General features: G+C 49.2%; 4 protein-coding genes and 1 long non-coding RNA gene across 9 annotated transcripts; 1 reads left to right on the top strand and 4 right to left on the bottom strand.

Moving 5' to 3' along the window:
* Positions 1-4645: 4645 nt before the first annotated feature.
* On the bottom strand, positions 4646-8605 carry Tmem82 (transmembrane protein 82). Of its 2 annotated transcripts, none has more exons than XM_026400770.2 (6): positions 8344-8605; positions 8162-8234; positions 7861-8035; positions 6991-7408; positions 5260-5450; positions 4646-4969 (listed from the first exon to the last, which is right to left on the bottom strand). In XM_026400770.2, the coding sequence occupies exons 1-6, from the start codon at positions 8420-8422 to the stop codon at positions 4880-4882; spliced, it is 1026 nt and encodes a 341-aa protein (XP_026256555.2). In that variant the 5' UTR covers positions 8423-8605; the 3' UTR covers positions 4646-4879. The 2 variants fall into 2 exon arrangements, with proteins under 2 accessions (XP_026256555.2, XP_026256556.1); XM_026400771.2 differs by having other exon boundaries at positions 4888-4969; positions 5260-5445.
* Positions 8606-9206: 601 nt separating this feature from the next.
* Positions 9207-12965, bottom strand: Slc25a34 (solute carrier family 25 member 34). Its single transcript, XM_026400773.2, has 5 exons — positions 12397-12965; positions 11776-11841; positions 11537-11689; positions 11081-11215; positions 9207-10528 (listed from the first exon to the last, which is right to left on the bottom strand). Exons 1-5 carry the CDS (start codon positions 12823-12825, stop codon positions 10343-10345), a joined length of 969 nt encoding a protein of 322 aa, XP_026256558.2. The 5' UTR covers positions 12826-12965; the 3' UTR covers positions 9207-10342.
* Positions 12966-14403: 1438 nt separating this feature from the next.
* Positions 14404-51060, bottom strand: Plekhm2 (pleckstrin homology and RUN domain containing M2). Of its 2 annotated transcripts, XM_077791097.1 has the most exons (21): positions 50948-51060; positions 49148-49174; positions 32031-32137; positions 31663-31772; positions 31117-31216; positions 30522-30609; positions 27381-27567; positions 26212-26271; positions 22880-23108; positions 20115-20963; positions 19887-19956; positions 19678-19768; positions 19330-19394; positions 18933-19021; positions 18222-18354; positions 17797-17987; positions 17311-17376; positions 16691-16850; positions 16207-16386; positions 16021-16137; positions 14404-15360 (listed from the first exon to the last, which is right to left on the bottom strand). In XM_077791097.1, the coding sequence occupies exons 1-21, from the start codon at positions 51005-51007 to the stop codon at positions 15223-15225; spliced, it is 3117 nt and encodes a 1038-aa protein (XP_077647223.1). In that variant the 5' UTR covers positions 51008-51060; the 3' UTR covers positions 14404-15222. The 2 variants fall into 2 exon arrangements, with proteins under 2 accessions (XP_077647223.1, XP_026256554.2); XM_026400769.2 differs by lacking the exon at positions 49148-49174.
* LOC144249208 (uncharacterized) lies at positions 45586-47814 on the top strand. The gene is made up of 2 exons (XR_013342187.1): positions 45586-45728; positions 46217-47814. It is a non-coding gene; the product is annotated as an uncharacterized LOC144249208 (long non-coding RNA).
* A 12201-nt stretch (positions 51061-63261) lies between the features above and the next one.
* On the bottom strand, positions 63262-109675 carry LOC113191134 (protein DDI1 homolog 2). Of its 3 annotated transcripts, none has more exons than XM_026400768.2 (9): positions 109308-109672; positions 97488-97617; positions 93825-94064; positions 91521-91647; positions 88715-88842; positions 84624-84752; positions 78690-78793; positions 76741-76930; positions 63262-71633 (listed from the first exon to the last, which is right to left on the bottom strand). In XM_026400768.2, exons 1-9 carry the CDS (start codon positions 109443-109445, stop codon positions 69784-69786), a joined length of 3036 nt encoding a protein of 1011 aa, XP_026256553.1. In that variant the 5' UTR covers positions 109446-109672; the 3' UTR covers positions 63262-69783. The 3 variants fall into 3 exon arrangements, with proteins under 3 accessions (XP_026256553.1, XP_077647568.1, XP_077647569.1); XM_077791443.1 differs by having other exon boundaries at positions 71479-71633; positions 76697-76930; positions 109308-109675; XM_077791442.1 differs by lacking the exons at positions 76741-76930; positions 78690-78793; positions 84624-84752; ... (3 more) ...; positions 97488-97617; positions 109308-109672 and adding an exon at positions 76697-76716.
* Positions 109676-121896: the final 12221 nt, after the last annotated feature.

The raw sequence follows: 121896 nt of genomic DNA, 5'->3' as shown, positions 1-121896 counted from the left end.
CAGGCTGAGGCAGGAGGAGGGCAAGTTCAAGACCAGCCTCGGCGATTTAGTGAGACCCCGTCTTCAAACAAAAAATAAAAAGGGCTGGGGACGTGGCTCGTGGGGAGCGCCCCTGGATCCCTTCCCAGTGCAAAAAAGAAAAGGAATAAAAGCAATTCCTGACAGGGAGTTGGCCCATGAGCTGCCAGGGACTCAGCTGTCCCCCAGGGAGAAGCCTGGGGGAGGCGGGAGAGGGGAGGTCTGGCCTCTTCCTCCCTGTCCCCTCTGACATGGCCCCTGCCTGTGCCTCCCGCCTGGGCAGGGTCTCCTTCCTCAAAGTGCTCCCTGGCCCTTCCCCTCAGAAGGGCGTGCCGAAGCCGAGTTGTGTCCACTGTGGGCTCTAGAGGCCCTGGTCAGGGTCCAGGCCTAGTATCCTACCTCCTCATCTTCTCCAGTATCTCAGCCAAGGGGGACCCGGGGCACAGAGTGACTCGCTCAAGGCCACGTCCACTAGTGAGTGAGTGTGCTTTGTCCAAGTCCAGGCCCCTTTCTTTACCTACTGGGCCAAGTTTGTAGGGAAGTGTTCAAAAGCCCAGGGGGATGTGACCTGGCCCCCCCACCCCAGGCCCCAGGCCTGTGTCCCCCTGCCCCACCCAGCAGGGCCCGGCTTCCCCAGACCTGGCGGTGACCAGTGTCTGGGCCTTAATCCCCTCCGGGCTGGGGGCTGAGCCAGCTCTGGGAGCTGGGGTTCCCATGGCCTCTGTCCAGAGCCAGGACAGGCTCCAGAGAGGGTGACAGTGCTGGAGGGCCAGGAGGCTCCCTGAGGCTCAGGACTGGGGGGCTTCCCTGACGTGGGCCCGTGGGCCAGAGCCCCTCTGCTGCAGAGAGCAAAGAATTCTGGTGTCAGCCGCATGGGAGGGTCCTAGAGACCCCAGTTCTCAGTTATTTGCCTCGGCAGAGACCCTGTTCCAATCCCAGCCGCCTCCTCCTGGAGCCCCATCCTCTTGGGAACCTCTGCTCCCAGTAATATCCACCCCCACCCCCCGTCCCTGAGACCCCTCCTTCCAAAAGTAGGACGGGCTGGCCCCTGGGGGTGCCCGTTGCCCTCTCACTTCTCTCTTACCCCAGGGTGACCTGACTGAGAAGCTAATGAGACCCAGGCTCAGGCTGTCCTGGCTCCTGTGAGGACTGGGGGCTGCTGGGAGCTATGGAGTGCTGTAGGCAGGGAGGGAGGCCGAGTTCTGCTCGGGAAGCAGCTCCTTGAAACATTCCTGGCAAACTTCCCAGAGAGATGTCAGGAGGACGGACTCAAATCTCTGAGTCTCCGATAATTAATTGTGCTTTCCTTTCTCATTCCAAATAAATATCCCTTTTCAGAAGAGTTTCATATTATTTTTCCTAAAGGGGTCCTTAAAATGGATTTGCCCACCTCAGTGACAGCCACGCCAACCCTTCCCAGTCCCTCAGAGCACTCTGGAGTCCTAAGACCCCCCGCGGGCTTCAGCCCACCCCCTTGGCCTGTGAACCTATCATCTCACCCGGGTGATTCCAGTTGCTCCCAGACCGGTTTCCAAACTGTCTATTCCAAAAGCAGCTTTGAGAGGAATCCTTTGAAAGTGTGCATCAGCTTTAGTCACTTCTGTGTATTAAACCCTCCCCTGGCTCCCAACATGGGGGAAAAAAATCCCAACACTGGCTATGTCTGGCCCTGCCCTCCAGCAACCGGGTCCTCTGTGAGGCTTCTATGATGCGCCAGTGCTGCTCCTGCCCCAGGGCCTTTGCTCATGCTGATCCCTCAGCCCTTGACAGTCTTGAGGGTTTCTTGCCTGGCTCGCTCCCACACTCCGCACAAATATCCTCCTCACCTCAAAGCGGCCCTCCAAGGAAGGCAGCTTCTGAACTGTCCCCAGGACCCTACCTCCTGGGATTCACCATGTGGCAGTTCAGAGGATGATGGAGACCAGACTTACTTAGAATATGGCAAAGACACTGGGATGCACTGTCAGTATTGGGTTATCCCTGAGGGAATCCAGCTGCCATGTTCTGGGACAAGGAATTGCAGGAAGCCCCCAGCTTTGATGGCACTGCAGCCCCAGCTGACCCCTGAGTGCCACCGGTGAGAAACTCTGAGCCAGACGGTCCAGCTGAGCTGCACCCAGATTCCCCAGCCAAAGAAAAAGCAAGACAATAAGTGTCCATTGTTTTGCTTCTAGATTTCTGGGGCTATTTGTTACACAGCATGCGTAACAGAGACAGCCTGGCGCCCGCCACGTGCCCTGACCCCTTACCCAGCTTGAGACCTCTCCAGCAGTTCTAGTTACCACTTGCTATCACCTTGTTTCTGTCCTTGCAGGGGGACCCCCGTGAGGCCAGGGCTGTGCCCAGGAGGTCCATCCAGTGGTCCATCCATCACCTCAGCGTTCTGGCCACACAGCTGCCCAGCAGCCACTGACTGAAGGGGTAAGTGAAGGAAGGCAGGACCCCCCCCCCCCGCAGTGCATAGCTCAGGAGAGCCCCCGGGGGGTCTCAGGAGGGCAGGCCAGCTCACCCAGTCCCAGCCCACAGCAGGCACCACCTCCTCTCAGCAGGGACTGGGGACCCTGGCCTCGCACCTCGTCTTGATCTCTGCCATCTGGGAGGGGAACCCAGGGCCTGGCGCCTGTTACAGAAGGATGTCACCCCATTGAGAGCCAGAGCCCCGGGGTCCCTGGGGGAGAACCAGTCTGCCCCTCAGGCTTCACCCAGACCCTGCGGTTCCCATTGCCCTGGGGCCCTAAGGCCATCTTTACTTCCTTTGGTGTGGAGATTTGCTAAACGCCGAAAGATTGGGACCCGAGGCTGGAATAGAATTCTTTTCTTATCAAATGATTCTGTGAGAGTTATTTTGTGTCTGACGAGGGTCTAAAAATCAGGTGGCTTTGTTTGGAAAACAGTCTCTGTGCCCATAAAAGGGAGAAGACTTCTGGGTCCAGTCGCCACCCCCCAAACCCTGTCCCCGATGGGTCCCAGTCTGTGCCAGGGCCTAAGAGACTGGGTCACCTTCCAGCAAAAACACCCAGCCCTGGTTGGAGCCCAGAGTCCAGTCTGGGCTTGGCGGGGGCTGGCCCTGCACCCACCCAGCTGAGCCATTTCCGCCTAGACGGCCTGGTTTCCGGCCCAGAGGGAAGGGGGCTCTGGGTTCTGTCCTGGAGGAGGGGCTTCCACAGGCACTACCCACCCTCCGGACCAGCCACACCCTGTCCTGGGGGAGGGTTGTGCCAGAGCTGTCCCAGGGCGGCCATTCATGGGGGGACGGGTGGAAACCTCCGGGTCCAGCCCTGGGTGTAGCCTGTCCTGAATCCCAACACTGGGGTGCCGAGTGGAGAATCAAGGCCACCCCCCCACCTGCTCCCGAGCAGCAGCCTACAGGTGGCCACGGTGGTTTTGCAGAGGACTTTGGACTTTCCCCCTCAGAGCCTGGAGTCCTCTGGTACCTTCTCCAGGTTTCAGTCCTCCCTGCCAAGCCCAGATGACCTTGACTCTCCCACCCGTGGAGGCTGATGGCAGTGGGGTTCCTCAGGACCCTGAGTTGGGGTCCTTGATCCCCAAGAAACCCAATCACCCTGTGGGCTGGATGTCCTGCCTGACCAGGGGCCTCAGGCTACCCTGGACAAAAGGTAGCCAGAACCACTTTCCAAGAGCGCACTGGCCCTGTTACACAGCATGCATAACAGAGACAGCCTGGATCCCACATCTCCAACCAAAAGAGGGAGCCAGGAACCCACAAAGCACTTGAGCCCTGGAGATAGACTGCCTGCATTCAAATCCTGAAGCTTACTCCCTCCTGTGTGCCCTTAAGCAAGTTCTTTAACCTCTCTGGGCCTTGGCTTCTAAATCTGTAAAAAGAGATAACAGTTATGGCCTCTTGGGGTTGAGGTCAAAATGAAAGGGGATAATGAAAGTACCCAGCTCGAGGTAAGCCCCCACACCTGGTCGTAATTCTTCCCACAGGCTCAGAGAGCGCCATACGAAGGCAGGCAGAGGAGCTGTGCCAGGGCTTTGGTCTCCTTGATCTTGGCCCTGAACAGGAATGAGATGGGAAGGATCCTCATGGTCTTATACAGTCTTGGGATTCAGGGCAGGCTGTATCCAGGGCACCCAAGAGCACGAGAGGCCTTACATGCCCTCTCCAGCTGGTTTTCAGTTGGGATGGGACACTGTCCACCTAAGACTGCAGGTGGGTGGCCAGACTATGTGTCCAGCCTCCCACCTCCTCGGCCACCTCAATACTACACCCTCCACGCCACCCCTGAGCACCCTTCCTCTGTCTGCAAGGAGACCTGTTCCCCAGGAACACACGGAGCCTGAGCCAGCCCTGAGGAGCCTGCTCCAGGACTCCAACAGAATTGCTGTGTGGCTTCTGAAAACCTCTGTCCCTTTCTGTGTCTTTGTGATTCTGAGCACTTTAAGAAAATCATATTTAGGGGCTGGGGTTGTGGCTCAGAGGTAGAGCGCTCACCTAGCACAGGCGAGGCCCTGGGTTCGATCCTCAGGACCACATTAAAATAAATAAGTAAAGCAAAGGTATTGTGTTCATGTACAACTAAGAGAGCTTTTTAAAAAAAAAAAAAACAAAAAAAACATCTTTATTGTTCATGGAGGGGTAAAGGGGTAAACCAACCTGAGGATGCGGTTGGCCCCCATCCTCCCAACCCTGACCAAGAAGTCAGTCCTGTCCATCAGAGAAGGACTAACTCAGGGCCTCCAGGGCCCCATCCCCAACCCCCCCTTCCTCCAGGGGGTGGGGGCAAGGCCCAGGCGGGGGCCAGCCCTGTGGCTGTGTCTCCAGGCAGTGTCCCAAGGTCAGGCCTTGCTGGTCAGCCCTGGCCTGAGCCAGGCTCCAAGTCCTCCCGGAGGCAGGTCAGGAGGGGGCGGTCTTCTGGGAGCCCGGGGGTGTGGAGGGCAGGGGCTGGCTGGGAGCTGCTGCGGAAGGCCTCTGGGAGGGAAAGCCCTGGGGAGGGCGGGGGAGGGGATCAAGAGGCCACCCACTTCCCCTCCCCTGGGGGCCTCAGACCCCCACTCATGCCAGACCCTCCTCCCCTGGGGCCTCTGAGTGCAGCCTGCTTCGGGCAGTGGGCGTTCCTGGTGACCTAGGGGACGGCTCAGGCTGGCACGGACGGGGCAGGAGAGATCTCAGCTCCCTCCGCCCTCCACCGGGAGAGGTCACCCTGGCTCTCTTTCAACTTGGGCCTCCCTGTGGAGGCGCCAGGGCCTGGGGGACCCGGGGTGCATGGGGCCCACCTGGATCTGGCAAAGGTCAAGCAGGGCACGGACGCCCACCAGGCACCAGAGCTCGCCCAGCAGGGAGACAAGGATGCCCAGGAGGTCCATCCAGCGGCCGACGGTCAGCAGCAGCACGAAGAGGCCGCCCATGCGCACCAGCACCGTCTGCACCTGGCTCTGCAGGCTGAAGCGCTGCTGCCGCTGCTCCTCTGCGGGAGGGGCGCACCTGTCACCGCCTGCCGCGCACCAGGCCCCACTCAGACGTCCCGCTGGAGCCACATGGGCCTCTCGGCTCTCGCCTCCCCTTGCTGCCCCCCCATCCACCCCTCTCTCTGAGCACCCACGGGGTGCTGGGCACGCCGGCCAGGGCTGCCCTGCTGGCCTCCCACTGGCCCAGGACAGAGCCCCGCAGTGGTGGGGTTGACCCGATTCTCTTTCCCACACAGCCTCGTCTGGTCCTTCAGCAAGCCCAGTCCTCCAGGCACGTCCCCAGCTCCCATGGCTCCTCCGGGTCCCAGCCACCTCCCAAGGCAGCCCCTCCCAGGGATCCTGTTCTTTTTTTCCTTGGGGCTGAGGATGGAACTCAGGGTCTCCTGCATGCTCGGCAAGCGCCCTGCCACCGAGTTACACCCCTAGTCCCTGCCCCTACAATCCAGTGTCTACCGACCTGCTAAAGTGACCTTCCAAACATGTCCAGGAGATGAAATCATCCCTCTATTTACAACCTTCTCAGGACTTTCTTCTGCATTTGAAAATCCAAACCCAGCCCTGGGCCTTACCAGATCCTGCCTGATTTGGCCTGAGCCCACTCCCAATGTCTCTAACTTGATCCTGCTCACTACCCCAACCATCCTGGCTTCCTTTTAGTTCATGGAGTATGCCAGGCTTATTCCCACCCCAGGGCCTTTGCACTTGCAGTTCTCGCTGCCTGAACACCTCCCTCCCCCTGCCTTTCCTATACTATCTCTATTCTTCAGCCAGGGCTCTTCCCTAGAGACCAGATCAGACCATAGCACTCTCCCCTGCGGGAACCCTGCAGCGGTCGGTCTCTCAGCAGACGGCCCAACCTGGCTGGCCAGGGCCTTCAGTTAGGCTCTTAAGAACCTCAGCACGCCTGATATCTCAACAGCTCAGGAGCCTGAGGCAGAAGGATTTCGAGTTCAAAGGCAGCCTCAGCCACGAGGGGCTAAGCAACTCAGTGAAAAATAAAATACAAAACAGGGCTGGGAATGTGGCTCAGTAGTTAAGGGCCCCGGAGCTCAATCCTGGGAACCAACATAAAAGGAAACAGAGCAGGCTGGATGTGGTGGCACACACTTGTAATCCAGCCACTCTGGAGGCTGAGGCAGGAGGATAGCAAGTTTGAGGCCAGTCTCAGCAACTGTTAGCAAAAAGAAAAAAAGCTGGCCAGCCTCACCGCTTCCCAGTGCCTTTGGGTGACAGCTGCACTGGACTTCTGTCCAAGGTTCGATGGTGCGGTGCCCTCCCTCACTCTGGGCTTTGGCACATGTGGCTCTCTGCCCACAGTCGCCCTCAGCCTCACCTCTCAGAGGGCCCTGTCCAGCTCTGGAGACCAAACCAGGCACTCGCTCCTCGGGGTTCCCCGGCAGGCTGAAGGCTGAATCTGCCCTGAGTGGCCTGTGCGCCTTCTGCCCCTGGGTGGGTGCCCTGGGATGACAGGGCTGGGCCCGCAGCTGGGCCAGACAGTGGGCTGTGCCTACAATCAGAGGAATCGGCCCGGGCCCTCACCCTGCATGTGGATGACCAGCAGCGTGTAGCAGATGGTGAGTGGGGTCCAGAAGCGCACGGCCTCCGAGGTGCTCAGGAAGTCCTGGTTGATGAGGACCACGGCCGCCAGGTCGCCCACGGCAAAGGCCACGGCCAGGGCGCGGCCCAGCAGCCGGGGAAGGCCGTGAGCCCCCGCCAGCAGGCCCAGGCAGACCCCGCAGTAGCGCTGGGCGCTGTGCAGCTCGTAGAGGCGGCAGACGTGGTGGTGGAGGCGCCGGGCGCCGGAGCTGAGCAGCGCGGCCAGCCCCAGGCTCAGCAGCAGGTTGAGGGTGCTGTGCGGGGCGCCCTCCTGCAGGACGCTCAGGGCGCAGGCCAGCCCGCAGCCCAGCGAGAACTGGCTCAGCAGGAACAGCTGCAGCCGCTCCGCGCTCCGGGAGCCCTGCTGGGGCGGACAGGAGGAGGGTGGCCGGCAGGTGGCAAAGGTGCCACTCTGTGGGAGGCCGGAGCCCCCAGGGACCTTGGGACCTTTCCCAAAGAGAGCCTGTTGGTTCAGGCCGAGCCCCAGCGGGACCCTTCCTCTCGCCCGCGTCCCAGCCTCCAAGAGCTGCTGTCACATCTGACGCTGGATGTTGACCATGGATGAGACGATGAGGGTCACCACGACCCCCTGGCCTCGAGTATCAAACGAGACAAAGCCTCAGAGTACTTAGTGCAGGGCCTGGCACGCGGGAAGCTCAGGTCACAGAACTGTCCCGATGTGCTTGGGACTGGGATCTGGGCCGTCAAAACCCCAGGGAACCACCCGCAGCCTCTTCTCCATCTTAGGGCAACGGGGGCCCAGCTTCCCTGTTCTAGGGGTGACATGAGGGCCTGCAGGGCCCCCCGCCTCACCTTGCCCATAGACAGCAGCGTGGACACAGCCCGGAGGGAGAACTCGAGCACCACCAGGGCCGCCACCCGGGACCCCACCACCGTCAGGAGCAGGGCCAGCCCGCCCAGGTGCAGGGTCTCCAGCCAGGCCCACGGGGCCCGCAGCCGCTCCTTTTCGGGCTGCCGCTTGGGGTCACTGTGGAGGAGAGTGGGCAGAGGAGCAACACCACCCTCCCGGGCCTCAGGAAGGGTTTCGAGGCCCAGGGAGGAGGCCAGGGAGGAGGGTGGAGGGACTCCAGTGGGATGGGGCGTGGGCACTCACTTGGCACAGCCCACAAAAAAGTAGACTTTCAGGAGGCTGTTCAGGACGGAGACACCGAAGGCCCCCACCAGGCCTGCAGGGGGGCGGGGAGGCAGCAGGTGTGGGCTGGGAGGGAGGGACGGAGGGAGGGAGGGAGGGGACGCATGGGGGTGCGGGCCAGGTGGCACGGAGGAGGGGCTCACCTTGCAGGAGGCTGTCCAGGAGGCTGGAGCCCCACTCCAGGGAGGGGAGGCTGGGGAGCCAGGAGCGGAGGGAGAACATGGCAGCCGGACCTGGCCCCAGCCTCCAGCCAGGTCTGCACAGGGACGGACCCAATAATGACGCCACCGGCCAAAGGTGTCATTGGAGGGCAGGGGAGGAGCCGGGAGGGTCAAAGGCCCAGGGAGGGAGGAGAGCTGGGGCGTTAACCCTCCGGGCTGCTTGCAGGAGCACCAGGCCCAGCCAGCTCCACAGCAGCCTGGGGTGGTGAAGGGGTGTCCCTGGGCCGGGCCCCAGTCTCTGCGCCTGATAAAGTCGGTGTCCACTTGCCTTACCCTCCCAGAGGGCTGGGCCAGACCGAGCTTTCCTGAAGCCCCCGGGCCTCCGCCTGCCCTGCCTCTCCTCTCATCCTAGGGGTTGAAGTAGGGGCTCTCTCCCCCACAGCCTGGGGTCTGGGCTCTCTCCCCCAAGGCGTGAGGTTGGGCTCTGCCCTCTTATCCTGAGGTCGGGGCCTCCCCCTGCTGAGCTGGGCTCAGTGGCTTTCCCACGAGGGCGGGTAGCCCAGCTTCCTGAAGCCTCAGCTCTGGCTCTGCCCTTTCAGCGGGTGGCCTCCAATCTCTGGCAGCGTGAGCTGGGGGTCCTGCCCGAGCCCTCCCCTGCCTGGGCCCCCGGGCTGCCCATCCTGGTGTTCCCCCCGTGTCCACTAGGTGGCAGCCTTGCCTGGCCGGGCAGGGTGGGGCTGGCCACTGGAAACCCCTCTAGGGCTCCCTTCCCAGATGGGAGCGGGTAGCCCTGGTGGGGACTCAGGGGTGGGGCAACTGAGGCTGCAGTAGAGGAAGTCCTTGAGGTAAACAAAGTAGAAAACTTTATTGTTTGGAGTGTGCACTGGGGCTGCCTCCAGGGCCTGCTCTTCACACCCAGGGTGTGGCAGGGAACCAGGCCAGTCCTGCCGGCCAGGGAGCTGGGGTTCCCTTGGAGTACCAAGGTCAGTTCAGGCCTGTGGCAGGAGTGTGGCTGCCGCTGGAGGAAGGGCCGGGGCCTGCTGTTGGCCCTGTCCCTGGCTGTGCCCGCCACTCACCTGGGCAGCCATCCCTCTCCTGGGCCTCAGCCTCCTGGTCTGAACCACGGGCTCCCTGAACTTCCTTTCGGAATCATCTGAACATGTGCAATTGCGGGGTCTCAGCGCTAGCTCTCAGGTGAGGTCTGGGCTGAATCGCGTCCCTGTCCCCCGGCCCCATGCATACTCTGAGGTCCCATCCCCAGGACCTTGGGATGGGCCTGCAGTGCAGACAGGGCTAATCATCCTTTAGTAAAGGTGAGGTCACTGGAGTGGGTCTGAGAGCAATGTGACCTGCGTCCTTGTAAGAGGACATGAGGACACAGTTACACCAGGGGACACCTATGCGGGACCCAGGGAGATGGCAGTTGGCTGCTAGCCAGGGGGAGAGGTCAGGAGAACCCAGCCCTGGGCTGGGACGTGGTGCAGCGAGGCCCTGGGCTCCCGCCCCAGCGTGGAGAGGAAGGAGGACCAAGACTTCAGGCCTCCAGGTGGGAGAAAGGGATTTCCCAGATCAAGCCCCTGAGTCCATGGCCCCTCAGGGCAGCCCTAGTGAACAGCCCTGCGTCCCCACACGTGGGACCCCACGTCCCCACACCAGTCTCAGCAGCAGAAGTGAAGGAGTGTTCGCTGGACTCGCTGCTGTTGGGGACCCAGGGGCTGAGACAGTTGGGCCACTCGGCTGGGTGCTGCTCACCCCGGTCATTCACAATGAACAGGGCGTGGGCTGCAGTTGCCAGGACTCAGAGAGAAGGACAGGGGCCACTCTGAGCGGATGCTGGGTTGGCCACCGTTGTCCACACGCTGCCCCCACCTGTGGCAGGGCCGGGTCTGTGGTCTGCTCTGGGATGGCCGGTCTCGTGGAGGAAGGACATCACTTCTGGCCAAGTGCCAGACTGTGCCAGGCTGTGGGTGAGGGACGAGGCCTAGGTGCCCTGGTGTTGGGCCCCCCGCCGGGCCAGTTTCCGCAGCTCATCCCAGAAGAGCATGCTGAGGATGGTGTGGGGACCCAGGCGCAGATAGGCAGGGCCCAGGCCCTTGTAAAGCGCCAAGGGTCCCTCCTGCTGACAGATCTTCGCCAGGCAATCCGCGAGGCCCCCATACAGCTGGCCCTGTGGATGGACATGGACGGGTCACTGTAAGGGCTGTGAGGCCCCAGCTGGCACAACTGGCAAACTGGCATGTCTGTGTGTCCAGGGCTTCTGCTGGTACATCAGAAGGCATGGTCCCCAGCGGGGCAGGTGCGGAAAGGTGATGCTGTAGATTGTGACATTAGGAAGGAGGCCTCTTCCTTCAGGCAGACACAGCCCGCTGCCAGGGCTCTCAGCCTGTCTAGAGGCACACGGGCACCCTGGTTTTGGGCACATCTGTGAGACTGGCAGTGCCCTGGGAAGACCATGATTCCAATCCCAAGTCTCCCACTTAGCAGCTGAGTGACTGCAGGCAAATCTCTTGACCTTTCTGAGCCTCAATTTCCTCTTCAGGAAAAAGAATAATAGCTGGATGTTGAAGTGCTTGGCGGTGCCTGGGACACAGCTGCTCATCAAACAGCCCAGGTGACATGCATGTGTGCCACATGTGTCCCCCAGGCTCTGCTGTGCCTGTGTGTATCGGGGGGTTGATCCCAGCTCCCCACATCCTCCCCAACCCCGTTCCCTGCTCACCCTGCCAGCTCCATCCACAGGCTGATTGTACAGCCGCGTGCTGACCACGTCGAAGGGGGTCATGACAGCAGCCACCGCTACGCTGCTGATCATGCCTCCAGCCAGGGCCACCAGCCAGCTGTCCTCTGGGAGCCACTGTGGGGACAGCACAGACATCTGACCCCAGCAGCCGCCCTCATCCACCCACATGGTGACCCCCAGCACACAAGGTGGAGGGGCTGGTCAGGGAGGAGGCCATGCCCCCCCACACCTGAGCTCCTTCACAGCCTCAGGGTCACACTGCCCTCAACTCCTGCTGGGCCCAAGGGTCAGGTCACAACATGGATGGCAGAGCCAGGGCTCCCAGCTTCCTCAAGGGGCCCCATCTGTCACCACCCTGGACTTCTTGTGGGGAAGGAGGTAGGTGGCCCTCCCACCCCTGTCTGTGCCGGGGGGCCCAGGAGTCCCAGCCCTCACCTGCTGCTCCTGCACCCAGGCCTTGGCGGAGGCAAAGGTGGCCAGCTGGGCGGCCGAGCCCACCATCACTCGGGGCACAGCCCCCCCCACGCCCCGCCACAGCCCCAGCAGGCCCTGCTGCCGCCAGATGGTCTCCAAGGCACCCAGGACGCTCTGCGGGGAGAGGGTGGGAGGTCCCTGGTCAGCTCCGCCCGGCCTGGAGCAGGAACAGCCCAGGGAGCCCAGGGCCGGGGGCTCACCTGGTGCTGGTGCTGATGCCCCACTGCCATCGCAGCCACCGTCTGCGCCTGCAGCTGTGTCTTGACCTACGGGAGCAGGGGGCAGAGCCTGCAATGCCAACTGGCCATGGGAGGGGCCTCTGCAGTGTGTCCCCGAAACCCAGGTGTCCCTGGTTGCTACACCCTGGCCTGTACGTCCTGGGCTCCAGGGCGAGACTCCAGTCTGCCTGTGTTGCATCTTGGTGGGACTCAGGGCAAGTCACTTAGCCTTCTCTGGGACCAGGTTTTGTCACTCCTGGAAGACTGAGTGACATGGTGACTGCAGAGTGCCCAGGGCAGGAGGCCTCACCCAGTGCCAGCTCTCATTCTTACCTCACACCAGGCCATGCAGAGGAAACAGGACCAAGCAGGTTTGAACTGGCACATCTACTGCCACCCTCTGCCCCCTTCCTTGGCTCAGGAGCAGCAGTGTAGGGACCCCAGGGGAGCAAGGGTCAGGGCAAGGGACAGATTCCAGGCCTGGGCCAGATATTCCCAGGCAGCAGCCCCACCCAGCTTGCCTCACCCCAGTGGGGCCACAAAGCCCAGGTGACTGCAAAGTCCCTGTGGGATTGAGTCCCAGGGTGGAGAGCAGGCACTCACCAGGTAGGCAGGGCTCCCCACGAAGGCTCCCAGTGCCCCAGCCACGGCGCCAGCGACCACGATGCCACCTGGCTGCTGGGTGAGGCCAGCTTGGCCTGCCAGGCTGTAGCAGTAGAAGCGGACACCGTTCATGAGGCCCTGGTAGAGGAGGCCGGCGGCCAGCCCCTTCTGCAGCCCCCTCAGCCCATCTGCGCGGGCCACAGCAGCCACAGAGGCCATGAGACCCCGGTAGGGCCGAGGGTGGGTGCCCCGGGCTTGCAGCTCCCCCTGCAGCTGCAGCCGCGTCTTCACCACCTCCAGGGGGTTGGTGAACACGCAGGCCAGGCAGCAGGCCGAGGCGCCCAGCACCAGGTCCACGGCCGGGGGCACGGTCTCCTCGGCCTCCGGGCCAGCCGGCTGAGCCTGGGTCAGGGGCGAGGCGTGAGCCATAGGGTGGCAGTGTTTAGGCTGTCTGCACCCCTGCTGGACCACAGGGCTGGGGACCGAGGGGGTTCGGGGCCATGTCTAGAGGACAGTTCCCGGTATGTCCGGCAGCTCCGGTTCGCCCTTGGTCTATCTTGAAATCCACCTGCTCAGCCTGCTCCGCGGACCAGGGTCTGTTGGAGCCCAGAACACGCCCCCTCCAGCTCCAACCAATCCCGGCCTGCTCTGGCTGGGGCGGGGCTGGACCCTGGGATCTGGGGGAAAGTTCACTTGGGACTGGAAGGAGAGTGGAGGCGGGGCAAAGCTGCCCACTAGCAGGGCACCTCCTCCGGCCGAGTCGTCTTCCTGTCCCCCTCTAGGCCCGTCCTGCTCCAGCTCCGAGCCCCAGGTAAGAGGCAGGTGTCCTGGGAGACTCCTGGCATGGGGTGTGAGCGCCGGTTATCTCTATTCTGGGCTCTGTGTGACTTCCCCTTCCAGGCCTCAGTATCCCAATCTGGCTCCTGTGACCTACGGTCCCAACTTCAGCAAGAGCAAAGGGAAAGAGAGGAGTCTGGAGCCCTGCAGAGCTATTTCGCCTCTGTGTGTGTGTGTGTGTGTGTGTGTGTATGTGGTGCCTGGCATGGACGCGGCTCCTGCAAGCCTGACAGTGCACTGTCCCCGAGCCATGCTGGCACGGCGCCTTCTCATTCAAGGGAAGCACTTCATAGCTTCTCTTTGGCATGTCCAAATTGCCAGCTATCACTACTCTTGAGCTTTGGGGCTACTTGAACACAAAATGCCGCTATACCGCCCCAGGCCATCTGAAAACCAAGGCAACTACAAAGCCACTTGTGAGAAGTGAGTGTACAGCACAGGTATACGCGGGACAGAGGGAGGATCCTTCACCCTCCTCAGAATGGTGCACAGCATGAAACTGAAGACTATTTATCCCTTTGATAATTTCCTATTTGCTGGTACTGAGGATTGAACCCAGGGGCGCTCTAGCATTGACCATCATCCCCAATTTTAATTTTGAAACAGGCTCTTGCTAGGCTGCTGAGGCTGGTCTTGAACTTGTGATCCTCCTCTCTCAGCCTCCTGAGTAGCTGGGATCACAGACTTGCGTCACTGCACCCAGCCTGTGTAATATTTTTCAATCTGTAGTCCATCTCGGGTAACTGAACTGTGGGAGGCGACACCTCAGATGGGGGGACTGCTTCACTGATGGCCTGCTCCAGAGGGGCCTTGGAGGGCAAAGGTGGAACAGCTAGCGCTGCACTGCACTCAGTAAAAGGCGGCCCCACGCCCACGGCATCTGCGCATCCCCCCACCCCTGCCCACCCGAAGACATCAGGGCCCCTGAGTACGATGGAGATAAAAAAAAAAGAAGGGCATTGTTTGAGGAGCGACTTGGCCAGGAGGACCTGCCCACTGTCCCAGCCCCTCCTCCTGGTAGTCAGGCCGAGACTCCTTGGGCTGCACACTTCTGGATGGTGAGCACCCATGGGGAAGCCGCGACTGATGGGTGACAGGCATGTTGCAGAATAGGAGGGTTTGGAGACGACCCTACCTACCTTGCTCAAAAAGGGCCAGTGAGAGTCTTGGCAATATAACATGTCTATTTTATTTTAAAAAACAAACCCCACACCACCTGACCCCTTCCCCAGGACTCTGGACAAAGATGCTCAGGAAGCCCCAGGCCCCAGCCAAGCAGGGGACAGTTGGGAGATTCAGTGTGTGGTGGGTCCTGCTCTTCTCCCAGTCTCTCCTGCCCTCCTCTTTGCTCCTGGCCAAAGGAGCCACCTGATCCCTGGGTTCTGCAGGCTCTGCTGAGGTGGGGGAGGTGGTCAGGGCCACGGCATGCAGGGCACCTGGTGGCCTGGGCCGGGCTCTGTGAGGCGGGCGTGTGCATGGGGTAGGTTAGTGAGAGGGAGCATGCGCAGACACCCGGTGCTCCAGCTTCCCCACACAGCCAGGAGAGTGTTCAAAAATGAACAAGGGTGGCTGGGCACTCAGGACCCGGGGGCCCTGAGCCTCTGCCCAGGCCCCTGACCTGGGGCGGGGAGCTCCCGCCTCCTGGTCCTTCCACTCCTCTGTAGATGGACATTCCTCTTGTCACCATCCTGAGGTCCTGCCCTGGGAGGACAGCTTGAGTCTGCTGAGCCTGCCTGGTTCAGATCCTCTGTCCCCAGTAGCCTCTAGCCACTACCCACTGGGCAGGACGCCCAGGTGTGTTGGGCACATTCTGGATCCCTGGGAGCGGACAATCCTGCCTCAAGCTGGGTGGTTCTGCCACCTGGGGCAGGAGTGGGCTAAGAACGTGCGTGGAGACCTGGCTCCGAAGCAGCACGATGACCTCGACCCTGAGCCTGCTGGTCAGCCTGCCTCCACTTCCCTGACTTCCTGGGACACCACCCAGCTGCCTTAGCACCAGGGGTCCCGGGAGGCTCGGCCACGGCAGAGGCTGTCACTTCGTTGCCAGGCGCTGTGGATGAGGCTCAGGGCGTCCTCAAACTTCTGCTTGTTGGAGGCTTCCTGGATGGTCTTGTGTGGGAGGTCCACCTGGGTTGGGGCAAGACAGGACCCCTGAGGGCTGCAGGCTCCATGCTCCCAGGGGCCACGGGACTCCGGGGCTCAGCCTTGGCCACGGACGCCTATCAGGCCTCCCCCACCAGTCCCTCCACACCTCTCCCAGGGAACCGCTTCCACGCTGCCAGATCCTCCTGCACTCTGGGGAGGGCCTGAGCTGACGGGGTGCTACCCAACCACCTCGTCCTGGGAAGACCTCTCTCCTCGGTGGCCAGGGAGGTGGCCCTGTGCTCCCAGCAATGCTGCCTGGCAAACCTCTGTCCGCGCCCTTCTCTGACTCAGGCCAGCCTGTGTGGGCTCAGTGCAGGCGGGAAGTCCCCGGCTCCAGGCCAGTGAGCTCCTCTCACTCTGGGGTGAGCTGCAGGGCAGGTGAGGTCCTGCCCCTCCTGTGTCCAGCCTGTCACAGCTCCAGATCCTCCGTGAGCACTGTGACTGGAGCCGGCTTAGGAAAGGCAGCTCCTGGACCCGCATTCAGCTTTCACCCCAGCCTCACTGGAAGCCAGGGCTCTGCCCCTCTGGCCCTAAGTGTCTGTCCCTGTCCCTGTCCCAGAGTGCTGGTACATTGCTGTCCTCAGGATCCTGGAGGGAAGGTGAGGCCCTGGGAGTGGCCGGGGCTTCTGGGCAGCTGGGTACCTGGTAGATGGCTCTCCACCCGGAGCTCAGTGCAGACAGGAGCCGGTCCAGTTCAGAAGTGCAGCTCAGGTAGATGACCCAGGGGGCGGGGGGCTGCGGGCCCTCCGGGGAGAACTCCTAGGGAGAGCGTGCGTGAGCACCTGGCCGCACCCCGGCAGGCCCCTCCCCGCCGCCCGCCCCACTTACCAGGACGCAGTACTCCTTGCCTGGCTCAGTGGAGACAGCGCTGATGTCGGCCAGGCTGGCCGTGCCCAGGGAGCGGAAGAAACTGGTTTGACAATCCTCATGGCACGTGAAGAGGCGGTCCTCGGCAACCACCAGGCAGCAGGGGATGCAGGGGCTGGGGGCGACTCCCTGGGGGATGACCTGAGGCATTGGTAGAGGTGGAGAGGCGGCTGCGTGTCCAGAGTGCCCAGCCCAGAGGCCCGGCTGGTTCTCTGCCCTCCCTGCAGGGTCCAGCAGGTTCTGCCCACCTCAGGAGTGTGGGTGGGGAGGAGGGTGGGACAGGTAGTCCAATCCACAGGGGACTCTGAGCTCCAGGTCTGTTCCTGAGATGTCCCCTGGGTTCCCCAGCTGTGTCCTCCCGGGCTGCCCAGGGCTGGTGTTGCGTGTGGGGATGGGCCCTTGGGGTCCTGCGTGGTCAGGCAGGCGAGGTGGGGGAGACGCTCACCCCCTTGGACACGGCCTGGCAGAGGTGCTGCATCCAGCCGGCCATCTCGGCCTCGCTGTCGGCGCTCAGCTCCAGGCAGGGCCGGTCGGCGAGAATGACCTGGAAGGCGTGGGGCCGATCCGTGGTGTTGGATCTCCGGCAGCCACCGCACTGCTCCCCCCTGGGCCAGAGGAGGAGGGTGAACTGGGGGCGAGGAGGCGGGCGGCAGGAGCGGGGCCCTGGGGACATACATGGGAAGGCTGCCCAGGCCCTCTGGTGCTGACAGCCCCACCCTTGCATCCCCAGAATTGCCCGTCCTTTCTGGACACCCACATGCGGCCAGGTGAGGGAGAGGACCCGTCAGCCGAGCTCCCCATGGCGAAGCTGCCCTGCTCGCCGTCCCTCGCCCTCTCCGGGGGCCTGTCCCCCCCAGGCTGCAGCTCCTCCTGCAGACGCACCCTCTCCAGGAGGCAGCACCGCTCGGTCTCTGCCCCGCCTCCTGTGGGTTGCCCTCAGCCTCAAAGTGGGCAAACCCCCGGGCACCAGTCAGAGCTGCTGGACGGGGCTGAGGACAGACACCTCACAGGGGAAATGGGAAGGTCCCAGGCTTAGCCTTGATGCCCTCAGGCAGTGACACTCACCCCATGTTGACGGAGAGCAGGGGAATGACGTCGGTGCGGTCAGGGTACTGGTAGAGGATGCCATTGCTGCAGGGACACGCACAGTGGCCGTGAGCCTGGCCAAAGGGGGCGGGCTCCATGTCCCAGGGCCCCCAGACTAGCCATAATCCCAAAGGCAAAGAAGCCAGGCCTGCTTTCCAGGAGGGAGGATGAAAGGAGTCGGAGAGCGACAGCGGAGAGCACTGCCTCAGTGGACCTGGGCAGCGGCAGGCCCTCCGTGGCTGGCCCTGGTCCCCAGCTGAGGCATGGGGCACTCCTGGGCCCAGCTCACTCACTGGCTTTATAGAGAAGCCCTACAGCTCTGGACCGTGTCCACCCAGGGCCCTGTAGAGGGGCGGCGCCTCCCTCAGACCTCTCTCCCCAGTGAACTGCTGCAGGGGTCCCTGCTGGGGACCTGACAGCCCGATGCCCTGGCCTGGGCCGGCGCGCAGAGCCCAGGGCTCCCACCTGAGCACTACGAAGCAGGTCTTCCAGTGCTCCCTGCCCAGGTAGGAGGTGCCCGCCTTGTAGTGCAGCATGCCTTCTTTGGTGATGGCACCCTCAGGGGGTGAGCAGCGGCAGGGGACAGGGCCCAGAGACTCATCCGCGGGGTCCTCCCAGTGCACAAGCCCATAGAAGTGCACAGTCACAGTGGATGCCTGGGGTTGGGGCAGAGGACAGAGTGAGCAAGGCCAGGCAGGTAGCTGGGCCAGGACTGAGCTCACCCATGGCACAGTGTCAGGAGTACCCGCTGAGAGAGAGGCACAGGACGGGGAGGGGGAGGAAGTGACCAAGAGATGCCAAAGCACCACCTGCTTCACGTGTCTCGAGCACCAAGGCTGGCCACCACTGGCCCCTCGTGGACTACACGAGCATCCTCTCCAGCCACTCACCTCACACTTGGACTCCTGGGCCACGAACTTGGCCAGTGCTAGCTTCTCCATGGTGGCATCGGTCAAGATGCTGGGGTAGGGTGGTTCCCGGCAGCCCTTGATCATGGCTGACTTCAGAGAGGCCAAGAAGAACCTGCACAGGGAGTGGGTTGTCAGAGGCCTGGGGACAGGCTTCGTCCTGAGAGCTCCTGACCTGGAGGGGTCACAGAAATGTGGGGGAGGGGCCTGGCCCATGCAGCGCCCAGGGCCTTTTGGGGCAATGATGTGGCTGGGTCTGTGCTCATCCAACAGTGACCAGAAAAGGCCTGACCCTTTCCTAACAGCCCGGGGCCTTGGATCTTGGCAGAGGAGGAAGACCCGAGATGCTATCAGCAGGACTTGAATGAGGGACCTCGAGTTGGTGCCGTGACGTGACTTCATGCCTGTGACTTCCATGTACTGGCGGGCAGGCCCCGGCCAGCAGGGCCCCGCCTTCCTCCCCGTCAGATGCTCACGCCAGTCCCTCTGCCCTCTGCAGGCCACAAGGCACTGAGAACACCGAGGCTGCCACATGAGTGGTGGGTCAGTGACTGTCCACTGTCCTGCCTCTCTGACCAGACTGTGGGCTCTGGAGAGGACACACTTGTTTTCACTTTGATGTCTCCACCCCATGCCAGGGCCCCGCAACGGCAGGTGCTGGCTCTCCGTCCCGGGGGCGGGGCCGACACTCACTCAGCCAAGGCCACGTCAGCTGTGTCCAGCAGAAACTGCTTCCTGCGATTGGTGCACACCAGCCTCACCGTCTGCTGGTCAAGGCCAACCTGCCAGAAACCACACGGGCTTGGCCGCTGCCTGGCGGAGGAGGCAGTGTGGCCAGGCAGCCTCGCAAGGGCAGGGAGGGAGGGAGCACCCAGGGTGGCCACCAGTGAGGCCTTCAGACGGAGCCCCGCAGGAGCTGCGGGCAGCCAGGCCTCGTGCTTAGCTCTCGTCCCCAGCTCGTGTACAGAAGCTTCTCTGAGAGTCAGGTTGGTGCCCATCCTTGGGACGGGCCCTGCTCTGGGCTCTCAGGGTGGGTGGCCCAGGAAGCCCTGCGCCTATGGCGGTCCACCAACTCGGAGCCTGAACTCACCGACACATAGTCAAGTTCATTGTAAGAAACGGCCTCTTCCACCAGGTATGGCTTCTCTGTGGCCCCTGAGAGAGGAGACCCCAATGCCTATTACCCCCTCTGGCCTCTTGTCCTTCCTGGCCCCATTTTCTAAGGGCTGGCCCCTGGCAGAGAGGACCCCTCCTTGCCCTGCAACCTGAAGTGACGGAGCAAGAGAATGACATGGGTGCGAGTGGCGGGGTCAGGCCCACCTCCGCCAGCCACACCCTCCTCGGAGGCCTTTCCACTCCTACATGCCACTGGAGGGGGCGACGGCTGGGGAACAGGGGTTTCAACCTCAACCCGCTCTCGGTCTGGGGCGGCAGGCACCTTTCCGGAGCAGGTAGACGTAGCAGTCCGTGAGCAGCACGAACAGCAGCTGCAGGTTGCCCTCCATGTGCCCAGTGCTCATCCGGATCATCTGGGGGCCAGGCAGACAGAGGTCAGGGGCAGGCCTGGATCCTCGCCTTCTGGGCAGGCTCAGGCCATCTGCCTGGCCCTTGCTGGGTCTCGCTGGCTCCTGAGTCCCCTAGACTTACTTTGAAGAGCTGCTCTTCGTTTTCCCGAAACACGTGGATCATCAGCAGGAGCAAGTGATTGTTGTCCACCCTGTGAGAGGGACAAGTGTCAGGAGGACGAGGGTCAGGCTGGGTGGGGAGATCACGTCTCTTCCCACCTCCCACACGGGGCTGGGTCCTCCGGGAGCTGGACTTAATTCACTGGTCAAGGACTGGCGGGGTCCCCTACCAGCCACAACTGTCCCTCACCTGAACTCAGAGGCGTGTGTCACCTCGGAAGGGCTCCCCTGGCCCTCATCTACCCCAGAGTCCTCAGCGCTGCTCAGGCACGGGCTGGGCTGGTCCCGCTTGAGCTGGCAAAGAGCCTCCTGTGTCCCAGGCTCAGGCTGGGGCTGGGGCTCGGGCACAGGCTCCTTGCTGACCAGGGGCACCTGGGTGTCTGGTTCCCGGGTCTCCAGCTCCTGATCCTCCCGTGGCGTGTCCTCTAGGGGCCCAGGAGTCTCTCCCTCTTTTCTTCCTCCCTCTTCTTCTTGGCCAGCAGCCGCAGGGCCACCAGGAACATGCAGCGGTTGGCCAGGCCCTGCAGTGTCATGGTTGCCACCACCTGATGTAGCAGTGCTTGGACTCTCAACGGTAAAGCGGTAGAAGTCCATGGGGGCCGGAAGCCCCTCACTAAAGTCGCCAAATGGCGGCTTCTCCGGGGCATCCCCGGGAGAGCCAGTCCGAAAGGACTGGTCTGGGGGCTCGACATGGGAACACCAGGTGCTGGGGTCCAACTGCCCGTGGAGCTGGTCGATGACCTTGCTCAGGGGCTGTCCCAGGCAGTCCATGGAGGTGTCCTTCATCTCAGGGATCAGCAAGCCCATCTGGCCAAACTCCGAGTGCTCGCTGCTCTCGGCTGCGCTGCTGGGCCCCTCTCCCTCCTCCTGGAGGGCGGCCCCGGGGTCCTGGGCGTCCTGCCCCAGGCCTGGGCAGATCCGGCCAGCGCCCTCGCCCTGTGTGCTGAACTTCTGTTGGCCGGAGGCGGGGTGCAGCGGACTCGCCTCCTCATCCGATCTGGTTTTCTTCTTCTTGCCAGTTTTCTTCTTCTTGGTGACCCTGGATCAGCAGTAATGGGGAGGGACTTATACCCGAGTGCTGGGGACCAAGGGAAACCAGCCTGGGTCAGAAGGGTCAGCCTGGGCACATGCCCTCCAAGGTCAAGACCAGAGCCTCTTGGTCTGGGCAGTGTGGGCCCTGAAGTAGCCCCTGGTGCTGGCAGAGGCAGGGGAGGGCCATGGGCTGGGGACAGCACAGGGAGGCAGAGGTGGCAGTAGCCAGGGGGTTCCCTAAACAGATCCTACAAATTCCAGCTGATAAAATTAAGCTGGTCTTACCGCCTAGGGAATGAAGCCAGGCCGTGGGCAGCCAGGCCAGCACTCCCCTGGGCTCAGGTCCTTCTCTTAGGATGTAGGCATGGGTCCCTGCTGACCTCACTACCCACTAGGTGTCACCATGGATAAATCACCGAGAAATATACTCAGTTTCTATGCATAAAGTCCTGCCCCACCCTGGTTCCATGTCAGTGGAATGGGCCTGGCCAAGCCACCCCGAGGCTGAGTGGCTAAGCTGCTTGCTTTGCTTTTTCTTTGGTACTAGAGATTAAACTCAGGGCACTTTACCACTGAGCTACATCCCCAGCCCTTTTTATTTTTAATTTTGGAATTTTGAGGCAGGGTCTTGCTAAGTGGCTGAGGCTAGCCTTGACCTTGCAATCCTCCTGCCTCAGCCTCCCAAGTTGCTGGGATTATAGGCGTGCACCACCATGACCAGCTTAAGCTGCTTTGTTCTGAAACCAGCCTGTGGGTTGGGCCTCCTGGCTCTAGGCCCTGGGGAGCAATGTCCCTTCCTCAGGCCAGCATGTCTGACCAGTATATGGGGCTTCTCTTCTCATTCAGAGTGGAGAATTCTAAGGACCGGGCCCAGGGGGGTCAGACAGCCCCCACTCTGCTGAGGCTCTGGATGAGCCCCCAACTTGTCACTGACCTCCTCCCTTGCCCCATGTACCTGTCCATACGACAAAGATACTTTTCTTCCAATGAACCAGGCTGGACTAGGTCTCTGAACTGGCTCACTGACTTCTAACAACTTCCTCAAAAGGAAGTCCAATCTGAAGGTGTTTTTTGATCTTTGTGTGTGTGTGTGTGTGTGTGAGTGTGTGTGTGTACTTGGGATTGAACTCAGGGGCACTCAACCACTGAACCACATCCCCAGCCCTATTTTATATTTTATTTAGAGACAGGGTCTCACTGGGTTGCTTAGGGCCTCACAGTTGCTGAGGCTGCCCTTGAACTCGCCATCCTCCTGCCTCAGTCTCCTGAGCTACTGGGGTTGCAGGTGTGTGCCACTGCGCCCGGCTGTTTTTTGATCTTGAATGGACCAAACAAAATGCCCCAGCAGCCTAGGCATGGCCTCAGAAGCCAGCCATGGTTGTTAAGTGTACAGGCCACCTACCTCCAGGGCTTGGGCCGTGCCCTGGTTCCAGTGTTTGTTTCCCTCCAAACTTCCATGTGGAAGCTATAATTCCCATGGGATGGGATCAGGAGGTGGGGGCCTTTGGAGGTGAGAAGTCCCGAGGGTGGAGCCCTCTTGTGCCCACACAAGAGCAGCTCCAGAGAGCTCTTTCTCTGCTCTGCCTGTGCAGACAGTGGTGTGGATGTCATCGAACTTGGAAGAGGCCCTCGTGGGAACAGCCCATGCCGCACCCTGATCTCCCGCTCCGAGCCCCCAGAACCTCGGGAAGTAAAGGGTGCTGTTTAAACCGCTCTCTCCTTGTCCTGGTGGCAGCAGGAGGACAGGCTGCCGACTCCTCTGGCTCCAAGGACTGCCTGGGGCTGGCAGGGCTGCTTCTCAGCCTCCAGAAAGGGGCTCCGCCACCATCAGGGGACACCCGCCCGCCCTGGTCTCAACGGTGAGGCAGGAATGGACACAGACGCGGGGACACTTGCAAACTCCCCAGGCCCCTCCCTGCTGACCTGATGACCTCCAGCTCTGTGCAGGCGTCCAGGAGGCCCAGGGCCTGGGACTCCCCCTTCTCCTGAGAGCTGGTGTGCACAGGGGTGGTGTCGGAGGAGGACACGGTCTCCGCCTGCTCCTCGTTGAAGGGGTTGTGGCGCTGGGTGGGGCTCTTGGTGGACGCCTTGCTGCTGGTCAGGTCCGAAGCAGTGGAGCGGGGGCCGCTGACAGTGTCCGTGAGGTCTCCATCTGGGAGGACAAGGAGACAGGAGACGGCCCATCAGACCCCCGGAGGATAACCACTCAGGGGGAGGCGAGTGACTCCTCCAGGGAGGCCCGACAGGGTGGCCCTGTTTAAAGAGCTGAAGCCCCAACCCAACAAGTCATGGGACTTGTGCTCTAGGAACAACCTGGGGGGACCGCCATCTCGCCACCCCGGGACCCTCAGGATCTGGCCTGTTAAGGTCAGTGGTGAAGCAGCTTCTAGGCCCAAGGGCAGGGTGACCTTGCTGCCTCCAAGGGAGCCACGAGGGACAGGCCACACACCTCCTAGATGAACCTAAGAGCGCTCCTGCCAGAGGACAGGCGCCCGCCACCTCCTGTAGCCCACTCCTCGCTCGCAGGGCTGAAGGAGGCCCAAGTCCTCTGAAGGCCACAGACAAGAGACACAAAGGAAGCAAGGAGAGTGGAGGAAGACACCGGAGAAGACAGGGGGGCTCGGGGGAGCCAGAGGGGGCCTGGTGGGCAGAGCGCAGGGGGAGAGTGGGAGGGCCGGACAGGAAACAGGACCCGAGGCGAGGGGGGGGGGCGCTGCCCAGATGCCTTGCAGGCCCTTCAGAGGGTGTGGCTTCTCTTCCCAGCACCCATCAGCACTCCCGGGGGACAGGCCAGGCGCCCCTTTAAGGGTGGTGCTGAGAGCCCGGTTCCATTCAAACCTCAGCTTGCTCATGGGTCCTATTGGGGTCACCCCCTCACCCACTGCCCCTCCAGCGCTGGCCTAAGCAACCTCCCCCGACCCCCTTCAGCCACCTCAAGTCACTGGGACAGGCAGGGGGCACCGCCATGACAAGCACCAGGCTGCAGTGGCAGACAGGAGCTGGCCAAGCAGAGAACTGAGGCCCAGATGGTGCAACCACATGGGCAGGTCAGCGGCCAGGGACACAGCTGTTTCTGCCCCATTTGCTGGCATATGGACAGCTTGCTGGCCATTATCTGTCCAGAAGAGAGGTGACCAACACGCTCCCCTAGCCCCACTGGCAGGGCCCAGTCTGCCGGCACCTTCTTAGTGGAACTTGGAAACCATGGGCAGCTGCCTGCTGAGCCTGCGCATCAGCCTTTTTTTTTTTTTTAAAGAGCACCATCTTTTGCTATAGGAATCAGGAGGGAGCTGGCGTAATCTCCAGCTATGCCAGATAACAAGAGTGACCCACGAGGCTCTCATCAGATCCCTGGGACTCTAGGGCTGGCTGTCAGAGGCTTTTAGGAAACCATGCCCTGACTCCAGAGCCGTCCCCTGCTCGGCGTCCAGCCCTATGCTGTCCTCGCCATGTGAGCTGCCCATGGGAGGGGTTCTAAGAGGCAAGGGGGCAGACCCTGAAGTGTTGGGCAGCAGGGCGAGATGCCACCAGCCCTGCAAAGAAGCCAAAGACCACTGAGCGTGGTGGCTCATGCCTATAATCTCAGAGACTTAGGAGGCTGAGACAGGAGGATCACAAGTTTGAGGCTCTCTTCAGCAACTTAGTAGACCCTGTCTCACTAAAAATTAAAAAGGGCTGGGATGCAGCTCAGCAGTGGAATGCCCCTGGGTCCCTAATACAAAAAAAAAAAAAAAAAAAAGAAGCCAGAAGAGCTTGAAATGGCCACCCCCATCCCACCCAGGGCCCTGAATTTTTTTTTTTTTTTTAAAGTTGATGGACCTTTATTTTATTCACTTATTTGTATGCGGTGCTGAGATCGAACCCAGCAACTCTCACATGCTAGGCAAGAGCTCTACCCCCGAACCACAACTCCAGCCCCCAGGGCCCTGAATTTTGAGGTGCCCCTAAGTCCAGCTCTCCTCCAGGCCCCTGGGGAAGACAGACCCTCCCTAGGCGAGTGCCCCAGCATGCTCGGGAACTCTTCAGTGCTCAAGGAGCTTTGGAAAGCAGGAAGTTACGGTCAGTGGAGACACATCTCCCCCTGCCCTGGGCCTGAGTAAGCACTGCATCTGGGCAATTGGTCCTCAGGCCCCAGGGAGCTCTGAAGGGCTACAGAGGACGGTCAGGCCCTGCTTGTCAAATGGTGTAACAGGCACGTCAGGAAGGGTTAGTTGTTAGAGTCAGAGGGAAAACCAACGCCCGGCACGTGTGCAGTAGACAGGCTGAGAGGTGGACCAAGTCCTGATGGAATTCTGGGTTCAGGCTGATTAAACTAGAACCACTCACTTGGCCAAGAGACATGATTTATTTTTCCCAATGCTGTATCCTATTTCCTTCAAAGTTAATCTATTTCATACTAAAATTACTTGGGAAAGATCTTCTGTCACCCATTACTCGGAGATCATGTCTTTAATGTAGGGGAACCCCTGCTCCTCATCCTTGGGATGGGACCACCCTCTGGCTCCCGGCAGCAAGCCCTTCAGGAAGAGGGTCTGAGATGGCCCGAGATGTAAGGAGGACACATTGACCTATCAGAAACACCAGCTCTGCTCGGAGTATCACAGCAACCTGGGCAGCTGCTTTATGAATTTATGTAAGCCCAGCAGCAGGTGGCAGGCAGAGAGGTGCCCACATGCTGCCGCTACCCAGCAGATAGGGTGGGAGGGTTGGTGGATTTTATTTTTATCTGACTTAAAACTCCTAAGAGAACCTCCTGGAGGCCGTTTCAACTCTGCCTGGGCAACTCCCTGACTTGGACCTCAGTCCAAGTCTTCAAGGCGCCATCAGGAGTGGACCGCCATGGCCAAACCCTCTCCCAGACCCTCATCTAGTCCAGGGAGCTCACAGCCCACAGGTTTAAGGGCCTCATTCTCCAGAACAGCCTCTGCTCACTGGGTCAGGCCACTAGGCCCCACAAATGAGCCACTCCCTCTGTACCCCAACTGCCCCTGGAATCAGGAAGGCGGATCTAGGAGTCCCGAACAATCACTAGTGACCCCCGACCCCTGTGCAGAGGCAGGAGCTCCCTGGGGAGCAGGGGTGCGCCTGGGCTAAGGCCAAGTTCTCCTGCAGAATTCCATCGACAGAAGGCCAGGCCTGGCTTTGTTACGATCAGGGATTATCGTCAGTAATAAGGAGCTGATCTTGAACATGCAGCAAGCTTGGCATGGAAACATCGCACAACAGGAAAAGAGGGTCACAGCGGACTGTCCCACCTTCCCAGTCTGTGCTGGGTACAGACGGCACTGCTGGAAACACATCTCCAAAATCATAATCTACAAAAACGAGGGGACAAAACTGAAGATTAGAAACACAGGAGTCGAGGGGGGTCACGAGGCGTCATGGGGGGAAACAGGAGAGGGAGCTCCCTACCTCTTCCCTAACCAGGAGTCCGGAAGCCCAGCTCCTGGCCAGGAGCCTCTGGCCAGCTGTGGGGCCTCTGGGGGCCATTCCTTTCCACACCCAGAACCTGCTCTGGCAGAGACGAGCCGGGGGGCCCTCTGCCTAGCCTCCCCCCCCCCCAGTGCCTGCGTCTACTCTACAAGCTGCCAGGATGAGGCAGCTCGTGGGGGTCTGGCGGCTTCTCCAAGGCCGTGCCCTGACTGCTCCTGAGGCGGCCCATGCGGCCAGCAGAGCAGCTGGAGCCTTCCCCTGGCACAGGAGAGTGCAAGCCGTGCCCCAGCCGGGACAATGACCCGTGGCACAGCAGAAGTAAAGAAAGGGGAGGGTCAAGGCCCTGTGCTGAGGCAGTTCTAAGGAGGCCGAGGGAATCCCCTTCCCTGGAGTGAAGGGACTACGGCCCCACAGACTCCAAGTGAACACCAAGCCCTAAGGTTTGAGAAAAACCAGGTTGTTCTATGGGGTGTTGGATTAAAACAGAATGACCAAAGGCGCCTCTCGGTCTCTGCACCCACGGTGCACCCGGCCCTCACACAGCAGCAGTGTAGGGGGAGCTCAGTGGACTTGGGCACACACAGGGACCTGGCCAGCGTCCCTGCACGTCTGACCTGCTGGTTCTCTCCTCCTTCCAGAGATGGCTCCGCCCGTCCTGCCCAGGACCCTGTGTGGGCAACCTCCCCAGGGCGGCAGCACTCGCCCCGCCACGGGAGGCAGGCGTCGCCAGGACACACCGCAGCTAACCCTCCTCGCTCAGAAACCTGCCCTGGGACTGCGACAGGAGCTTCTGGAAATGTGTCTAACACTCATAAAATCTTGTTTTGGCTCTTTGTGCCTGAAATCCATTCTTCAGCCACCACAGGCTTTGCTGGACTGCAAGTCTCAACCACTGAATCAAACCACCAAGAGAGATGTCACCAGCCAGGCTCACACGGCTCCAGTCCATCTGGGGCAGAGGCATAGTCCCCTTCTGCCCAGGGCCACTCACCCTCACTGGACGGGGCGATGGCACTGTCATCCCACTCCAGGTTGGTGGAGGTGACAGAATTGAAGGAGTTGAGGGACAGGCTGTCCGAGCCATGCACGGAGCTGGGAAGGCGGTCTTCAAAGTCCAGCAGGTACTGAGGTTTATAGTAGTCAGGCATGTAGGGGGCCAGGTCCAAGTAGGGGGCATCCTGGGGAGAGTGGAGAGGACGTGGGGTGGGAGGTCAGGTGATCAGAAAACGCCAGAGTCCAGGCAGGGAGACTCGGGTCTGACACCCCCGCCCCGGGCTCTTTCTCCTTTGGGAAATCAGGGAGCCTGACAAGTGAATGCAGAGATGAGCTGCTAAGAAGAGTAAGGTGAAGGGCAGGGGCTGGGCTCAGTGGGCCGATCTGCAGCACCACAAAAAAATGAATCAACAAAGGGGCTGGGGCTGGGGCTCAGTGGTAGTGCGCTTGCCTAGTATGCATGAGGCACTGGGTTTGATCTTCAGCACCACATAAAAATAAAGACAATAAAGTCCATCAACAGGGCTGGGGATGTGGCTCAAGCGGTAGCGCGCTCGCCTGGCATGTGTGCGGCCCGGGTTAGATCCTCGGTACCACATACAAACAAAAATGTTGTGTCCGCCGAAAACTAAAAAACTAAAAAAAAAAAAAAAAAAAAAAAAAAAAAAAGTCCATCAACAACTAAAAAAGGGGTTGGGGGATGTGGCTCAGGCGGTAGCGCGCTCGCCTGGCATGCGTGAGGCCCGGGTTCGATCCTCAGCACCACATACAAACAAAGATGTTGTGTCTGCCGAAAACTAAAAATAAATATTAAAAAAAAAAAATCACATTGTTTAAAAAAAAACAACTAGGGCTGGGGATGTGGCTCGAGCGGTAGCGCGCTCGCCTGGCATGCGTGCAGCCCGGGTTTGATCCTCAGCACCACATACCAACAAAGATGTTGTGTCCGCCGAGAACTAAAAAATAAATATTAAAAAAAAAAAATTCTTAAAAAAAACAACTAAAAAATATATTTAAAAAAAATGAATAAACAAAATAAAGATATTGTGTCCATGTATAACTACAAAAAACAAAAGAGTAAGGTGAAGAGTCTGGCTCTTCAAGCTGCAGCCCCGGCTATGGAGTGCAAGCGCCATCGGGGGTGGAGCTGGTCCAGAGAGAACGAGGCCATGTGCTCCCTTCCCAGCCTCCAAAAAGAGAGGAAAGAGCCGGCACGGCGTGCACACCTGTAATCCCAGCTACTTGGGAGGCTGAGACAGGAGAATGGCAAGTTTGAGGCCAGCCTTTACAACTTAGCAAGAGCCTAAGTAGTGAGACCTTGTCTCAAGAAAATTAAAAGGGCCCCTCAATAGATGAATGGATAAAAAAAATGTGGCATTTATACACTATGGAGTATTACTCTGCATTAAAAAATGACAAAATTATAGAATTTGGAGGGAAATGGATGGCATTAGAGCAGATTATGCTAAGTGAAGCTAGTCAATCTTTAAAAAACAAATACCAAATGACTCCTTTGATATAAGGGGTGTAAACAAGGACAGGGTAGGGACGAAGAGCTTGAGAAGAATATTTACAGTAAACAGGGATGAGAGGTGGGAGGGAAAGGGAGTGAGAAGGGAAATTGCATGGAAATGGAAGGCGATCCTCAGGGTTATACAAAATGTCATATAAGAGGTAAGGAGGGGTAAGTCAAGAGAATACAAATGGAAGACATGATTTACAGTAGAAGGGGTAGAGAGAGAAAAGGGGAGGGGAGGGGAGGGGAGGGGAGGGGAGGGGGGATAGTAGACAATAGGACAGACAGCAGAATACATCAGACACTAGAAAGGCAATATGTCAATCAATGGAAGGGTAACTGATGTGATACAGCAATTTGTATACGGGGTAAAAGCGGGAGTTCATAATCCACTTGAATCAAACCGTGTAATATGATGTATTAAGAACTATGTAATGTTATGAACGACCAATAAAAAAAAAAAAAAAAAAAGAAAATTAAAAGGACTGTGGATGTGGCTCAGTGGTAAAAGCACCCCTGGTACCAAAAAAAACAAACAAAAAAAAAAAAATGAAGGAGAAGAAAGAGCCATCAGAAGGCAGCTGCGCCTCCAGTGCCTCGCGGGTCTCTCTCACTGCCAGCACCCCTTCCCCTTCTCCACCACTGCTGGGTTCCCTTTTCAGTCTGTGCTCATAGGGAGGGTGACTAGAACAGGGCAGCCAGGCCCCCCTGGACAGCCAAGTCCATTGGTGCTGTGGTCACCACCACATCTGTGCAGCAGTCGACCCTCATCTGTGGTTTTGCCTTCTATGGTTTTAGCTACTGTGATTCAAAAAAAAAATTAAATGGAAACTTCCAGAAAAAAAACAACTCATAAGTCTTAAATAACTTTCATTACAGGACATTGTTATAATTGTTGTACTGTACTATTAGTTGTTATTTCTTTATTGTTGTGTGTGTGTGTGTGTGTGTGTGTGTGAGAGAGAGAGAGAGAAAGAGAGAGAGACTGGGGATCGAATCCAGGGGGCCTCAACCACTGAGCTACGTCCTGGGCTCTCTTTTTCTTGAGACAGGTCTTGCTAAGTTGCTGAGGCTGGCCTCAAACTTGCACTGTTCCTGTCTTATGAGTCCCCGGGGTTACAGACATGCACCACCATGCCCAGCTGATATCCCTTACTAAGCCTGATTTACAACTAAACTCCACCTTGGGCACGTTTGTGAAGGAAAAACCACTCTCTAGAGAGCTTGGTACTCTCTGCAGTTTCAGGCCTCCATTGGGGTCTGGGGGTCAGGGGGACCACTGTACGGTGCCTGGCTGGAGAGTTTGGAGAGAGCAGCAGGGGGCACAACAGCTGGGAAGCCAGACTCCCAGGAAACACAGGTGGACGGGCCTTGTCCTTCTCAGACACACATGCCCTAAACATGAAGGCCAGTGCTTCTGGGAACGGGTTTTTCTCCATGTTGCCTGGAGAGGGAGAAGTCACCTATATCAGGAATCCTCGCCACAGGGAGCTGGGAGAGACTCTCTCCTCTGCCTTCACTTCTGCCAACCCTGAAAGCTTCTCTCCCTCTCCTGAGCAACGGAGCAATGCTCAAGCTCAGCCACACCCTTCGCACTCCATAGCGAGAGCTGTGGCGTCTCACCAGATCCAGGTCAAACCGAATGAACTCCAGCCCAGACACCAAGGTCAGGAAGAGCGTCAGGTGGTCGTGGCTGCAGACCAGGGCATTCCTGAAGGACATGGAGGAAGCGACACTGGTGTTCTGGGTCTGGTTGCCGGCTCCGCCCAACTTCACCAGCAACCAACTGTGTTGCAACGAGACATGTGACCCCACTCCCTTCTTCCCAGCATTCTCCTGGGTCTGAGCCACATGGCACTCGCCGGCCACTGTCTCCAGAGCTGGGCCTGTGGCATAAGGCTTGTCAGACTCTCAGCAGTTGCTGTAAGCAATCTGTCCCTGCAGTGACCCCAACAAGGGCTGAGGCAGAGGTGGATCACAGGATCAGTCTGAGGCAGGGCAGCAGCTGTGCACAGGCCCCGCAGGACCCAGAGCTGCCTGAGGAAGCCACCACACTTCCAGCAAGCCCCCCAGGGCTCTTTGGCCATTGCCACTGTGTCCTCAGCATGCAGTGCCAGGCTAGGTCTCTGATGTGGCCCAGTATGGTATCCACATGTGACAGGAAGCTTTGGGAGGAGGCTCAGGGGAGCTGGAGGCGATGAGACAGCGTCGCACTCACCTGACGTAGTACTTCTGCAGCAGGCCCAGGTTCTCCTGGAACAGACGCAGGTAGCTCTCCAGGGAGTTCTCGTTGAGGGCCAGGTACAGCCAGGCCCGGCCTGTAGGCCAAGGCAGAGAGGAGAAAGGGCCGCTGAGGACCAGGTTCTCCCATGGCCCTCAGGCCCCCCCATGGCCGGCCAGGAACATCTGAGAGAGGGCGGGGACACACTCGGCCAGGCTGAGCTGGGCGCGGACTCTGTCCTGTCCTGCAGGCTAACCCAGATCCCAGCTCGGGGACAGAAACCAGAGTCCTCCCCGTGCTCAGCCTGGGCTCTAAGAGCAGTCCAGTTCTCGTCTACGTCATGCCCCCCCATCCCCAAAGCACCCACAAACTGTCATGTGCAGGGAAAACGGGGTCTTGTGGAGCATCTTAACGCCCCTGCCACCAGATGCCACAAGGCAGGCAGTCTCCCAGGGCTGACCGAGCTGAACCTGAGCCTGAGCTGCCCATGGTAGGGTGTGTGTGTGGCTGGCCTCTGCCCCGTGTCTCCCTGGCACTACTCACTGCGCCCCAGGTTGGTGGCCACGTGCTGAAGCACCTCAATCTGCTTGATGGCCTCTCTCCGGGTGAAATGCACGACAAGCACCCAGTAACCAGAGGAGAGGTCCTGCAGCCTGTGAGGACAGGACGGCAGCGCTGGGGCCTGGGTGGGGCTGACCCACCAGCTGCCACCAGTCAGGCCACAGGCAACCTGTGCGTGGCCCCAAGCCCTCCCCTAGGCGGGTGCGCCTGCCTCATGGGTTCACAGAGCTACCTGGGATAGCTGTGGCCCACTTCAGCGAGACCAGCCTCCCTTGGCAAGGCAGACAGGAACTAAGGCAGATGAGGCCGGGCATCGCCTTCTGCAGGCACCGGGGCCGGGCACCACTCACCCGTACAGCAGCGCGTGGTCCAGGTGCTCGCACAGGCGCTGCAGGACCTTGTCGTGGTTGCGGATGGCAGGGGTCTCGTCCTCACATGCGGCAAAGTAGCTCTGCAGCTGGAAGAAAAAACGTCAAAAGTGGATAAAGAGCAGGGCTACAGAAGTTCAGGAATCAAGAAGGCAGCTGAGAAAACTCCTGCCAGATGACCTCCCCACAGTGACCGTCAGTCTGCCTTAAAAGCCCGGCCCTGCTGCCGATCCGCCCTGGAGTACCAGAGGATAAAGCCCGACTCCTCACAGCCCTGTCCCTGAAAGTCCTTCAGTAAGCGCCTTGCGTGACAAGATGATGCTGGTGAGGGAGTCCCAGGCACACACCGGGTCTGGCCAGGGGCACCACGCAGGGTGCCATCCTTACAGCTCACAGTGCCCACACCTGCACAGGCACCCGGAGCTCAACAACAGTGGCCCTGCGTGGAGCTGGCTGCCCTCTGCACACACCAAGGCCGGTGTCCTTGCAGAAGGCTGCTCAGGGGCCATGGCGGCCTGAAGACACTGGCAAGGCTGAGCGTGGATCTGGGCGCGTGCCAGGCTCATGTGGGGCCCTATACCAAGGAGGACATTGTTCCCAGGTCAAACTGATGCAAGGAGATTTGGAGGGCAGGTGGGTGACCCGCAGTACAGAGCGGGCTCTGGGAAGACCGCGGCAGCTGGGTCAGCCCCTGAGGGCCAAGAAGCTGCGCTCAGGGTCTGCATTCCCTGCAACTGCACAAAGCCCTGGGAGAGATGTCTGACCAGGCTCAGGTTAGCATGTCCTGGTTGGCAGTTGCCAGAGGGAGAAGCTCGCAAGACACAACAGCACAGACCTGGTCTCAGGTTTGAACTCTGGGGACAAAGGTGTTCTGAAGCGTTTTCTGGAAGCAGTGGCAGCAAGGGCTGCAGCAGGCAAGACACGTCCACGCACCAGGAAGCATGTGCTCCTGGAGGGAGGCCAGCCATTCAGCCCCACAACAAATGGCCTCTCTACCCCGTGGCCCAGGGCAAGCCCAACAGCCCTGCTGGCTGGGGACAGTCCTGCGGGGGTCTGCCCATCCCCCAGGCAGGCAAATGTGCCTCAGGAGGAAAGGCTTCAGGAGATAAAGAGAGAGAAGGGAACTGCCAGACCTGCCCTGTGCCTCTGCAGTGGCTGGAGGCACTCCTGCAGGTTTCAGGGTCAAGTTCAACACAGGTATTAGGGAAAAAGGTACTTTAATTTTTAATTTCTTTTCTTCTTCTTCTTCTTCTTCTTCTTCTTCTTCTTCTTCTTCTTCTTCTTTTTTTTTTTTGGTAGCAGAGTTTGAACCCAGGGGTGCTTAACCACTGAGCCACATCCCCAGCCTGTTTTATTTTTTATTTAGAGACAGAGTCTCCCTGAGTTGCTTAGTGCCTCACTAAGTTCCTGAGGCTGGCTTTGAACTTGCGATCCTCCAGCCCCAGTCTCCCAGCCACTGGGATTACAGGCTGCACCACCACAAGGGCTTGTTTTTTAATTTCAAAATGTGAGATCAGAGCATCTTAAATAGATGAAAGGCTCCTTAGAGATGCAGCAGAACTTCCTCATTTAAAAAGCAAGACCTGAAAGAGGCAGGGGATTTCCATGAGAACAGAGGAGAGATCAAGGCAGCAGAGGAAGGGGGCAGACTGAGGGGGACCAGGGGGATGGGAAAGAGGAGGAACAGTGGGACAAATCTGATCAGACACCCATGACACACATAAATACACCACGGTGAATTTCACCTTGATGTATATCCATAATGCACTAATGTTCTAAGAACTATAAATAAATAGAAAAAAGATCAGCAGAGAAAAAGGGAACAGGAGGGAGGGGAGAAAAAAGGGAAGTACTGGAAATTGACTTGGAGCAAATTATACTCCATGCATAATTATGTCAAAATGAACACCAATATTATGCATATCTATAATGAACTAATAAAAAAATGTAAGGGGCTGGGGATAGAGCTCAGTTGGTAGAGTGCTTGTCTTGCATGCACAAAGCCCTGGGCTCAATCCCCAGCAACACACACACACACACACACACACACACTTTAAAAACCCTGTAATCCCAGATGCTCCAGAAGCTGAGGCAGGAGGACAGTAAGTTCAAAGCCAGCCTCCACAACTCAGCAAGACCCTGTCTCAAAATGAAATGAAAAATGGGGGGGGATGTGGCTCTGTTGTTGAGTGCCCCTGAGTTCAACTCCCCTTACTCCCCCAAAAAAATTAATAAAATTTCAGAAAAGGGGAGCTGAGAGTGTAGCTCATGGTAGAGGACTTGCGGAGCAGGTGAGAGGCCCTGGGTTTAGTCCTGCACACTACAAAAAATAATTAGCTAGGAAAATAAAAATATCAAAAGCAGAAGAAGGTTTATTCGTCTTCTTGATTATGAAAGTAGCCTCAGCTGTGGTGACACTGGAGTTAGGGGGCCAGGATGCGCGTGGGCGTGTGCGTAGGTGTGAACAGGGAGGGGGCCCAAGCCAGGAAATCCCGGCAGGCAATGAGATTTTAGGATTTAGAATCCTAGCAGGAACTAGGATTCCTTTCTCAAGCCAAGGTAACAAAATCAAATGATCCACAGACAACAGCCATTTACTGGGAGAATATAGGCAACATGAAGGTGCGCATGATGCCTCAAGTCCTCCTGCTGTCCTGGTCCCCTGTGGACAGCAGGGTGCTGTGCCACAGAGCCACACCCTTAGCCCGCGGACAGCATGGGGCTGCACCATGGAGCAATATCCTCAGCCCTTTTTACTTTTTTTTTTTTTTTTTTTGAGACAGGGTCTCACTCAATTACCCAGGCTGGCCTTGAACTAGAGATCCTCCTACCTCAGTCTCCTGAGTAGCTGGGATCGCAGGTGTGCACCGCTGCACTGGTTTCTTTTACAGCTTTAAGACTTTATATTTTATTCCATTTTTTTGTAGTGCTGAACATTGAACCCAGGGCTTTGCACATGCTAGGCAAGCGCTCTACCACTAAGCTACACCCCAACCTTGTTTTTTTTTTTAATTATGTTCAGATCTTTATATATTATGTGCAATAAGGATCCAGCTTCATTATCTTCTGGAAGGAAACCATATCCTCATATTAATGAATGGACCAGCCCTCCCTATTGAGATGTGACTTGATACGCCCCTTTCTAAACTATTCTGCGTTATTGATCTGCTGTCATTCTGTGTCTGCACCCTGTTTTTAATTATTTTCACTTTATTCATTACTTGGATGTGGGCAGATAAGTCTACTCCTTCCCCTATCCCAATTACTCTTTTTTCAAAACTGTTTTGATCATTCCAACACACTCTTTTAGAATCAAATTTCATTATAATTCCCTTCTGGGTTTTTAACAGCTTCATGCTGAATCCAGAGATTATCTGTGGAAAGAAATGAAATCTTTGCAATATTGAGTCTTTCTATCGAGGACCGTTGACTCTCAGCCCATTTATTAAGGCCTTTTTTGTTTTCCGGTTCTGGGGATTGAACCCACAGATGCTCTACCACTGAGCTACATCCAGCCCTTTATATTTTTTTTAATTTGAGACAGAGTCTCGCTAAGTTGCTCAGGCTGTTCTGGAACCTGCCATCCTCCTGCCTCAGCTTCCCAAGAAGCTGGGATGTGCTGCTGCGCCCAGCTATTCAGGACTTCTTCACCTTGACCATGAGGAGAGGGCTCAGGAGGTGGGACACAGGGTGCTGCTGCTACAGAGCTGCACACTTTTGTTAAATTACTTGACACTTTAACCCTAATATTTTGTCATCTATAACACATGTTAAAAGGATTTTTTAGAGCTGAGCTGTCAAATCCGTAGCATCAACCCCATGAGGCTATTTAAGCTTAAATGTAAATGAAACAAAATTTTAAAAATCAGCTCCAGTTGCACTAGCCGCATTCCAAACGCTCAGTGGCCACATGTGGCCAGGGGCCACTGTATTAGTGTAAGTCCAGAGCACGTCTGTCACCACTGACACTTTGCTGGGACACTACTGCACAGGTCAGGTGAGCAGCAGGTGCTCACTAAGCAGTGGAGATTATTTACAATGTTGAACCCATTTTCTTGGTCACAACAGTGGCACAGCACTTGGGTAAACATAAATTCAGATGTAAGCGCACAGCGCTGCCTCTGCTCTGTCCCTCACCTCCTCTTCACCAGCAGGGTCCTAACTCCTATTCTTGGTACTGGTGCTTCACCACTGAGCCACATCCCCAGCCCTTCTTATATTTCATTTAGAGACAGGGTCTCGCTAAGTTGCTTAGGGCCTCACTAAATTGCTGAGGCTAGCCTTGAATTCAGCCTCTAGACCACTGGGACCAGTGCCCTCTTTAATCATTCTTTACTAAAAGAGTAATTCCATCATCTCAGGTGATAAAATGAGCCTGAATCAATGTTATAGCCCAACACAGATCTCCTACTGAAAAGGAAAAAGAAAAACAATGTCCAGGAATCAATAATGCATAGGGCTGGGGTGCGGCTCAGGGGCAGAGCACTTCTCTGCCAAAGTTCATCCCCAGCACCAAAAAAAAAAAAAGAAGAAGAAGATGATAAATGATGCAAGAGCTCGCGGAGCTGTGTCAACAGCTTGGGCTTGTGCCTTGGGATCTATCTGGTCAGCAAAGCATGGCAAGGTAAACAGAAGCAGATGCGCTGTCCCTTAGCCACAGAGAGGCCACAGCCAATGGCCACCAGTAAGACTCTGAAAGAACAGCTGTGGAAGACAACCCTCACGTGTACAAGGACCCCTGGATGACAGGACTGGGACGAGCACAGCAGACAGCCCAGCCTGGGAGACAACTGCCATCTTCCAGCCCGAGACACTTGTGGGGAGCCGACGCCGGCTGTGGCACGAGCCACATTTACCAAGCACTGCTCAGTGTGTGGATTCTAGGGTCAGATAATATGCTTGAATCCGACTCTGCAACTCACTTGCTGTGCGACCTGTAAACTCAGTCTCCCCATCTTTAAAATGGGCTTAGTACCTTCCTTGGAACCCCTCTAAAGGATGTCATGAGGGTTCAGATGATGGTCGCACTGTATTGATCAAAGGGCGTGACACCTTGTAAACACTCAGGTGCCAGCAGCTGTGATGACAGTGCAGCTCAGGAACATACTTAATCATCAGAGCAAGCCCATAAAGTGGGTCACCAAGCGAGTAAGCAGCAGAGCCAGATTTTAAACCCCGGTCTTTTCTTTTTTTTGAACCTAGGGGCTTTTTACCGCTGAGTTACATCCCCAGTCCTTTTTATTTATTTTTTAAATTTTGAGTCTCATTAAGTTGCCCAGGCTAGTTTCAACCTGCCATCCTCTGCCTCGGCCTCCCACGTAGCTGTGGTTGCAGGCCTGCGCCTCATACCCAGCTCTCCCAGGTCTTTTCACCAAATGGGAGCTCCAGAACCTGAGGGAATGAGTACACAAGTGTCAGGACGTCTGCACCCCTCCCTATATGTTTAGGAGAATTTTTAAAAATGCAGTGTCCCTTCCCAAATCAGGAGAATGAAGAGCCTGGTTGATATGGACTCTGGGTCGTCTGTAGTCGGTTCCTTGCAGGCACTGAGGCCCGCCAGGCCGTTTCTGAGAAGGTGTGCCAGTGACCCTCCCTCCTGTGCCCCACACCAGCTTCCCCCAGAAGCAAGGAAGTGTCTTTTGAGTCCCAATAAGCCCTAGCTGCTCGGAGGAGACCCCACTCCTAGGAAGAAATTCACCCTGCGGCTCAAGACTGTCAAGTCGCTCTGCTGTGGGCCTCTGTCCATGTGGACCTGGAGAGGGCAGAACACTCCTGGCATGGGGTGAGCGGAGCTGGCCAGTATGGCCAGGGGCTTGCTCTCGTTTTTGCCAATAAAGTTTTATTGGAACCCACATCTACACCTGCTCTGGCATTACAACAGCCAAGTTGAATAAAGGCAACTGAGACTATATGGCCTGCAGAGCCTAAAATACTGACTATTCAGCTCTGTAAGAAGAAACTTGCTGATCCGCTGGGTAGAATTTGGCATCGGGGGCAAGCACCCTTGGGACAGGTTGGGCTGGGGAGGTGTCTCTTGCTCAAAATTCAGTTCAGCAGTGGCCAGAGAGGGTGGCTCAAGCCTGCAGAGTCAAGTCATACAGGTCAAAAATATAACTGAAGGGCTGGGGTTGTAGTTCAGTGACAGAGCACTTGCCTAGCACATGTGAGGCCCTGGGTTTGATCCTCAGCACCACACAAAAATAAACAGCCCAGGGCGCGCGCCTGTAATCCCAGCAGCTTGGGAGGCTGAGACAGGAGGATCATGAGTTCAAAGCCAGCCTCAGCAATGGCGAGGTGCTTAGCAATTTAGTGAGACCCTGTCTCTAAATAAAATACAAAATAGGGTTGGGGGTGTGGCTCAGTGGTTGAGTGCCCCTGAGTTCAATCCCGTGTACCAAAAACAAAAAATAAATAAAGGTATTGTGTCCATCTACAAAGAAAAATATTTTTTAAAAAATATTACTGAGGGCTGGGGCTGGAGCTCAGTGGTAGAGCGTTTGCCTGGCATGCGTGAGGCCCTGGGTTCTACCCTCAGCACCACATAAAAATAAATAAATATCTGTCCATCTATAACTAAAATTTTTTTTTTTAATTACTGAGCACCTACTTCATGCACATCAGGTACTATTCCTTTTATTTATTTACTTCACAGAACTAGGGATTGAACCCAGGGGCCTTCTGCCACTAAACTACTACATCTACATCCCTAAAGCTGCTGCTGCTGCTGCTGCTTCTTTTTCTTTTTTTTAAACAGGGTCTCACTAAGTTGCCCAGCTAGGCAGGAACTTGCAGTTCTGCCTCAGTCCTCGGAGTAGCTGGGTTTACACATGTATGCCACTGTGCCCAGTAGATACTATTCTTTTACAAAGTCCTTAAGTCCTTATAAAACTTACATTCTGGTGGCAGAGATAAACTATGTGCAAATATATAAAATAGCATCCGGGAACCATAAGTGCTATTTAAAAAAAAAAGGCAGGGCTAGGCACAGTGGGGCACACCTGTCATCCCAGCTACTGATGAAGCAGGAGGATTGCAAATTCAAGGCCAGCAGGATAAATTACCAAGGCTCTGGCTCTAAATAAAAAAATTAAAAGGGCCAGAAACAGTTCCGTGGTAGAGAGCATGCCTAACATGCACAAAGCTGTTACCATGCACAAAGTTCGATCCCCAGAACCAAACAACCCAACAAAAACAGAGGCAGCTTATGCAGGCCAGGTGCAGTGGCCACGCCTCTAATCCCAGTGACTCAGAAGGCTAAGACAGGAGGATCAAAAGTTCAAGGCAGCCTCAACAACTTAGGGACACCCTGTCCCTAAAATAAAATGGAGCGAAGGTTGTGGCTCTGGGATGGAGCTGAGGTTGTGGCTCTGCGGTACAGCACGTGCCTACAACGTGGAGGTACCACATAAAAATAAATTAAAAAAATAAATAAAGGTATTGTGTCCAACTACGACTAAAAAATTAATATTTGAAAAAAAAGAAGGGGCTGGGGCTGGGGCTGGGGCTGTCACTCAGTGGTAGAGGACCCCGGTTCTATCCGGGTACAGCCAAACAAAACAAACTGAGCCGGAGAAGGTGCCCCAGGGCAGGGCTGTGGGGGTTTCTGGGGGCAGAGGACCCAGGCTAGGGAACAGCAGCCGCAGCGCGGAGGACCTTTAGAAAGGGAGATGCTTGACGAAGGGAACCTGGGTGAGGGGGCAGGACACAGGGAGGGAGGGCAGGAAGCGTGAGGGGAGCCTGCTTAACAAACGAGCACGTCCAGCCTTAATGAATGAAGCAATTGGAGCTGAAAAACTCAGCAGGAATTTGATGATATTAAGGAAAAATTTTTAATTTTTTTGTACCAAGAGGTGCTCTAAGCTGGCCTACCGCCACACACTTTTTCCTTAATTTTTTTACAATTTTGAGACAGGGTCTCTATAAGTTGCTGAGGCTGGCCTTGAACTTGTGATCCTCCTGCCTCAGCCTCCTGAATGAATCACTGGGATGACAGGTGTGTGCCATGGTGCCTGGCCAACTTTTTAAAGATGTAAAGGTGGTATTGGGTTATATGAGGAAAGAGTCCTCATCTTGGAGCAATAGATACTGAAGTATTTATGGATGTCGGAATCTGTTTCAAAATAATGGAGGGATGCGGGCATAGCTGACGCAAGATTGTCCATGAGATGATGAGAGAGATGGGAAGAGGAGGGGGAAGAGGGAGGAGAGGGAGGAGAGGGAGGGAGCTGCAAGGAGGGAGGGAGAGAACAAAGGAGCACGTGACAGGAAAGCAAATACGGAAAACTCCTTGGACCAGTTTTGCCAAAAGGGTGTTGGGAGAACAAGAACGGGTGGAGTCAGCCAGAGAGTCGAGAGGGGCTCCCCTGTCCCGGGGAGGTGGCCACAGACGTGAGCCAGAGGCAGGTGGGCTGGTTCTCCTGACCAAGGGAGGATGGAAAAGTTCTCATCAGAAGAAAATCTAGGGGCTGGGGATGTGGCTCAAGCGGTAGCGCGCTCGCCTGGCATGGGTGCGGCCCAGGTTCGATCCTCAGCACACATACAAACGAAGATGTTGTGTCTGCTGAGAACTAAAAAATATTAAAATTCTCTCTCTCTTTCTCTCTCCCCCTCTAAAAAAGAAAAAAAAAAAGAAAAGAAAATCTAGAAACAAGCAGGGTGAGTTGAGGGTGCAGAGGCCGCTCATTCTTACAGTGCCCTTTAGAAGCTGGGCTCCCCAAGGTCCGGGAGCGGCCTGGCCTCCGTCTCAACACCCAGGATGGGCTAAGTGACTCTTCTGTCTGGTTTTTGGGGGGACTCAGGCACCAGGCCTGGGGACAGCTGGTCCAGCTCATCCCAGAGCCCTTCCCAGCCAGGGGGTGGGTGCTCCCTGAGCCCCCTGGGAAGACTGGCCATCAGGAGACTAAGCCAGACCCCGTGGCTTCGGGGAAATGTGGGCGGCACTCTCCAGCAGCCAAGAATGCCTGACGCAGAGCCTTTTAATCAGGGTTGGTCCCACTCTGCTCCAGGCTGCCCTTGTTTTGTCTCTTTCGTAGACACACAAACACAAAACACTATAAGTGCCATAGCTAGTACCAAGCAGCCCTTCCAGATTGTTCTATAATAGGTAACTCAAAGGCAGCTGTGAAAGATGAAATGGGCAAATGAAAAGATGGTTACAGCCAGGCACAGAGGCACACACCTCTAATTCCAGTTCCTTGGGAGGCTGAAGCAGGAGGACCACAAGTTCAAGGCCAGCCTGGGCAACTTAGCAAGACCCTGTCTCAAAAAGCAAAAAGGGCCGGGAATGAAAATAAGTAGAGCACCCCTTAAACCAGTCCCCTGAGCTGGGGGAAAAAAGAAGAAGAAAGTAAGGAAGAAAAGATGGTGACCTCCTTTCTCTCTCCCAAGTCAGTCAAGCCACAGGATTTGATGCTGCCAGCCCAACAGATGGGAGATCTGGATCCAACTCTGCCACTGACTCCCAGGCTATCCTGGGAAGGAGGAGGGGTAACACCTCTATATTTATAGAGGACAAAATCCTGCTCCAACAACACCAGGAAGCGCTGCAGGGCTGAGAGAGCGGCTGCACGCACGGGTGCTCCACCTGGTGACCACTTCAGGCTCCTCTGCGGCCCCTGCCATGCCTGTCCCTGCTCACCCACAGAACGCAGGCCTATGGCTGTAGGAAAAACTCCGCCTGGCGCCACCTGAGGCATGCTCTCTCTGGCTACCCATGGGGGAGATCACCAGGTAACAGCAGCCTCCCTACTGGCTCCAAGGAGACCAATCGTATTTAGATGACAGCAAGGTTAGGGCAGCCTCAGCATTGAGGTCTAGGAGACAGAAATCCAAGAGCAGAAAAGACCCCGACCAAAGGGCTGCTTCCTCACCTCAAACTGTCCCAAGGATTCAATCAGCCATGCACAGTGGCTCACACCTGTAATCCTAGCAACTTGGGAGGCGGAAGATTCCAAGTTCAAGGCCACACTGGGCAACTTTGGCTCAACTGAACCTTAGAGACAGACTGTAGCAAAGACCCCCAGGTCCCCTTAGTCTACAAGGCCTGTCCTGAGACCCTGCAGGAGCACTGTGGGCAAGGACAAGCCTCGGGAGAAGTGACAGGTGCAGCCAGCCTTGTGTTTTGGAGTCCTACCCCCAGCATGGCCACTGATTGGGCAAACCGCCCCCAGATCTTCTGGGACATTCTTCCTCTCCAGGGCAGGTCCCCAGAGGAAAGGCAGAGTTCAGGCCACTTGTACCATTTACTACCTCATAAGTTGGGGTACCCCTAAGCCTTGATGCATGGACTCCTCAGTGGGGGACCCCAAGAGGACTAGTGTGGATCATGGGAGCTGGACAAGGGCTGCTGTGGTCAGAGCTACCTACTGTTCCCTTGGGGAGTCCACCATGACACCTCACCCCCGCCCTACCTTGCATTAACCATATGGGCCAGCCTCAGACAGATCTGAAGGGAAAGGCCAGCGCTCTTGATTCCTTCCCCTCAGAAATAAACAAGCAGACAAGCCAATAAATGCCTCATCTTAGTCAAGCTTCTCAAGAGCAATGCCTGTTGCACCTCCCAGGCCTGGATCCCCACTGCCAACGGCATTTCTACGGAGGATCTGGCAGCGTCCAAGGCGAGGCCAGAGCTGGCTGGAGAGCCCTTAGTTTTTAGCAGCAGTTTCCCAGGACTCAGTGAGAACCTTCGTGCAGGAAGCATGAAGGGAGCCAGAGACTGGGGCGGGGTGTCCGTGAATGGAACTGACTGCTGAACCTGCTGGAAAGGCAGAAATAATCGCTCAGCCAGAGCCTCCCATTTTAGGAGGGAGACTGGGGCTCAGGCTTCGCCCAGTGTCCCTCTGCTTCCTGCAGTCTCGGCCAGATGCCCTCCAGGAGAAGGCCAGTGCTGGAGGCGGCCACCCACCTGGGTGAAACAGCTGTTGAGCCGGGGTGGGGCTGGGTGTACCTGCCCAAACCCTCAGAAAGTGCTCCTCCCTGCACCCTCCCCAGGAGGGCAGAGCGCAGGGCACTGAGCCATCCCAGGGCTTCAGTGACCGAACAGAACGGGGAGGTAGGGGCTGGGCAGGAACACTCTAGCTGCTTCTTCCTAGATAGCGTGAGGTGTCAGCAGAGGTTCCGGTTGCTGGTGACTGCTGCTCCACCAACCCAGGCAACCGTGATGCTTCTGCCTTACTCTAGTGATTCTAGAATCCCTAACCTGAGATCCCACCCCTTCTTAGCCAGGAATGTCAACCAACCGCAGGACAGCGACTATGGGGCAGAAGAACTCAGAGCCCTCCCTGCATAAGAACCAGAGGTCCTTGATTTGGAGAAGATGGTCCTCTAAAAGGGCATGAAAAACCATGTCCTTCAGCTGAGGTCCCTGGGGGATGGCCAAGCCCCTGCCCAGGAAGGACCTGTGCCAGGCCGTGGGGACTGGTTTGGACTGGCTGGATCCCTCCCCCAGCAGAGCTGTCACAAAGGGTTGGCCTACCATGGCCCCGCACTGCTTTATAAGCAAGACTGGTGAAACTGAGGCTTCTAAGCCACTTATTTGCCACCAAATACAGCACCAGCTCCACATTTTCCTTGTCGATCTCCCAAATCGCTGCTGCCGGTCCCTTTGCTGGAGACCTGTAGGTGCTCTGCTCTGACAGCTCTGCTCAAAGCAAAAGGCAGGTATGGAATCATTCGTGGGTTTCCTTTTCCTGTGCTTCCTTTGGGGCGCAGGAAGGATGATGGCCAAGAAGGCCAGGTCTCTCGGGTACTTGGACTCAGCGCAGTTTCTACAGTTAAACGCTCCTCCTTTCAGGAAGGAGACAGCACAAGCCTCAAGGCACTGTGACCGCTCTGCCCTGGAACCTGGGACCAAGGATGTCTCTCAGAGTGGGCAGAACATGGCGAGGCTCTGCCAAGAGGTTCCTAGCAAACACCAGAGGCCCAGAAGCCACGCTGGCCTGGAAGCCATCCCGTTCTCCCACTGCGGGGCTGGAGTCGGGCGTCAGCAGGAGGCCTGCCTGGGGTTCTGAGCACCCCATGTTCAGGCCTGCTCCCGCCCTGACGGGAAGAGGGCAGTTTCTCAAAGCCTCATTTGAGCCAGGCCTGTGGAGCCTGGAGCCAGCTGGCTCTGGGTTGTCTTTCACTTCCCCTTTCCTGGGGCTGTGCCTGTGCAAGACCACTCAAGCAATCCCACCCAGACACCAGGGTGCTGGAGGAAAACAGTCCCCAGAGTCCCTGTCTAATCACATGGCGGGGACCCCGATTTTACTCCAAGGCCTGGGCAGGGTAATCAGCTACCCCCAGGGTGAGAAAGCATGGGGGTGGGGGGACTTCACAGATCACAATCCATGGCTGATTGGTTGGTTGGGTTTTTTCTAGGAATTGAAGCCAGGTACTCTACCACTGAGCTCCTCCTTGGTCCTTTTCATTTTGAATTAGGGCCTCACTAAACTGCTGCGGCTGGCCTTGAACTGGCCATCCTCCTGCCTCACCCCCTCCCCTATAATCCCAGCGACTTGGGAGGCTGAGGCAGGAGGATTGCAAGTTGTTTGAAGCCAGCTTGGGCAACCTGGCAAGACTGTCTCAAAATAAATTTTAAAAATTAAAAGGGTTGGAGGGCTGGGGTTGTAGCTTGGTGGCAGAGTACTTCCCTAGCATGTGTGAGGCCCTGGGTTTGATCCTCAGCACCACATAAAAATAAATAAAATAAAGGTACCTTGTCCAATTACTACTAAAAAAATAAATTAAAAAAAAATAAAGGCATGCTGTCCATCAAAAGAAAATTTTTTAAAAAGGGCGGGGGTCGGAGGGCTTGGGCTGTGGCTCAGTGGTAGAGCGCATGCCTAGCATGTGTGAGGCACTGGGTTCTATTCTCAGCACCACATATAAATAAATAAAATAAAGGCCCATCAACAACTAAAAATATATTTTAAAAAAGCAGGGCAGGAGTTGGAGATGCAGCTCAGTGTAGAGTGCCCGGTGGTCAAATATCATCAAAAGACACAAAAACAAAGAGCAAGAGCCAGAAAACCTGCCTCTCGTCTCAGTGGCACCCCTGCAGGCCTTCTGACTTTGGACAAGTGGCTCCTCCATGTCGACTGTGTGTCGACAGGCAGCAGAGCCATCATCATGCCCTCCTGTCCTCCCAAGCACTGGGCTGTGAGATTCTGTTGGTCGCCACAGTTCCCGGGGAGCGGGATCATAGGAAACGAATACCTCCTGGTCACTTCTATACTGAGAGCAAGGGGAGATGATAAGTCGCAACACACAGATGGCGAAGCTGCCTGTGGCGGGAGGAGACACTCTCACACCCAAGTTGTTGTATGAGCAATGGGTCAGTGGCCCCGACTTTTAGTTCCAGCCTGAAGGACTCTCCCCGAAACTGTCCCGATTCTCTGGCCTCGGATGGAAGCTCTAGGGCGTCCCCTCAAGCCAGCAGCGGGAGAACTGTCTGGAGAGCGTACCCAAACTGGCCAGCGCCACCACCTGGCCCTCCAGGAGGCCAGCTCTCCGCTCCACCCCGCAGGGCAGGGCTCCAGATGCCACTGAGAGAGCCTCTTCACGGGCAGCGAGGCCACCCGTTCCCTTTGCACACAAGGGCACTGCCAGCTCTGGTGGCAACATGCCCTTCCCATGGTGGTGATCCTGAGGCCCAGACGTCACCAGATTCCTGGGGGAAGAATGACCCACCGGGATCCCGAGGTACCTGCCGAAGCAATGCCACCTTCTCCCCTCAGCACACCTCTGATCCCTAGCCCCTCCTCCTGCCCTCCTATTTTTCCAGCACTGGGGACTGAACCACTGAGCCACATGCTCAGGCTTCAGTATTTTATTTTGAGTCAGGGTCTCGCTAAGCTGCCCAGGCTGACCTTGAACTCCTGGCTTAGCGCCTGAGTACCTCGTGCCACAGCGCCACCCAGCCCCTCCCTGCCTTGGCATTAAAACCTGCCCTGACCTCTCTGGCCTCGACTCCAGGTCAGGCCTCCAGGCCAATGGCTCAGAGAGCTGGCAGGGGATTTTCAAGTTTTCTGTGAAATTCTCTTCACACTGGGTTCTAGCTGGAGAATCTGGAGGGAGACTCACAGGAACAGCCACTGCTCCACTGGACACTCTGGGGCATGATCTGTGACTACAGAGTGACCACAGTCAGCCTTGGTCCTCCCACTTGAATGTGACCTGCTTCTCTCTAGCCCCAGATGCAGGTGAGCTTCTGCCGCGTTCAAGACCTCACAAGGCCTTCGGATCTGGAAGGGCCTGAGCTCGGGCCACACCACGGAGACAGGCCTGGGAATGCCTGAACCGGGCTGGAAGGACGGTAGTGACGAGCTTCCCAGAGAAACCTGACGCCAGAGAAGCATTTCAGAAAAGGAGAACCAAATCCAAACCAAGCCAATGGGCGGGGCTCAGAAAAAAAAAGTCCTCGCTTCTCCACCAGCGTCTGTTCCTGGGCCGGGCGGGTGACCTGGATTGGCACTCTCTGCCCACACTGGGGCTTCTGGTCCCTCTGGGCCTCTATTATGCAAAGCCAGGAGCAAAGCTATGGCCAAGGCCAGGATCCAGAGAAGAGGAAGCAGGGAAGAGGGCCCTCCTTATGAAATGCTTGGGTAGTATTATTTTATTTAGATCTTTGCCCTGGAGATTCGGGTCCTTGGGGACTTCCAGAACAATTTCCCCTGAAGCCAGTGAGTACAAAACTATTGATCTAAACCGGTCGTATAATTCCCACACATACCTAGCAACCCTCTCCAGGAACGAGCTGATTTAAAGTACTGTAGACCCAGCTCTCGGGGACAAGGAGAGGGAGGAAAGGCCCTGCCCTCAGGTCTTCACCCACAGACCAGGATGGCCAACAGCTGCGGACAGTCACTGCTGCCCCCCGGATTCCAGACTGACAAGGAGCCCCCTGCTCCACGAGGCACGTCTGCCCCTGTCTGCCGGAAATAGAGCCTAAGATACCTGGCCCAGGAGGACCTGAACAAGTCACTTCTGGTTAAGGGGAGGGGAACAGGGCGGGTTCCTATTCATCTAGGTGCTTCTGAGCCGAGTTTTTTTTTTGCTATTGTTTTTGTTCTTTGATACTAGGGATTGAACCCAGGAGCCCCCAACCTCGGAGTCACATCCCAGCCCTTTTTACATTTTATTTTGAGGCAGGGTCTCCCTAAGTTGCTTAGGAACTGGCTAATTTGCTGGGGCTGGCTTGAACTCGCCATCCTCCTGCCTCAGCCTCCTGAGCCTCTGGGATGACAGGCGTGGCCACCTCACTACCTGTTTTCTTAGATAATGTCCCTTCTCTGCACCTGACCAAGGTTCCTTGGGAAGGCAATGTCACTGTTTTGGGGACAGCTCCCTGGTCACCTCCTCCACAGACTTCCCTGCCCATGCCCTGTCATGAGGTCTGTGTGACGCCTGTGTATTGCCACAGTCTGAAATCCTGTTTGTCCATCTCTTCATTTATTTCTCATCTCCTACAAGAATGTCACTTCCATGAGGGCAGAGACCTTATCTGCCTCCACAGCGAGTTCCCTGGGGCCTGGGGACAGAGGGAAGGAGCTCAGCAGTGTTTTAAATAACTGAACACAGGACCATGGGACACAACTCAGTGTCCACGTCCACTCCACAAGCCTGATATGAAGTGCGACGGATCAAGTCAACCACAAGCCAGAAGGTGACCCTGCGCCCGGCCTCAGTGAGGACTTTTTTGGGTGCACACGTGTGTAAATAAAAATACCTAAAAATACTGCCTGTGGGCCAAAACAGCCTGAGGCCTATTTTGGTAAATAAAGGTTTACTGGAACACAGCCACGCCCTGCATGGCGGTTGTTTTTGAGTTCCAAGGGCAAAAGAGAGGAGATGGTTCAACAAAGACCCCATGTCCCCAAATATTTACCATCTGGTCTTTCAAGAAAAAGCTTATAGGAAGCATAGTGTGGGGCTGGGGCTGGGGCTCAGGGGGAGAGCACTTGCCTAGCACGTGGGAGGCCCTGGGTTAATTCTCAGCACTGCGTGTAAATAAATAAAATAAAGGTCCATTGACAACTAAAAAAAGTATTAAAAAAAAAAGCGTAATGTGACACACACGGAAAACTGCTCCCAAGGCATAATGGTGGCTGGGGATGTAACTCAGGGGTAAAGCGCTCCTGGGTTCAATCCCGGGTACCAAAAGTTAATAAATTATTAATAATATCAAATAAAGAAAGAAAAGAAACAAAATGCCAACATCATCCCTGCTGGGATGCTTCTCTATTAACAACTCAGCAACCACAGGCTTTGTTAGCCTCTGCTACTTGCTCCCTGCCTGACATGCGTGCGGCCCGGGTTCGATCCTCAGCACCACATACCAACAAAGATGTTGTGTCCGCCGAGAACTAAAAATAAATATTAAAAATTCTCTCTCTCTCTCTCTTAAAAAAAAAAAAATCTTTATTTTACATTTATGTGGTGATGAGGATCGAACCCAGTGCCTTGCGCATGCTAGGCCAGCACTCTACCACTGAGCCACAACCCCAGCCCCCATATGCACTTTACAATAAAAAGTTTGAAAATGGCCAGGCATGGTGGCGCATGCCTGTAATCCTAGTGACTCAGGAGGCTAAGGCAGGAGGATCGTGGGTTCAAACCCAGCCTCAGCAACTTAGCAGGTTCTCAGCAACTCAGAGAAACCCTGTCTCTAATAAATATAAAAAAGGGCTGGGGATGTGGCTTGGTGGTTAGGCACCTCTGGGTTTAATCCCTGGCACCAAAAAAAAAAAAAAAAAAAGTTCGAAAATACTCTGTAAACACAGTAATACACAACACACCTTTCTTTTTTCTTTCTTTCTTTTTTTTTTTCTTTTGTGGTGCTGGGGATTGAACCCCCCCCCCCCCCCCCCCCGGCAGGCCTTGCTCATGCTAAGCAAGTGCTCTACCACTGAGTTATATCCCCAGCCCCAACACAACATTTTTTTGCAGAAATATACATCTCATTTTCTTCCTGCAACATCCTTTAAAAAGAAGCAGTAATGTACTCCCAGTTTGAGAGGCTGAGGCAGGAGAATCAAAAGTTCAAGGCCAGGGCTGGGGATGTGGCTCAAGTGGTAGCGTGGCATGCGTGCGGCCCGGGTTCGATCCTCAGCACCACATACCAACGAAGATGTTGTGTCCACAGAGAACTAAAAAATAAAAAACATTAAAAAAAAAAAAAAAAAGTTCAAGGCCAATCTCAGCATTTAGCAAGACCCTCAGCAATTTAATGAGACCTTGTTTCAAAATAAAACAAAAAGGGCTGGGGATGTGGCTCAGTGGTAGAGGGCCCCTGGGTTCAATCCTCAGTACCAAAGACAAACCAACAACAACAAAAACCCGTAAGACCATTTTACTGGTGGCAGAAGTGGAACAAAGGCAAAGCAACTCTCAGGGTGCTGTATGACAAATTCAGGTGAGACTGGTATTCGAGGACAAATCTGACCTGCAGACTGCTAGCCTGCGATGTCTGTTGCTGTAGCTGAACTGATTCCCATTAGAAGCAGATACCCTGATTCAGAAAACCACACACACGTCAGGATGCAGGAATCCTATGGCAGTTGTCTGAAACAAGCACAGAGAGGAAGTGCTACCAAGTACAAATGGGTTACATAACAATCTGGAGGGCGAGAGGCGCCTGGCCCGCCTCAGACCTTGAAGAAGCAGAGCTGGTTCTACCACAAACAGAAAAGTACCAGCGCCATGCTAGACACTCTCATACTTCTATTAAATCTTCACAACAACTAACTTTATTCCTGTGTTAACAGATGAGAAACTGAGACAGGGTGAGGTTAAGGTTATGGGTTACTAATTGTCAGGGTGAGGATTCAATTCCCCAGGAGCAGGACTCTAGAATTCTTGTTCTCAACTGTGATGCTAGATGGGCCTTGGGTTGGGATGCACCCAGGGATGAGTTTCCGGTTTCTAGTGAGCAACTTATATTTTCTGGGATGCATTACAGCTCAATAAAATGTGCCTGGACAAACACATAATTTCTAAGCATCTTGACAAAGCACACCCAACTCCTTCACGAACAATAGCTGGATGTAAAGAGTGGATCTCTGCCTTCAAATGATCCATGTTTTACATGGTTGGTGCCCATGTCTACCACCTCTCTGTCTAGGACTTTCCCCAAGTATTTTTTTGAAGTTTAAAAACAAAATTGTTAGCCTTCCTGGAGCCATAGTTGGCCCAGATTAGACTGGAAAGGTCGGCAGTCTGACAGATGCACTGCTTTGTGCTGTACATGTGTAATAAGAATTGCAATACATTCCGCTGTCATTTTTTTTAAGTCAATAATGATAATTTTAAAAAAGATGCTCTGCTTTTTAACAAAGTCCTTGCTCCTCCTGCACTCCTCCCAGTGAGTAAGACCCCATTGCATTCGCAAAGCTCAGAACAACAAAATAAAAGTTCATGGGACCAGCCGGCCCCTGGGCTTTTTGCAAGATTATTTGGGGTCTACTTTTCTTTTAAGCCACACTTGTCTTTAGGAAGGGTAAAACTGCTGGCCCGGGTCACTTTCTGAGGAATGTCAGTGGGACAGAGCAGTTATTCACACACAGGGTGGTTTCACGAGTCCCCTGGTCTGGTCCCCTGAAGTGGTCTTGTCCCCACCAGGTCGTCCCCAGCTCCCAGATTCGGGGCTGACCAGGTGACCCAGGGATCAGTCATAAACAGGGGACACCCACTCCGGCGGCCCCGAGGGTCGCAGGATGAACTCCACCTTCTTTCCTGGGACGGCCCCCGACGCGTGCCCTTGACAGGTGCTCCGCAGCACCTGGCCCCGCCGAGGGGCCCTGGCTGGACCGGCCCGGGGTGCGGGGACCGGCCGCCGGTGCAGGGACGGGACGCGGCGGCTCAGGCTCCGCGGCTCCGAGGCCGCCGCCCCAGCCCTGCGGCCCGGCGGCGGCCGCGCTCACCTTCTTCACCGACAGCGAGATGTTCTCCAGGATCCGGTCCTTCACCTCCCGCGGCTCCATGGCGCCGCCGCCGCCGCCGCCCCGCCGCCGCTTCCCGCGCCGCGGGCCCGGGGCTGCCGCCAACCGCTGCCGCCGGCCGTGCGGGGGCTCCGTCGTGCCGGCCGCGGGGCCCGGCGCCCGCCGCCCGGCCCTCGCCTCGCCCGGGCCCTCGCTCCGCCGCGGCCCGGCGGCTCCCGAGCGGCCGGCGGGGAAGGAGGCCGCGGGCGGTGCGCGGCGGCGGCGGCGGCGGCAGGAACTGATGTCAGGCGGGGCGGCGCCAGGGCGGCGGCGGCGCACGCGGGCCTGCGGACGGCGGCGGACCCCGGCCCCGACCCACCGCGGCCCAGGGACCCCGCCCACACCCCCGCCTGGGCCCCAGACCCGCCTGTGCCCAGGACCCCACCTTCAGACCCACCTGCGCCCAGGGACCCCGCCCCGAGACCCGCCTGGGCCCCAGACCCGCCTGTGCCCAGGGACCCCACCTACAGACCCACTTGGGCCCAGGGATCCCCACCCCCAGACCCGCCTGTGCCCAGGGACCCCCACCCCCAGACCCACCTGGGCTCAGGGACCCCCGCCCCCAGACCCGCCTGGGCCCAGGGACCCCACCTACAGACCCACCTGTGCCCAGGGACCCCACCTACAGATCCGTCTGGGTCAAGGGACCCCCACTTACAGACCCACCTGGACCCAGGGACAGCTGCCCCCAGACCCGCCTGTGCCCAGGGACCCCACCTACAGACCCGCCTATGCCCAGGGACCCCCACCCCCAGACCCGCCTGTGCCCAGGGACCCCGCCCCCAGACCCGCCTGTGCCCAGGGACCCCACCTACAGACCCACCTGGGCCCAAGGACCCCCACCCCCAGACCCTCCTGTGCCCAGGGACCCCCACCTACAGACCCACCTGGGCCCAAGGACCCCCACCTACAGACCCACCTGGGCCCGGGGACCCCCACCCACAGACCCGCCTGGGCCAAGGGACCCCCACTTACAGACCCACCTGGGCCCAGGAACCCCACCTACAGACCCACCTGGGCCCAGGGACCCCCACCTACAGACCCACCTGGGCCCAAGGACCCCCACCTACAGACCCATCTGGGCCCAGGGACCCCACCTACAGACCCGCCTGGGCCAAGGGACCCCCACTTACAGACCCACCTGGGCCCCAGACCCACCTCTGCCCAGGGACTCCCACCTAAAGACCTAACTGTGCCCCGGGATCCCCACCTAGAGACCTTCCTGGGTCCCAGACCCACCTGTGCCCAGGGACCCCTGCCTACAAACCCGCCTGGGCCTGGGACCCCAGCCCAGAGATATACCTCTGCCTACAGACCATCTGGGAGCCCAAGACCCCAGCCATAGACCCTCCTAGCAGCCCTGGACCCTGGTCCACAGACCCACCTGGGCCCAGACCCACCTTGCCTGGGAACCCTGCCCACAGACCACCTGTGCCCGAAGACCCAACTGAGCCCAGGACCCCTCAGCCAGCAGACCCCACCAGAGTCCCCCTGGGCCTCCTCAGTGCTCAGACCCAGGCCACTGGGACCCCTCAGCCAGCAGACAAAGGCCCCAGCACCCTACCTTGGCCCTGCCTCCAGAACCCAGTGTTGCAGTAATTCACTTGCAGGTCAGCATGGGAAAACAAAGAAAAAGAAGAAGCAGAGCAAGCAAAGCAGCAGCAGAAAAAAAGTCCTTTATTGTGTACAAGCAATCTTTTTATAGTATTGTGAACAAAGAAGGCAGCCTTCCAACATCAATAAATCAGGTCTTTCAGCTAATTAAACATAGCGCATAGAAGTTTTACTTTCTAATCAGAAGTGACCCGCTTCTCATGGCTAATCTACTTTTGACCTGGAGTATGCTGAGCTCTGCTCTTAGTTTAGAACAGATAAAAATTTTTCTCAGCGCCCTCCTAGCCCATTTGGCAGAACATCCCGTTTGTAGGTAAGTTCTCCCAAGGTCAGCAGACACCTCGCTTTCAAGCATGTCTGTTGTTACCTATCTAAACCTTGAAGAAGCCTCTCGTTTGCGAGTAGACTCTCCCAGGGACAGCAGACATCTCGTTTTCAAGCATGTCCGCTGTTACTTTATCTAAACCTTGAAGAAGCCCCTCGTTTGCGAGCAAGCCCTCCCAAGGACAGCAGACACCTCGTTTGCAAGCATGTCCGCTGTTGCCTTTCTATATCTTGACAGAATATCCCATTTGCAGGCAAACTCCATCAAGGACAGTAATAGTAACGCAGTCACATCTGATTCTCTACACCCAGGCCACCTGGGCCCCATCAGGTGGCCACTTCCTAGTCGCTCATGCTCAAGGAGAGCCCTAACCTTCAAGTTGCTCCAGGTTCCTGGTGACCCTCTCCACCTCCAAAATACACCCTCTTAACTTCTCCTTCAGGTCTAAGGCCCTTCCTACCCAGATCCCACTTTTTCAGACCCACTATCTGGAGAGCCTCCGCTCCCGCATCCCTACCTCCACCCCATCCCAAAATTCACCAAATCTACACTTAGGAATTCTCAGTCTCCTACCTGGCTCAGTTCTCTCATTTGGTTCCCAAATAGATATGCCCTCACACATCCATTAGTCTCCTCTTTAATTCTTAGCCCAGTTCTGAGATCTGGCTCCCCAGTCTTTCCTTGTCCCTTCTCAGGCTGTCTTATCCCTACAAGTTACCCCAGCAAACATCTGAAACTCCCACAGGTCATCCAAGAGGGGCCCCGCCCCACATACATGCAAAAGATTCCCCATTTCTTGGTTTTCCAAGGAAGAAGCCCAAAGTGGTGATGGTTTGTTTTTGTGAGACTGGGGGTTGAAGCCAGGTTTTTATTTTGTGACAGGCTCTAAGTTGCTTAGGGCTTTGCTAAAGTGCTGAGGCTGGCCCTGAATCTGTGATCCTCCTGCCTCAGCCCTGAGTCGCGCTTGTGCCACCGCACCTGGCAGTTATTCTGTTTTTATGTGACTGGAGAAGGGGACAAAATAAGCTTGGGAAAAGGAAAGAGAAGCTCTTCTCAGGAAGCTGGGATTGCTGCATTCTTACCACTTCGGGGCCAGGACAGAGCTGCCAATACCACCAGTGATGAGGGCTGGAGTGCGTGCGCCAGGTACACTGGGCTCCCGTCGCCTCCTGTGGCCCCTCTTGTACACATGAAGAAGTCGAGGGCCGGGAGTTCAGTCATTTGCCTGCAATCATACCACAGTTGGTGGAGCCCAGACAGCAACCCAGGCATTGGCTCCAGAAAACATTCCTCTGCTTTTCTGGGCCTTTACATTTTTACAGACTATTCTAGGAGGCAGCCCTGGGGGCTCAGGCTAACCTTTATGGAAAGAATCAAAGTCTCTATAGTAACAAAATTACTTATTCTTATGTAAGAATAAGTAATTCTTAGGGCTGGGATATAGCTCCATTCGTAGAGTGCTGGCCTCCCATGCACAAGGCCCTGGGTTTGATCCCCAGCACCAAAATAATAATTCTTCTTCAGACTGAGTTCAGGAAAATAAAAGATGGCTCTGTGGAGCTGGGCAGAAGGCAGAATAAGGATAGGTGGAAATTAAGGCTGTAGTTCCTAGGTAGGCAGAGGAAAGATTGAGGGCAAAGGACAAGTTACTTTGAAAGACAAAAGAAGTAGCCAGGTGTCTAAAGGTGTTTGTGGCAAGGAGGAGGGAAGTGTACTTCCCTTCCCTCTCCGTCCTGGCTGGGCCTGCACATCCCAGTCTGCCAGATGCAGTAGCCCTGGCTCATGAGGACCCACTCAGCCCAAAGTCGAAGCAAGCTTTGTGATCCTTCTCTGCTGTGAATCAAGCCACCTTCTGCCAAGCAAAACAGTCCTATGATTGGCTGTCTATTGGCTGTCTGTGGCAGATCCAACAGGTATTTTTATTTCTTGGTTATATACCTGGGGTTTCTACCCGGTCTCTGTGCCACCACACCCAGATGAAGTGACATCTCTGCCATATTGTTTTCATCTGCATACATTGGGAGATGGTCCCATTCAATTTTTTTTTGGGGGGGGACAGGGGTACCAGAGATTGAACTCGGGGACACTTATTTTATTTAGAGACAGGGTCTCACTGAGTTGCTTAGCACCTTACTTTTGCTGATGTTGGCTTTGAACTCGCCATCCTCCTGCCTCAGCCTCCAAAGATGCTGGGATTACAGGTGTGTGCCACCAAACCCAGCTCCCCATTCAACTTTTAACAACATTGGGAGGAACATTCCGTCTCCTTGCCTCCCGGGTCTCTAAGGTTTGCACAGATATGTGAGTGTGTGGCAGAAGAGAAGCACATTTTAGTCCAACAGACTTCTTACAGGGAAGGAAAAGAGGCCAAGTTTGCGTTCATGTGCAAATAATTGTTCCATGTATAGAGTTCAGACACTCGGGATCCATCCTGTTTGTCACAAAGAGGGCAACTGAAAAGCACACGGTGCCTATCCACCCTGCGCTGGGAGTCACTTAGCCTTCAACTTGAAGCCCATTCATTTCTTGCACAAGAGTTCACCAGTCACATGGGACACGCATGAGACTCTGAGTCAAAGGCATCAAGAATCAAAAGCTTCTGCTGATTCAGGACAGGGCCTCAGGCAAGTCACCGGCAGTAGTTCCCAAATCAGTGACACAGAAAAATGATTTTGTTCTTGTTGATTCTTGTTTTTGTTTTTTGTTTTTTAATATTGTCTTCCCCAAGTCTCATAGTGCTAAATGCCATCAGGTGAGGAAAGACCCCAGAGAGGGGCACTAGGTCTCTTTATTCTTCTTTCCAAAGATGTATGTGTACTACCTCAGAGAAGGAAAAATAGGGGAAGAAAATTCTGGCAGCTTCATCCTGTCACACCCCTAAAAAGTCATTGGACAGAATTTTTTTTAAATGGGGGTGACCGGGGTGTAATTTGGTGATAGAGTTTTGTCTAGGGTGTGAGGCCTTGGGTTCCATCCCCAGTAACAAAAAAAAAAAAAAAAACATGGAGGAAAGGAACTGATTCCTCCCTTTTCTCGCAACTCAAGGCAAATATATATTTGTGTTTGTAGAGGAAGGAGGGAACACTTGCTTGGCAACCAGACTTGGGAAGCTGTTTCATCCCCACTGGAGAGAAGACAAGGGAGGCTGGTTGTTATAACCACAGCCATCTGAGGTCTCAAACCTCATCCCCAGCACCTGAGCGCAGACACTCTACGGTAAACCAAAGCAAGACGGTTGGAATCTAGGCTGTTTTACTTTATCTAATTTTTGGTACTGGGGATTGAAGTCAGGGCTGCTTAATCACTAAGCCACATCCCCAGCCCTTTTTATTTTTTTAAATCTGAAGACAGGGTCTCACAAACTTTTCTAATTTCCTCCTGAGTTACGAGGATTTCAGGTGTGTGCCATACTCAGCCCTTTATATTTTTTATTTTGAGACAGGGTCTCACCACGTTGCTGAACCTGGCCTTGCACTTGCGATCCTCCTGCCTCAGTCTCCTGAACGGCTGGAATTACAGGTGTGCACCATCACATTGGGCTTGGCCATTGCATTTTAAAGCGTTAAACATCCAGTTCTGCTGGACACAATGGCGCACACCTGTAATCCCAGCGGCTCAAGAGGCTGAGGCAGGAGGATAGCAAGTTCAAAGGCCAGCCTTGGCAATTTAACGAGGCTCTAGGCAACTCAGTGAGACCCTGTCTCTAAATAAAATACAAAGTAGGGCTGGGGATGCGGCTCAGTGGTCAAGTGCCCCTGAGAGTGCCCCTGAGTTCAATCCCTGGCACCAAATAAATAAATAAATGCCCAGTCTTTCCCATTTTCATCTAGTCAGCATGATGAGCTGCTAAAAATTGGGACATCAGCTGTCCCCAATAACTTCCTGTCACAGAATTTGGAATAAAAGTCGTGCTTGCACTGGGTGTGGCAACTTTAGAATTAGTAATAATTTTTAAAAACCCTGTTGGGCGTGGTGGTGCATGCCAGATACTTGGGCAGCTGAAGCAGGAGGATGGCTGGCACCCTATCTCAAAATCAAACATCGAAAGACTGATGAGGCAGCTCCGTGGTAGAGCATCCCTGGGCTCAATACCCACTACTGAAAACAGACAAAAACCAAAGCCACATCTTCTCTGGCCTCCAAGGCCATGGTGGCTGATCTAGCCTCCCTCCACTGACTCATCTCCTGATCTCTCTGCTGATATGTGGTCACCCGAAAAAACCTTCTGATAAACATATTAGCCTGTTCACACCTGAGGGCCTTTGCTGAGAATGTTCTTCCCAAGCGTGGCCAAGGTCTGTAGCTGTTTGCCAAAGTCCGTACTTGGTACAGCAGTAGCATCCCGACCAGGTACGATGCTGGATGACATTTCCCAGTCCCCTTGGCAGCAGACATGGCTGTGCGAGAAAGTCCTCTCCAGTGGAACACGGTCAGCAATAAATGATCCCAGCCTGAGTGGACGCCCCTCTTCCCTGCTGCTCCATCTTCCATCAGGTGGGAAGAAGCCAAAGGGAGGTCAGATTCACAAGAGGGAGGAGCCTTGTTCCCTGAATCACTGCCTGGAGGAGAGCTGCCCGCCAACCAGGACCGCCTGCCTGGGGCTCCGACATACATAAGATATAAACCTTTGTTGTGATCCATTTCCCCAATTTGGACTGGGCGCGGTAGTGCACACCTGTAATCCCAGGGACTCGGGAGGCTGAGGCAGGGTTGTAAGTCCCAGAGCAGACTCAGCAATTTAGAGAGGCCTGGTCTCAAAATAAAAAACAAAAAGGACTAGGGACGAGGGTCAGTGGTAGAGTGCTTGCCCAGCCTGCCTGGGCCCTGGGTTCAACTCACAGTACTTCACAGAGAAAGAGAGAGTCGGGCCTCTTGATTCCTTCTGCCTAACCTAATATACCCTAAGGCCTCACCTGGCAGGAGCCTGCCCATCAGTCAGCGCTCAATTTAAACTTTATCTCCTCAGAAGACTTGTTTCTTGGTGACCTTGAGTCCCTCCCAGCATCAGTCAACTAAGTCCCCCTTTCCACTACCTGGCATTCATGGTTTTGCCCCACGAGGCTCTCCAGAGGCTGTTACGATGCCAGCTCCCTGGGGACACCACCCTGGCTCAGTGCTGTGCCCACAGCGCCAACTCAGTGTCAGGCACTTGTGACTAAATGTTCGTTAGATGAATATCTCCTGATGATTTTTTTCTCTTTTTGGGGGACGGGGGGTACTGTGCTGGGGATGGAACCTAGGACCTCAGGGCTGATAAACATGGACTTTACCACTGATTACCTGTCCCCCAGCCTGCTGATGAGTTTTTAATTCTTGGGATTCAGAAAAATTTGAGTTGGCCACGGAAGTAAAAGATCAGAAAGAGAATTGAGAACAAATGTAAGGTTGCTTCTCTTTGCCCCAGATGGGGCCTTTCTATTCTAGGGAGACAATGGGTGAGGGACTCTGATCGCCATCTTCACAACCATTAGCAGAGAGGTACTGGGGTCCTAAATGAGTCTTGCATGTGAGTATGATAATTAAAAAAAAAAAAATCCCTGCTGGGAGCATGCCTGTAATCACAGTATCTCAGGAGGCTGAGGTAGGAGGATCACAAGTTCAAGACCAGCCTCAGCAACTTAGCAAGGCCTTAAGCAACTTAGTGAGACCCTGTCTCAAAATAAAATAAAAAAGGCTGGGGATGGGCTTAGTGGTAGAACACCCCTGAGTTCAATCTCTAGTACTAATAAATAAGTAAATTTTAAAAAATGCTATTTCCCATGGAAGCCTGCACACTTACTAACCTTCGTATGTCCCCCGTCTGTCTTTTAAATCTACCAAACTCGAAGTCAGCAGTCCTCAAGGGTTGGAATCTCTACACCTGCAAACTGACCTCACCGACCTGGCCAGGTTCCAGCCACAGTTCTGCCATGAGCCATGCCACGCCACCGGTGGCACAACCCGTTATGGCCTTTGAAATGAGGAAACTGAGGTAGTATAATGGTGTTCGTGGATTTATTTACTCAAAACTCACTTAAGTGGCTCCTTTGCACAAAGCACGGTTCCTGGGCACGGAGGATGGAGTGGTGGAAAGGACCCTCCCCTCCTGGACCTTACATTCTTTTTTCTTTGGTATTAAGGGGTTAAACCCAAGGGTGCTTAACCACTGAGCCCCATCCCCAGACCTTTTTTTGTGTTTTATTTAGAGACAGGGTCTTACTGAGATGCTGAGAACCTCACTAAATTGCTGAGGCTGGGTTTGAACTTGCGATCCTCCTGCCTCAGCCTGCAGAGCTACTGGGATTACAGGTGTGTGCCACCATGCCCGCCTGGCATTATTTTTTTATGTAGAGACTGAATCTCACTGAATTGCTTAGGGCTCACTAAGTTACTGAGGTCGGTGATCCTCCTGCCTCAGCCTCCTGAGCACTGGGATTACAGGCGTGCGCCTGGCCTGGCGCTGACAATCTAGTGGGGAAGAGAGTCATGAGTGCCATGCAGGGAATGCCAGGTGGCAGTTGGTGCAGAGAAGGGAAGTGGCGTCGGAAGTGAAGGCGGCCACAATTTTAGATTAAGTAGCAGGAGAAGGCCTCAAGGGGTGACACTGGAGACCAGGAGGTATGAGAAAGCCGTGAAGGCACCTGGGAAAGAGCGTTCCAGGCTGAGGACCAGCAATTCCAAGGCCCGTGGTGGAGTAGGCATGGTGTCCTGGAGCCGGGGTGGCTTGGAGCGGGTGGAAGGGGGGCAGGAGGTGAGGCAGAGAGGTGAACAGGGGCCTTGGCGGCATTGAGAGGACTGGCTTGTGCCTTGAGTGAGATGGGAGCCCACTGGGGGTTTTGAGGAGAGGCCCTAATCTAACAGAACCCAAAATGCAGGTGGAGAGAGGAGGAACGGGAGACCTGTCCCAAAAGTCCAGGACAGCGGGGAGGGTACCTGGGACCAGGCTTGTAGAAACGACCAGACTGCTAATATATTTTCAGGTGGAGCCGACCGGATTCAGGACAGGTCTGATGCAGGAGGCACGGGCTGGGTGACGCAGTGCTGCGGGCTCAGCGCACTTTGGTTTCATATATCTGGGGCTGGGCAGGGAAAATTTGGCTGTTAGTGACTTTCTAGGAGGAGCCAAGCCACACTAGCTCTGTTGTTCTAGGACAAACTCCCTAGTCAAGGATTGGTGATTGGTTAATCCTGTTAGCACACGACCAGCTCTGAACCAGTAAACAGTACCCACAACAATTTAGCCCTTCCTGAAAGATGGAGGTAGTTTGCCTTGCTATATATCTTGAGATTTAGATTTTTTTTTTTTTGGTACCAGGGATTGAATTTGAATTTAGGGGCACACAACCACTGAGCCTCACCCCCAGCCCTATTTTGTATTTTATTTAGAGACAGGGTCTCACTGAGTTGCTTAGGGCCTCACTAAATTGCTGAGGCTGACTTTGAACTTGCAATCCTCCTGTCCCAGCCTCCCGAGCTGCTGGGATGACAGGTGTGCACCCTGACGCCCGGTCAGCTCCGTCTCTTCTTATCGGACACCAGCAAGTCCACATTTCCCAGCTTCTCCTTCCACTGGCTGAGGCCAGGTCTGTTTGCTGATTTGTGTGAGAAATGAAAGCACCATTTCCAGGTCTGGCCCATAAAGACCCTGGAGCTGCGCTTCTCTCCCCCATCATCTCCAGTTCAATGAGAGAAATGGCATAGCTGCTGCAAGCCTGGCTGCTGAATGGCAGCGTGGAGTACGCTGCCCTCCCTTCCCACTCTCCTGACCAGGGCCAGCTGGACTGTTGATGAAGGAGAAGCAAGGCTCTACTGGTTAGGCTACTGATATTTGGGGTTGGTTTGTTCTAGCCGCCCACCTTAACTAGTACAAACATCTAAAATATGATATTGTGCTCCCAGGAGCTGTAGGCTGGGGCCAGGCACTGCCTAAGCTGCTGTTCTCCGGGGGGACCGTGTTCCCAGCACCCAGCTCTACCCCAGAAGGCATCTTCCCTCCTGCCTGCTTAGGGTTGCAAGTAAAGAACACCTGATTTAGGTAAAAGAGAACCCGGGAAAGGCCTTAAACAAAGACAGACTTATAGTTTACTTTGTATTTTTTTTAAATAAATGCACTTTACATTTAAAAAAATTTTTAAATAGGGCTGGGGATATAACTCAGTTGGTAGAGTGCTTGCCTTGCATGCGTAAGGCCCTGGGTTCAATCCCCAGCACACACAAAAAAAAATTAAAAAATAAAATATGATACTGGTTTGGTTGTTAAAAAGGAAATTGAGCCAGGTGTTGTGGCTCATGGAGGATCACAAGCTCACAGCCAGTCTCAGCAATTTAGTGAGGTCCTAAGCAACTTAGCAAGATCCTGTCTCAAAATAAAAATAAAAAAGGGATAGGGATGTGGCTCAGTGGTAAAACATCCCTAGTTTAAAAAAAAAATGTGGGCTGTGTGTACAGCTCAGTGGTAGAAGAATGCTTACCTAGCCATGTGTGAGGCCCTGGATTTGATCCCCAGAAACACACACACACACACACACACACACACACACACACACACACAAAATTTCCTTTTTCTATATTTCAGGTAAGAGAGAAGTTTGAAATAAGCCTTTGAATACCAAAGTCCAGTAAGACACAGCCCTATAGCAAAAATCTTATTAAAGTTTAAAGTTTCCCCAGATATATTTCAGATGAACTTGAGGCAGGTGCCATTGAGAGCAGAATGGCAGAGAGCCAGCAATGAATCAGGCTGGAAGGATCACTGGCATCACAGGTACGGTTATTACAGGTGTGGTTACCACCACGCAGAATGGACCCAAAGCAAAAATTCCAAAACTTACTGAGTAAATAAATTGTTTTGTCAAAGAAACCACCAAACCTTCCAAGCCTCTGGAGACCGTCAGGCCCCTAGATGTGCACCAGCTTACTTTTTTTTTTTTAGTTGTAGATGGACACAATATCTTTGTTTATTTTTATGTGGTGCTGGGGATCGAACCCAACATCTCACGCATGCAAGGCAAGCGCTCTACCACTGAGCTGAAGCCCCAGCCCAATAATCAGAATCTTTTTTTTTTTTTTTAAAGAGAGAGTGAGAGAGAGAGGGGGACAGAGAGAGAGAATTTTAACATTTATTTATTTTTTCTTAGTTCTCGGCGGACACAACATCTTCATTTTTTTGTATGTGGTCCTGAGGATCGAACCCGGGCCGCACACATGCCAGGCGAGCGCGCTACCGCTTGAGCCACATCCCCAGCCCAATAATCAGAATCTTAAAGCTTTTCATAATGCCTTTCCGGTGTGATTTCTAATTGCTGGGGCCAGGGGCCAGTGACAGTTGAATTTCCTGATTCTCGTTTCCTAGTAGGATTTGCTACTGCAGTCCCTGCTCCATCACTGTCTATAGGGAAAGATCAGGTTAAGTACCTGAGTTCAGTTTGTCAGACCATAGGAGTCGCAATCAAGACCCGAAGGAGAGGATAGGGCACCACTGGTGACTGTGACTTGTCAGTGGGATGCCAGGACTAAACATAGGGCCACGTCCTTTGGGGAAATGGTATGTGTGGTCTGTGAGTGAGGAGAAACTGAAGGACTACTACCTGACCACCAAACTACTCCTGGTCTTCTGGGCACAAAAGTAGATCACACATCACAGGGCCTTGCAGTCTGGTATAGCCACGTGACCGAGTTGCAGCCAGTGAATTATGGGTGGGGAGGCCATGTTCACCACTTCCAGGCCTGGTCCACACCGCATCTCCTTCCCTGGCACATCAGCTGGGTGGTCATGTCCACGGAGACTGGGAAGCCACATGCTGAAGAGGGCCGATCCTGGCAGTTAGCCTAGAACACTGCCTGCCTGCACCAGGAGGCCCCTCCCCAGGGCACACGACTAGACAGCTATCCAACCTCTGGGATGTCAGCTTAGCATCCTCCAAATCCTGAGGTTAACACTCTGAATGACACTCCTCACATCTAAGGAGCCCTCTGGGTGCTATTCTCAGCACTTTACATGCATTCACTTCTTTGATCCCAGCACCACCCTGAAGAGCCTTTGGCTTACAGACAGGAAACTGAGGCACAGAAAGTCAGGCAATTTCCCAGTCACTCCTAGCAAGCAACAAGCTGGAGCTCACACCCAGCAGCCTGGCTCCAGACACATCTCAGTCACCGCACCCAGGGATACAGAGGGCATGTCTTTTGTATCAGAAGGTGGCTCTGGGCTGCTCATTTCTTCTGTGTTCAGGCACACAGTCACAAATCACAGTGCCTGGGTATAAGGGGCAGGAACACGGAGACAAGGACAAAAGTGAAGTCACCACCTCAATTTAAAAGAAATTGATCCAACAAAAACTCTTATGATAAAAACTTTATTGTCTTAAATATCAAATGTTTTTACACACCACTTTTTTCTTCAGAAAGTTCCTATTAAAAAAGAAAATAAAGTGTTTTGATTATTTAGGGCTGACTTACATTTCAGTATGTGACAAAAATTCAAACTCAAAGGCATCTATTTCACTCAGCTGCAGACAGATCCTATGTTCAGCCCTAAACCCTAAATGGCACAACGCAACCGACTTTGGGATTCCTGAGTTTGGTTCCCTTAAGTTCTCAAGAGTTTTCCTAACTCTCAAAACCAAAGCATTTGGGAGTGAGTGAGCCACTGGCAACCTGTCTTGCCAGCCTAGTTCTTAAGATGCAGTAGTCTCAAAGCTCAAAGAAGAGTCAAAACATCTTGCAATATATGAGCAACTGCAAGAATAAGGGAAAGAAAAGAAGGGGTTTCGTTTTACTACAGCTTGCCAAATATGGCTATAAAACTGGTAAACGACTCCTTCTTGAGTGCAAAGACCATTAGCCCAACTTGCCACGAAGACGAGATTTGGAATAAAAACATAGAAATTATTTTTCATGATAGGTACACAGTGACAAGGCAAATTCAGTCAACGTGTTGAGTTGCTGAGTGGATCACCAGGATTATCTCAAAAGGATGATCAGGGCAGTGAGAACAGAAATCTAAGCAGTCAGATGGTCATGTTTGGGATGGGGAACATAAACTCAAAATCTGTGGGGCTTTAAGGAAGGAGTAAATGGTCTGGCTAAGGAGCGGACAAACCAATCTGACTAGCTCTGGCATGAAATGCAGGTCCACCCTGTAGGCTACAGATGTGTTCCTTCAAGGTAAAACAAACTCTTGTAAAGAAAATCATCTCCCTTAGATGCATTTTCCCAGGAAAAAAAACGCCCAGCACAGTTCCTCCCTGTAGCTAAGGAAAACCTTTGCATGGTTTAGAGAAACAGTTCTGTGAACGGCTCCTCATCTAGCGTTCTGTACCACCTCGCCATCATCTACACAGTAACTTCTTTAGGTAGAAGAAACATTCTCTAACGCTTTCGCCCAGGGACATCTCCTTGACAGGGTTCCTTCCATAAGATGGTGTCCTAAAACTTATCAGAGGGACCCTCTCCTGTTGTATAGCTCGAGGATCTGGATTGGTAACCAATAAACCCTTGGGAATGTTTCCTAGCTGTAAACCTCAGAAGTCACCAAGAGCTTAAGATTCAGAAATTCTACCTCTATGCTTCAGGACTACAACATATATTGTGACATTTTAAATACTGGGTTAGAGAATGTCTCTTTGATGGAGCGGTCCTGAATCCTTCTGTATATTAATCCTCCCTGCCATTCGGTCCCAAACCATCGCTTGCTACACTTTCTGTTCTAGATTCCCATTTTCACATGTGGCACTTGGCTGCTTTAAAATAGCACTGTGCTCACTCCTGGGAACCCAGATGGTCAGTACTCCAGAGCAGCCGCACTCAAGGGGTGTGGGAGGGCACTGCAGCATGGAAGGAGGTCTGGGCAGAAGGAAGAGGTGCACATACAGGGTCACCTTTCACAAACTGACTTCAGTCCTGCCCACCTACCTTCAGCATGCTAACCTGACTTCAGGTATTTCTAACAGATGTCACCTTTTTTTCTTCCTGATTTTGCTCTTAACATAAAAATTTAAAGAGTAATTCTAGGTTCACAGCATCTGATTCCACTATGAGCTTTCCCCTCAGTTGACTGAATTGGAACCAGCTGACTTTTAAAATAAAAAAGCATGCTATTAAACAAAAGATACGTCTTGCTTTTGAAGCTAAAATTTGCTTCGTGTCTCCCTACCAAAAGCTTCACAAGGGCAGGGTATTCCCATCTGTTTTAGTCACCCAAGTTCATCAGTGCCTGGCATGTGGGCATTTGGTGTTTGATGAATCAAGAAGTAGCAATAAATTCTTGTTCAACCTGATTGCATAGGCTTGAAGGGAGTAGCCAACTTCCTTTCCAACATGTATGATTTGATGGTACAACAAAAAACTTCTAGGAAGTGCTTTTGGTATGCCTGATGTAAAAACCTACGTAGCAACCCCCCTATCCAGGAAACCCAGTGATGGCGGTAAGCCAGAAAACCACATTGTGCCCTCCATCCCCAGGAGGGCTTCTTTCAAAACATTGGATTCCCTCGGTATTCCCACTTCTATTCCCCACCAAAACTTGATACTGCTGCTATTTGGAGAAACTAAGGCACAAAGGAAAAACAAGTACATCAAAAGGCCGTCCTAAGTTCTTCAGTTTATTCCATGAGCTCCTAGGACACTCTACAGAGTATAAAACTTGAACCTAGACTTCACCTCTAATTCTCAACGACAGTTGACTTTGTTAAGAGATATTGGCATTATTCTCAGGGGAACAAAGCCATTTCTCTTTTGTAGACCAGTAAGAAGTATGTTCATCTTCTAGGATGAAAACTTGTGATAACTGTATTTCTATTTCAGCCGCAGACCACACTGTCACCAATCTCAAATGAGAAATTTTGGCCTTTTTGGCATTTGTGCTAGAGAATGCACATTCCTGCTGGCATTTCTTATTTATATGCTTGTATTTTTTGGTGCTGGGGATTGAACCCAGGGCCTCATGTGCACTGCTGCTAAGCCACACGCCCAGCCTGGTTAGCTGCTAATGGTGCTTGCCCCTGGTTGGAAATCTGAGCTGCACAGTCACCCTGCTCACCCCGGACCATGGCAGCTACAGGAAAAAGCATTCAGAATACAGTGTGACTCTCCAGGCTGGTTGCTTGCAAGGCAGTTTATTATACAGATGGTGGGCAAAAGCCACCATAAGTGAAGAATGTGTCTAGATATCAAAATTGCTTGTTTTTAATCTATGTAAAATCAACTGTAAGACATCTGTCAATCACTGTATGTATGATAGCTGACACATGTATTTATAGACATGAGCTGAAAAGTCAAACAAACTAAATTTCTATGGCTTCTGCTAGAGGTGAGAAAACTGGTGAGGGAAGAACAGGCAGCTCTCACAGGAACTGGAAATATTGAAATCAGTCTCATGTGTCCTTCCTAGGCAACCCCCTGCTAGAGAAATGCTTTAGGAGAAAATGTGGGGACTAGGAGCCTGCAGCCACGAGGCTGCAAGATAGAAAAGTGACCTTTTTTGCTGGGGTGGAACCCAGGGCCTCACTGGTGCCAGGCAAATGCTTCTCCACTAAGCCACCCACAGCCCCTAGCGGGAGTTCCACGAGCTCACCATCTGTGCAGCTTATTTGACCAAGCAACTGGTGACCTGTCACTGGCTAAAACCTAAGCTGCAGGCTGAAGGTTCCTGGGTGGCTGAGCCCTGAACAGGCACAAGTGGAAACAGTTCATACTGCTGAAGAGCCCAAGGAAGAGCTGTCTGGTTACCAAATGCACCTTCCACACAGGAACCCAAGAAATAGCCAAGTTTTACAGGAAAACCCTCTGCTCTTTGGTGAAGAGACCACCATTGGAAATAAGTATTGGCCACAGAATTGAGCACTGTTAGTCATGTAAAGGAGCTACCCACTGCTTCTTATGGCTGTTAGGTCAGCTGTTGACCAGAGGGCCAACAAGGAAATTTTTTTTTTTTTTGTACCAGGGATTGAACCCAGGGTCACTTAACCACTGAGCCACACCCCAGCCCTTTTTTATTTTTTCAGACAGTCTAAGTTGTTTAGGGCCTTGCTAAGTTGCTGAGGCTAGCCTTGAACCTGCAATCCTTGTACCTCAGCTTCCTGAGTTGCTGGTACTGCAGGCAAGCACCACCATGTCCAGCCCAATGATTTCATCTTATTCTTAGAAGCCTATCTAGAATCTCTATATTCCTGGAGTTGGTTTTTTTTTTTTTTTTTTTTTTTTTTGTGGTACTAGGGACTAAATCCAGGGGACCCTTACTGAGCTACATCCCTAGCCCTTTTTGAGACAGGGACTTGCTATGTTGCCCAGGCTGGCCTTAAGCTTGCAATCCTCCTGCCTCAGGCTCCTGAGCTGCTAGGACTGCAGATGTGCACCTCGTGCCTGACTTCAGAGTTCTTAAAATGCTAAACACTGAATAAAAATGGGACAATGAAGGTTCACTAGTGCAATGTTCCGTAATACCCTCTGCATGTTCCAGAAGTCACTCGAAGGCCCTAACAATGTCAACTTTATTTTTAGACAAATGGATAAAGATTTTAAAAATCAAAAGCAACTATGAAAGAAAATGACAAAAGGGAGGAGGATATTTGGCAAGTGGGTTAAGCTCATTTATAGTACTCCTAATAAGAATAACTATGTGACTACAGGTCTATTTGATTTTCTCCTAAAAATAAATATACATATACATACATAAAAAGCTACTGTAATGAAATCTTTTTCCAGACTGATATTACATATCCCACTTGGAAGTAATTCCCAAATATCCATGTTGTAAAAACTCAGTGGCCATGGCTCACCAAGCAAGCTGCGAGCCCATCTTCCCAGAGGGCCTTTGGAGAGAAGTCTACTATCATCAATAAATTCCCACCCCCCCCACCCTGCGGTCCCAAGGATTATAGGCTTGAGACACCCCCAAACCACTACCCATAAAGCAGACAAGGGGCCCTGCTGCATTGCTGCTGGAATTTGTCTCAATCATAGCACCAACTCCTCAGTACAATCACAGCTTGAAGAGTCAGCCGACAAACCCTCCGAGCAGTTTCCTAGTGCAACTCCCATCTTTGGTGTAGGGCAGGCAAAGGGTCCACAACATGCGGCTGTCAACAGGAGCACCCTAAGGGCAACTGGCTGACCTGCTGTTCAGGGCACCCTCTGGAAAGCAGTGAACCATGACTTTCTGTCAGCCTTTTGCTCACTTTAGAAAGGATCATGTATGTGACTTGCCATCCCCCTGCTGAACTCTCTCAGCACACATACAAACACAGCAAAAAGAAACTGGGATGGGGAGTCGGGAAATGCCTCTAAGCACCCCTAAATTAAAGTTCTAATCAAAAGCTCCTGAGATATGAGCCTCCATTTTGGTTGTGCTCAATGACTTGAATTCTGATGGGAAGAATGAGTTTTCAGAGAGAGATTTTAGACAAAATCATTTAACATGAAGATCAGAAATCACTCTTTGAAAACTTCTGGTTCAAACAAGTTGCAAACTATAACCTGAAGTCAGGGATTATCATTCTCAAAATTCTTTCCAAGAAAACCAAGATTTCAGATTCCTGCTAGGTCCTAGGAGAACAGTTTATTTTCCAGAAAAGTTACCTAAAACCTATCCAATAGGATTATTGCACAGTGGGGCCCACAGGACAATGACTTCCAAGGGCTAGTCTTTATATTAAAAAAGGCCACAATAAATACGTCTATATATTATGCCCCACTCTAACTTGACATGGTAAACATAAATATAAGTCTTGCTTAAAAAGAAACTCCTGAGGAAAGAAAGGGATGGAAAACTCTACCAAGGCCACTTGGGTCAGAAACTACAATTACTATTTTCACTGCCACGAAGGACAAACAGACTGACCATTCTAAACACCAAGATGAACCAGAGACAAGGTACCTATCACTCTTCAGTGTTATGCTCAGATCACAGTCCAAAGCGAACTCTTAAACTTCCTAGAAGACAGGTTAGAAATGAAGTAGGCTGCTGGCATTCAACTTGTTGGTGGAATTTGCCTTCTTCCTCAGTCATTAAGGGCTGAGATGTCAGTGAGATGCTCAAAACCCAATCTCTAGTAAGTTCCAGTGTTTACCTATTCACTCAGTCCTTGACATTTACAAAGGGAGCTACAATTGGGTCTTTCTTCCTTCCCTTTTTAAATCTGGGTAGCACCGTGTTTCACACTAACATTAATCCCTCCACCATACCCCATCCAATGTGGTAAGATACCTGGCAATCAACTCACGCAGCAGCCTGTGATGCTCAAAGCAGCCTGAGCTTCAAACCCTTCTGCTCACCCTATTAAAATGTCAAAGCCTGAGTACACAAATAAAAACATACTGCTCTAGGAAATATTAACTGAATTATTTGTTTCCTATTATAATTGGTTAATCATGACACATAGACAATGGGTATGATTCCAAACACCAAACTGTGTGGTCAAGTTTCTACACTGACGACTGAGTCAACAAGCCATCCCTGCCTACAGCACGGCCGCGGCATGAAGCCGGGCAGTCTCTGTTGCCTGGGTGGTGGGAGTTCTCATGGCTTCTGCTTTTCAAAGCATTCACTCTCATTCTAAAATGGTATGCTATACACAAAACCTCCATTTTATTCCAGAATACATCATCTTCAGAGAATAAAAAGCTTTTGTATGCACATTCTGCCAATACATTTAAAAAGGCCCAAATTTTAACAAGTAATATAGACAAATTCATCAGACAAGAGATCATAAATTACTTTGGCCGAAAAAAATCTTAAAAAAAAAAATCTGGCTCAACATTCTGCTTGCAGGTCTCTACATGTACTGCGTGTGTGTGTATGGTGTGTGTGTGTCGGGAGCTTCGGTTAAGGGAATGGAGTACGGGCTAGCCCACCTTCCCATAGTTACGTAGGAACTACAATGTTCTTTGCTAGCAAAACAAGAAGTGCAAGGTCTGCATTTCCACCGACTCGATGCAGAGCCCCGAGAGCTTCCTGCAGAGTAAAGCCCGCGCGGAGAATCCGGTCAATATCTGTGGCAGGAAAGACTAATGGTGGAAGAATGGAGGGACTTGATGGATGGCTGGTAAGTGGCTCTATTTCGAGAAATGGCCTTGCAGCTTCAGGGCAGACATTTTCTCTGGTTTCAGGTCTGGCTGTTATTGGATTCTGTCTGCCCTGACCCAAGTCTTTAACCAAAATGAAACTGGATGGCGAAGTTTGCTCAGAAGTCTGACTGAGTGCATCCTCCTCTCCTGCTACAAGTTTGGATGAAATTTCTGCACCTAAAGTACAGTGTAACTGATTAGATGATTCAGCTGAGGGTACAGTGACACAGCTGCTCTCACTTCCTGACTCCTTAGATTTGGGGACACTTTCCTTGTCAGCCAACAGGCTATCACCTGGACCCCTGAAGTTAGTATTTCCTACACCTTCTATTCCAGTTCCAGGGACAGTGCCCAAGTTTTCCATCTTGGCTGATACAGACCTGGCCTGATAAAAGGAGACTTGTGAACACTGTTCACTGTGGCTCAGATGCTCATTTTGGGTCCATCTTTCTGAAAAGCCCTTAATACCTGTTTGGCTCTTGGCTCCTTTTTCTGATTGACAGACAACTTCTTCAGACACACTCTCAGAAGCTGGCTTATTACTAATGACTAAAAGTTCATGAAGCTCTTTCAAGGCTGCTGTTACAGATGAACAAGACTCTTCTGCTGACTCCACAGAGGGCTCGCAACTGCCACAGAGACTCAGAGAGTGGGGGTAGCTGCTACATTCGTTGTTTGTCCCAGACCTTTCAGCACTGCTTTCTGGGGGCTGTAAATCCTGAGTGGAAACAGAACTATTGAGACTTCCCAGCAAGGGGTTACATTTTGATGTTTCTACTTCCATCAGGGGGTTACCTGAAGGGAGGTCACATGCACCAATGCTCTCGGGGCTGCCTGCTGAGTTAAGTACAGCAACTAGGGACTGTTCGACTACATCTATTTCCATAAGCGTTTCTGAATCCGTGCAGCCAAAGCGTCCTGAAAGTAGGAAACTTTCTTTTGTACTTTGAAGATCCACACTCTGCTGTAGCCCATCTCCTTTCATTGTAGTTTCCAAAGATATTTCTTGTTGGTCCTGCTGCCTCTCTTCGGGAAGTTCATGAAGGTCCCTCATGTCACAAAGATGTTCTTGGTCACGTGGAGCATCATGCTGTACAGCTTCATGTGGTTCGTTCTCTGGTTCTTCGTGAGGCTGAAAGCCACTTACTTGACTCAGGTTCTGATTTTCTGGAGGCTGACTCTTTTCACCTACAGCCACCTGTGACTCATGCATCCTTGTAGCTGTGACACATAAACTAGCTTCCTGTCTTGTGTGGAGACAACATTTGAGGCCCTGGGTGCTTCTTTCAGCAGATTTCTCCAGATTATCTGTAACAACTGCTTCTTCTGATGAATTATGCAAAGGCATAGCTGGACACTGGTCTGTAGAGGAAGCAGGACCAGAAAAATCTTGCAGAGGAAGATGTTCTCTTTTTTGGGAGTTTATCTGGAATTCAGCTGAAGCTTTCAAAGCCTTCACAGCTTTAGGTTCGATGCTATCTGGGTCACTGGGCTTGGTAGGGCAGACCGAAGCAGAGACAGAGCGAGCAAGACTCGTAGGATTGCCAATCTCAGGACTCCGTCCTGAAGAAGGGGCTGGATGGTTCAATCCATCTGAAGTTGGTAAGGATGACATTCCCAGTGAGGTAGATTCTTTACCACTTTTCTCTGTAACAAAAGGGAAACCAATAAGATTAATTAAGATAAGAAACGTCACTAAATTATCAGAAACAAATTTAAACAGGATAATAAAATTGGGACCCTAGGGTCTGGGGTTGTGGCTTAGCAGTAGAGCATTTGTCTAGCACATTCAAGGAACTGGGTTTGATCCTCAGCACCACGTAGAAATAAATAAATAAAATAAAGGTATTGTGTCCAACTGCAACTAAAAAAATAAATATTTAAAAATAAAATATAATTGGGACCATAAACTTGGAATTCTCTTTTATACTCTTTTAACACTCATTATGCTAGGTCAGCGCTCAGGTCTGAAGGACACTTACTTGTCTTTATTCCAGTTAGTCTAGAACTCTAGAATCCTCAAGAGTGTTTTCTTCACCATTCACCCTAAAATTGCCTGAACACTTATTAAGCATGCAAACTCTGAGGTACCATCCTCAGAGCAGACCCAAGAATCTACATTTTCAATAAGCTGCCTAGGTGATTTTTTTTTTTTGGGGGGGGGGGGGTTGCGGGGGAGAAGTACTAGGGATTGAACTCGGGCCCTTGACCACTGAGCCACATCCTAGCCCTGTTTTGTATTTTATTTAGAGGCAGGGTCTCACTGAGTTGCTTAGTGCCTTGCTTTTGCTGAGGCTGGCTCTGAACTCTCAATCCACCTGCCTCAGTCTCCATCAGGGATTACAGGGATTATAGGCAGGGGTGCGTCACTGTGCCCAGAGCCCCGCTTCCCCAAGTGATTCTTAAGCACATCACGGATCTCAGGAATCCTCACACTAGAATGATTTGTGGGTCCACACACTTTTTTGTGTTTCAAATGTGAACACTGAAATTACAAAACAGAGTCCAAAACCAGGTATACTTGAGATGGAGCAGGAATTATAAAGAGAAAGCAGAATTTACATAATGCTTGCAGGCCTCCAGAATACAAAGAAGCAAATGTTCTGTTTTATTTCTAGCCAGACTCTCCCAATCATGGTAAAACTGTGTGAGCATCTGACTCAGAAAACAAAAGTAAAGAACAGACATTAAATCCCAATCATTATCCTAAGAAATACTGCAACTTTAAAAGGATCATCAGTTATCACATTAATAGAGCACAACTAAATTAAGACCACTGAAGTACATTAAGGACAGGGGATTCCCCAGGGACAGCAGCATAGGGAGATCATCGCAGTGTGTCAATAGGCAATCTAGGTTCGCTGAAATTTACTCAAGTAAGACACAGGCTTAAACACTAGCTCAAGTCAGATATCATAACACCACCATAAAGCATCAGTTTCAACCCTCCTGATGTGGATCCAGTTAAAAGTTCACCTCTATGCAGATTCTAGTACATGTAGTTAAAAGTCCAAGGGCTGCTAAGAAGGCTGGCCACTATATGTTATATCTGGTTAGATGCAATTCAAATGATTTGGGCTGAATGTTAGCTTCTAATATGGGAGCTTAAGAAGGCAGTCATGATTCAAACAGCTTTATGTCATTCCAAATACTGGTTAACAGGAAACATAAAGCACTATGTCAGGAAGTTACTAACTTCTTATAAAACAATCTTACCTTATTTATAGTTTAGTAGTAAGCAGGAAAACATTACAATCTAGGAAGTTATTATTTTTATGAATCTAAGCAATAAGGCTGCCTCTAGAAGAAGTCCAATTTTGTACTAATGCTCACATAAAAAAGTACACTGTATGGGGACAAGGAATATGGCTCAGTGACAGAATATCTGCCTAGCAAGAATGAGTCCCTGGGTTTGATTCCCAGAACCACACATACACACAAATGCATTGCAATGAAATAGCCATATCAGCAATATGCAGCGGTATTACACAGGCCTGGTATGCACTTTTATTTCTCGCGATCCTCCTGCCTTAGCCTCCCAAGCCGCTGGGATTACAGGCATGCACCACTGTGCCCAGCATGCCAATTTTATAACCATGTGAGGTGAAGGGGAAAGCAGCCTCACTGGGTTTCATACTGACCACGAGAATGGCCCACAATCCCTCCTGAAGCTGAAATTTCAATTTCACCAGCCTAAGTAGGGAGGGATGGGCCAGGACTACAGGATGATTAGGAGAAGAGGACAAAGAAAATGGATATTAAGAATAATGAAATTATGAGGAATTTTATCCTGTTCTTACAAGGCAAGGGTTGGGAGACGGAAAGTAAATGCTATGAGTCAATTACAACCAGCCTGTAAACCTTAGAAAAGAAAGTCCTATTATATCACAAGAAATGGAAGTGGCTTGTTATTAATCCATGACCCTGGACAAGTCACTTGGCTTAAGTGTCCATTTCTTTTTCAAAGAGAATGAAAATATCTGCATGCTATAACTCCAGGTAATTATGTGCAGTATTATTCTCAGGAAAGAGACTCATGAGCTCCATAAAAACAGACATCTCCAAAGACGAATATATATACATATATATATTTTTTGGTGGCACTGGGGATTGAACCCAGGGGCACTCTACCACTGAGCCACATTCCGAGCCCTTTTTTTGAGACAGGGTTTTGGCTAGGTTGCCGAGGCTAGTCTCAAACCTGCGATCTTCCCGCATCAGCCTCCTGAGTAGATAGGATCACAGATGTGCGCCAACCAACACCTGGTGGTAGGGATAATGGACAATATACATACAAATGTCTATACAGGCCAGTTGTAAACATAACAGGGTGAAATGGTGAATGGCAGAAGCTAACTTCTAAAATTGCAGATAAGAGACTTTGAGACCACAGACATCAACTGGATGGAAGGCTGAGCACGGCGTCTGTAAATACCTGGTCTGGGCCCACTCCAGCCGCAGCACACACACCACATGCATCATGGCTTCTGACGCTCTGTTTGGATTAGGAAACAGACAAGCAAACCTGGGTTAGCACTGCAAGCTACACAGCATGCAGGGTTACAGTCTCCACGCCTTGGCCATCTTGAGACCAGGAACGAGCACAAAGTTGGGGAATGTTTCCACGGTTTGGGCATCCAAAAGATTTGCTGGCTGCTTCAATTCTCAACAGGTAAAGCCAATGTGTCAACTTCAAGATACTTTAATTGAATGTGTAAAGAAATCAATTTTACACATCTACACATAGAGAACTTCAGCAAATGTGTGAAAAGAGAAAAAAAGGAAATCCATTAGATGGAACTAGATGATAAGAAAATAGTCTCCGGGAATAAAGGTTAGTGAACATGTGTAAAAATCATTTTCCACATTTCTTAGTTGAGATTCATTTTTAGAAGAAACCAAACCTGACTTCTATCCTGACTTATCTTCTTTAATTTTCACCATTAGAAAACATTTAGATCCTACTCTAAATTAGTTTTCAATTCCTGGAAAAAAAATAAGTAGACTTTGATATAAAGCATGTATCAAAGAAACAGCTTTTCCAAAATATGTTCACCTAAAAACCAAGAGTTTTGAGGGGCCGGGGATACAGCTCCGATGATAGAGGGCTTGAATTGCATGTACAAGGCTCTGGGTTCAGTCCCCAATACCCCCCTAAAAAAATTGTTTTTGGGGGGAGTGGGGGTACAGAGGCTAAAACTAGGAGTGCTTAACTACTGAGAAACACCCCCAGCCCGTTTTTATATTTTATTCAGAGACAAGGTGTCGGTAAATTACTGAGGCTGACTTTGAACTTGTAATCCTCCTATCTCAGCCTCCTGGGCCACTGGGATTACAGGCATGTGTCACCACACCTAGCCATAATTTTGATTGTGATGATACTGGAAAATCATATTTCCAAACAAATAGGACCTGATATTACAGAATTATTTCACTAATTAAACTTAAGAAAAAATAAATATATTGTGTCTGTCTACAACTAAAAAAAAAAAAAAAAAAAACTTAAAAAATGACATGGATAAAAAGTGATTTCCTTTTAATTCTTTAAAATTGATACATACCCTTCACTGAGCTTAAAATATCTGTGGTATGTATTTTAATCCCCTAAACTTTTTATTAAAATAAGGAAATTACCAGAGAGGGTAATTATTACTTGCAGGTTAGAAAACACTGTTATCATCAGCTAGTATTTCTCCAATATTAGCATCATAACTATGAGAGAAGAAATGGTAATATATCCTCTCATTAAATATGGTATTATCATTAAGCTGACAAATTACGCCCCCCCTCAAATGGATAATTATGTATGTCAAACTCACTTAAGCTTACAGTGCTGGGTTTAAGAATAAAATGACTGCTTGTTGTTCAAAATTCTCCCCTTCCTTCAAAATATTTACACTGCAACTACAACTACTTTCCAGTAAAGTGTGGCAAAATCTGCTTAAATTTTAAAGTTCGTTATCTCATCCACGGGAGAAAGCTATTCCCTGAACTGATAACTCAAGTACATTTTATTCTATTAGAAAAAGCAATGAGATTAGTCATACTTATAAATTATTCTGGCTCAAGACTTTCAAATAACCCAAACTTGGAAGTTAATTCTTTTCAGCTTCTAGAAAATGAATCCCAGAGACACTGTTCCATTACAGGTGGGGATTTCAGCAAAACCATATTGTTCCATTTTACCCAGCAGTGTTGGCTCTGTCTTTAGGTTTAAACAGACTAAAACACTATAGACACTGAGAAAAAAGCATGGGTAACTTGACTACAATAGTTTATATACCGTTTTATGGCCTGACAACACCACTGTGATCTCAGAGCACAAAATGCTACATTTTGATGACTGTTCAGCTGTGATTCTCATTGCTGTTTTTTTTTTTCTCTTTGGTGGTAGCATTTTCAGTAAATTTTAAAACTTAAGACTGCTTAGTCATAATGACAATGCTACTGTCCAAAATAAATGGATTAAGGAAAGAAAGTTTTAGGGAAATACTGCTGAACTTCAAAGTGTCTGTTTACTGTTATAATTTCCTTTAGGAAAAAAAGATGTCTTAAGAAGCCTACCAAAAAGTGAACTTGCTGTTTCTTGATCTGCTAACATAGAGTTTCTCTTTATTGGATAAAGAGATGGGAGGAGGCAGTAAGAAGACAGACAATGAGCACATCTAAAACTGATGGTGAGACTCATTACAAATGGAAAAGGTCCTTACCCCCACTGATACCACAAGCAATAAGAGCTTGGCCATCCAAATACCTGCATCCTCTGCTGATTTTTGAATGGCTTCTGCTAATTCCTGGTCTGCAATCTCCTCTGGCCGCACATCCTCTCGCCCAGCCCCATATGCCAACCGGGCACACTCTGGTAGCTCTCCCTCAGGAAGGAAGGTGGTCTGTGAGCCTGTGGTGCCGATCACCAGTACATTTTTCTTGAGGTCAATGGAACACTTAGGAGGAAGAAATGAAATGACCAGAGCAGATAAAACACCAAGCAGAAAAAGTATGATCCCGAATTTAAAACTCCATTCACAAAAAGCAACAAGGACAGGGAGAGATGGCTGCAAAAAACACCCTACTTTTATCTGGAAACCATTTAAATTTTAACCTTGGTGACACTGTCTGCTAAGTTAGATCTTTTTGTTTATTTTGAGATGGGCTCTTGCTATATTGCCCTGAACTTCTAGGCTCATGGAACCCTCCTCCCTTAGACTTCTGAGTAGCTGGGACTATAGGTGTGTGCCACCATGCACCATTTAGAATTCATTTTAATACTCAAAGTTTATAACAGTATAATTGTTACAGGATACACTTTTATATTTATTTGCCTTTAAAAAAATATTTGATCACTTCTGATTATAAATTGAGACCACACTATTCATAGTTTTATACATTGCTTCTTTCACTTATTATACAAATTACAGCTTGAATTCTACACCAATGGTCTCAAAAGTGATAGATGTACAAGGCGAATTTTAGAAAATATTTTTTATATGTATGCTACCCTTTTCTGTGTTGTTGCTTTGTTTTAGTTACCATACTGGAGATTGATCCAGGGGTGCTTTGCCACTGAGCCACATTCCCAGTCCTTTTAAAATTTTGAGACAGGGTCTTGCTCAGTTGCTGAGGCTCACCTCAACTTGTGATCCTCCTGCCTCAGCCTTCTGGGTCAGAGATTACAAGCATGCATCACTGTGCCTGGCCATTTCTGTCGTTGTTGTATCAACTTAACATAGGATAGTTGCACACACATATATTTATAAAATTGGAGAGTTTTGGTTTATGCTATGACTAACATACAGAGAAAGATAGTAAAAGTTAATGAATTAGGATTTATGTATATATATATATACATAATGTTAAGTCAATACGATGCAAATTCTTTTCTAGGATTTTGGGGTGTATGTGTGTGGTGTTGGGAATCTGACTCAGGGCATCACACACACTAGGTGAAAGCTATGCCACTTAACTGCACATCCAGCTGGAATTAAATTTTTAAATATTCAAAAATAACACATGAGGTACATGCCTATTATCCTAGCAACTTGGGAAGGTAAGGCAGGAGGAATACAAATCCAAGGTCTAGGCTGTCTGAAAAAAAATAATAATAGTAAGTCAAAGAAAAATGCTGGGCATAATAACTCAGTGGTAGTATGCCCCTGGGTTCAATCCCCATTACTGAAAAAAAAAAAAAAAAAGACATATTGACTACATATAAAAGCCCACTATGAAAGTTTTATTACCTAGTGAACACTATTTCTTTAATCAGGGTGAAATTATTATTCAGGCTAGAAATAAAAATATGACCATGAATTAATATATATTCAAATTATTGTCTCTATAATAAAAGAAGTTTAATCTTGACATCATCTATTGTACTTCCCTTAATTTGGAAGTTCTTCCAAGCACTATTTGATCAGCATCTAAGAATTACTAAAGATTTACTGAACTTAACACTCACAGTAAAACTTATTGAGTTCTAATCAGAATCTTGAAGCTACACTAGGAAACCAAATTGCCCATTAACATGTGAACACACAAAAAAAACTCAAGATTCCCAGAGAGATTTCACAAAGACATGCTATTTCTTGGAACAACAATCAACTAAGGATTGACTTTGTGGGTATGAAAGTCACGCTTCTTGGTTTTGCCATAGAGATAATGGCCATAGAACACACAAGAAGTAGGTGCAAACAAGTTCTTCATTACCTGATGCCGTTTAAGCATGTCTAGTCCCAGAAGCATGTCCATGGGCTGCTCCTCAAGTATAGAGAAAGAACATGCCAGGAAATCACCTTCAATTTGAACCTGAGCTAAAGCACAAAGAGAACAGGTTACTGATGTTTGCTTCAAAAGACCCAGGTGAACTCTGCAAATGAACTGATCATTATGTGTTTCACATCCTGCAATCAATCAAAGCCAAGGCAAAGCATGTTAACAGTTGAGTTAGCCTGAAAATCAACTGGGCAACTTAGCAGAACTATCTCAAAAATAAAATAAAATGTAGCTGGGCATGGCGGTTCATACCTGTAATTCCAGCAACTCAGCGTCCAGGCAAGAGGATTGCGAATTCTAAGCCAGCATCAGCAACTTAGTGAGATCCTAAACAACTTAGCAAGACTCAGTCTCAAATAAATAGATAGACAGATAGATAGATATGGAAATGTGGGTCTGTGGTCAAATATCTCTGGGTTCAATTCCCAGTACCAAGAGAAACAGAAAATAAAAAAGGTATTTCTCAGATTTTAAAAAAAGAGTATTTTGCGCTACCATTAAATAGCAAGCTGTAGAATATATAAAATTTATTATAGTAGAAAGTATAATAAACACCCACATCAAGTGCAGGGCACAACTTGGGAGGCTGAGGCAGGAGGATTGTCAAGTTTGAGGCCAGCCTCAGTACTTCAGTGAGACCTTGACTCAAGTAAAATAAAAAGAGGCTGGAAGTATAGCTCAGTGATACAGTGTTCAACCAGTACCTGGGCTCAAGCCCTAGTACTGCAAAAAACTTAAAACTCAAAGTTGGGACTCACTGTCTATTCCTCTAGTTAAGAGCCTCATGTACACCCACTCACCCTCCTCACTATCCTGGCTTTGTGTCAATCATCCCCAGCTTCTCCTTGTTTTTTGCCAGTTTTGTACGTATTTCTAAGCAGCATATTATTTCCCAGTTTTGAACTAAGATTTACCTCTTTTATTTAAAAAAGGCTGGGGGGGCGGGGGCGGCTGGAGTCACGGCTCAGTGGTAGAGCACTTGCGTAGCATGTGTGAGGCACTGGGTTCGATTCTCAGCACCACATAAATAAACAATTAAAGCTCCACCGATTACTAAAAAAATATATTTAAAAAAATTTCAGGGCTGGGGATGTGGCTCAAGCGGTAGCGCGCTCGCCTGGCATGCGTGCAGCCCGGGTTCGATCCTCAGCACCACATACCAACAAAGATGTTGTGTCCACCGAGAACTAAAAAAAATAAATATTGAAAATAAAATTCTCTCTCTCTCTCTCTCTCTTAAAAAAAAAAAAAAATTGAGATACAGCCCAGCAGATGTGCATGCCTCCACTACTCTCACTTTCAGCCCCGCCCCCCCCCAGCACCGCAAAGGCCAACAGCCCCCACTGGTGCCCTCACTCGCAGTGACTGGGCTCCTTCGGCAGCTACTGGTCTCTGCTGACCTGAGCAATGGGACTGTCACATGGTGTGTGGCCCCCTTGTCTACCTGAACCTCTCTAAAATGAATTTTACGAAGTAAAATCCCCAGGTTCTGGGGGTGCTGTGTCAACCTCACTAGGTGGTAGTGAATTATCCTCAAAAATGATTGCAGCACAATGAGCTCCTGCTGCTCCATGTTCTCACCAACATTTGATAACAGATTTTAAATCTTTGCTAACCTGGCAAGTGAATTTGTATTTCTTGTATGAATAATGAGGTTGAGCAAATTTTCACATAATCATTAACTATTTGCATTTCCTCTTCCTGTGGAAAGATAGCTGAATTTCCTGTTCAATTACTGCCATAAATGTTCCTCTTTTCTCTCCCACCAAACTGGAGAACACAGATACAAACACAAACCCTTCATTAGTTATGTTACTGAAGTTCTTTCTCAGGTTGTTCATGTTATTTGCAGTATTGCCCCTGCCCACATACTGGGGATTGAATCCAGGGGTGCTCTACCACTGAGCCACACTAGCAGCACTTTCATTTTTTTAATTTGAGATCAAACTTGCAATCATCTGCCTCAGCCTCTGTCTGGAGTTGTTGGAATTATATGCATGTGCCACTGTGCCCAGCTCAAGTTCTTAATCTTAATGTGACTAATGGAACATAGTAAATAATTTCCTTCCTATCTTTTAAAGAACTCCTTTCCTACCAAGATATCCTTCTACATTCTCTTCCCAGAGCGCTGACTTTGCCTTCCCAGCTCTATCTTTACTCCACCTGGTCTGACTTGTGTCTATGCAGTGGAGCAGGGTCCAATTTCTAATCAATTCATTTTTCCACATGAACGCCCAAATGTCCCAACAGCATTTTCTGAAACATGACCCCTGCTCTGTAAGGACATCATCTCTAATTCATCAAAGTTCAATTAAGCATGAGTATGTCCCTTTTGGTATTTTCTAGATTGTTCTAGATATCAAGTCAAAGGACTAAGACTTATTCTAGAGCATCTTGCCTTTCTTGCTAAGTAACAGGCCCACACAAAATTTAAAATTAGCATACATAATCTTATTTAAAAAATCAGGATTTGGATGTTATTGTGACTCTGTAGACAAATATGGTAATTATGATCTCCAACAGAGTGTCCTAATCCATGGGAAAGCTTTTACTTAGATTGTTATACAGGTTTTCTTTATATCTTGTCATGCTAGAATTGCAAAACAGTCCACTCACAAGGACACAAGGGACTGGTATTTATTTTGTCTCTTGGGGTACTAGAGATTAAACTTAGAAGTGCTTTATCACTGAGGCACACACCCACGTTTACTTATTCATCCATTTATTTATTTATTTGGGTGCTAGGGATTAAACTTAGAAGTGCCTTATCACTGAGGCACACATCCACCTTTTTAAAATTTATTTATTTATTTATTTATTGGAGACAGGATCTCGCTAAGTTGCTGAGGCTGGCCTTGAACTTGTGGTTCTCTTGTCTCAGCCTCCAGAGTGCCTAGGATTACAGCCGGCCTGGTATCTCCTGTTATCTTCTCACACCCATGAAAAACCTGAGAATTCAGCCTCTAAAGCAACCAACCTGTACTATTTCTGCTCAATTCTTCAGTCCTACTATGTTTAGGACATGTAAGAACAAGGCATTTAAACTCTATTCTACACAAATCAATTAAAGAAATACAAAGACCCTAATATACAGCCCATATAGTTCAAAACACAGGTTCAATTGAGCATGAAAGGAAAAGATGAACAGGAAGAAAAGCTACCATTTGCAATAAAAGTAACAATAAGAAACCACATTTTTTTTTCCAAATTTTTTTTTTTTAATTGTAGACAGGCACAATACCTTTATTTTATTTGTTTTTATGTGGTGCTGAGGATCAAATCCTGTGCCTCACACATGCAAGGCAAATGCTCTGCCAACTGAGCTACAACCCCAGCCCCAAGAAACCACCTTTTTTTATTTTATAAATTTAAGGCAGAAAATGAATAACATTTAATGGTATAAGACATTAAGATGAATATTCATAAAGTGGTGGGTAAACTAAACTGGTACAAGTTAGCAATATATGAAAAGCCTTAAGGCATACATACACACACACACACACACACACACACACACATATATATTTTAGGGGGCAGGTGGGTACCAGGAATTGAACCCAGGGGTGCTTAACCATGAGCTACATCCCCAGCCTTTTTTGTTTTTGTTTTTTTTTAGTGACAGAGTTGCTAAGTTGCTTAGGGCCTCATTAAACTGCCAAGGCTGGCTTTGAACTTGAGATCCTCTTGCCTCCTGAGCCATTGGGACTACAGGTTATGCATTACCATGCCTGACTTTGCATTCATTACGTTCACTTGGTAATCTCACAGGAATTTAGGCTTAGGAAAAACACTCAAAATGTGCATAAAAATCTACTGTCATGTTATACTTAACAAAATATTGGTGTGTGTGTGGGGGGGTATATCCCAAAAGCTGATCATTTAGCCCATAACAGAAAGCTGTGCACTTATTTGACTGATTCTTATGAAACTTAAAGAGTGACACTGGGAAAATGTTATGTTATTTTTTCTTAAAGCTGAGCAGAGCTGGATGTAGTGGTGTACACCTGTGCTCTTAACAATTTGGAAGTCTGAGACAGGAGCATGGCAAGTTCAAAACCAGCCTCAGCAACTCAACAAGATCCTGTCTCAAAATAAAAAATAAAAAGTGCTGAGGATAAGGCTTAATGGTTAAGCTCCCCTGGGTTCAATCCCTGGTACCCACCCCCACCCCATAAAAGCTAAGCATAAAACTATATCCATTATATGACCACCTTTCACAAGCGTGGGAGGGCACAGGGCTGGGGATGTACCTCAGAGGTAGAGCACTTGCCCAGCATGTATAAGGCCCCTGAGTTCAATCCCCAGCACCTCAAACCAAACCACAACACAAAACAACTTTGGAACTGGAAAGCAGATGACAGTGAAGAAAGTGGCCCAGTTTATATCTCAGACCCTATAAGGTCAAAGGCAGCTCTGCAAACAGGCGAAGGTGGCAGAAGGAGAAGACAGACCAAGCATGAACAGGTCCAATCAACTCTTGGGATGCCTCCTGTACTCTGCCAGGCTGGTTACCTTTCACTCCACTGGCAGACTTGGGTGTATCTCCTAAAGAGGCGAAATGGGCTCTCTCAGCAGAGGTGGGTACAGAGAACAGCAAATACAAAGCAAGCAACTAACTGGAAACCAAGAGGATGAGGGAAAGATACTAGACTGACTTTTTGATCCACTTTCAGACCATCCTTCAGTTAAGATATCAAGCACCATGGATGCCCACCCAAATAACCATTCACATAGACTGGAATGTCCCTAGAACTGAAGGAAGTGAGTTTCCAGATTAAAAAGTTCATCAAGTAGCCAGTGCAAGAGATGGACAGCCGTACCAAGTACATCAAAAGACTCAAGTCAAAGAGAAGGTCTACAAGCTACAGAAAAAAAAAAAAAAAAGGACCAAGACCATACAGCTGCTCTTCAGCAACACCGAAAATGCTAAGGGTAAGGCACAATGTCTCAAAACTATGGACGGAAGGACTGTCTCAATTGACATTGCTTGCCTGGCATACACAAGGTGCAATCCCTAGTACAGCAAGAACAAATTTAAAAAAGGGAAAGACATGGGATTCATGTTAATACAACACAGCAGAGGAAAAAGGATTCTCAGGACACGATCAAGAGAAATTCCCAAGCAACAGCCATGGAGCAGGTCTAGAACCATTATCCAGGCTTTGAAAGAAGTGTACAGAACACTTGCATAATGAGGAAGTGTCTGGAGATGAGTGGTACATAACAAATAAAATGACACTTCCCAAAAGGACAATTAGTAATTCCAAGAAAAAAAAATACTACACATAAAAAAGAAAAGCAATTATATTTAGTCAGTCTACCTCTCAAAAGCGTTTGCATAGTCATATCAGTAAACAGCAGTATAAACCCACTATGTAGAAATACGGAGGTAAACTCAGGATGCTGAAGCTGAGGCAGGAGGATCTCAAGTTTGAGATAAACCTCAGGAATTTACGGAGGCTCTAAGCAATTTAGTGAGACCCTGTCTCAAAATAAAAAATAAAACCCGCAGGGGATGTGGCTCAGTGGTAAAGCAACTCTGAACTCAATCCCCAGTACAAAAAAGAAAAGAAAGATGGGAGAGGGAGGGGGAGGGGGAGAGGGAGGGGTGGGGGTGAGGGGAGAAATAGCCAAAACAATAGGGGTGAATACCTCTGGGGAGCAGGAAAGCAGGAAATACAAGTGTGTAGTCTAGTTTTTTGGTAACCGATGAAAACATGTACATATAATCTCGGTAAACACAGGATTCAGGGGAATTAAAGCTTGCTGAATCCAATGTACCCAAGAAAGATAGTTTGTCCAAAATCTTAAAATCGTTCTATACATACCCTACAAAAATACAGCAACACCCAAGCAGCTTTCACTCACCTAGATGTACCCTTCCAATAATTTTCTGGGTGCCCACTCCTTTGGCAATCCCTGCCCACCGACGGTCCACCAGCCTCATTATATTACACCTCTCCGCACAAGCCTGGCTCATTATGGTCATCTGGGCACCTGAAGGGGGAGAGAAAAACATCAAATGATTAAAAAAAAAAAAAAAAAAAAAAATCCATATTTGTGGTAAGATTCACAATACAGCACTATGAACAAGGCAGAAGAAGAAATTGTCATTTGCAAGAAAAATGAATAAAATTTGAGAATATGTATTTAAGCAAAATAAGCCCAAGTCAGAAAGTCCAGGGTCATGTTTCTCTCATATGCAGACGCTAGAAAGGAAAAAAGAAAAGAAAGGATCTCATGAAAATCAAAGCTAGACCAGTGGAGGAAAGGATCCAGAGGGAGGGAAGGAGGGAGGAGGACCAGGGGAAATACTTGGGAATGAAACTGATCAAATTATATCGTCCTGTCATGTGTATTGGTAACAACGAATCCCACTGTTTTTAATCAATAGAGAGCTGGGGTTATGGCCTAGTGGTAGAGCACTTGCCTAGCATATGTGAGGCCCTGGGTTCGATTCTCAACACCACAGGTAAATAAATAAATAAAGGTCCATCATCAAAAACAAACTAACAAAACTTTATCAATAAAAAGCAAAAACTACCGGGGCTAAGGTTGTGGCTCGGCGGTAGAGCGCTCGCCTCGCATGTGTAAGGCCCTGGGTTCAATCCTCAGCACCACATACAAATAAATAAATAAAATAAGTATATTGTGTCTAACTAAAAAAAAAAAAAAAAAAAAAAAAACTACCTAGAAAGGGCCTCCTAAAAGCTCAAACCATGACTACTATTTCTATAAACCTAAATGATAAAATACCACTAACAATTTTCATGAAGCCTCCCTCCTTTTATTTTGGAGGCACTGGGGATTGAACCCAGGGGAGCTCAAACACTGAGCTACCCCTCTATCCCTTTTAATTTTTTATTTTGAGATAGGGTCTTGCTATCCTCTAGCCTCAGCCTTGCAAGTTGCTGGGATTACAAGTGTGCACCACTGTGCCTAGCTTCACAGAGTATTTCTAAGCATTTTATCACTTTATTTTTATTTCAAATGTTGGGACACTAAAGCTCATCAACAAAAAATACATCCTCGGCTGGGGTTCAGTGGTAGCACACTTGCCTGGCATGTGTGAAGCACTGGGTTCAATTCTCAGCACCACATACAAATAAATAAGTCTATCAACAACTTAAAAAAAAAATATATATATATATATATATATATATATATCCTAAGGCTAGGGATATAGTTTAGTGGTAATAGTACTTGCCTAGCATGCTGAAGACCCTAGGTTTGATCTCCACTAACACACACGCACGCACACACAAAACCAACCAAACAAAAAAAACCCCAAAACACACTAACCCGAAAAACTATATTATTCCAAGAAACAGAAGTGAAGTCCTCATTCTGTGGGCACAAATCAGGCCTTCTTCCTGTTAAAGTTGAGGCCATTTAGGGTATCTTCTCCTGTATGTATAGGTATTTAGCTGAAGTTGGCCCATATAAAAGACAACTTCCCAGGGCTGAGGTTGTGGTTCAGTGTAGAACGCTCACCTAGCACATGTGAGGCACTGGGTTACTGGGTTAGATCCTCAGCACCACATATAAATAAATAAATTAAATAAAGGTATTAAAGACAACTTCCCCAATTTTCACCTATAATCCTAAAATCTCCCTTGAACTATATAGTTCCATATTCTTATGTGTTGGACATGTCTATCTCAGAGCCAAAAGGTATAAAATTTTTCTCCCTGCAAATAATTCTCACTTTGGATTTCTTTTTCTTTGCAATGAAATCATTTCCTTGTAGTCCTAAAACCTGGACAGAACTCACTGTTGATTTCTCCCATGTTCCCTCTGCTCTCACACTCTGTCCTAAACATATAAACAAATAAATTCTATTTCTGACCTTTCCCTTTATTTTATTATCATTTTTTTTGTAGTTGTGTATGGACAGCATGCTTTACTTTATTTTTATACGGTGTTAAGGATTGAACACAGTGCCTCACAAATGCTAGGCAAGCACTCTGCTGTTGAGCTACAGCCCTAGCCCCAACCTTTCCCTTTCTAACCATAGCTATTGACCTAGCTCACACCCTCTCCTCTTGAAAGTGGACTGCCTCTCTGGCTTCCAAACCACTCTGTGGATGTGTAGTTTAAAGCACGGAAATGACCCTTAGGGGGTACAGATTCTCCAGATCTGTCTCCGCCTTCTATTTTACTAAACTATCACCTTCAAATCACTTTTTCTCTCCCTTTTTAGTAGTCCTCAATGGTTTCTGCTCTGCATTAGACTGTCAAACCACACCCCAGTGTTTCTATCCAAGTCTTGCACTGCCCCTCCCCAGGTTGTCAGGAGCAGGACCGTGATCCCTTTGCCTCTAGCTCCCTTGGGTCCCTACCCTGCTACCTCCAAGGCCCAATTCAAGACCTACTTTCCCCTAAGCAACTCCACGTCTCATTCAATCGAGCACATCTGTTCAGTTCACCCATTAGAACCCTACCCCTGACTAGCACGGAAAGCTCCTGGCATTTGAGAAAGACAAGACTCAACAAGGCCTAGAAATAGTCAAGAAAGAGAAATTTTAAGAGGGCAATCCTTTTTATTTCCTCCTTCCTCACCTTACTTCAAAATAGTTAATTATTAATTAATTAAATAGTTACAATAATTAAAGTAAGCACTCCAGGGTGAATGACCCTTTCCTTGCTCTCCTGCCTCTTCCCACGCTTCAGCTTAAACATCCTCTCTTTGGGAATATGCTCTGCACGCTCCAGTCAGAAGGAGAATGTGATCTTTATGCCCACCCAACACTCAGCTGGCTTGGCGCAATGGTGAAGAGTTCTCGCAATAAGCAGACCTAGGCATGAATCACACTCCACCACACATCAACTCTGCATGCCTGGAAGAGGACTTTACCTCTCCCAGCCATTTCCTTTCTGAAAAACAGGAACACAACTCTTGGTATGGTCTGAAGATGAAAGACAATGGCCTGATGGTACTCATGAATAGCTGGCTTGGCGCTTGGCACAGTACAGATGGGTGGTAAAGCAGGATCCCACGTGGGTTTCTCTCTTGCACTCACACCGGAGCCCTCTGAACCCTAGTGAGTAAGTCTTCCCACCGAGCACTCAGCACAGGCACTTTATCTCTAAAGCCCAATCATTAGATTTACTTCTCAAAGGGCGCAGTGGCTCATGCCTGTACTCTCTTGGGAAACAGAGGGAGGAAGATCACAAGTTCACCCTAGTCTCAGCAGCTTTGCAAAGCCCTAAGCATGAACCTGTCTTCATCGAGACCCTGTCTCTAAATATAAAAATGGGACAGGGATGTGGCTCAGCTGTCAATTCCTAGTAACACCCCCCCCCCCGCGAAAAACAAAAACTCCCAAGAATGTTTGCATCTCAAGACACAAACTCATGACCACAGCTAAAGCAAAGTATATGCTCAGGGTCTCTGGTGAACAAAGGGAGGCCACTCATCTGAGCAGGGACTTCTCTGTTCCAGGACTTGCCCTACTCTACAGCCTGAAGTGAAACACAGGAACCTGGATGCCCAAGACACTTGGTCACACCCCAGGGGGCAGTCACAGTGTGCTCATGCTAAAAAGCAAAGAGTTACTATTGGGAGAAGAGGTGCCAATTAATACATAAACTACCTTCAGCCTTGAGAGGCAAGCTCCCTTTCCTGCCTGGCCGCTAAGTTCTGTACCCTGTTTGGCCTGATACTCCTCACAGCTCCTCCCCAGGTGCTGGCACACAGACCAGGTTGAAATATTTTTGACCTATACCTTACACAGCTCCTCCCTGCAGCTCCTTATTCTAAATCTATTACTCCCAATTTCTTATAGAATTACCTGAGAAAATTAGGGGTGCTAAATAAGGGGAGGCAGGAAGATAAAGGAGACACTGCAAAATAGAAAACTGGTTAAGAAGCAATTTAATAAATGATCTGTGTAAGCAAACACTCCAGGTCAGATCAGGATGTGGGGGCACTGAGATACAAAAGATGGAGCTGTCACCTGAGTCAACAAAGGCTTTCACAGGGTGTCCGTTCACCTTGCAGTTGATATAGAGCATCACTACTTGGCCAAAGCTCTCCGGAGCCTCTTCCATGGCTATGGTCATGTTCTCCTCAATGTTCTGTTGCCTGTAACAAACCAAAACCAGGCAAACTGAAGCACCGTTTCCAAGAAGAGAGATCTGTTTCAAAGTCACGATGTTAACAACAGGTTTGTACATGTCTTCTGCGCTAACTAGAGCAGCTGAGTCATGGGATAGAAACTGGTGTTCTATCCTACAGAAGGGTTTAGTAGGAGGTGATGAGATCTGCAGCGGGCAGAAAATCTAAAGGCACCAAAATTACCCTCACGTAAAACAAATATGCTCAAAAGTAGGAAAATAAACTTCTGGAGGGCAGGGTCATGACCATCTTTGTACTGTACAATGTTAGAATTTCATAAAAGCTCCAATTTTCACGGAGGACTTACTGGGCAGTAAATACACTCCCCGTACCCAGCCCATTTAACACACTACACCCAACACACAGGTACTTCGACTGTCTGAACTGTACTGGCTGTGTACACCCAACTCTATCTATAAAATGAGAATAACGATAATTTCCTCCCATCACAGGGGCTGAGACGGGTAAAGCAACTAGTGGTGGAAGAGCAGATGTTCAAAACATGCCTCTATCTATTGCTGAAAACTGCATATACTTACTACGGGTTCACCAGGCTCATCAAATCATTTCTTTAAAAATTCAGCGTAACTAATTCTTATACAAGAGAAGCATGTAAAAGGGAGTCACGGCTCACTCCAGCAACTCCCAACTTCTTCCTACAAGTACTACCAAATGCCACCAGGTCAGCAGTTGCACAACTTACCTGAAGAAACAACAGGGTCTAAGATTGGTGATAAACTACACTGTCAACCATGGGCTGCCAAACTGCAGCCCAGTATCAGTTTGAGTTAACACATTTTTATGTGAACACAGCAACACCATGCATTTTACATGCTGACCCACTGTCTATGGCTGCTCTTAAACGGCAGGGGCAGAGCTGAGTCTAGGCTCAGAGATCGTATGGCCGACGAAACCTAAAATATTTACAACTAGTCCTTTATGGAAAAGTCTGCTGACCCTTGCTCCAACCTACAATACTTGTCCTTTCTGTGATGACACTCCAGCTCAACTGAGCTGACTGCTTAATCAGCTGTCCTATAATAAAATATTAAACTTCCCAGAAAGTCAAAGGCACCCTTGTTTAATTTAGTTAGGCAAATAAGAAGGCTATTACAGCTCAGCGTACACATACCCTATGTGACATGCCAGATAAAACTTTAATAGGCATTTGATATAATTACATAGATTTTATCCTGCTGCTCATTATTAATTTTAGAAATAACTTAAAATTAATTGTGTACCCTGATCCTGAATTGACTCCAATTCCAATTTAAGTTTCAGCAAAAAATCCTCTAAGATAATACCAGTTACTTTGGCTATTCTGGGTTCTGTATATGAAGAGCTTCTTCAGAGGAACAAGGTTTTCTCCTTTCAAGAATGGATGCATTACTCAGTTTCCTTTACCCCACCCATGGAAGGAAACATGAGCCATATGGACATGCTCCATTTCACTTCTGTTCTTCAACAGCTCAGTATTGTAGTTTGCCTATGACGCCTTCCCACCCCTTCTGCTTCCTGGGCTATGCGCAACTAGTCTTGACCCGCCAGGTCTCCCTTATAGCTTCAGTGCAGTATCTTCTATATTGTGCTCTCCCTGGGTAGCTTTACTAGTGAGATATTTCTCAAAGATGCTTACTATCACTCTCTCAGACAATTAACAGAAATCAACAAGAACATGAATGAATAGCTCAGAACTATCAACTGATTTTGGCACACAATTCACATTTCTTTGATTTCAAGTGTAGTCAAAGAAATAAGAAATAAAAAAGCATTATTTGACTTCCAAGCAACAGAAATACAAAAACCAAGTTAGGCCTCATTTAAGTGATCAAAGATAAGAAAATAGCCCCATAAAAGCCGCTATCCTACACAGTCTAACTGGCATACTGGTTCAGTTATGTTCTTCATACTTAAACTAAGACCTTTATAATTAGTAACATAAACTAAATTGGTGGGGAGGCTCAGCTGTTCTTCTATTCAAATAGCACCTTACTTGTGACTAGTGATGTGCCATGGCTGGCACTAGCAGACTGCACTTGCTTAGGCTCCACTCCTGAGGAATTCTGATCCATTAGAAGGGCCCATGCATCTGCATTTTTAAAAGCGGCTTGTGTGCTTCGATGCAGTCCAAGGTGAGGACCACTGCACCATAGAACTGGAGCTAGAAGTGAGTCCTGCTGTCAGCTAATTGGCCAGCACAAGAACAGCAAAGGAAGACGGACGAACAACAGGGCCCCACCGAGCAGAGCTATCTTGTTAATCCAATCATCTTCAAGCCCTGAATTTAATCAGGACACACACAACATGTCTAAGGAAAAAAATCAAATCAGCCTAGCTGTCTCACCAGATGGGGTTTCTACTTAGTCCTGGGGTCACCAACCTGGAGCTGAATCTATCTTATGTGCTAGTCCGCTATCTTTGTAACACTTCTTGGAAAAAATGAAAGTCATTAAGTTAGACACCTGGACCTTTGTAATGTTGGATCAAAATGTGAGGAAAATAGAATTACCTAAAAGACAGGTTATTATCTCAACTTTGAAACAGGGAAGCTACCTCCAAGCAGATGTCCAGCCAATGCCAGATGTCCTGCAGTGTGGGAAACCTGGATGCTCTGAGGCTTGCTCTTAAGGTGAACAGATCATTACCTTATATCTTCTTCTATCTTTGCCTGAGCTTCAAGATCAAAGGGGTCAGCAGAAAAGAGACGAATTCTTTCTTGTTCTCTCCGGGCTCGGTCTTGCTGCTGCTCTACTAGAACCCTGGAAAATTTGTCTTCAAAAATAAGGGAGAAAAAATCTTAAGCTGCACTCTATTTGCATTATTTACCAGTAATTTCCCACACCAATTTTTTATTTGAGTGGTACTGGGAAGTAAACCCAGGGTTGCTGTACCACATAGCTATATCCTCATCCATTTTAAGATAGTGGTCTTGCTAACTTGCCCAGGCCAGTCTTAAACTTGTGATCCTCCTGCCGCAGCCTCCTACGCAGCTGAAATTACAGGTGTGCGGCCACCATATCTAGCCCACACTAAACAATTTCTCAAAATTCAACTGTAAAAGATGTGAACAGAGGGGCTGGGGATATAGCTCAGTTGGTAAAGTGCTTGCCTTGCATCCCCTGGGTTCAATCCCCAGGACCACACACACACACACACACACACAAACACACACAAAAGACATGGACAGGATTCGTAAAAATTTTCTGAGGGCTGGGGATGTGGCTCAAGCGGTAGCACGCTCGCCTGGCATGCGTGCGGCCCAGGTTCGATCCTCAGCACCACATACAAACAAAGATGTTGTGACCACCGATAACTAAAAAATAAATATTAAAATTCATTCTCTCTCTCTCTCTCTTTAAAAAAAAAAATTTTAAATGAGCATTTTCTTTCTAATTTCTGAGGCATCACTGTTTTCTTCATTTAAATTCAGTACAAAGAAACAGTATTTTCAGATGAGTGTGATAGTGCACACCTGCAATCCAGTGACTTAGGAGGCTAAAACAGAAGAATCTCAAGTTCAAGTTCAGCCTCAGCAACTTAGTGAGGTCCTGCCTCAAAATATAAGTTAAAAAAAAAAAAAAAACTGGCTCAGTAATAGAGTACCTAGGGTTCAATCTCCAGTACTGTTAAAAAAAAGAAAAAGGGAAAAAACAGTATTATCAAAAACCTTTCATTTTTATAACAAGTTGCCCATTGTGTACTGTTTCTACTCAGATAACTTTTAAATTTAGCCAGTAAGGAATGACTATCTGAATGGCACATAAGTGTCTCCAAGCCTCCCTGCCCACTGTCCTCATTATCCTGTTACCTAAGAAAAAAACAGAGCACTCTATAATCCCCTTTCTCCTTTTCTATCTTCATTTCCTTTGTAACACTGTGCCTTAGGCCAGATAAATTGAGTGCAAACCAATGTTAGTCTACCAGTATTTTGTGTGTACTGATGGGGAAAAAGTAGGAAAATTAGCAAATGGAAAACAAAACAAAAAAACTACTGCTTGCTACAACAAGATGTAAGTATTTTGCCATTTTTTAAATGGTGGTGCATGAAATGTATAAACTTAAATGTGCTATCACCATCGTCTCTGGTCTCTGGCAATTAGGTATGATAACCAAAGAAACCAAGGTCATGGTCATTTGAACTATTAGCACACACAATGCGGCCAAATCCAAGAATTCAGTGAAGTAAAAAGCTAACTAACACAAAGGGGTCTGGGGATGTGGCTCAAGCGGTATCACGCTCGCCTGGCATGCATGCGGCCCGGGTTTGATCCTCAGCACCACATACAAACAAAGATGTTGTATCTGCCGAAAAACTAAAACTAAAAAAATATTTAAAAAAAAAAAATTCTCTCTCTCTCTCCCTCTCCTCTTAAAAAAAAAAAAAAAAAAAACTAACACAAAGGACCATACACGCTATGATTACATATATAGCAAGTTCAAAAATATACAAAACCAATCTATACTGAGTATCCATTGCAGCCTCCGGGGGAGGAAAATGTCTAGAAGGGAACATAATGGAGCTTTCTAGAGTGAACGACAAGTTCCGTATCTTATTGGGGTTACATAGCTTGTCAAAACACAATGAATTAAAAACTTCAAATCTGTGTACTTCTCTGTAAGTAAACGCCACCTCAACTGAAAAATAATCAATTGAGGAAGGAGTTATTTTGGTGTCCTAAACTAAAAGCTCTTCGGCTGGGATAAGCTCACTTCCTGGAGATCTTGAACTTGAAGATCTAACTGAGTAGGTCAAAATATCAGAACCTGGCTCAGCTGCTGCTAAAACAATGAGAAACAAAGTAGAGACCAGTTCAGAGGGTCTCAGTTCTAGAGCCTACTACTGCCCTTCACCCAACCTCGAACACTAGCACTGATTCACACCTCACACAAGACCACCAATATGGCCAACTAATCACCTCACCTGCAACCCTCCACACGTAGAAGCTTACCAAGATCTCCACTGAGCAGCGCCTCCGCCAGGGGCGGGTTGCGCTCCTTCAGCAAGGACAACTCGTGTGGGTTGGCCAGCAGCATGTCTCGTAGCAGGGCAGGGTTGTCCAAGCCCTGAGGAGAGGATGTCGTTTCTCCAGGAGATGAGTGGGGCTGCTGTGCTCCTTGGGGCAGGCGCTGCCGGGGGCTCGATGTGCCAGGCACAGCTATACTACTGAAGTCTATCCGGGGTAGGTCTGCTGCAGGAAGAAAATCAAAAAACCAATCACCTTTATCCAAATGACTCCAAAAAACAAGTACTTAAAGGAAACAGTCAATACTTGCTCAAATGTGGTATGCAGTGGCCAATGGTAATGGCAGACAGGAATGGATTTCCCCATTGTTCTTTCTCACTTGGAATCTCACTAAGAGTCAACCAACAATATAATTACATAACTCTGGATGTGGGTCTTGAGAAAAATCCTAGTCTGCTTTAACATGCTTCAAAGATTTCTGCCACTTGAGGTAGAACACTATACATACCAAACGAACCGCATAAACACTGGATGCTAAACTCTGCAAGTCTGTGTTAAATACATTGATTTGGGGAAGTCCCTCCAACCTACCCTAGGAATTGAACCCAGCAGCACTCTACCATTGTGCTATATGCCCGGTTCTATTTTTCTTTTCTTTCTTTTTTTTTGAGACTGAGTCTTCCCTAGGTTTCAAGGCTGGTCTCAAACTTGCAATACTCCTGTCTTTAGCCTCTAGAGTCACTGGCATTAGAGACCTGAGCCACTATGCCCAATGGAAGAGCTCTTAGTAGTTCTTTGAATTTATACACTCATCTGTACATCACCATTTACTCTTCTCATTATCTTGGAGCTAGTGGGTACAATCACTTTATAGGAGAGAAAAACTGAAGAAAAGGAACTGCACAGGCTCTTGTTGATGGGTCCACCAAAAGCTGTCACAGGTTTAAAGACTACAATTCCCAGGTGCTGTACTCTAGGCTGAGCTGATCTTATTAAAAAGAAAGAGCAGGGCTGGGGCTAGGACTCAGTGGTAGAGCTCTTACCTCACATGTGTGAGGCACTGAGTTCAATTCTCAGCACTCCAAACAAATAAATGAATAAAATAAAAATAAAGGTCCATCAACAACTAAAAATTATGTAAAAAAAAAAAAAAAGTGCAGAAGTCCTATTCCTTACACAAAAGACCTACACATTGCACAAAATGTTCAGAAAGAGTAAGTACAAAGAGACAGAAAGCAGACTTGTGGAGCATCCGGAAAATATGAAAGACTGCTAGTAAGTACAGGTGATAAAAATGAACTAAAATTACTTGTAGTGATAGTTGCACAACTGTGAATATACTAAAAACCACTGAATTGTATCCTTTAATGGGTGGATAATATGGTATATGAATTATAAAGCTGTTATAAAAAAAGAAGAAAAAGGAAAAATAAATAAGCAGAGCTAGAATGGGCAACAAGCTTGAGTAAATATACATTTTTCAATTTTTTTTTTTTTTTTTTTTTTTTTTTAATTTTGAGGCAGGGTCTCACTAAGTTGCCAAGGCTGGTCAGGAACTTTCGATCTTCCTGCCTCAGCCTGCTAAGTTGATGAGATTACAGGTAATTGCCACCACATCTAGCTCCTCCCAGAATATATTTAATGGTCAAACTTGTCCAAATTCTGGCGCAAAAGGACCTCAAATACAAAAAAGGACAGGTTAAACTCAGGCCTAAAATTTTGGCCTTGCAGTATGAGTTCAACAAGCTACTGTCTTCAAATAGACTTCAACTGATGCATATTTTGGAGAGAGAGACAGACACAACAACTACTGAAAACAAACAGCACAATCTCTGTGAGGTCACTAATCTACATCAACTAGAAAAACATATGGAGGGGCCTTCTTGGCAGGTCAAGAAATTTTATCTCTACCCCCCATTACACGTTATCTTGAGAGTCCACTCACTTCAAAACTATTCTGAAAAACTTGTTTACTTTGTAAACCAGATCCCTCCCACTAACAACATATCGACTATCTTGTCCACAAGGAAACAACACAGAAAAAAAACAGTGACTCTCCAGTACTAACAACCTCAACAAATTAACCAAAGAAAGATTTGGTTTTTGTTGATTAGCATACTTGAACCACTACTCTTTGTAAAGTTTAGCAGTAGCCCCAAGGGACTAATGCAATCCAGATCTGAAGAAGTCAGTGCTTAATTGTCTTACACAGCTCCAGTTTCAGGCTGAATGGAAGCACTGTGTTCCAGGCTGAGTCTCATCACCCAAGACTCCTATCATATGTTACCATAGACTTTAAAACCAAGTGACCTGCTGGTTAACACTGTTTAGAGAATGGTGACAGAATATGGCAGAGAGTGGAAAAAAACAGTACCTCCCAACAAGCAGTTAGACACAAGGATCTAATAAACATTTTGTGGATCATGAGTATCTAAGGAAACTATGGATCTTCTCACCACTGAAAAAATGTTCAGGTGGACACCCACAATTCTGCCTGTTATTTCAGGGACACAGAAATCTCCTAAATCTAAATGCAGACAGCCAAGACACATAACAATTTCTTCTCAAATGATTAATACAGTTCTGGTATGAAAGAATCAGAACTTGGGCTGGGGATGTGGCTCAAGCGGTAGCGCGCTCGCCTGGCATGTGTGCGGCCCGGGTTCGATCCTCAGCACCACATACCAACAAAAGATGTTGTGTCCGCCGAGAACTAAAAAATAAATATTAAAAATTCTCTCTCTCTCTCTCTCCTCTCTCACTCTCTCTTTAAAAAAAAAAATAAAAATAAAAAATAAATTCTCTCTCTCTCTCTCCTCTCTCTTTAAAAAAATATTACATCAGAAGTCTGCATCTAGCATTTATGCAATATAATAAAAATTAAAAAAAAAAATGAAAGAATCAGAACTTGATGGTTCAGCTGCTTAAAGTTTACCAAGTCTGGTATAATGGAAAAAGCACCACATTTTAATTCCTGTGTCTTCTGCTTACTAGCTATGTAAAATATAAGCTTCTTCTGTTGATGAAAATTGTACAGAGAGACCACAACCAAGTTCTATGAGTGCATATGAAGCATGGATGCCAATTCCTGCCTGGCTATAAGAAGCTTCACAAAGGCAGAACACTGTTGGCCAGACACAGAGCAGCAAAAGAGAACTGGAATGACAGGTACATAGTCCCAAATTCCTCCCAGGATAAAGACTATCATCATTGGCAGCAGAATAGAAATTATGATTGATGTATGTACATTCCATGTATGTATTATATGTCAAAATACATTCTGCTGTCATGTATATGACTAAAAAAATAAATCATATGGTTTAAAAAATCCAATCAAAGAAAAAAAAAAAAAGACTATCATCATCACTGATAACAATAGAAGCAAACATTTACTGAAGGCTTGCTACGTGCCAAAGGTGTTATTCTCACTTCAGCTCTAAGAGCTAGAGTTAAGTAATTATGGCACCTTTATTATAGAAGAGAAAGCCAAATTAGAAGTCAAACCACGTCCAAGGTTATAAAGAAGCAGAGTCAGGATCTGTACCCTAGTAGTCTGGCTCCATGATAAACCCCAAACTCAGAACCACTATACTCTGCTAACTACTGTTGCTCACATGAGGGGATGCTAGACAGGAGGCGCCATCTTACTTGGGAACTGCACTGAAGGCCGAGGGTCTGCATTCTCCTTCTGTCGTAAAATCACAACGTCCCCATCTTTCAAGCCGTAAGACGCCAATGATCTGTGGTTGTCTGTGAGAGGCCTTTCAGCATAGACGATCTATAACAAGAAAAGATTGAGCAGCATAAAGCACTGGAAAGTAACATGGTGCCAAGCAAAGGACCACCCTTCCCATGCAAACCCTCTGATGGTTCTCATCCCACCTAAGAGGAAATCTGAAGGCCTTCCTGTCTGTCCCCTAGCAGGCCTTGGGCAGTCTGCCCTTACCTCATGCAGAGACTGCTATTCCTCAACAGGGTCTACTGTCCCTTAGGGCTGTTCCACTTGTTCCTCTCTCCCTTCACTATTTTAGGTCTTGGATAAAATATTACATCTTCAGAACTCTTCCCTAGTACCCTGTATAAAATGGACCCCACCATAGGCTGGGGGTCTAATTAAGTAGCAGAGTGCTGGCCTAGCATGTGTAAGCACCACAATAAATAAATTTTTGAAATAAAATGTACTGTCACCTAATATACTATTAATTTGCTTTCTTGTTGTCTTTCTGTTCCACTAAAATATAAGCTACTTGGAAATGACTTTGCTTCATTGACCATATCACAAATGCTTAGAACAGGGTCTCTTCTACAACCGATGTTCAAATATTTGAATTAAAAGATGAATTGCCTTTGAGATCCTGACCCCTCCCCTTGTTAAGATGGTTTGTAAACCCTAATTTCTAGCCAGTCCTTTGAGTCACATTTTTCTGTGAATTCAAGCATACCCACAGGAATAAAAAAAAAAAAAAAAAAAAGATGAATTGGGGCAGTGGCTGTGGCTCAGTGGTAGCCCACTTGCCTGGCATGTGTAAGGCACTGGGTTTGATTCTCAGCACCACATACAAATAAATAAAGGTCTATCAACAACTAATTTTTGTTTGTTTATTGATTGATTGTGGTGCTGGAGCTTGAACCCAGGCCTTGTGCATGCAAGGAAAGCACTCTATCAACTGAGCTATATATCCAGCCCCAACAAGTAAAAAAATATTTTTTAAAAAGATGAATTTATAAAATAATGAATGTAATTTTAATTCTGAGCAGGAAGAAAACTGGAATTATGTATTCTCTTTTTTTTTTTTTAAAGAGAGAGTGAGAGAGGAGAGAGAATTTTTAATATTTATTTTTTAGTTCTCGGCGGACACAACATCTTTGTTGGTATGTGGTGCTGAGGATCGAACCTGGGCCGCACGCATGCCAGGCGAGCGCGCTACCGCTGAGCCACATCTCCAGCCCCCGGAATTATGTATTCTCAATATGCTAACCATAGTACTATTAAATAACATGTACTTTTTTTTTTTTAAAGAGTGAGAGAGAATTTTATTTTTTAGTTATCGGCGGACACAACATCTTTGTTTTGTATGTGGTGTTGGGGGTTGAACCCGGGCCGCACGTATGCCAGGCGAGCACGCTTCTGCTTGAGCCACATCCCCAGCCCCACATGTACTTTTGTGTGTGTGTGTGTGTGTGTGGTGCTGGGGATTGAACCCAGGACCTAGTGCATGCGAGGCACACATTCTACCAACTGAGCTATATCCCTAGTTCCATCACATACCTTTTTAAAGTGACTTGTACACTGGTAAGTCTAAAAAGTTCTCAAATACCAGTTTTCCTGCATTCTTTCATCTCACCATCCCCAAAGTTTTATTATAAATATTTTTATGTTTATAAGGGAAAAATAAAAAAGTGAAAAGAAATTCAAAAAGAACAATTCAACATAGGTGGAAAAAAAATCATGTTTTTAATGATATATAAATCAACATTCAAACACTGAAGGCAAAGGTAGCAGGGTGCAGTGGCACAACTCAGGAGGTCAGGGCAGATGGATTTTAAGTTCTAGGCCAGCCTGGGCAATACAGCAGGACCCTGGTTAATATAAAGTGAAAAAGGGTTGGGGATGTAGCTCAGGGACACAGCATTTTCCTAGCATATACAAGGCCCTGGGTTCAGTCCTCCACACAACAAACTAACAAAATAAAATCTTTTTTTTTTAATATGTAAACTTTATTGTTTCACTGAGGCATTGTTTTTTTTTTTTTTTTTAAAGAGAGAGTGAGAGTGAGAGTGAGAGAGAGAGAGAGAATTTTAACATTTTATTTGTTAGTATTCAGCGGACACAACATCTTTGTTGGTATGTGGTGCTGAGGATCGAACCCGGGCCGCCAGGCGAGCGCGCTACCGCTTGAGCCACATCCCCAGCCCAAAATAAAATCTTGAAAGCACAAAAAATATGTTGTGAAAAAAAAAATGGACACACAAAAGCATACTATAATAAAACCTGTCCTGCATTATAATACTCCAAAGAGGCAGTCAGAATAAACTGGGGCTTTGAAAGGTTTTCTCCTTACAGATCTACTTTACACTGGCCCACATACAAACTGAGGAATTTAAGTTTTCCCCTGGCCCTGCCAATAACCAAAGGGCCTGCCACTCAGCTGGTACAGGCTTCCCATTACCCATTTGTCAGGCAAGCAGCTGGGCTAGATAATCATTACAGCTGTCCCTTTCACTTCTTTCTGCTACACTATCATGCTACAATGCTCCCTCACCTCTTCTCAAAGCTCTCCTCATAAAATTACCTGGCACAGAAACTAAAGATACAACATTTAAGCTAGATGCAATAGCACATGCCTTTAATCCCAGTGACTTGGGAAGCTGAGGAGGAGGATCATGAGTTCAAAGCCAGCCTCAGCAAGTTAGAGAGATCTTAAACAATTCAGCGAAAGCCTGTCTTTTAAATACAATTTAAAAAAAAAGTAGGAAAAAAGGGCTCCAATGGTTACATGCCCCTGGGTTCAATCCCGAGTACCAAAAAAAAAAAAGAAAAAAGATACAGCATTTAAACCAGAGTTGGGGAGTGATTCTGTCTTATCTGCTCTCAGAACTGTGCTGAGCAGAAGAACTAACCCTCCATAATCAAACTCTTCTAGGGATAAGTGAAAAAACTCATTTGCAGAACTTGAGGTCCAATTATACTTCATATGTTTCACACATGAATAAATACTGTGAGTCTTACCTTCAACCTGAAGAGTAAGACTCCTTAACAGACTGTGACTGTCACTATCACCCTGGGCATATGCCTCACATCTCACAGTAAAAGTACATCAAGATCAATACATCGGGGCTGGGGATGTGGCTCAAGTGGTAGCGCGCTCGCCTGGCATGCGTGCGGCCCAGGTTCGATCCTCAGCACCACATACCAACAAAGATGTTGTGTCCGCCAATAACTTAAAAATAAATATTAAAATTCTCTCTCCCTCTCTCTCTTAAAAAAAAAAAAAAAAGATCAACACATCGTTTGCAATACAGCCAAGAGTCCTATTATAATTTGTGTGGCATGAAGAAACCACTGTAAGTCAGAAGTGACAAGTGTCATGGGTGAGGTATGCAATAAGGAAGAGGTTACCAGAGATATGCTCCATAGTCAGGCTTGTACTTGGTGGCTCCCACACTGTGAAGCCACTGTAATGAAGTCCCCCAATATCTAGGGCCTACTTATTTAACTTCCCAGATTCAGAAACACAAGTGTCAGTATATGTAGAGATGTGACTGATCTCCCAAGACACGCTCTCAATCTACTGGTAAAAGAAAAATTATTTATTTACAATGAGAAATCAACTCAGGAAGATCGGGAAGACTGTAGGGCTGAGGACAGAGCTCAGTGGGCTTGCCTAGCAAGCAAGTGGCCCTTGTTTCCATTCCCAACACTGGAAGAAAAAAAAAAAAAGATGCTGGAATTACAAAAATATTCCTGCACCAGACAACAGACTGTGTGCTACAGTAATGGGACAAGTTGAAAGTTGTCCCATGGATGTCTCCTTTCACTCCTGCCTGGGAATATCAGCTACAGTATGTAACATCTGGTGCCCACCCATCTGGCCATCCAATCCTGTTGGATTAAAACGGGAGCCAGTTACCACTGAGTGAACCTCTACCAAGCTAGCAGCAAGCCAGGTTCTCAGCCTCCCACTTTGTCCCCTCATTTGGGTATCATAATCATTTTATGAAGCAGGTATTATTTGTCCCATTTTATGGACCAGGAAACAGAGGCCACATGGCTATTAGAAGTAAACTGAGAGAAATGGGTATGGAGGTGCATGCCTGTAATGCCAATAACTTGGGAGGCTGATACAGGAGGATTCCAAGTTTGAAGCTAGCCTAAGTAACTTAGGCCCTAAGATCCTGTGTCCAAAAAAAGAGGGTATATTAGTGTATGGCTAGAAATGTTGCTCAGTGTTAAAGAACCCCTACCAAAAAAAAGTGAATTGAGATTGGAACCACATCAACTTGACATTTAAGCCTCCAAAAATAAAGGGTGGGTGTACTTGTGTGTGGCTGGACATGTATAAAAAACCCCTCCTAACCCTAAAACCAAACCCATTCTCTTCTCTAGTACCATAAGACTTGCCAAACATAACCCCAAAGTGAGCTGGTGAATTAATGACTTTAACAAGGGATACTGAGCCATCCATCACCACTGAGAACCTATACTCTATACTTGCCAGGAGGATCAAAACGTTGCCCTTGCCCTGAATATAAAGAAGCACCTGGGCCAAGCACAGTGGGGTGTGCCTATAATCCCAGCAACTCAGGAGGCTGAGGCAGTAGGATCCCCAAGTTTGAGGCTAGTCTGGGCAACTCAGCCAGACTCTATATCAAAATAAAAAGGACTGTGGATTTAGCTCAGTGGTAACATGCCCTTGGGTTCAGTTCCCAGTACCAAAATAAACAAATACACACACACACACCAGGGCTGGTGATAATTCACTTGCTAGCATACCAAGTCTATGGATTTGATACTCAGCACCTGGCAGGAAAGGGGGCAGAGACACTGCCACTTTGGATTCCCATTTTACAAATGCTACACGTGGATCCATTGCTGCTTAGTTGCCACAACATTTCCTCAGGAGAGGATATCACTTTTTTAAGGAACAATGAAACTGTAAGGTCCAGACAGACACTAACATGAAGTGTTATTATTCATGGAGTGCTGCTAACATCCCCTATTTCCTAGAAATACAGGATGAGAACCCAGGGGAGGAGCAAACATTCCTTACAGATGAAACTGCAGGTGTGTTCCATTTTAGTCTAAATACATAAGACAAACTAAACTAAAGCTTAGTTGATTGCAACAAAGAACTACTTCTCAGGAGACTGAGGCAGGAGGATCGAGAGTTCAAAGCCAGCCTCAGCAAAAGTGAGGCTACTGAGCAACTCAGTGAAACCCTGTCTCTAAATAAAATATAAAATAGGGCTGGGGATATGGTTCGGTGGTCAAGTGCCCCTGAGTTCACTCCCTGGTACACTCCCTCCAAGAAAAAAAAAAAAAAAGAGCCCATTTCTTTTTGTTAAAATGGGCTTAAAATTGTGGGGCGTGGTGATCCACACCTGAAATCTCAGCGGTTCAGGACGCTGAGACAGGAGAATTGCAAGTTCAAAACCAGCTTCAGCAATGGTGAGGCACTAGGCTAAGAGAGAGACCCTGTCTCTAAATAAAATACAAAATAGGGCTGGGGATGTGGCTCAGTGGCCAAGTGCCCCTGAATTCGGTCCCCAGAACCCAATCCACCCCATACCCCCCACAAAAAAATGATTAAAGTGTCTGGGGATGAAGATCAGTGGTAAGAGTGCTTGTTTTGCATGCATGAAACCCTGGGTTCAATCCCCTGTACTGTCAAAATAAATTAAGATTACAAGAAAAACAATTATTTTGTAGCCTGAGTACTAAAGCAAATCTGTGTTTTTAACTAATTAACAAGCATATCTACTAGACCAATGGTTTCAAATCTCTACCAGCCAAGCCGAACTCAAAGAGCTACAATGCTCAAGACTCCAGTTGTAAGAACATACCACAGGAACTTTATTCAGGTCTAAATCCACAGAAATGGCACAACTGCTAGTACTTACTCTAGAGAAAACACCCTAGAGACTGAATTCTATTCTTAACATTTAACAACAGGTTAATTAATACAACTCCAAACTTTTAATCATGAAGCCAATGTTTTCTGGTCTTATTATTATTATTATTTATTTTTGGAAGGACTGGGTATTGAACCCACAAGTACTTTATGACTGAGCTATATCCCCAGTCCTTTTTATTTTGAGAGAGGGTCTTGCTAACATGTTGAAGGTGGCCACAAACTTGGATCACCTCAACCACCGAAGTAGATGGCATTAGAAGTATGTGCCACACCACACCTATTTTCTGGTCTCTGAACTAAAGCCTTCAATTAACAGAAATCTTTTGTTTTGTTTTTCAGTTGTAGATGAACACAATACCTTCATTTATTTTTATATGGTACAAAAGATCAAACCCAGTGCTTCACACATGCTAGGCAAGTGTTCTTCCACCAAGCTACAACCCCAGCCCCAATTAACAGAAATCTTAGCAATACATTTCCAGCACTAACAACTGTGAACTGGCCACAAAATCTTAGAATTATATCTGGTGGCACCATAATACTACTACTACGTATGCCCACAATATGCCAAGTTATTTACATACACTATCTCATGTAACTAACAGCCGGTTTGACTTTTTACAACCTTCTTAGGAGGCAATTTGTCAAGTTACTAAAAGTCTTTCAAAAAGTTTTATGCCTTTGACCTGGAGACTTAGTATCTAACAATTTATTCTGAGAAAATAATCAGGAATGGGGGACAAAGCCGATGCATATGGATATTATTCATAACTACTTCCAATTTTCCCCAGTTCAAAAGTCCACTAACAGGAAAACTATTGAATAAATTACACTACACATATATAATGGTGCATTATGCAGGTATTTTTTTTTTTTAAGAGAGAGTGAGAGAGGGGAGGGGGGGAGAGGGAGGGAGAGAGAGAGAGAGAGAATTTTTAATATTTACTTCTTAGTTCTCAGCGGACACAACATCTTTGTTGGTATGTGGTGCTGAGGATCGAACCCGGGCCACACACATGCCAGACAAGCGCGCTACCGCCTGAGCCACATTCCCAGCCCAATGCAGGTATTAAGAATTAAATTTGGCCTGGCCCAGTGGCACATGCCTGTTATCCCAGCAACCCTGGAGGCTGAGGAACAAGGATCACCAAATTTGAGACCAGTCTCAGCAACTGAGTGAAACTCTTGTCTCAAAAAAAAAAAAAAAAAAAGCGGGGGCTGGGATTGTGGCTCAGAGGTAGAGACCTTGCTTGACATGTGTGAGGCACCGGATTCAATCCTCTGCACCACAGAAAAATAAATAAAATAAAGGTCCATCGACAACTAAATAATATATCTTTAAAAATTAATTAATGTATTTATTAATCCAAAAGGGCTGGGGTTCAATCCCCAGTATAGAAAATATATAAATGCAAAGAATTTAAAATGTTATGGGAAAATGCTGACAACGTAGTGCTGATTGAAGAAAGTAAGAAATTATTTTACAGGGACTGGGGTATAGCAGTGGTAGAATGCTTGCCTTGCATGCACAAGGCCCTGGGTTCAATCTCTAGCACCATCACCAAAAACAAAACAAAACAAAACAAAACAAAAATCATTTACAGTTTAGGACCTATCATGTTTAAAACCCCATTAACTATAAAAGTAAAAAAGCTTAGAAAGAAAATACATGGAGGGCTGGGGATGTGGCTCAGGCGGTAGCGCGCTCGCCTGGCATGCGTGCGGCCCGGGTTCGATCCTCAGCACCACATACCAACAAAGATGTTGTGTCCGCTGAGAACTAAAAAATAAATATTAAAAAAATTCTCTCTCTCTCCTCTCTCACTCTCTCTTTAAAAAAAAAAAAAAGAAAGAAAATACATGGAAAAGTAAACTGTAATTTCTCTGGGTTGTGAAGTAATAAGTGACCATGTTCTTCTTTACCCTTTTCTGTAAGATTCCTATACCGTATTTATGGGGGGGGGGGGAGACATGAAAATTACCTGAGAAAATAAACATGCCCAAACTAGCTAAATAGAAAATTTCAGTTCCACTTTTTAAGACAGTGTTTCACAAATCACCAATCATGCTGGATAGAGCAGCACTTCCAGGATCACAGCTACTGCTACCACCTGGCATTTAAAAAAACCCGAGGGTCCTTCCATTCTGTACATGCCACCTACAGAGGCAAATTATAATGATGTTTAAAAAATACCAAGACACTAATTTAAAGAGAAGCTAAATCCTGATAATTGTTTGAAGTTCACCCAGCCAATTCTGCATCAAAGCACCACACAGAGCCCTGACTGGTTTCTAAGCCCACACTTGTACTGAGAGAGGGAACATGCCCATCTTTAATCACACGCAGAAGTGGAAACAGTTTCTATTCTAAATTTGTTATCATTCCATTGTAACTACTATAATCAGACTAGAGCTGTTAAAAATTAACATCTTTCCAAGGGTATGCTTATGCACAACTGATGTTAATATCAAAGACTATGTGGATGTGTAACCGACGTGATTCTGCAATCTGCATTTGGGATAAAATTGGGAGTTCATAACCCACTTCAATCTAATGTATGAAATATGATGTCAAGAGCTTTGTAATGTTGTGAACAACCAATAAAAATTTAAAAATAATAATAAAATAAAATAATTATTAAAAAAAAAATATCAAAGACTAAATTCTAAACCAAGGATGTCCAAAGTGGGGCAGGCATGCATAACAATTCTTCAAGGATATGAAAAGAAAATAAAAATACCAGAATTTTCATTTTCATTTAAGTCATCCTTCCTTGAGTTCTATTCTGTAACTGAATATTATGTTGAACAACATAAGATACTACTTCATGTATATTATGCAACTGATGTACACAGGATATTACATTCGCATACAATAATGCACATGTGTTATACAACATAGGATATTATACATACAGTGCATAAAATATTAGTTTACATATATAATGTACTATATACATAACAAGAAGTATGTTATGAAACATTTTTACTACTAGGGATGTGTGGACAAAAATGTCTGGAGAATAGTGGTCTGAACACACAGTGGCAGGTAAGACCAGAAACATCAAAAAAAGAGCCGTCAGGCAAGGTGGCAAATGTCTGCAATCCCAGTGGCTCATGAGGCTGAGACAAGAGAATATTGAGTTCAAAGCCAGATTCAGCAATGGTAAGGCACTAAGCAACTCAGTGAGATCCTGTCTCTAATAAAATACAAAAAATAGGGCTGGGGATGTGGCTCAGTGGTTGAGTGCCCCTGAGTTCAATTCCCATACTGCACCCGCCAAAAAAAAAAAAGGAAAAAAATAAAGGTCCTTGAACAAAAGGGAGTCAGGCATGGGAGCAAAGAAATGAGAATGGGGGCTGGTGGTGACTGCACATGCCTATAATTTCAGTGATTAGGGAGGCTAAGACAGAAGATCACAAATCCAAAACCAGCCTCAACAACTTAGAAAAAAACATAAAAAGGGCTGAGATGTGGCTCATGTGGTCCCCCTGGGTTCAATCCCTGGAACAAAAACAAACAAACAAACAACAACAAAAAAAAAAAAACAGAGACACAGAGAACAGAGACAGGTAAACAGACTAGAAAGGGAAACGCACCCTGGAAGGTAAAGGGCAGTTGTGGGGTGGATTCAAACAAGTGAAGAGGATTTGTGGGGAAAACTATAATGATGTTTACTTTTATGATTTGCCCAAAGGAAATGACTCAAGTGTCTAAGGTGGATCCTGTTCCTGCCTGATGGGCAAGCTAGTGAAAGAAAACCCACCACCAGACATCTTAAAATAGATACTATGTTGTCAGGTTACAAGGGAGCCAAGAGCACAAACTTGAAAAACAGGGACTGTTTACAGTTATCTAATACAGGCTTAACATTAGCTGGAGCCCAAGGATTCTAATATGCTAATTTGGCTTGGGAAAAAAAGTAAATGCAAAAAATATAAAATTGAGAGGAAGAATTTAGAGTTAACTTTATTGTTCAACTAGTAAGGAATTCCTAAATTTCCAAATTGGCAGAAGACAGTGTCTACCTTGATCATACAAGCGTCTTTCAACGTGACACCTTTTTAAAAAATTTCCTTAAATTTTTGTTAAAGCAATCTCAAAAAGTGCAGTGGGCTGGAGACATACTTCAGTAGTAGTTTGCTGACCATGAGTGAGATCCTGGGTTTCATTCCTAGAACTATATCTCCCCACTCTGCCCCCAAAAAGTGAAGTTAAAACAATCACTCTCTCCTGCCCCAAAACTTAATAACAAAATTGATTACGCCTTTTTTTTGTTCACTTCCCCTACAATTGGTGGTTACAATCAGGGTAATGTAACTAGAGAAAAAAACAACTAAAACAGAATTAAAAAAAAAAAAAAAGAACAAAAACTGAAAAAAAGCCACCTTCAAAAACTTAATTTATTTTCCCAACTTGTCCTCTTTTTAAACTGTCCTTTCCTGGTTCTTCACATGAGAGATGCATTGCAGAAACTGGATCCTGAGTTTCTGAGATTTAACTTTTTATAGAAAGGGGTGGGAATACCCCAAATCTTACAGTTTCTTTGTAGCACTTGCCAGATTGCCCATTTGAATGACACCTTGGGCCCTGAAAGAAATTTGTTCTGAATAGATTTATACCAGGGTCTAAAGTTCACACTGTGTAAAGGAATCCTACTTCTGAACAAAATATTGACACATTTGTTTACCATAAGTCAGGGTAGAACAAGCTGTGTAGTTGGGCAACAGTTTTTGGAACTATTTCATAACTGTGGTGGGAAATCAAGATTTATATTCTAGGGCCTTGGAAGACTTGCATTTCCTAATGTTTGGAATATGTCCCCCAAGTCCCACTTCATCAAGTCAGAATCTCAGTGTTTTCCTGTAAAGGCTTCAGGAATTCTTGTCACCTACTGTTTCTCACCTATTCTGTTTAAGACTACTGGTAGCCCAAAAGCATTTTGAGCAAAAATTACTTTGCATATTTTAAACTATAAAAGGAGCTGAACTCCTTTCCAGAAGCAAGATAGGGAAATGAAACCAAATCCCACTGAGAAGATACCAAGGCCATTTTCAATCTAATATCCTTATAAAGCAGAGAGCTTCGAACTGACCCAAACCGAGCTGTAACCTGGAAGGAGAGACTTTGGCTTACTACCAAGGAAGAAAGTAGAGAAACAAATGACCCGAGGTGAACCAAGGATTACTTTAAAAAAAAAAAAAAAATTTAACTCAAAAACGCATGCGATAGTGGGAGGAAGCATTTCCAAAGACCTCAAAACGAGGTAGTGAGTCTTAAAAAACTTTTTTTTTTTTTTGCTGCCTCCCCTAAAGTGCCAATCAGTACATTTAAAAGCAAACTGCGTATAGTCAAGCAGGAACCCTCACCCCACCCTACCAAATAAATTTAAAAAAAATAGATGGAAAAGTCTATCAGTCATCCAAACTGGTATTTCTGGTTAGGGAAGCAGGCTGTATGAACCCTGCTTGCAATCCCAAGGGCTTCTGCTTGGGTCCACGGCGACACCCCAAACTCGGGGTTAGAAAGGATGAAGAGGCCACAGAGCCAGAAGGTGGGGAAGGCTGCCCGGCAGTCCACGTGCCCCTCACGCTGCAGCTGGTGAGACCGCGGCCAGGTCCTCCCTTCCCTCGCCCGGCCCGCACCCCACCCCATGCCGCGGAGCCGACCGGGCAGCTACGGATTCCGGCTCCCTCCCAGCTGCGGGGGCGAACTGGGCACCGCCGTCCGCGTTCCCCCCACCCAGTCCTCCACCAGCAGCAAGGGGAGCGCGCGAGGCCCCGAGGCCGGGAGGGCCAGCTCCGGGGCCGCCCCGCTCGCTGCCCGGCGTACCTGGCTCTCGGCGGCGGGGATGCCGGACTCGAGCTCGCACAGCGCGCGGAAGTTGTGCAGCTCGAAGTCGGCGTCGACCTGGAGGGAAAAGGTCACCTCGGAGAGGTCCCTCCGCACACAGTACACCGTGAGCAGCATGGCCCGGGCCCGACCCAGCTCGGTTCGGCTCGGCCCGGCCTGGGCGCGGGGCGGCGGCGGGGCCTGGCTGGTGCTGCGGGCGGACGGCGCGGGCTGCTCGCTCGCTCGCTCGCTCGCTCCTTCCCTCCCTCACACACGCTCAGTGACTCACTCCCTCCCGCCCTCACTAGCGAGCACGGCCGCCGCCACCCGCCTGCGAGTCCGTCTGCCTGCCGGCCTGCCTCCCACCGCTGCCGCCAAGCGCGCCGGCCGCCCGGCGCCCCGCCCCGCCCCGCCGCAACGCGGCTGCCGTAAAGCCCGCCTCGCTCCCTCCGCCTCCGCGACGCAGTGCGGGGCGGGGCCGGGCAGGGGAGGCGCGAAGGCCGGAGAGGATTGGCAGGGGAGGAGTGGGAAGGAGGCGTGGGAGGGAAGGAGCGCGAGAAAAGGGGAGGAATGCGGGGATCGAAAAATCTAATAGGCTGACATCCGAGCTGAACTCCGCGGAGGGCTCCAGTCTGATTTATTCATCCCGCAGGCGTTTAGTGAGTGCCTGCCACGTGCTAGGCGCTGGGGACACCTCCGAATAAAAACACTCGCCCTGGCCGCGGACTCCCCATCTCTTGGGAGACTGGCAAACAAGCCGTGAGAAATCAGTGCACTTCCTCTCCTGCTGATTTAAGGATGAAAACTAAAACCATCATCCTGCCTAGTCTGCAGAGCCGGGCTCGCTCCGGCCCCTGCCTACCTCTCCAGGGCTGCCCCGCCAGCCCACTGCCAAATGTCCTCCCCGCAGGGCAGCTCCCTCAGCTCCTCCAAGGCGCCACTCCCCGGCCTTGTGAGTAGTTTTCTCCTTGGACTGAGCCAGTTTCCTGTCTCTGGCAATGGTGCCTTTATTGGTCACACAGCTTAGAAGCTACTCCCATATTGGCTACTTTAGTGGCCTCTTTAAGGCCACATAGCTGATGAGTGGTAGAGTCCCAGACGTGAGGATGAGTAAGAAAACCCAAACCGCAAGAGGAATACAAGATGGAGGTGAGATTAGCATCTCCCCCATTCACTCCCACTCCCCCCTCTTCTAGCATACTAGGAGGGAAGGAGGATACAGCATGCAGGTAGGCCCAGTAACAGGAAGGAAAGAATTTCCAGCTGAAGACATTAATAAAGGCAAAGGGGAGAAGCAGGGGATTGAGGAGAGTGGTCCTATCAAGCTACAAGTAACAGAAAGCCTGGGTTGCAAAAATGAAAGGAAAATGATGATTAAAAAAACAACAGGGAAAGAGCTTTTCAAAATGGAGTCCCCAAGCCATCAAGAGAGATGGAGTTAAGAATCCAGCTGCTGCCTAGGGATGTGAACTTTGGCCACCTTCACCCTTTGCAGGCATCTGAAACTGATTACATTGGGTTGACCTGGAGACTGCAGATGCATGTCAAGAGGTTATGGGATTCTTGTTTCATTGGGCTCATAACCGCTATCATTACACTACCTGCTCTTTCTCAATTTCAGTAGCATTTTTCTCTATAAAGAATTTTTATCAAAAAAAAAAAAAAAGAAGAAGAAGAAGAAGAATTTTTATCACTTTGTAGTGCTTGCCCTGTTCAGGCCCTACTTTCCTTGCCTTTCTTATTTGGAATCTGTGTCTCCTGAGTTGGAATGCCAAAGACTGCAAATAAACTCCTTCCTTTTACCTTTGCAGTTTCTAAGTTTGGATTGATCTCTAATGTCACTGGCTTAAACAAACAAGTTTATTTTCTCATTGGGTAGTAGGCCTGTAGTTAGATAGCTGCATTGGTTCAGTGACTCAGTGATATCAGGGCGAATACTTCTACAATTCTTTTGGCTTCTCCCTGAGGGTTACAGTATGGCTGGCAGCCTCTAATCCATGTGTCATTTTACTTGTTCAATACAAGGGCTTGCCCAGAAGTAACTCAGCAAGCAGATTTTTGCTTGCCTCTCACTGGTCAAAACTGTATTACATAGATGCAAGAGAAGCTAGGAAAATGAGTATTTTGCCTTTTCAACCTATTTCCCCCTTTGGTGGCACAGGAGATTAAACCCAGGGCCTTTGCACATGCCAGGAAAGTACTTACCACCGAGCTCCATCCCCAGCCCCCTATTCAACCTCTTCAATGGACATTGTCAAGAGAAAAAGGTTTGTGGATGCAGAAAAGATTGAAATGACCATTGTAAATTGAAGTAAATTGAGCACAGAAATTATACAGGATTTCCAGGTGGTGTCAGCTGAAGTTAGAATAACAATTGATTGATCTCTCTATTGAATTTTTTTCTAGTAGTGCTCAGGTTCCTAGCTCTGGCAGAATTAATTGTGCAGACAGGCACAACAGTATCTCCGATCCTGTGTGTTCTTCCTGCAACGTGGTGAGTGGTGACATTCCTCCCATTTAGAGCAAGGCTTATGTCCTTCCATTTAGATCATGACAGAGTGACCCTGGCATTAAGTGACAATGTATGATTTCTGAGACTAAGAAATACATTTTCTCCTTGATTCTTTTTGAACACTTGATCTCAGAACCAGTAGTTTTGCTGCGAGGGAACCCAAATTACTCCATGCAGTGAGACCACCGTGCACTGTGTATAGATATTCCAGAAAACAGCTCAGCTGAAGACAAAACAGGTTATGAGGAAAATCCACCAAGTCAAGTATATGAGTAAAGACACTCTCAGATGAATCAACCCCAGCGGTGAGTCATCTCCAGCCTTTGAGTCTTTCCGGTTGAGACTTCAAACATCATGGAGCTGCTTTCGGCTGTCCGCTCCTTCAAATTCTGACCCGCAGAAATTGTGAGCATAAGAAAATGGAAATGCAAATTAAATCAACAGTAAGAGTCTACTCAGTCCTATTAGGGTGACTATAATAAAGAAGTCAGATGACACAATGGTGGTGAGGACATGGGAGGTCTGGAACCCTAATACACTGCCACTGGGAATGTGAAATGGTGCAGCCACCTTGAGATACAGTTTGGCAGTTCCTCAAAATGTTAGCTAGTGGGGGTAGGCGGGGTGTGGCTTGCTAGCATGCTGGAAGCCCTCGGTGTAAACAACTCAAGCCCAGTTTGGTGGTGCACACCTGTCATCCCAGCAACTCAGGAGGCTGAGGCAGGAGGATCACAAGTTCCACATCAGCCTGAAACTCAAAAAACAATACCCAGTCAGCATGTCTCAGGAACCAAGATGTACTCTGTGTTAAAACAGGATACAGACACAAGGTCCTAGTGTGTGGAAGCAGGGGTATATTCCACAAGCATTCCTACCTAGATCTACCAAGCTCATGTGGCAGGGCCCTCTGCCAATAGCTCTGCTCACTGATTTAATGGTCCTGAACTCCCTCTTACCTCTTAAGAGAGCTACTCTGGAACACAGAGCTGAGAGCAGCTCCTCACCAGTCAGCCCCTTTTCCTATTTGGACTCTGATCAGTTGCCTCCTGGGATCTGGCTCAGAGTGTGAACTTTTCTCTCATTGCCCTTGAGATAGACTTCACACCTCTATTACCTGCAACCACTAATGGCTTGAGAAGTTTCTAGTACTTAATGCCAAATCAGGATGGGGCAGAGTGGGGTACAGGTTAAGAGAAGGGAGGTCTCAGAATCTGAAATCCTGCTCTAGACCAGCAGGGCCTGTTAATTGTTCACTACTGCCAGAGGCAGTGGTGCCCGCCTGGAATCCCAATGACTTGGGAGTCTGAGATAGGAGGATCACAAGTTCAAGGCCAGCCTCAGCAATTCAGGGTGACCTTCAGCATCTTAGCAAGACCCTGTCTTACAAATTAAAAGGGCTGGGGATATATCTCATGGTAAAGCATCCCTGGTTCAATTCCCAGTACAAACAAAGCAAACAACAACAACAAAAACACCCCACTACTGTGTGTCAGGCACCTTGCCAATGATTGCTGACATTTACTGAATGCTGTCTTCTTTTCAAGCCCTCTTCAAAGCACTTTGTGTTATTTTTTTTTAAAGATAGAGTGAGAGAGAGAGAGAGAGAGAGAGAATCTTAATATTTATTTTTTAGTTCTCGGCGGACACAACATCTTTGTTTGTATGTGGTGCTGGGGATCGAACCCGGGCCGCACGCATGCCAGGCCAGCGCGCTACTGCTTGAGCCACATCCCCAGCCCCACTTTGTGTTATTTAATCCTCGTAAAAATCCTTTGAGGTAGTATTTCTATTTTACAGATCAAGAATCCAAGGCATAGAGAGGGGATAGTCTCTTGCCCAAGGATGCAAAAGTAATAAAGGTCAGCTTCAGGAAATCTGACTTGAGCCCACAGACATTTTCCTTTCTTTTATTTGGGGGTGGTGATGCTGGAGATTGAACCCAGGGACACTCTACCACTGAGCTAGCCCTTTTTATTTTTATTTTGAGACAAAGATCTTGCCAAATTGCCCAGGCTGGCTCAGACTCCCGAGTAGATGGGATTACAAGCATGTGCCACTGCACCCAGAAAGCCTGCAGTTTTTGTTTGTTTTTTATTTTGGTCCTGGGGATTGAACTCAGGGGCACTCAGCCACTGAGCCATATCCTCAGCCCTATTTTATATTTTATTTAGAGACAGGGTCTCACTGAGTTGCTTAGCGCCTCACCATCGCTGAGGCTGGCTTTGAACTCGCCATCCTCCTATCTCAGCCCTCCGAGCCACTGGGATTACAGGTGTGCGCCATCACACCTGCCAAAAGCCGACAGTCTGAACCACTTTGTTACACAGCTACCACGTAGGATCTCATTTTATTCTTTTAAATGCCCTCCGAGGGCATTGTGTTCATCAGTTTTGGGTCGCTATGACCAAGCTACTTAAAGGTGGAAAGATTCATGTTGGCTCACAGTTCCAGTTCATGGTCAATCCATTGCTTTGGGCCTGGGAAGAAGCACAATGTCATGGCAGAGGTTGTGGTAGAGGAAGGCAACTCACCTCCTGGCAACCAGGACATTGAGGGAGAAGAGGGGGCCAGAGACAAGATCTAGTCCTCAAGGGCAGGCTCCCAAGGACCCACTCCCTCCAACTGGGCTCTACCTCCTGCAGTCCTCACTACCTTCCACTAATATCATCAGATGACTAATCTGTCAATGGATTAATCTGCTGAGAGCCCTCAGGATCCAGTGAATTCTCCTAAAGTCTTGCATTTGAATATCCATGTGCTGGGGAACTAGCTTCCAGCAAGTGAGGCCTTGAGGGACATTTCAGATCCAAACTGATATGGGCATCCTTCCCATTTCATAGGTAAGGCAACTGAGGCCTGGGCCCTTGGATTAATTTACCTGTGTTCACAGGGTCAGTGCTTGGCAGACTCCTCACACTGGGAAACAACTTTAAGGGCCTAAACATCTATTCCAACGTTTTTTCTAGAACCCAAATGCTCTGCCTATGCTCGTGTGTGAAGTCACCTTGTTCTGCTCCCAAACCCTTTCTTACCATAGTGACCACCCCAATCTTCCATCTCTGGGGTTCTTGCCTAATTCTTTTCTAGTTGAAAGAACGCGTCAAAAAGGCATCTATGGGGCTGGGGGTGTGGCTCAAGCGGTAGCGCGCTCGCCTGGCATGTGTGCGGCCCGGGTTCGATCCTCAGCACCACATACCAACAAAGATGTTGTGTCCGCCGAAAACTAAAAAATTAAAAAAAAAAAAAAAGGCATCTACCTCAGTTGATTTTTAACATGCCTCTAGTACTATAGTAGGACCTAAATCTCTCTAACATAGTCATACTTGGTTTGGTATTTGGGAACTGTTTTTTTTTTTTCTTTAGGCAAGTATATATTGTGTAGAATTTCCCCTTATCATCATTTCCTGGTTATGTTGCTCAAAGAAGCCTCTCTCAACACTGTACTATTTCTAGCATATTAATTGATAGCATATAGAAGAGCTTCATTTTACTGGTTTTACTCTAATGCAAAAACTTTCTGTTTCTTTGGCCAGAATCATGTAATTCTGTTTAAGGTGACATCTCCTCCCTTTCCTGCTTATCTTTCTGAAGATCCAGCAGTGGTTTAGTCTGTTCCCAGGCAGCCCCTCCTTTCCAGTGTTCCTGGAATCATTTCTTATCAAAACATCTTGAGTAACTATGGACTTTTCTCACCTCTGAGTTCAGGTCCCATGATTTGCTGACTCACATGTTTGGGGCTAGAAATCAATAAGTAGGATTGCGAGAATCTGCCCTGGGCAAAACTAGAAAAGAGGCCAAAGTTTGTCCTTGCACACTCAACTTTGTGCCCCCTCCCTCTCCCCTGGACTGTCTCACCTATCAGTTCCTGAGTTCTTACTTTCTTCACTTTCATTTTCTTTTCTTCTTTTTGGTTGTAGGTGAACACAACTCCTTTATTTTAGTTATTTATATGTGGTGCTGAGGATCGAACCCAGGGCCTCACACATCCTAGGCAAGGGCTCTACCTCTGAGCTCCAGCCTCAGCCCTGCTTTCATTTTCAAAAACTTCTCTTAAGAAAGGATCTGATCCTCAGCACCACAGACAAAGATGTTGTGTCTGCGAAAACTAAAAAAATAAAATATAAAAAATTCTCTCTCTCTCTAAAAAAAAAAAAAAAAAAGATCTGAAAAAACAAAAAGATAAGGATCTGAACTAACAATGATTGCTGAAAATATGATTGCTCTTAGGTTACTTGTATTTTAATAGGGGATAAAGTTGTCGATCAAAGGCTACAGATTTCTAGGTTTCAAGGAACTTGGGGAAGGTAAATTTTCCTGAGAACCTTCTGGATTCAACAAGCCTACTTCACTCACTCACTGTTCCTGAGAAGGGCTTTGTTGATCTATTATTGACACATCTAGTTCATACCTACCTTCATATTCAATTGTTCTTTTTCTTCTCTTTCTTCCAGAAACATTTCATTCTTTACACACAAAGAAAACCTTGGGTGTCCTTCTTGGAACACCACGTCATAGTTATGGAGGAATATCAAGGCCAAGATTATAAAGAACCAGCTTTAAAGGTACAAAGTGGATACAGAACACTCTGAAGTGGACACTGCCAGTATTGTTGGAAGCCTTTTACCCACTTGGAACACTGGTCCACTCAACATAAGAACCATATTAGGTATAGAACATTTATGCATATCTTCAACAATAATTAACACCTACTACAAGATAAACATTGTCCTAGGTACTAGTAGTTCAACAGGGAACAACTGTCTATTCAGGTGGAATTTACATTCTAGTAGGAGGTGATGGACAAAGAACATAAAAATGTGTCAGGTGGTGATTAAGTGCTATATACCAGGGAGAAAGCAAGGAGTGAAACGGGGCATGGAGGTGGGTTGACAAATGGAGGCAGTGGAGTAGTTGCTACTTGGTACAGGGTGGTCAGGGAAGGGTCCCTTATAAAGTGACATTCAAGCTGGCCACAGTGGTTCATGCCTATAATCCAAGCAACTCAGGAGGCTGAGGTAGGAGAATGGTAAGACCCTCAGCAATTTGGCAGTATCCTGTCTCAAAAATAAAAAGGGCTGGGGATAGGGTGCCCCTGGGTTCAATCCCCAGAACCACAAATAAATTAAAAATATTCAAGTAGGTGAGTGAAGGTATAAGACAGGTGGACATCTGGGAAGATACTCCACACAGATAAAGGTGAATGCAGAGACCTCATTGTGTTTGCCCTGTTTGAGAAACAGCATCAAAGGCAGCACTTTTGGGAGAAATGAATTAAAAGGCAAGTGGATAGGAGTCTGTGGGACCAGATTAAGTGTAAGTAATTGTAAGGACCCTGACTTATTGACTGAAATAAGAAGCCACTGGAGAGAGTTTGTTGTTGTTTTGTTTTCTTGTGCAGAGGATCAAAATAAAGCAATGCTGTACCACTGAGCTACACCTCCCACATTTTCTGGAGGGTTTTGAGCAGAGAAGTGCTATGATGTGGCTTGTGTACTAAAAAAGATCTTTTTGGGCTGGGGGTGTAGCTCAGTGGTAGAGCATGGCTTTGCTTGGTTCAGTAACGAACACCCCCCCCCCCAAAAAAAAAAGAGGATAAACCGGGCGCCACTGTGCTGGCCTGTAATCCCAGCTACTTGGGAGGCTGAGGGAGAAGGATCACAAGTTCTAGTTCAGCTTCTGCAATTTAGGGAGACACTTCTCACAAGAAACGATAAAAAACAGCTGGAGATGTAGCTCAGTGGTAGAGCACCCCTAGGTTCAATCCCCAGTACTGAAACACCAAACACCAAATACTTCTCTTGCTCCAGGTGAATCTCTCTTCAGAGCTGAGTAAACACTGCCCAACACATTATCTTTAACTCCTTGTCTTGAAACATCCTATCACCTAACATTTGCTGGCGTTGAACTGTTCCTAGAGGAAGCCTCTGACATAGCTGTTTTTTTTTTTTTCCTTTATTTTTCTTTCCTTTCTTTTCTTTTTTTGGGGAGAGGGTTGCTCGGGATTGGACCCAGGAGTGCTTAACCATTGAGCTACATCCTCAGCCCTTTCTGTTTTTTAATTTTGCAAAAGTGTCTCACTAAGTTGCTGAGGCTGACCTTCAGATCCTCCTGCCTCAGCCTCCCCAGTTGCCAGGAGAACAAGGAGCCCACGCGCCTGGCAGACGTCAAGTCTTATTCAGAGGAAAAGCTCCTCCGCGACCAATTCAGGACCGTTTCACACCTAGCCACCGCGGGCGCATAAAGACCTCGGTGGCCACGGCTGCTTCTCTGGTCCTGTCAGCGAGGCCTGGACTCTGTACCATGACAGGGCGAAACTCCACCAAGCAGCTTCTTTGAAGGACCTCCCCGATCGCGATAGGTGAGAGGTTGGCGGTGCCGCCTCACGTGACCGCCGCGCCCTCTGCCAGTGGACAGTGGTGCCGGCTCACGTGATGGGAACTGGCCAATGGCTGGCCTCTGCGCGCTTGGCTCCTGGTTGCTAGGCGACCCGGTGGCGTCCGGTCCTCCTCGGCTGCGGACTTGCTGCGGGAAGTTTTCGGTGGCTGTGGAAGCTCCTCCTGGCTGCCGCTTTCGCTCCCGCGGGAGTCTCGGGTGGCAGCCCCCTTCCAGGCTTGAGCCCAGGCTTCCCGCCTCCACGGTCAGGCGGGCGCTGGATCCTGGAGGCTGACCCGGCGGCCTGGGTGCTGCAGGGGCGGGCTAGCCAGGGCCCACCCTGGGCCTCTCAGCTCAAGGGAACGGGTCACGCTCCACATCCTCCACAGGGACGGGCCTAGGCAGTGGCGGGCAGAAATGCTGGGACCTGGTAGTAGCGCCGGGCGTGGCTTCCTGCGGCTTCCTTGCTGTGCAGGCCAGGGCTCTTGCCTGGGCTGGAGGAAGTGCTTTCATTAAAAAAAAAAAAAAAAAAAAAAAAAAAAAAAAAAACCCAAAACCCAACTTGAACCCAGAGGTGTAGCTCAGTAGCAGAGTATTTGCTTAACATGTACAGGGCCCTGAGTTCCATCCCCAGCACGCAAAAATAAATAAAAATGAAAATAGTATTCAAAGCATCAGATAAGGGCAAATCTGGTTTTCTTGTCTTTTTAAAAATTTGTTCTTCTGGGCTGGGGATGTGGCTCAAGCCGTAGCACACTCGCCTGGCATGCGTGCGCCCGGGTTGGATCCTCAGCACCACATACCAACAAAGATGTTGTGTCTGCCGAAAACAAAAATAAATTTAAAAAAAAATTCTCTCTCTCTCTCTCTTAAAAAGAATAAAAGTAAAAAATAAAATTTGTTCTTCTTAGATTTACATTACAGTAGAGTGTATTTTGACATACACATTCGCGGAGTATAAATTCCCATTCTTGTACATGATGCCGAGTTCCTGGTTCCGTTGGTCATGTATTCATATATGAAAGTAGGAAAGTATGGGATTCATTCCACTGTCCTTCCTATTACCATCCCCTCGCCTTCCCTTCATTCCCCTTTGTCTAATTCAAAGAGCTCTATTCTCTGACCCCCACCCCTTATTGTGTGTTAGCATCCATCTATCAAAACATTCGGCCTTTGGGTTTTTGAGGATTGGCTTATTTCCCTTTGTATGATAGTCTCCAGTTCCATCCATTTACCAGCAAATGTCATAATTTCATTTTTCTTTATGGCTGAGTAATATTCTTTTGTGCATATGTACCACATTTTCTTTACCCAGTCATCTGTTGAAGGACACCTAGGTTGGTTCCATAGCTTAGCTATTGTGAATTGAGCTGTTATGAACATTGATGTGGCTGCACCTCTATAGTATGCTGATTTTAAGTCCTTTGGATATATGCTGAGGAGTGGGTTAACTGGGTCAAATGGTGGCAAACCTAGTTTCTGAATACAAAGACAGAGCAGTGAAGGTTAGCACACTTTTGTTCTATTTACAAGAGAAGAAATTTCTCAAATTATGTAGGAAACATTTGGGTTTCCAGAAACCCAGTGTAATGATTTATAGGCTTGATGGGATTTCTTTTTTTTTTTTTTAAGAGAGAGTGAAAGAGGAGAGAAAGAGAGAGAGAGAGAGAGAGAGAGAGAGAGAGAGAGAGAGAATTTTTAATATTTATTTTTTAGTTCTCGGCGGACACAACATCTTTGTTGGTATGTGGTGCTGAGGATCAAACCCGGGCCGCACGAACGCCAGGCGAGCGCGCTACCACTTGAGCCACATCCCCAGCCCTGATGGGATTTCATTTATATAAAAGTTTACTGGAAGGAAAGTGACCACAACACTCGGAGCCACCAAGAGATCTTTATTACAGCAGTGCAACAGAGGAGAAGAGAGAGAAAGAGAAGGGAAGAGAGAGAGAGAGAGAGAGAGAGAGCAAGAGAGAGAGGGGCCCCGGCAGGAAGGAGTTTTTATAGCCCAAATCTAATGGGGTCTCTGGGTCTGCAAGCTGCCTTGTTGTCAGGAGGGGGGTTGAGTGTTCATCCTTGAGTGGGGGCTTGGGCGTTTGGGCTTGAAGCAAATAGTTGATAAAGAACCAGACAGAGGGTTTGAGTGGCCAGGTCATCCTGCAGCTAACTTTGTTTGGCATGCCCTGCAGACAACTTACTCAGCCTGTCCTGCACCTAACATTTACAAAAACCATTATATTGGAAATATGAAATTCAAATGTCTCAAGTAAACTTTGACTCAGATAAAGAACTATGGTTTTCTTACAGTTTGTTGTTCTTGGAGTTCACTGAATGGTTTGAATTGCTGAGGTTTTAATTTTCATCAAGTTTGGGAGAAATTTGAGGTCTCCAATTGCACATGTATTAGGCCACTTGATCTGACCTTGAATTCAATGATGCTTTATTCTCCCTGCCTCCTCTTTCTTTTGTCACTCACTAACTCTTGGTATCCTCTATTACTGTGCTTTTCAAACTTAACTAATTTTATTTCTGTTGGTGGTGGGGTCTCTCCTGGGGCCTCATACATGCTACACAAGAGCTCTCTCTCTCTCTCAGTCAGGCTTACTAAATTTTATTTGGTTTTGTTCTGTTTTGTTTTTTCCTTTTGGTTGTGGGGTTGAACCTAGGGCTTTGCACATGCTAAGCATAGACTCTACTGATTCCTAGCCCAAACCTACAATTTTGGGGGGCAGTGTTTAATCTACCTTTAATCCTGTCTCTTGTAGTTTCAGACATTATAGTTTTCATCTATAGAAGTTCAATTTTATGTCTTATGTCTCTAACATTTGGAACATGGAATATAGTTATGGTAACTTTCAATGTCATTGATGCTAATTCTAACATCTGTGTCACTTCTGGCTCGCTCTCTCTCTCTTTCTTTCTTTCTTTGATACCAGGAATTGAACTCAGGGGCGCTTAACCACTGAGCCATGCCCCCAGCCCTTTTTTATTTTTTTGACACAGGGTCTCACTAAGTTGCTTAGGGCCTCACTAAGTTGCTGAGACTGGCTTTGAACTTGGGATCCTCCTACCTTAGCCTCCTGAGCCGCTGGGATTACTAGCATGTGCCACTGCACCTAGGGTGTTCTGGGTCAGTTTTAATTGATTGCCTTGTCTCTTCATCATGGGTTATATTTTCCTCTCTTTGCTTGCCTGGTCATTTTTTATTAGTTGCCAGACATTTTGAGTTTTGAGTTGTTTGGTCCTGGGTATTTTTGTATTCCTGTAGATCTTCTTGGGGATGCCATTAAGTTACTTGGAAAAATTTTTACTCTTTTGAATCTTTTAAGATTTGTTAGGCAGAACCAAAGCAATTCAAATTATTTTCCTAAGGAAGACCTTCATAAGTACTTTTCCCATTGCCCCATAAATTATGGGATTTTTCCAGTTCAGCTGGTAGTAACAGGTGTGATCACCAGACACCCTTCCCTCTAATCCTATTATCTCCTCCTCCTCCTCCTCCTCCTCCTCCTCCTCCTCCTTTTACATGGTTCTTATCTATTTTGCAGTGCTGGGATTGATCCCAGGGCTTTGTGCATCCCAAGCTCTTGCTTTCCCACTGAGCCCCACAGTACCTCTTTCCCAAACCTCAGCTAGCTTGCTTGCTTGCTTCCTTCCTTCCTTCCTCTCTTTCTTTTCTTTCTCAGGATCTTGCCATGTCGTCCA

Source organism: Urocitellus parryii, chromosome 11 (assembly GCF_045843805.1).
Source record: "Urocitellus parryii isolate mUroPar1 chromosome 11, mUroPar1.hap1, whole genome shotgun sequence".
NCBI classification, from domain to species: domain Eukaryota; kingdom Metazoa; phylum Chordata; class Mammalia; order Rodentia; family Sciuridae; genus Urocitellus; species Urocitellus parryii.
This window is presented reverse-complemented; position numbering and strand designations above follow the sequence as displayed.

Coding starts and splice junctions, on each gene's coding strand:
- Tmem82 (XM_026400770.2), bottom strand. CDS start 8,422: ATGTTCTCCCTCCGCTCCTGGCTCCCCAGCCTCCCCTCCCTGGAGTGG. Junction 8,235..8,343: donor CCTGGACAGCCTCCTGCAAG/GTGAGCCCCTCC, acceptor GCCCCCCTGCAG/GCCTGGTGGGGGCCTTCGGT. Junction 8,036..8,161: donor TTTTTTGTGGGCTGTGCCAA/GTGAGTGCCCAC, acceptor TCTCCTCCACAG/TGACCCCAAGCGGCAGCCCG.
- Slc25a34 (XM_026400773.2), bottom strand. CDS start 12,825: ATGGCTCACGCCTCGCCCCTGACCCAGGCTCAGCCGGCTGGCCCGGAG. Junction 11,690..11,775: donor GGCATCAGCACCAGCACCAG/GTGAGCCCCCGG, acceptor CTCTCCCCGCAG/AGCGTCCTGGGTGCCTTGGA. Junction 11,216..11,536: donor CCTGGGTGCAGGAGCAGCAG/GTGAGGGCTGGG, acceptor CTGTCCCCACAG/TGGCTCCCAGAGGACAGCTG.
- Plekhm2 (XM_077791097.1), bottom strand. CDS start 51,007: ATGGAGCCGCGGGAGGTGAAGGACCGGATCCTGGAGAACATCTCGCTG. Junction 18,355..18,932: donor GCTGACGTGGCCTTGGCTGA/GTGAGTGTCGGC, acceptor CTCCCTGTGCAG/GTTCTTCTTGGCCTCTCTGA. Junction 16,387..16,690: donor GCCAGGCCGTGTCCAAGGGG/GTGAGCGTCTCC, acceptor CCAATGCCTCAG/GTCATCCCCCAGGGAGTCGC.
- LOC113191134 (XM_026400768.2), bottom strand. CDS start 109,445: ATGCTGCTCACGGTGTACTGTGTGCGGAGGGACCTCTCCGAGGTGACC. Junction 94,065..97,487: donor GCCTTCAGTGCAGTTCCCAA/GTAAGATGGCGC, acceptor TTCTTCCTGCAG/CAGACCTACCCCGGATAGAC. Junction 78,794..84,623: donor TATTGGAAGGGTACATCTAG/GTGAGTGAAAGC, acceptor TTTGTGCTTTAG/CTCAGGTTCAAATTGAAGGT.